At 31.3% G+C, this 122190-nt stretch overlaps 11 protein-coding genes, 1 long non-coding RNA gene and 1 pseudogene across 14 annotated transcripts in view; 5 read left to right on the top strand and 8 right to left on the bottom strand.

Moving 5' to 3' along the window:
* LOC126662094 (uncharacterized) overlaps positions 1-239 on the top strand; it is a 1071-nt gene extending 832 nt beyond the window's left edge. Inside the window, exon 1 of the mRNA XM_050355981.1 lies at positions 1-239. This exon is cut by the window's left edge and continues 832 nt beyond it. Within this exon, the coding sequence (XP_050211938.1) occupies positions 1-239 (239 nt within the window).
* A 14770-nt stretch (positions 240-15009) lies between these two features.
* On the bottom strand, positions 15010-21837 carry LOC126659774 (7-deoxyloganetic acid glucosyl transferase-like). Its single transcript, XM_050353107.2, has 2 exons — positions 21226-21837; positions 15010-16063 (listed from the first exon to the last, which is right to left on the bottom strand). Exons 1-2 carry the CDS (start codon positions 21719-21721, stop codon positions 15126-15128), a joined length of 1434 nt encoding a protein of 477 aa, XP_050209064.1. The 5' UTR covers positions 21722-21837; the 3' UTR covers positions 15010-15125.
* Positions 21838-59240: 37403 nt separating this feature from the next.
* LOC126659771 (7-deoxyloganetic acid glucosyl transferase-like) lies at positions 59241-62293 on the bottom strand. The gene is made up of 2 exons (XM_050353106.2): positions 61703-62293; positions 59241-60288 (listed from the first exon to the last, which is right to left on the bottom strand). Exons 1-2 carry the CDS (start codon positions 62196-62198, stop codon positions 59342-59344), a joined length of 1443 nt encoding a protein of 480 aa, XP_050209063.1. The 5' UTR covers positions 62199-62293; the 3' UTR covers positions 59241-59341.
* A 2264-nt stretch (positions 62294-64557) lies between these two features.
* On the bottom strand, positions 64558-67082 carry LOC126659770 (7-deoxyloganetic acid glucosyltransferase-like). Its single transcript, XM_050353105.2, has 2 exons — positions 66499-67082; positions 64558-65803 (listed from the first exon to the last, which is right to left on the bottom strand). Exons 1-2 carry the CDS (start codon positions 67037-67039, stop codon positions 64872-64874), a joined length of 1473 nt encoding a protein of 490 aa, XP_050209062.1. The 5' UTR covers positions 67040-67082; the 3' UTR covers positions 64558-64871.
* Positions 67083-75610: 8528 nt separating this feature from the next.
* On the bottom strand, positions 75611-79461 carry LOC126659773 (7-deoxyloganetic acid glucosyl transferase-like; annotated as a pseudogene).
* A 2036-nt stretch (positions 79462-81497) lies between these two features.
* Positions 81498-83767, bottom strand: LOC126662096 (7-deoxyloganetic acid glucosyl transferase-like). The gene is made up of 2 exons (XM_050355983.2): positions 83167-83767; positions 81498-82556 (listed from the first exon to the last, which is right to left on the bottom strand). Exons 1-2 carry the CDS (start codon positions 83696-83698, stop codon positions 81643-81645), a joined length of 1446 nt encoding a protein of 481 aa, XP_050211940.2. The 5' UTR covers positions 83699-83767; the 3' UTR covers positions 81498-81642.
* A 6607-nt stretch (positions 83768-90374) lies between these two features.
* On the top strand, positions 90375-92617 carry LOC126659769 (7-deoxyloganetic acid glucosyl transferase-like). Its single transcript, XM_050353104.2, has 2 exons — positions 90375-90955; positions 91502-92617. Exons 1-2 carry the CDS (start codon positions 90451-90453, stop codon positions 92470-92472), a joined length of 1476 nt encoding a protein of 491 aa, XP_050209061.1. The 5' UTR covers positions 90375-90450; the 3' UTR covers positions 92473-92617.
* A 2328-nt stretch (positions 92618-94945) lies between these two features.
* Positions 94946-95756, top strand: LOC126659784 (uncharacterized). The gene is made up of 2 exons (XR_007635073.1): positions 94946-95372; positions 95454-95756. It is a non-coding gene; the product is annotated as an uncharacterized LOC126659784 (long non-coding RNA).
* A 668-nt stretch (positions 95757-96424) lies between these two features.
* LOC126659779 (18.1 kDa class I heat shock protein-like) lies at positions 96425-98888 on the top strand. Of its 2 annotated transcripts, XM_050353115.2 has the most exons (3): positions 96425-96785; positions 96880-96950; positions 98206-98888. In XM_050353115.2, exon 3 carries the CDS (start codon positions 98247-98249, stop codon positions 98712-98714), a length of 468 nt encoding a protein of 155 aa, XP_050209072.1. In that variant the 5' UTR covers positions 96425-96785; positions 96880-96950; positions 98206-98246; the 3' UTR covers positions 98715-98888. The 2 variants fall into 2 exon arrangements, with proteins under 2 accessions (XP_050209072.1, XP_050209071.1); XM_050353114.2 differs by having other exon boundaries at positions 96425-96797; positions 96880-98888.
* Positions 98889-99562: 674 nt separating this feature from the next.
* LOC126659776 (uncharacterized) lies at positions 99563-102683 on the bottom strand. Its single transcript, XM_050353111.2, has 3 exons — positions 102230-102683; positions 100949-101326; positions 99563-100340 (listed from the first exon to the last, which is right to left on the bottom strand). Exons 1-3 carry the CDS (start codon positions 102497-102499, stop codon positions 99696-99698), a joined length of 1293 nt encoding a protein of 430 aa, XP_050209068.1. The 5' UTR covers positions 102500-102683; the 3' UTR covers positions 99563-99695.
* A 6661-nt stretch (positions 102684-109344) lies between these two features.
* On the top strand, positions 109345-109708 carry LOC126659781 (protein farnesyltransferase/geranylgeranyltransferase type-1 subunit alpha-like). The gene is made up of 2 exons (XM_050353116.1): positions 109345-109494; positions 109613-109708. Exons 1-2 carry the CDS (start codon positions 109345-109347, stop codon positions 109706-109708), a joined length of 246 nt encoding a protein of 81 aa, XP_050209073.1.
* Positions 109709-110878: 1170 nt separating this feature from the next.
* On the bottom strand, positions 110879-114301 carry LOC126659778 (uncharacterized). The gene is made up of 2 exons (XM_050353113.2): positions 113600-114301; positions 110879-111304 (listed from the first exon to the last, which is right to left on the bottom strand). Exons 1-2 carry the CDS (start codon positions 113956-113958, stop codon positions 111070-111072), a joined length of 594 nt encoding a protein of 197 aa, XP_050209070.1. The 5' UTR covers positions 113959-114301; the 3' UTR covers positions 110879-111069.
* Positions 114302-116099: 1798 nt separating this feature from the next.
* LOC126659775 (transcription factor MYB1-like) lies at positions 116100-119799 on the bottom strand. 2 transcript variants are annotated; one of them, XM_050353109.2, is made up of 3 exons: positions 119408-119799; positions 116651-117611; positions 116100-116351 (listed from the first exon to the last, which is right to left on the bottom strand). In XM_050353109.2, exons 1-2 carry the CDS (start codon positions 119751-119753, stop codon positions 116659-116661), a joined length of 1299 nt encoding a protein of 432 aa, XP_050209066.1. In that variant the 5' UTR covers positions 119754-119799; the 3' UTR covers positions 116100-116351; positions 116651-116658. The 2 variants fall into 2 exon arrangements, with proteins under 2 accessions (XP_050209066.1, XP_050209065.1); XM_050353108.2 differs by lacking the exon at positions 116100-116351 and having other exon boundaries at positions 116434-117611.
* Positions 119800-122190: the final 2391 nt, after the last annotated feature.

The following is a 122190-nucleotide window of genomic DNA, read 5'->3' on the forward strand; positions in this document are numbered from 1 at the left end:
ACGACACAGATAGATGTTGGGACTTGAAGCGGGAGATAGAACAACTGATCCAGTCACGAGTATTGAAGAAGTTTGTACGTACAGAAGGAAGTGCAGAAAAAAGGAAACCGGAACATATGGAAAAAGAAGAGGCAAACAAAAGATTCAAAGAATCTATGGGCGTGATCAACATGATAGAAGGGGGGAACCCTATTCGAAGGCACAGAAGAAGAAGATACGTAAGGGCGTGTACTCGATAAGCACTAGAGCATCCGCAGAGGAGCTGCCGTTAGTCACCTTTGGACCAGAAGATGGGAGACATGTGCAGGAACCGCACAATGATGCGCTAGTAATCAAAGCATTGATTAACAATTTTAGAGTAATGAGGATCCTGGTGGACGAAGGAAGCGCAGTTAACCTCCTTACCTTGCAAGTCTTCAGGGGGATAAGGGGATCAGTAACGGATCTCAGACAGGTTTCCGTGCCATTGGTTGGCTTAGGAGGAAAGCCTATCAGACCGAAAGGGATGGTAGAGCTGGAGATAATTTTGGGAGAAGCAGAAGAAGGGCCACTGAAGACCATGACAGCAGTTTTCAATGTAATGGATATCCCTTTGGCATACAACGCCATTTTGGGAAGACCTTTCCTATACCAGTGTGGCGCAGTAACCAGCATCAGATAGCTGACACTTAAAATTCCGGACGAAGAAGGGATAGTAACCGTAAAAGGAAGCCAGTTAGCCGCACGAGAATGCAACTTGATCACTGAAGAAAAAGGCGAAAGTCTGAACATTGAAGCATTCCCTGAGGATCCAGAAGAAGAAGAAGGAGATAGGAACGCCCCAGTGGGCAACATGAGGGAATTCCAGATCACCCAGAAGAAAGCAGTGATGATCGGGACAGAAATACCAGAGGCTGTGGCTGTAGAAATCAAGAGTGTATTACAGAAGAATGGAGACACCTTTGCCGCAGAGGCCTCAGAAGTGGTAGGAATTGACCCAGCGATAGCATCCCATAAATTGACTGTTTACAAAGACGCCAAACTAGTAGTACAGAAGAAGAGACGGTTCGCAGAAGATCGTAGGAAGGTTATAGAGGAAGAAGTCAGGAAGTTGGAGGCAGCTAAGTTCATAAGGGAGGTGATGTACCCGGAATGGGTTGCTAACGTCGTCTTGGTGAAAAAAGCAAATGGAGGATATCGCATGTGCGTAGATTTCACGGATTTAAACAAAGCATGCCCAAAGGACAGCTATCCGCTGCCGAATATCGATCAGCTGGTAGATTCAACAGCTTGCTACCAGCTGTATAGTCTCGCAGACGCTAAACAGGGTTATCATCAGATACCAATGAACGAAGCAGATTAGGAGAAGACAACTTTCACTACCGACTTGGGAACGTATTGTTACAACGTCATGCCATTTGGGCTGAAGAACGCTGGAGCAACGTACCAACGACTGGTGAACTTCATGTTTAAGGATCAACTGGGAAGAAACATAGAGGTCTATGTGGACGACTTGATCATAAAAAGCAGCACACCCGAAGAGCACGCCAAGGACCTGGAAGAAACCTTTGCGGTACTGAACAAATTTAGCATGAAGTTAAATCCGGAGAAGTGTGCGTTCGGCATAAAAGCCGGGAAGTTCCTGGGGTACTTAGTGAGTCAGAGAGGCATAGAGGCAAACCCAGAAAAGATTCAAGCCATCCTAGACATGGTAGCACCGCGAAGCATCAGAGAAGTCCAAAAACTAAACGGAAGGGTGACAGCGTTGGGGCGATTTGTTTCTTCGTCTGCGAAGAGATGTCTCCCCTTTTTCAAGCAACTGCGCAACATGAAGAAGTTCGAATGGAATGAGGAATGTCAGAAAGCTTTCGAGGAATTGAAAGTCTTTTTGACCAGCCCACCGTTACTCAGTCGCCCAAAAGCAGGAGAAATTCTGTACCTGTACCTATCAGCAGGTAAAGAAACGATCGCGTCGGTACTAGTAAGAGAGGAAGAAGAAGAGCAGCTGCCTATTTACTACTCCAGCAGAACGTTGAAAGGCGCAGAGTTAAATTACCCGACAATTGACAAGTTGGCATTAATGGTGGTAGTAGCAACGAAGAAGTTACGGCCATATTTTCAAGGGCATACGATTATCATACGCACTAATCAACCTCTGAGGAAGGCATTGCAGAGACCAGAAACTTCGGGAAGGATGGTCAGCTGGTCCGTCCAGTTGGGAGAACATGATATACGATATGAGCCGAGGAAAACGTTGAAGGCGCAAGCACTCGCAGACTTTGTGGTAGAGATGACGGAGAAACCAGACACTGAAGAACCCAGAGAAGCAGTTACTTGGAACCTCTATGTAGATGGAGCATCTAACGACCTCGGAGCGGGAGCAGGTGTTGTCTTAGAGGGACCAATGGGAATAACAATCGAGTATGCAGTACATTTGACGTTCAAAGCAACCAATAACATGGCAGGTATGGTATCAATCTATCATTTAAATATACATACCATTTATTGCAATAAACTAATAGTACTGCAGAATACGAAGCTCTCATAACAAGACTGTCAATTGCGAAAGCAATGAAAACCGAAGTCCTACGAGTCCATAGCGATTCCCAGTTAGTCACGGGACAAATAGGAGGACATGTTCCAAGCAAATGAGGCCAAGATGGCGAAATATATGGAGAAAGCGAAAGAACTTCTGAATGACATAGAGAGATTTGGAGGAGAACGGGAAATTTGCCCCATACCCAGAGAAGAGAACGCAGCCGCGGACGCAATCGCCAAGGCAGCAGCCGCAAAGAACCAGCGTTTCATGGAGATGAAAATGACAGAGGAGCGTTCGACTTCTTCCGTAGATACGGAGGAGGAAGTGTTACCTATAGAAGAGGTAGACACTTGGATGCAGAAATTATTGGCATACCTAACAGAAGGCATTCTACAAGAGCAAACAGCTGAAGCCGCAAAAGTAGTTCGACAGTCAGCGTCATACTCAGTCCTAGAAGGAGTACTCTACAGGGCATCAGCTACGCACCCATGGTCTCGATGCCTGACCAAGACAGAGGGTCTATACGTTCTGCAGGAAATCCATGAGGGGATCTGCGGAGCCCATGAGGCATCAGCTGCCCTGGTTAGGAAAGCATCTTTACAAGGATTCTACTGGCTATCAATGAAGAAGGACGCAGAAGACCTAGTACTTAAATGTGATAAGTGTCAAAAGTTTGGCGCAGTAATACGAACACCCGCATCTGAGCAACACCTCATCGGTAGTCCATGGCCATTCATGACTTGGGGCGTAGATATACTGGGACCCTTCCCCCCCAGCGCGGGGACAAGTAAAGTTCATCGTGGTAGCCGTAGATCACTTCACCAAATGGGTGGAGGTAGAGCCAATGAAGACAATCACTACGGAGAAGATCCAAACTTGGCTATCAAGAGAAGTCATGGGAAGGTAGAACATGTTGTATTTTTTATCATATACTTGTATAAATTCGCATGTTGCTAATATAAATAGACAGGTTTGGCATACCACATTCCTTAGTCACCGACAACGGAAAGCAATTCGATTGCCGCAAGTTCAGAGCATATTGTGAAGGGTTGAACATAAAGCTGAAGTTCACCTCAGTAGCCCACCCGCAGACGAATGGACTTACAGAAGTAACCAACAGAACTATCCTCACAGGAATAAAGAAGAGACTCGATGATCTGAAGGGGAGATGGATTGATGAACTGTACAAAGTCATTTGGGCGTACCGCACCACGCCCAGAAAAGCCACCGGAGAAACCCCCTTCAGTCTGGTGTATGGCACAGAAGCTGTATTACCAGTAGAAATCGGCATGCCCTCACTAAGAGTGCAAGTTTTTGATGAAGAAAAGAATGAAGAGTCGATGCGATTATGTCTGGATCTTTTGGAAGAAAGAAGACACCAGACAGTTGTGAAAGCTGAAGCATACCGGAGGCAGATGGCTAGATACCACAACGCCAAGGTAAAAGGAAGAAGCTTCGTGGTAGGAGATTTGATACTCCGGAAGGCAGAAATTGGTAAAGGAGCAGCAGGAGTTGGCAAATTAGGAGCCAATTGGGATGGACCATTTCGAGTCGTAGAGGTAGTAGGAAAAGGGGCTTATAGAATCGCTCGCCTAGAAGGGCAGATTCTCCCCCGAACATGGAATATTAATGACATGAAGAAATATTTCCAGTAGATGTATTTGCTATCATTCTCAAATTTTAATAAAGCACGACATCTGTTATTTTCCCTTTAAATCTAAATTGCATCAATAATTACCGAAAATAACAGTTCTAAAAATAGTGGGCCAGTTCAAATAAAACGTAAGTACCCCAAACAAAAGAAAGAACTAAGAAGTTTTTGTCCAAAAGGCAATTACAAAAGAAAGCTAGCTTAAAAGAATAAGTATGTAAAAGAAGGGCTTCACAGCCTACACCACTTCCTCCGCAGAAGGCACAGTCTCTGTGACAGAAGCATCTTCCTCTCCAGCAGACAGCACTTTCTCAGGAACAGCATCCACGCCAAGGGTATCTTCAGGAATAATATCAGAAGGACGCTCAACCAAAATAGAAGAATCAGCTGTAGGAAGCTCTTCGGTAACCTCCTTTTCAACATCATCTGCGCTCTTAGGGGCCACAGTCTCAGAAAGCGGAGGCTTGTCAAACGCCAATCCTTCATCAGAAGTTGATGTAGCCCCAGACGCTGAACGCGGCGTTAGAGGTGCAGAAGCAACCCTTTTCTCCGTAGAAGCATCTACAGGCAACTTCTTCTTAGCAGCTGTCTTCGCCATGACGCGCTGACCCAAGGCACGGAGGTCAATAGCTAAGAACTTCCCAATGTCGTAGTCAGGATAGTCTTGACGAACCACCCCGACGGCAGTAGCACAGAAGTCGGTTAAACAGCCGGAAATGTAGGCATTCACATCTTTTCTATTCTCTTTTTGCTCAGACAGCAACCTATCGCGAACCCGTTGCACCTCCAAAAGAGAAGCGTCACGATCAGCAACTTTTCGCTCCACGATCTTGCCTTTGTCAACAGCCGCCTGGAGAGAGTTTTTCAGCTTCTGCGTTTCCGCCTGCGCAGATTGTCGCAGAGACGCAAGCTCTTGTTCATACTTTTCCATCAGGTGATCCTTCTGCTGACGCAGAAAGGAGACACCTTGAACCACCTAAATAAATAATAGATAAGTCACGATAGCAGAACAAACAAAGTAAAAAGAAGAGTAAGAAATTAACGAAAGAAATACTTACATGTAGCAAGGAAGCATCAAACTTATCAAAAATGTCATCAACGGGTACCTGCCTCCACGTATCCATATCTCCATTCAACTGAAGAAACTGGGAGTACAGACCAGACACATCCACGTTATGGATGGACGCAGATCCAAAGTGCTCTTCAATCCAGGCACGAGGATCAGGACACAAATCCAGGTCAAGCTTCCGGCGTTTCGCAGACGCCTGTTTCAACCGGGTAGAGGGCTCAGGCACCTTTCTGGAGGAAGAATCCCCTTTCTTCATAGGAGGTTTGTTCAGCGCAGACTGCGACGCAGGCATTGTTTGAGAGCCCCTAGACACAGTAGGAGTAGAAGAAGCAAGAGCAGACGCAGAAGGTGTTACACCAGGCAATTCCTCCACAACAATCTTGATGTCATCTAGATACCGTCATCAATCTTAGAGGTAAACTCAATTATATCCCTACGGTAATCTACAGTGGTCCCAGAAGAAGGAGTGGCAACACTAGAACGGGTGCGAGTCATGATGCGAAGAAAATAAAAATAAAAAGGAGAAAGAAAATACCTGGTAAAAATGGAGGGGACGATCGCCAAGAAAGAAAGAAGAAAGTAGAAATTTGCAAGAAAGAAGGAAGAAAACAGAAACTTGCTAGAATGAAAGAAGTAATGGGAGAAAGAAGAAAGAGAAGCAGTTATAAAGGAAGGTAAGAAAGAACACGTGGAGAAGGGAGAGAGCGTAAGAAACGGAACGGACGGGTATTATTTGATTTTGATTTTCAAAATTTTAAAATTTCAAAAAGTGGGCCACGCGGCATGAAGATAGGATAATTACTTCATAACTAAGGTTACCCTGCATTTAAGTTATCCGGGTAGTGTTTCAAACAACCATAAATAGTTGCGCTACGGAATAGAGAGGGGAGGGGCTAATGATGGATACACAGTTGACCCCAGTACATATAGTCAAATAAGTATGGTAGACAGCAGATACCAAACAGCTGTCATTAGTCAGTAGACGCAGATCCTAACTGATATGATCTTTGGAATCCGGAAAGATTGGTATTGACCTAATCCCTATTTTCCAGCATGAGTCCGAATTAAACACAATCACAAGAAGATGACCTTGAGTCAATTACTGAGAAAGGATTCTATATAAATAGACCGAAGACCAAAGGTAAACCCTAATTCATTCTCTTTAAACTACGTCATTTGTCTTCGAACCTTACAAGGTATCTGACTTAGGCATCGGAGTGTGGTCGGACACAAACGTCCGACTCATTCTAACCTGTGTTCGTGATCTCAGGTTGACAAGAGAAGATCCTACCATTCGCAGACCCATCATACTTCAATTTTATCTAAATATAATCTATCTTTGTTAAAAAAAAACAACAAGATATGGAAATACTAGGAATTAAATTTCTCTCTCTGAACTCTCCTTTTTTTCAGAAACCCTAACCGCAATTAAAGGGAGGTGATTTTGGCCTTTTTTGGTTCAAAATCACCTCCCACCCTCTCATTTTCTCTTGAAATTTCGTATTTAATTTATTTTGCGTCAATAATCACAGATCTGAGATCTGTTGGTATGTTTTTTTCTTCCTTTATGAATGTTTTATCTTCCTTAGTGGAGTTTTGGCTCTTACCCTTTATGGGTTTTGCTATTTCCTTGATGGAATTATTTACGGAGCGTAGATCTGAAGTGCTATCAGCAGAAATCTTATTTCTAATACTCTCTCAATCGGACTCATTCAAAGACCAGAGAGTCGATTTGCGGTTTAAAATAACCTTCGAGTGGAGCAGACGGATCGCCGAGTTGCATATTCAAAGAGCTCCGTCAACGCGATTGAAGAAATTAGATATAATTTTCTGTTATTTTACTGATATTCTGTTATTGTACCTCTTGAATGTATTGATTTATTCAATATTTGATCAAGTTGTATTTTTATTTTTTTATTAATGAAATTTTCATTATTCTCAAAAAAAAAAAGATATGAAAATATTACTTATTCAGTTACTTAACTGATTGAAACCAAGCTTTGGAATATCATATCTGCATCTCTGATCTAAATATATTTAAGAGTAAAATATAGTAAATTATATAGTAATTCTTGCCCCAAGAAAAATTTTAGATTCTAACTCTATTTTAAAATGGTGAGAAGTTTCACTATTCAATATCTATTTACCTAAGCGACAGATCATTAATTTTGGGGGTTGTACATTTTTAAACGTTATAATACATTTTTGGATATTATCGAGACGATTTAAACGTTTGGACACAATGAGAAGTTTCACTAAATGTTTGACCTTTTTAGGCCTATTGGATATTAAACAAAATATTATCTAAACAATACTTAAACAACAACACTAATAATATAGATTCTGGTTTTATCTACTATACAAAAAGTAAATTTGATATAAAAAGAATTATATAGACGATATTCTTTTCGAATAAAAAATATAATTAGTGACTGGAGATGAAAATATGGAAGCTATTTTAGCGTAAAGCTATTGTGATAGGATTTTACCAACAATTTTATAAGTAATATCAATCAAATTAGTTATTGTTCGGTAGCTATCACTCAATTGTTTATTATTTTGAATTTGGTCGCATTCATCAATTTTGCTGCGCACAACTCTAGTGTACTTTATAGTTTCAGCGACGTTTCGTTCAAGTGTTCTGTTGCTTGCTAATACGGATGTTGTAAATGCATCATCATATCTAGATTGGCAGAACTCAACTACTTTTAGTGCTAGAGGATTACTTTCAACAATCGGAAGGAGGTATAGATAAATTGTAGCTCTTGCATCCACCACTTTAGTCGCCGTAATTGAAGTTGATGTTTGCAATAATCCATAAAGATCCTTTCCGTCGGAGTTACGGCCATAAATCTGTTTGCAATAGTTTGGATCTTTAGTTTTATCGCAGATTCCGTTTATTAATTTTCTATCAGCTTGTATTGGAATGAGAAACAACGCCGAGAGAATGGTGATAAAAAAAATTTGCGAGAGAAGATGATCCATTTTTTGATTATTTTTTTCAAATTTATTTATTTTTATTCAAAAATGATCGATCAAAATTTTTGATGCGAAATTGACCTATTTATACATTGAAGCCTCTGCACTAAATAACAAAATTAATATGTAAATCAAATTTACTAGTTTGTTGCTATAAATAGTATTGACAGCCATACATAAAGATAAGAGTGGTTCATTTAGCTTAATAATATTCAATGGATTGATCGAAACAACTGAGTTAACAAAATGAACCAAAACTAAACAAACAAAAATTTCAAAAGTATAAAACTGAACCATTTGAATTATTCGCTTAATTTTATAAAACTGGTAAAAATATTAAAAATAGCAAAAATTGATACTAATATTATGTCAATTTGGTGAACGGTTTTTTTAAACTAATAATATTGTAACCAGACAAAATTTTGGATAAACTGAATCAAAGATTGAATTTGAAACAGAATATTCAAGATGATTTCAAATTCTTATATGACATTGAAGTTAAAATAAATTTATTTATCTATCTATCTATATAATTATAGTTTATTTTTAGGGTTAATTCCTAAAAAAATCACGAACTTTAAACGAAGTTTCATTTTAATCATGATCTTTAAAATTTGTCATTTAAAGGCACGAACTTTTATTTTATTTCAAATCTATCACCAACATAAAATTTGGTGTATTTTATCCGACTAAAAATTCCTAATCCTAGATACTCTAACTAAAAGATAATAAGATTTGACGTTGATTAATAACTTGGGTATTTCATTAATGGTTTACTGAAGAATTTAGTCAATAAAAATACACTGAAATGATGAATTTGAAACAATATGAAAGTTCGTGCCTTTAAATGGCAACTTTTAAAGGTCATGATTAAAATGAAAATTCGTGTAAAGTTCGTGATCTATTAAGTCCAGGTTATCGATCTCACAAGGAAAGCAACGTCCTAACCATTAGATTTAATTAAATTTGATTTGTCTAACAAGCCAAAACTAGTTTTGGTAACTAAAAGTAAATGGAAAATAAGATTATCAAATAACAAAAATTAAAAGTATAAATTAACTAAGTAAATACGAGTTGTATGAGTATTTGAATATTGAATGAAATTTTATTCTATTATTATTATTGAAGTTATTTTTCGAAAGTGACAAATTCAGATATTTATTCTTCAATAATGTTTATTTCTTCATCTTGTTTATTTGTTTATGTTTTCGTTACCTCTAGTTTAGGGTGGTTATGAATTGACATTTGAATGATTGATTAAGTGTTGGTTGTTTAGTGATTAGTAATGTGTTTTGTTTATTGAGGTTAATGTTAGGGTTCACTTGATCATTTAACCTTTGATTTGTGTTGAGCTAATTAATTGAGAGATCGTTAACTTAATAGACTTAGATAATCAAATGCTTAAAGTTGTGAGAGCGAGTTAAATTTTACGTAATCTATGAGTTTACTTTATTTATTTATTTTGATTGTTTAATCCATGTTTAATTTTGTGAGAGCGAGTAAGGTACTGGTTAAGTAATTAAATTGTGATTTAATTTATCGATTTTTGAGGTTTAAAAGAGCGAGATTTGATGGTTTAGAATAGCTCGATTCTCGGTGTTTCGCTTACGATATTATTTGTGTCTTGATTTAACAACCCTTGAATCTTTAAATCTATTTATTTTAATCCTATATCTTTTCTTTGTTCTTTTTTATTGCTAGTTGCTTAAGTCTTAACAAATTGCTTGCTTACTTAGTGGTATATATGTTGGTCTGGTTTACTTAGCTGTTCAATTCTAGTTTATAACAATTTAAATCTCTTTTGATAATCGAATCAAATATATAAATGAAACCTGTATTAAGCCAATTTATCCTCGTGAGATCTATATCCGTTCTTACAGATTATACTATTTGCACGACACCGTAATAGTTCTTTATTTATATTTTTATATTAAATTATTTATAATAAAACTATTATTTAATTAATTATTATTAGCACAAATGCACAGAAATATAAGTATTTGTTTTTACAAGAGCTCACTACAGTCAAATTTAAAAGGAACAAACAATTCATGGAAGAGAAAAATAATCCGATTCGAACGCAAATATTAAAAATGTTTTGATTTTGGACATTGTTTTTTTAATAAATTCTTTTTATCAAGATTTTGATTTGATTCGCGCAAATGCGCGGGATTACGACTAGTACTTATATAATAGAAAGGACCACGTAATCTCCTCATTAATTCCCATTTTTTTAAACCACTTATTTTATTTTAATTAAATGATTATCATAACTTTTAATTTAAACCATTATCAAATTTTAAAAATTCAATTTTAATTTACATCAAATTCTAATTGATAGAACCTGGAACAAAAAGATAATAGCCAATTACTCATTAGTTAAACTTTCTAATTGACGCCAACTTCTTAAATTCAAAACGAAAACAAAACCTTTAACATTTGTTTTATTTCAATTATGCAATATATAACCCTTTTCAACTGTGTACACTATTGTTTTTGATCTTTTATACTTTTTTTTTAATTCATGTAAGTTTGGAACTGAGTTTGAAGTTGGAATCTTAATATATGTTGAGTTCATTTAGTGTGTTGCATGACTATTTGATAATTTCATAATTAGTATATGTTTTCTTTATATAATAATAATTTTTTTTAATGGAGATAAAAAAGTATAACTTAATCAAAAATTAAGTAAGTTAATACATTCAAGCAATATAATAACAGAACATCAAAACAACAAAATATTATATCTACATAAAGTTATCATAAACCACAAAATCGACACTTCGATCTTTAATTAGTCCGCTTGAGAGAAAACTAAAACTAAAATTTCTACTGAAACCACTTCAGATTTGTTTTATATAAATAGTTTCATGAAACTAAAGCTCTATTAAAAAAAATAAAACATTTATAAAGGAAGACAAACAAGTTCATAAAAAAAAGAAGAGAAAATCAACAAATTTCAAATCCGTAGTTGTTTCTGCAAAAACAAACTAACTAAATACTAAAACTAGAGAGAAAATTAGAGGGTAGCCACTCTAATTTCAAGATTTTAGTACCTGTTTATAGAATTTTGATTCGCTATTTAATGTATATTGTGTTGATTGTAGAATTTTGATTCGTTATTTGATATAAAGTTGCAATTTACAAATTACGTTATATTAATAAATGTTAAAAACACTATTACCAGATAGTAAAAATTTTCTTTTATTATCGGGCTACTTTCGGTACATGATAAAACAACATGCAATATATCTTAAAAGTTAATTCATAATGATACAACAAAACTGAAAACTTTACCAATACAGATCATATACAACAAAATACATGTAAATCAATGCTATGAACATATACTAATTAATTACTGAAATTTTGTCAGTGCTATAAACATATGCAACAAAAATAATTAATTATTAAAATTTTGTTATTATTTATATGATTTATTTAAAAAATATTTATTATTTTAGTTTAATTAATTAGATCTCGCACAAATGCGCGGGTTCACGACTAGTCTAAATATATTTAAGAGTAAAATATAATAAATTATATAGTAATTCTTGCCCCAACAAAATTTTATATTTTAACTCTATTTAAAGGTGGTGAATTATTTTGAAGTTTCACTATTCAATATCTATTTACCTAAGCGACATATCATCAATTTTGGGGGTTGTACATTTTTAAAGGTTTTGATACATTTTTGGACATTATTGAGACGATTTAAATGCGACACAATGAGAACTCTCGCTAAATGTTTGACCTTTTTAAGTTATTAGGCCTATTGGATATTAAACAAACAACAATATTTTAGTATTATCTAAACAATACTTAAAACAAAAACACTAATAATATAAATTCTGGTTTTATCAACTATACAAAAATTAAATTTTGACATGAAAAGAAATATATAGACGATATTGTTTTTGAATAAAAAAATAATTAGTGACCAGAGATGAAAATATGGAAGCTATTTTAGCGTAAAGCTATGTTGATAGGATTTTATCAAGAATTTTATAAGTAATATCAATCAAATAGTTATTGTTCGATAACTATTACTCAATTGTTTGTTATTTTGAACTTGGTCGCATTCATCAATTTTGCTGCACAAAACTCTAGTGTACGTCATAATTTCAGCGACGTTCCTTTCAAGTGTTCTGTTGCTTTCTAATACGGATGCTATAAATGCATCATCATATCTAGATTGGCAGAACTCAACTACTTTTAGTGCTAGAGAATTACTTTCAACAATCGGAAGGAGGTATATATAAATTGTAACTCTTGCATCTACAACTTTAGTCGCCGTGATTGAAATTGATGTTTGTAATAATCCATAAAAATCTTTTCCGTAGGAGTTACGTTCTTCGGTATAAATATGTTTGCAATAGTTTGGATCTTTAGTTTTATCGCAGATTCCGTTTATTAATTTTCTATCAGCTTGTATTGGAATAAGAAACAACGCCGTGAGAATGGTGATAAAAAAAATTTCCCGGAGAAGATGATCCATTTCTTGATTATTTTTTTCAAATTTATTTTATTTTGGCTTAATGCCTTCAAAAACTCCGACCTTTCGTCCCCTTTTCAATCCTACCCTAACGTTGAAAATTTGTCAATTTTACCCTAATTTGCATTTTTCCATTTCAATTGTACCCTAAAGTATAAAGTTGCCCTTTTTTTTATTTAACAAAAGTTCAAAAAGTTCTTTAAAAATGATCAATTTAATATATAAAATTAATATAATGTAAAAAGGGTCAATTTAGAGAATTTTTTTGAACTTTTGTCAAATAAAAAAATGTTAATTTTATGCTTCAGAGTACAATTCAAATGAAAAATATACAAATTAAGGTAAAATTGACTGATTTACAACGTCAGGATAGGATTGAAAAGGGGGTGAAAGGTCGGGTTTTTTTTTAAGACATTAGGCCTTTTTTTTTAAAAATGATTGATTAAAATTTCCGATGTGAATTTGACCTATTTATACATTGAAGCCTTTGCACTAGATAATACCTGAGTTAACGAAATGAACCAAAATTAAACAAACTAAAATTTCAAAAGTATAAAACTGAACCATTCAAATTATTTGCTCAATTTTATAAAACTGGTAAAAATATTTAAAATAGCTAAAATTTATACTAATACTATGTTAATTTGGTTAACGATTTTTTAAAATTAATAATATTTGGACCAAATTTTGAATAACTGAAACAAAGATTGAACTTGAAATAGAATATTCAAGATGATTTCAAATTCTTATATGATATTAATGGTAAAATAATTTATCTATCTATATAATTATAGTTGGTGGATTTCCACAAGTATAAGGTTTGCAAGTAATGAAAACTATTAAATCTGTATTATCAATCTCACGAGCAAAGCAACGTCCTAAGCATTAGATTTAATAAAACTCAATTTGTCTAGCAAACCAAAATTGGTTTTGGTAACTAAAAGTAAATGGCAATTTTTTTTTATCAAATAACAAGAACTAAAACTGTAAGTTAACTAAGTAAATACGAGTTGTATAACTATTTGAATATTGAATGAAGTTTTATTCTATTATTGAAGTTATTATTCGAAAGTGACAAATCCGGATATTTATTCTTCAATCATGTTTATTTGTTTATGTTTTTATTAATATAAACAGTTAAACCTCTAGTTTAGGGTTGTTGTGATTTGACATTTGAATGATTAATTAAGTGTTAATTGTTTAGTGATTAGTATCGTGTTTTGATTATTGAGGTTAATACTAATCGTGTTTTGATTAGTATCGTGTTTTGATTTGTGTTTAGCTAATAAATTGAGAGATCGTTAACTAAATAGACTTAAATAATGAAATGCTTAAAGTCATGAGAGGAAATTAGATTTTAGGTAATCTATGAGTTTGCTTTATAATTTCTTTTTAATTGATTAATCGGTGTCTAATTTCGTGAGAGCGAGTTAGGTATTGATTAAGTAATTAGATTGTGATTTTATCGATTTTTGAGGTTTGAAAAAGCAGGGTTTGGTGGTTTAGAATAGCTTGACTCTCAGTGAAATCACTAGAAAAACCTTCGCTTATAATATTATTCGTGTTTTGATTTAATGATCCTTAAACCTTTAAATCTATTTATTTTAATCCTATATTTTTTTTTTGTTCTTTTTGATTACTAGTTGTTTAAGTCTTAATTAATTGTTTGCTTACTGGTTAAATGTTGGTTTGTTTTACTTAATTGTCCAATTCTAGTTTATTACTATTCAAATCTCTTTTGCTAAACGAATCAAAGATGTAAACGAAATCGGTGTATTAAGTTAATTTGTCTTAATGGAATCGATATCTGTTCTTATGAATTATATTACTTGTGCGCTATCGTACTTGCGGTGTTTGAAAACAATACAAAATTTCATAAACATGTATTTTCCAGTTGTTCTTAATATATAATTCTAAACTTCATTTGATATCAAAAATATGAAAACAAAAGAGTCATCATCCAATTTCACTAAATTTGACATGTTCAATAACCAACCACCGTTACCAAAAAGTTCAAAAATAATAAAAACATAACCAAAATATATCATCCTATACTAGAAAAACAACATGAAATTCTAAACTAAGCATAACTTGTTCATTTTGTTTAAAATTTTAAAATATATCATCCTATATTTAAAATTTTCATTTTGTTTTATAGAAATAAAATAATCCTACATATAGTCAAAGAATAATTTAAATAAATTGTTCTATATATATGTTGTATCATGTCATTTTAAGTATAAATATATAAAATATGTAAAATCTTAAAATATTTATTATATTTAATAATCATTAAATACTTATAAAATATTTTAGACATTCTACTAATTTATTATAAAATAATATGACACAAAAGATGTCCGGAATAATTATACATTATTTAGTTAATTCAGACAAACTTGCTCAATCGGTCTTATTCATGGTGTCCTTGCATACTAATCATAGTTATATGTTCAATCAAACGATCCAGATTTCTCCACGAAGACCCACCTTCACTCACACTCTTCCTCGCCAATTCTGCCATTCTACTAGAAAATTTTACAAACTCATCCCTCTTATTCACCATAAGATCATTCACCATTTTCTCAACAATTTTTCTATCACAAACATCCTTCATGTCCAATCCCAAATTCCAAATCTCACTCACAAATCTACTATTCACTTGTTGATCAGCAAAATACGGCCAGCAAATCATCGGAACACCAGAAACTATACTCTCTAAACTCAAATTCCATCCGCTATGCGTCAAAAATCCGCCAACTGATTTATGCGCCAGCACCTCTTCTTGCGGCGCCCATTTTACTATATATCCATTTTCTTTTTCACCTTCTTTTAGAAGCTCTTCAGGAAATTTTCCGTGGTTTATATTGGTAATAGAATCGGGTCTTATAACCCATAAAAACGGAATCTTGCTGTTTACAATACCGTGCCATAATTCGATGAATTGTTCTTGTGTTATTATTGTAATGCTACCAAAGCTAATATAGATAACTGATTTCGTTACTTGACGGTCAAGCCAGGTCATGCAATTTCTGTCGACTTCCCATAGACTATTCGGAGATTGATGATCTGATTCTTTAAGTTTTGAATTTAAAAGTTCGTGAAGAGGTCCGATAGAGTAGAGTTTCGGACAATGATTGCGGATTTGTGATAATATTGGTCCTTCGAGATCTTCGAATGTATTGAGAATTAGGGCTTGTGCCTGTGGGGAATTTCTTGTCACGTTCATCAATACTTGGAGATCGTAATCCTCCATGTTAGTAGTTCTGCAGAAGCTCGAAAGATCTCTGCATCGGAGAAAAGTTTCCATTCCCGGAACTTTTGTAATTAGTCTATCCATGTCTTCTTCTCCTTCAACGTTAGCATAAAATTATTTAGCAATAGCATTGAGTATATTAAACAAGTATTTCCAAGAAATTAACAGTTAATTATTAATAAAGAAATTGTTAATTTATGACAGAGCAAATCATCACAAAATTTAGACTGTCACTAAACAAATGTTATGAACTTTTTGCAAAGGAAAATTTATTTCATCATTTTTTTAGAAGTTTTGACGAAAATTTATGTGATTAAAGCAAAAGATCAATCTCTATTAACTGTAAATAAATTTATTTGGCGATGAATTTTTCAGTTATTATTATTATTTTTTGAAAAATATGGTGCAAGTACATCAAGTTGAAACCAGTATCTTAAAAGTCCAACGGATGGTCGAACCGATGTGGCCATCTATTTACAGTTCAATTATACACCAATTGAGTTAAATAGATGATAAATATAAGTATACACTACCACATAAGTTATTTTCAGCAACACCGGATAAGTGTTGCTTTATGTATAAAAACTATTGCCTTAGGCCTATTGCAACACTTTTCAATCAGCTACATTTGCGGCCGCTGCAATAGGTCTTGATAGCTATTGCAACAGTTTTTTTGTACTATTGTAATAGAAATAAAACTGTTGCAATTAATAGCAACAGTAACGGTTTCAAACATTTATTGTAACAGTTTTATAATGTATTTTAGGCAACATTTATTTTTATTAGGCAACGATTTTTATAGTACTTTACGCAACATTTATTTTTATAAAGGCAACATTTGTTTTTATGAGGCAACGATTTGGATAGTACTTTAGGCAACATTTTTTTTCGTAAGGTAACGATTTGGATAGTACTATATGCAATGGTTTATAGAAAGCGCAACAGTTTATATTTGAGGAACAAAATTTAAAAGCAGAAATTAAAATTATACGCTAAATTTAGAAACGGAAAACATTCACTAAATTGGAATAACATAAAATATTCACCAAAATTAGAAAACGGAAATTATTCATAAAATTCAGAATCGGAAAATATTTCATCCATCCATATCACAAGCAGAAAATGTTCACCAAAATATTTTTTAAAAATAACTAAACGTTGAGCGCCTTTTTTGCTACGGAATCATTTTCCACAAATATTTTGCTGAAATCCTGCAAAACCACAAACAATAATACTGAGAATATGCAAGCATAATATATAATAAGATACATGTGCAAAAGAACAAGTACTTAACTAGAGGAGCTGTCACTAAAAATTAAGCGCTTTTAGAATCTGATTTTTCACTTCGTTCATTTTCCATCGGATTCACTTGAGATATAACACTTCCATTGTTTAGTTAAAGCTGAATTCTCTTAATTAATTCTTGATATTGTGTTTTATTTAAAGTCTCTAAATTAAAAACAAATTAAACGACACTTTTCGACTTTGACTTTAGGACAGGTATAATTTTCCCTTCAAACAGCATGTTTCATTATTGTAAATGTTGATATAATGCTAACCTATAACAGGATATAAACCACTATTTGGATAAAACACAAAATTCAACAAAAGTAGAGTAGAAACAATTTCTGATTGCAAAAACAGAGTTATAGATGGGAATCTTACAATCTTGCTAGTTGTATCTTCCCTTAATTCCTTGTAAAAACGGCCCGCATTTCTCTTGTGCGTGGCAATGAACATTTCCGCCAATGACTTTGATGGCAACTTCTTAATTAAGCTCCTTACCAAACCTGCATAAAAGACAATGCATCAAGGATTTCTAGCAAGCTCCTTACAATAATTAGAATATCATTATAACACCTTAGTTTAGGAACAACAACCAGACAAAAACAATGATGTAAGAAAGAGGGCACTTTGGAATTCCTAGACAAGCAAAACTAATTCTGACACCTTACATGAGAATTTTGACAAACAAGCAATTTATAACAACAAGAAAAGGAGTAAACTTATTTCATAAACAAATGCAGACGGGAAAAAGCAAACAAAATTTATAGGGTCACAAAAAGAGTCAAAAAATACAATTCATGTGGTCTATCTCATATTAGTTGCAGGTTCGGAAATAAAATGCTACCAGAACATACAATAATGTGGTGCACTAAAAATAGGTGTTTCAGGTATAATACTTACTGCATTTCTATAATTCTGGAGAACTTCTTCCAATCCCTGTTGTAACATTTAAAGTCGGTCTCTGCTTCCTTCCTAAATCCAGTCAGCAACTCTGCAAAGATATTCAACATAAGCAAACCAAAACTCAGACCAAGCATACATACCTTTAAACATGTATAAAACATTCAATGATTCATTACAAGAAGTCCAGTATCATATTAAAATATAAAGTAGGTAACTAAAATAATAACTACAATGATTATTCACCTAAATGTTTATTGAGTTGGCAATTGTAGTAGAATTATGTATGTCTGTAATTTACTGTACTGAAAGAAACATAAACATTATTCAGAATCCGGTTTACACTTTACAACTTAAATGATGGTTGAATATTTCAACTTCTATGATTAAAGAATAGAAAATATCTAACAAACTATGTACTATCATAACTTAGTAACAACAGATACTAATTTAGTAGATTACGCAAACTGCATTGCATATCATTCTGATGCTCATTTAAACTCAAAATGATATTACTAGCATCACAACAAAGAATAAGTAAAAGAGTAATTCCTGAAACAGAAACATCGGTATAATATATTGGAACATTATAGTTTTCTATATCAATTCATGGTGAAACGCAAATAGCTATGTCCAAAGTAAAATCATATAGCCTCCATTGTTTAAAAGTTGACAGTAGAGAAATTGGCTTAATAAAAGTAAATGAGCATGAAAGGCAAAATAAAAAAAATAAAAGTTGTGCCATAGAACCACTTTTGCTATCATTAAGGTTACATATGAATCATTTAAAATTTCTCTTGAGATTATGTCAATAAAAGAACAGCAAACTCAGAACAATTAAAAGCAGGCTGATAGACAATTCAAAACAAGTGGTACAACAAACTGTTGAATCTAACAATTGTGTCAAAACACATAATTTAATCATAAATATTAGATACTAATACACAATCAAAAGCTTTGTGTGATAAATAAAATCACCCTTATAAATGCTCAAACTTAAGCCCACTGCTCCATTGTAATCAAAAGTTGGCAAAATAAAACTAAACTTCACACAACCAAATCATAACCAGAATATCAAGAATTTTAACAGATTAGTCAATAACAATTCTAGTTTCCATTAAATCTAAATAGATAAAAATGAAAATCAAATTCAGATAGATTAATTTAGCTAAATTATTACTATCAAAAGTACACCAAAATACTCATAATTATAATTAAAATTAGACTTACTTAGTAGGTGAAGACATTAAAAGAGATCTTCAAATTATCCGTAAACTCTAGGTTGCGCTCTGTAAATGTAATTGAAAATGATATTAGCTTCAATCGATGAAGAAAAGAATAGATTGAAAATAAGATTACCTTCAAATTATCCGTAAACCCTAGGTTGCGCATTGTAAATGAAATTGAAAATGAGATTAGCTTCGATCGAAGAGAGAAGAGAATGGATTGAAAATGAGAATACCTTCGAATAATCTGTAAACCCTAGGTTGCGCACTATAAATAAAATTGAAAATGAGATTAACTTTAATCGATGGAGAAGAGAATGAAATTGAAATTGAGATTACCTTCAAATGATCCATAAACCCTAGGTTGTGCACTGTAAATCAAATTGAAATTGAAAATAAAATTAAAAATAAAAATGAAGAACGATCGCTTACCTTTAATCGAAGAGAGATGGCGAAGAGAGATGGCGAAAAAGAATATGAAGATTGACATTGATTTAGTAATTTGGTGAAGCTTTAATGAAACCAAACATAGAGTTATTTAGTGATTGTTGAGATTGAAAAATAATATTAATATCTCATCATCTACTGCTGCTTAATAATATGTCATCATATTTATGAAAATTGTTTACAAATTTGTGGAACTGGTAGGTTGGTACAATACAAAAAAAAGAACTTTAACAAGAAAAACTATGATTTAATTATCCTAGAAGAAATGGATTAAGTTTTTTAGAAAAAATAGTGGAGAATGATAATTACAAGAATTAAATTATAAAAAAACTTCAAAACTAAAAAATTTGAGATTTTAATTCAAAATTTAATAGAGTGATTTTGAATTTTTTAATGAAAATATAGTAAAAGATTTCACATTTTAATGAAAAATTATAATTAAAAATTTTCAAAATTTTTATAGTATTTAAGATAAGACAACAGTTTAAAAGTGTTGCTAGATTCAGTCAAATTGTTGCATTTTCTTAAGCTAATACAGCAGTATTCTATATATGTTACCTTATGCTGTAAATTTGTGAATTTTGTTAATTTCTTTGTAACGGTTTTTAACTGTAACTTTTATGTTGCCTTATATATACTATTGCAACGGTATTGAAAGTGTTGTTGTGTTAGTGTTGCTGAAAGTGACTTATGTGGTAGTGATACAATATATATTTTGTAAAATGATGTCTACATTTAAAATTTAAATGCATATTTTAAATATTCAACTAGCAGATCAAGTGAATAACTAGCTAGTAAATAAAAAATACTCTAATTAATAAACAAATACTTAAATAGTTTTTTGGTTTAATTGATTCAATAATTTTTCGCTTTTCTAGATTTAATTAAAAAGATTGAACCCGGATCCTTTTCTATAAGAGCTAAAGCAGGCTGACCTCCGATTTATAGTCAAACCAGTTAAATCGGCCAATATTATTCAATTCTTAATACCCTGAATAAAACTGAAAATAACAGGTAATTGATCCTGAGAATGAAATTTTAACTTTTTCATTTAGTTATTAAATTTTGATTTATTTTGTTACTAAACTTTATTTTGTTTATTTTGGTGTTTTCCGGCCAAAAATATTTAGATGGCAGTCGGAATTCATTTTTTTACCTATTACCTTGCCAAGTATGCATAATTTGGTTTAAAAACTCATTTTAAAACCAAAATTATGCATGTTTGATAAGTTTCAAAGTATAACTAAAAAAATTCAGCTACCACATGTTAAAAAAAAAATAAAAATAAAGTTGAGTAACTAAAAAAAATTTAATTTTAGTAACTGAAATAAAAAAAAAATTAAAATTTCAGTGATTCTCAGAATTAATTACCCGAAGATAAGAGGAGAAGTATGTACCTCTGATAGGAAGTTCACCAGCTTGAATCATATCAAGAATACAAAAATAAACCCAGAAGCAACATCCACTTATCGTACGAAACAGAATAATTGGCATTCCAACCTCAACAGCAATCTCAAGTATAAATCCCGGAACTCCATCTCCGATGATACAGTCAACCCGCGGCCTAATATCAGCAAGCAATTGTTTAAATTCCGGCCTGCTAGTCCGTTCCATCGAATCGAGCAAATCCTTCAGATCAAATTTAAGTGAAGAATCTCTGTTCATACCATCTTGAATCGCCATGAATCGGAAACCCGAATATTTCTTGAAACGCGCTTGAATATCCGTAAATTTGAAAAGACGTTCTTCGTTTTGTTGCGTGTTTACGAAGGTAACATGAATTCCGGCAAGACTTAGAATCTCGGATAGCTTGAGCATGGAGTTTACATGACCTTGTACTGGAAAAGGAAAGATTATTACATGTGGGGGAGAAGGGTTTGATATTTTCTCCATTTTTATCTCTGAAAATAGGGTTCAGCAGATTAATATTTTCTGTTCTTATATTTGTGTTTTATTGAGGGAAAAATATTTATTCCAAGAATGTAAATATCAGATATGAATTCATTGGATTCATGTCTGTGGTGTAGACTTTTACGTACACTCACTTCAAAATTGATAAAATAAAATTACATATAGATAATTATGAATAAAACTATCTTCAAAAAACAATTATATAATTTCAGCTCAGTCCATCCATATTAACTATATTGAAAAAGCAAAAACTAAATATAATTCAGTATTTTATGTTATTTTCATAAAATTAAACATATTTGATAAATTTTTCTACGATAATACAATTATTTTAATAATATCATATTCTTTTTTTATAAAACTAGACAGATAGTTCTTAATTTTTATCATTTTTGTTTTTCATTATAGACTAATTATTTTAGTAAAATAAGTAAATTGACTATAATAGATTTTAGACCAAATGTCGTAAAAACGCTAAAAGTTTCATAAAAGTTTCACAAAAGTCTTGAACTTTCAATTTTATAGGTTTCACAAAATATATATTCCAAGAATGTAAATATCAGATATGAATTCATTGGATTCATGTCTGTGGTGTAGACTTTTACGTACACTCACTTTAAAATTGATAAAACAAAATTACATATAGATAATTAGGGTTATTGATTTTGGGAGTCACTGTACTTTCTCAAAGTTGTAAAATGGTTACCGAATAATTTTTTGTTCCAAAATGGTCACTGTACTTTATGATTAGTAACTTCCGGCGATCACTAAATGAAATCCGGTGACTTTTGTCCTATGTGACTTACCGGAAGCTGACTCACACCTCTTTTTTTACCGGAAAATGTTTAAAAAATTAGGGAAAAAGATGATGATGTAGAAAAATAAGAGTGATATCGACAATGACATGGTAAAGAGGAAGGTGTGAATAAGCTTCCAGCAAGCCACGTAGGACAAAAGTCGTCGGATTTCATTTGGTGATCGCCGGAAGTTACTAATCACAAAGTACAGTGACCTTTTTGGAACAAAAAATTGTTCGGTGATAATTTTGCAACTTTGAAAAAGTACAATGACTCCCAGAATCAATAACCCAAATAATTATGAATAAAACTATCTTCAAGAAACAATTATATAATTTCAGCTCACATATTAACTATATTCGAAAAGCAAAAACAAAATATAATTAAGTATTTTATGTTATTTTCATGAAATTTGTTAAACATATTTTATAAAATTTTCTATGATAATACAATTATTTTAATAATACCATATTCTTATTTTTTTTATAAAACTAGATAGATAGTTCTTAAATTTTATCATTTTTGTTTTTCATTGTAGACTAATTGTTTTAGTGAAATAAGTAAATTGACTATAATAGATTTTACTTTTATAAATTAGATACTTTTTTTATTTAATGTTTGGATATATTTATCAATACTCAAAATAGTGAAGGGTTAGATTGTCAATTTTAATTCATCAAAAAAAATATTGTCAATTTTACCTCGTAAAAATGGCAGGATGGACTGTCAAAATTATCAGTTTTGTCAAAATAATAAGCATATTTTTTGCCTTAAAGTCTGAAAAACTACCGACCTTTCAAATTTTTTTCAATTGCACCCTCACCTTGTAATTTCTTCAATAGCACCCTATTTCATATTTTTGGCTTTCAATAACATCCTGACCTTGTAAAACAGTCAATTTTACCGTATTTTGTATTTTTAACTTTCAATATCACCATAAATCAAATTAAACTCATTTATCGAGGACTTATTTGAATTTTTTTTAAGTTAAAAGACTTGTTTAAAAGTGTTCAAGTAGAAAAAAGTATGATTTCACCTTTAAATTTAGTTTTTTTTGAAAATTTTCATTTTTATAGTAATCAAATCATCTAATTTTTTAATTTAGAGTGCTATTAAAAGCCAAAAATACAAAATAGCGTACTATTGACAAAATTACAAGGTAAGAGTGCTATTGAATTTTTTTTTGAAAGATCGATAGTTTTTCAGACCTTAAACCTATTTTTTTATGAATAAATAATAAACATATTAAATAATTTTACCTTCATTAAATAATATTATCAATTGAGGAGTGTATAATGTTTTTTTTTATGAACAGGAGTATATAATGTCTGTTCCAAATTGAATGAACTAATGGAATTAAATAAAACTAATTTTTTTCAGGGATAAAATGGTTTAATGGAAATCATGTTAAAGGTGATATTCTGTGATTCCTCTGAAGAAAAATATCAAACCGACAAATTTAGTGGTATCCTGCTGAGCATTTTAAATTAGTTACCTACCAAAATTAATTGAGGAATTTACATATCACTTCCTTTTTCAGACAAAACATTAGAGAAAGATTAAATATACCAATTATTGAAATGTGAAAGAGATGTGAAAAAGATGGAAGCTAATTTTAGAACTGAAAACCTTAAGGTCAATGTAAGGATACATTTTAAAAAAAATCACGATTTTTACATGAAATTTTATTTTAATCACGACTTTTAAAAACTGTCGTATAAAATCACCGCCTTTTATTTTTTATAAATTTATCACCAAATTATTTTCCGGTGTATTTTTACTGATTCGGCCACCGAAATCAGACGGATTTAAAGAAAAATGAAAGGTAAATACACTGAAATATGGACGTGATAGATTTGAAAAAATAAATAAAAAATCATAGTTTTATATGAAAGTGTCATTTTAATAAACATAATAACCTATTTGACATCTTCCTACAATTTATGATTAGACACCAATAAACATTAAAAGTTTATTGGTCAAAAAATAAAAAAGCGAAAGAACAGTGATTTGAAAACAAATATGCAAGCTGAGGAGAAGGAAAAAAATGGCAATCTCAAAGTGTCATTTTAAAAGGCGAGTAATATTGCAGTCGATTTCGATATTCTTGGCCCTTGCATAAAAAATTGAGTTATAAGCAATATGAATAACGCTCTTATTATATAAAGGAGTTGACCGCCGTAGAGAAACACTTATATCAACAAGTAACCATCGCAACCAAATTATTTCACAAGTAGTTGAAGCTATAACGCGATATTTGTCTTCTGTTGGAGACTGAAATATAACATCATGCTTCTTAGTTTTTCAAAGGATAATAGAATCACTCAAAAAAATACAGAAACCAGTAGCTGAGTGAATCACCAACCCAATAGATTCAGCTTCAGAATAAGCACATAACTCTAAAGATGAAGTGGATGAGAGTAAAAGAATCTGAAATAGTTATAGTAATTCTTGCTCTAAAGTGGCGAATATTATATAGCAGCAGTAATTCTAATATTATATTAATTAAATTAATTAATTTTGCTATAGTTATACTGATATATTTTAAAATTATGATCACTGTTTAATTATTTAAAGTTTTTATTGGATTAGAAAACATCTATGAGTTAGATTAAATTTATTATAATCATATCACTGTATTTTATTTATAATTAATTTTTAATAGAATTTTTGTTGGATTAAAAAATATCTTATGGGTTGAATAAAATCTATTATTGTATCATTGTGTTTTATTTGTAATTAATATCAGTAGACTTTTTATTGAATTAAGAAATATCTCACGAGTTGGATAAAATTTATTGTAATTATATCATTGTGTTTTATTTATAAATACTAAATTAATTAGAATTTTTGTTAGATTAGAAAAGATTTTATGAGTTGAATTACAATTATTAATTTTATTAATTAATTATATTAGAAGGTAAAATAATATTAAGGATACCCCCTCCGTGGTTATTGAATTAATTTTTATATGACTCATGACAAAATGAAAAAAAGTAATATGATATCAAACATAAATATAAATCTACATTTATCATAAAGTAGTAATATTCAGTATTAAACAAACAACAATACTTTCATAAACAATATTTAAACAATTAATAATATACATTCTAGTTTTATCTACAATACAAAAAGTAATTTTGATATGATGAGAAATATATAGGCGATATTCTTTTTGTATGAAAAATATAATTATTAGTGACTCGAGATGAAAATATGAAAGCTATTTTAGCATAAAGCTATTTTGATCGGATTTTATCAACAATTTTATAAGTAATATCAATCAAATCAGTTATTATTCAGTAACTATCACTCAAATCTTTGTTATTTTGAACTTGGTCGCATTCATCAACTTTGCCGCGCACAACTCTAGTGTATGTCATAGTTTCAGCGACGTTCTGTTCAAGTGTTCTTTTGCTTGCTAATATGGATGAATGAAATACATCATTATATTTAGATTGACAGAGTTCGACTACTTGTCATGCTAGTGGATTACTTTTAACTTCTGGAAGGAGGTATAGAGAATTCGTAGCTCTTGCATTTTCTACTCTAGTTTCCGTGACTGTAACTGATGTTTGTAATAATCCGTAAAGATCCTCTCCATCGGAGTTACGTTCTACATTATACAAATTTTTGCAATAATCTGGATCTTGAGTTTTATCGCAAATATCGTTAACTAATTGCCTATCAGCTTGTGTTGGAATGAGAAGTAACACGGTGAGAATGGTGACAAAAAGAATTCGCGTGAGAAGATATCCATTTGTTTGATTTTTTCTTCAAACTTATTTTTGGATTAAAAATAGTGGATTAAAATTTGCTATGTGAATTTAACCTATATACACATTGAAGTCTTTTCCCTAAATAAGGAAATTAATATATAACAATCAAATTTATTATCTTTTTCTATTTGATGAACTAGAGACTGTTAGTTTCCTCAATTTCTAGGACTCTCTCTGGAATTCTAGGGTTGTAGGACGGTTTTGTCTTGCTCGTTAAGTGTTAGTACCTTTGGCCTGAGGTTTTGAGTTGGCCTGGATGGCTGGAAGAAATACTGTTGAGATGGTTTCGTTAACCGATAAAGAAAAATCTATTGTGCTTACAGCGGAGGAAGAAGAGGAGGTTTTCATTGAACAGGAGGAGAGTGTTGAAGCAATAGTTCGATCTCAGTATTGCTTAACAGGGAAATTAATGACGAAGAATGAGATTAATATTGAGGCTATGAGAAGAACTTTTAATGCTATCTGGAAGCTAAGCAAGGGCTTTGGCATTAAACAATGGCCGGGAAATATCTTTATTTTCCAGTTTTATTCTATTCGTGATAAAGAAAAGGTTGTTAAAACGTCCCAATTGGTAGAATGTCAAAAACCATGGCCCAAACTATCGGGAGTCGGCTCGGGTCTTTGATAGAGGTGGACGAAGAAAGGTTAGGAGGGTGGAGTAGAGTTTTACGAGTAAGGGTCGATATCGAGGTTGACAAACCGCTTAAACGGGGAGTCACGATGCGAGATAATTCGAATAAAAAACGATGGTTGCCAGTGCAATATGAGAGATTAGGATGCTTTTTCTATGTGTGTGGCAGGTTAGGGCACCAAGATGTTGATTGTGAGCTTTGTGAATCCGAGCTACCAAAGGAATCCTACCAATATGGTGAGGAGATGAGAGCTTCCCCGCTGAAGTTCATAAGTAAGAGTCAGAAGTTGGAGAAAGGGAAGGAGGATTTGTTAATCAAATAGATATGCAAAAAGCTTAATTTTGAGGATTGTAATAAGAAGAACGTTGAGGAAAGGGATAAAGGCATAATGGATGGGAATGTTCAAAATGAGCAGGTGGCAGAAAATGGGAATCAAGTGGAAGAGAGCATTTCTGATAGACCCTTGAGTAATAACATCATCCAAGTTGATTTACCTAACCTTTCTAATATGCATATTACAAAAGGTAAATTACCTGGCAACGTGCATGGGATTGATCACAGAACAAATGAGCCTGAAATCGTTGGAGATAATGTCTCCAATGAGAGATCGCTAGAAGAACTTAATTTTGATGGTGAGAAAGTTTGTAATGTGAAGATGAAAGGCCAGGGAAGCTATAAGCAGTCAACAGGGAAATGAAAAAAAGCAGCTAGACACTCGTCAGGATCATCTGAACCCCTCAAAGCTAATACGGGGAAGAGGAAGGGCTTGAATTTGAGGGTAGATGGAGTAGAGGAGATGGAGATTGATTTAGGTGTGGTAACAAAAAAACCAAAAGAAACTTATGATAAGGTTTCTATGTCATTATCAGCCGACTCGGAAGAGAATTGAGTCCGCCGGGAGCAATGAATCATATTTTCTGGAATTGTCGGGGGATGGGAAACCCTCGTACAGTTAATTCCTTGAGGTGCTTAGTTCACCGTTGTTCCCCTGGTTTAATCTTTCTTTCCGAGACTAAATCAGCTAAAGCAAGGATTGAATCTATTTTTAGTAGTTGGGGGCATAATACTGTTGTAGTTGATAATATTGGTAAAAAAGGTGAGTTAACTATAGGGTGGAAGGAGGATTTGTTGGTTAATGTGAGGTCAGTTTCTCAACACCATATAAATATTAAAGTTCAAAAGCATAGAGGCGATAGTGAAATTCGTTTTACGGGTTTTTACGGCTTCCCTATAGAGGCTGAGAAGGAAAAATCATGGGAGTTATTAAGGCGCTGTTTGCAGAAAATCATGGGGCTTAGATTATAGGAGGAAACTTTAACGAGATAATGTGGCAAAGTGAGCGGGCTGGTGGGAATCAAAGGGAAGAGAGTAAGATGATGAGCTTTCGCAACACAGTGTCTTAATGTGGTGTGTTTGATTTGGGATATAAAGGCAGCCAATTTACATGGTGTAGTGGAAACAGAGAGAGGGGCCCAGTTTATGAGCGTCTGGATCGTGTTATGGTCAATAATTATTGGAAGAATTTATTCCCAAACTCAGTGTGTTAACTCTTCTTCGTGATTGCTCCGACCATGCTCCTTTGTTACTTAATTCGAACGGTAACCAGGGTAATAAAGAGCGGAAGCGGAAGAGGATTAAGAGGTTTGAGAATATGTGGGTTTGAAGAGACGATTGCGAGCAAATTGTTAAGCAGGCATGGGAAAGAAGTGAGACTGCTCCTAGGTCCAATGATAATACTGTCGCTAAAATTAGCAACTGTTTGGCTAATTTGCAAACTTGGAATTAAGAAGTGGTGGGTAATATAGCTTTTCGTATTCGAGAAAAGAGAGAACAACTTCTGAAGTTACAGGTTAACGCTGTAGACCATGTTCAGTTCCAAGAAATTGGGATGGTGGAAGAGGAACTAGAAGAGCTGCTCCAGTGTGAAGAAACTTTATGGTTACAAAGATCGAAAGCTCTCTGGCTTAAAGACGGGGATAAGTATACATCTTTCTTTCACCACAAAGCTTCTCATCGTAAAAAGAGGAACAATATAGCAGGTTTATTCAATTCGGCTGGAATATGGTGCGAAGGAGAAGCAAATATTAGTGAGACAGCTAATGAGTATTTTCAGAAGTTATTCACCTCGTCTAACCCGGTTGTTTTTGAGGAGGCTCTTATCGGCATTAATCACAAGCTTTCGGCAGATTTAGTGGGAGGCCTGAACATATAGTTTTCGAAAGAGGAAGTGGTCACTGCTTTGCATCAAATGCATCCCCACAAATTGCCAGGCCCGGATGGTATGTCCCCTCTTTTTTATCAAAAATATTGGCATATTTGTGGTAAGGACATTAGTTTCTTAGTGCTGAATATTTTGAATGGGGCCCCATTTCCTGAAGATATCAACCATACCCATATTGTGCTAATCCCCAAAGTCAAAAACCCCAAATCTATGAAAGATTATAGACCCATTAGTCTTTGTAATGTCGTCTATAAGCTTTTGGCCAAAGTTATCTCGAATAGATTAAAACTGGTTTTACCTGAGGTTATTTCCCAAACCCAAAGTGCTTTTATGAAAGATAGACTTATTTCTGATAACATTCTCATTGCATTTGAGTGTTTCCACTCTATGCATTAGAAAAGAAAGGGGAAAAAAGGGTATATGGCGATGAAATTAGATATGAGTAAGGCATTTGATAGAGTTGAGTGGAAATTTGTGGAGGCGGTGATGAGTAGGATGGGTTCCCAGTTCATTTGTCTGATCTTATAATGAAATGTATATCAACGGTTCCCTTCTCAGTACTAATTAATGGATCCCCTCACAGTAGATTTATGCCGGAGAGAGGCCTTCGACAAGGCGATCCTTTATCACCGTTTCTCTTTATTATGTGTGCAGAGGCTTTTTCGGGTCTTATCACTAAGTCTGTGCAGGAAAATAAAATCACGGTATTCAGGTAGCCAGGAATGCCCCGGTGATATCTCATCTGTTTTTTGCGGATGATTCTATTATTTTTGCCAGAGCTTCAGAATCTGAAGCTGCTGCAATCCAGAGCATCATTAAGTGTTACGAAGCTGCTTCAGGTCAAGAGATCAATTTCGCAAAAACTGTTATTTCTTTTAGTCGAAATGTGAGTGCAGCTACAAGAAGAAATATTACGAGGAAACTTTGGGTAAAATCTGTTGTCCACCATGATCGTTATTTGGGGTTACCAACTTTGGTCGAGCGTTCTAAGCGAGAAATTTTCAACATTTTTTTTGAAAGAGTGTGGAAAAAATTAAAAGGGTGGAAGGAGAAAATGCTCTCAAAGGGTGCAAAAGAGGTGCTGCTTAAGTCAGGCTTGGCTTGACCGGCGCAAAGTTCATCATTCAGTGTGGTGGGGGCCTCGCCTGGCAGATTTTGATGACTTGGATGCTGGGGAGATCTGGATAGAGTCTTGCTCATAGATAGAAGAAGAGTACGCGCGCCAACTTACACTATGGGTGTCTTCAGACTTCCCCAAAACATTTGTCAAGAACTGCAAAGCCTTATGTCTAACTTTTGGTGGAAGAATGGAGGTGATGGAAAAGGTTTTCACTGGGTTAGTTGGGACAAACTCTGTCGGGCTAAGAAGTGTGGTGGTTTGGGGTTTAGAAGCATTCAAGCTTTTAATTCTGCCATGCTTGCTAAACTAGGATGGAGACTATTGACGGACGATCAATCCCTTATGGCAAAACTGTTAAAAGCACGGTACTACCCTAGACAATCTTTCCTAGACACCCATAGTGTAAGTCGATTATGGAATCGTTTAAGATTGCGCTTGGGTTAGAGGTGTGTGGTTTGCCTGTTCTTTAGGTCTGGATACTAATAGGCTGAATGAAGGTGATTTTTGAGGTGGGCAGAGATGTACTTGTGTAATAGAGAATTGGAGGCCATAGAGCTATTTTGGGTTGTATGCTGGACTATTTGGTATGCGCGTAACCAATTATGTTTTCCGAATAATGTCATGCCCTACAATGCGGTTTTGCTGCTAGCTTACCGTACGCTTCATGATTATCAGTTCATCAACGCCAGAGGGAAGAAGAATATTAAGGTTAATAATGCAGTCTGGTTTCGTCCTCAGAGAGGTTGGTATAAGGTTAACACTGATGCAGGGAGGAACCATCAGAATAAGTGGGGGCTTGGGTTTGTTGGCCGTGACAGTGATGGTGAGATCATGAATGCAGGCTGATGTATCTATTTTGGAAGCGGAAGCTGAAGAGTTGTTATGGGGTTTGAGAGTTGCAAAAGATTGTTCATTAATGAGAATAGTAGTGGAAAGTGATAATTCTCAACTTATTTTTGCTTTGAACAATGGTCTGGTGTACTTGACAAGCATGGGTGACATTTTGGAGGAAATTAATTCTGTGGCAAGTTGGTTTGTTGAGATTAATTCTGTGGCAAGTTAGCTTAAAATCTGATGGATGAAACTAAATTTTGATTCAACAAAATATATAAATTTTACACAGTTCATAAATCTTATTAAAATTCATTGTTTAGTTTAGTACCAAAATATGTCATAAATATCATGGATTACAAAAATCTTATCATAAAAAATCCCTTCACCTTTTAGATGGAAAAATCAAAATCCATCATTTTTAATAAATAATAGTTTATGTTGAAATTTAACTATGCCAAATAAATTTTAATAAATCTATAATATTTATATTCAATGCAAATGATAAAATTTAGGCCCAATTACTTAAAAAAACCCCACCTTATAACATTTTTTCGTTTATACCTTCACGTAGGAAAAAGTTCATTTGTACCATTTTTTAATTTTTCGTTTTCATCTCTACCCTAAAATTTAATTTTTTGACAATAAAATTAATTAAAGGATGAAAACATTATAAATGATTGATAATATTAATGTTTAATTAGAATATAAGCTAAATATAAAGGATCATTTTGAATATTTTTCCACATGAAAAGAGGTCAAATTAGGTCTTTAGGGTAGAGATGAAAATAAAAAATTAAAAAAAGGGTACAAATGAACTTTTTCTTAGATCAGGGTATAAACGAATAAATGTTATAAGGTGAGGGATTTTTAAGTTATTAGGCCTAAAATTTATGAATTTTATCAATTTCATATGAAAATTCATGGATTCATGGATTACAAGAATCCTCAAAACACTTGATGAAATTATTTCATTTACATAATTAAACAAACTAAATTAACGAGATGAACCAAAACTATACAAACTAAAGTTTTAAAAATATAAAGTTGTAAACCGCACGAATTATTTTGTTAATTTTTTAGAACTGATAAAAATATTAAAAATAACTAAAATGGATACAAATATTCTGTTAATTTGATTAATAATTTGTAACCAAACCAAACTTTGAATAATTGAATCAGAGATTGAATTTGAAATAGAATATTCAAGACGAATTCAAAATCTTAAATTATATTAAAGATAATTAGATAAATTTATCTATTTATATAACTATAGATCGTTTTTCAAATTTAATTTGATACCGTTCTTTAAAATTTTACTAGATTGGTTTATTGTTTTTTTGATTTTTGTCAAATATATTCACAATTTGTTTAAAATTGATGTGGTCCGATGTCATACATACATGTGTAATTTTTTTAAATCATCAAATCTCATGAAATCGATTATGAACAGTTATATTTGTAAGAAATTCGGGATAATTTGAAACAAAACCTGGCATGGAACAGACAATATGATGCCTGATTCGCAGATCTTATAAAAATAAAAATAAATTACTAACTGTTTCGCTAAATAACTGCAGTCTTTGATCAATTTTCGATCAAACTTCTCCAATCACCCACAAACTCACAGCATTCCATTCAATCACCACTTGATAACTCCTTCATAAAAAAGAGACAGCAACCTTTTACAGAGAAAGGACAACAAATCTTTATAAATAAAAGACAAAATAAAACATTCAGAAAAAAGACAAATAATGAAAAATAAATACAACTAATATAGTTCATAAACGATTCCATTTTATTGTTGAAAGATTTTCAGTTGATCTTCACTTCTTGGTAATTGAATTGCGCTTTCTTGATAGATTTTAATCTATCAAGAAAAAATAAAAAAAAATCGCTATTTATTATATGCTATGAAATTAAAAGAACATCAATAAAGGGATGAATACCGTCAACAAAGAAAATCAAACCATAGACAGCAGCCGGAGAAGAAATAAGAAGAAAACTCTATGCAAAGGGTGTTTTTAGAAAGAAAAAAAAGTTTTTAAGTTTTTTAGTGTCTTTTTTGTCGTTGGTTAATTATGTATAATAAATTATCTTACTTTGCTAATATGACACTGCACTACGTATGTCTGCACTACGTATGTCAACTCTAACTTATAAAAAAATATAAAATCAAACTAAAACAAATATAAAATTTAAGTGGTTCATTAAAAATTATTCCACGAGCTAAGTAACAAGTTATTATTCAATAATAGATCAAAATTATAAAAGAATGGTAGAGATTTTTCTAATATCCAAATCAAACAATAAATTCTTTCTTTTAATCTTCACAAGACTCTAACAACTAAATACAGAAATATTACTTATTCAGTTACTTAACTGATTGAAACCAAGCTTTGGAATATCATATCTGCATCTCGAATCTAAATATATTTAAGAGTAAAATATAGTAAATTATATAGTAATTCTTGCCCCCAACAAAATTTTAGATTTTAACTCTGTTTTAAAGTGGTGAGAAGTTTCACTATTCAATATCTATTTACCTAAGCGACAAATCATCAATTTTGGGGGTTGAATATTTTTAAATGTTATAATACGTTTTTGGACATTATCGAGACGATTTAAATGTTGGGACACAATAAGGAGTTTCGCTAAATGTTTGACCTTTTTAGGTTATTAGGCCTATTGGATATTAAACAAACAACAATACTTTAATATTGTTTAAAACAACAACACTAATAATATAAATTCTAGTTTTATCTACTATACAAAAAGTAAATTTGATATGAAAAGAAATATATAGAAGATATTGTTTTTGAATAAAAATTATAATTAGTGACTGAAGATGAAAATATGGAAGCTATTTTAGCGTAAAGCTATTTTGATGGGATTTTATTAAGAATTTTATAAGTAATATCAATCAAATTAGTAATTATTCGGTAACTATCACTCAATTGTTTGTTATTTTGAACTTGATCGCATTCATCAACTTTGCTGCGGACAACTCTAGTGTACGTCATAGTTTCAGCGACGTTCCGTTGAAGCGTTTTGTTGCTTGCTAATACGGATGCTGTAAATGCAGCATCATATCTAGATTGGCAGAACTCAACTATTTGTAGCGTTAGAGGATTACTTTCAACAATTGGAAGGAGGTATAGATAAATTGTAGCTCTTGCATCTACTACTTTAGTCGCTGTGATTGAAGTTGATGTTTGTAATAACCCATAAAGATCTTTTCCGTCGGAGTTACGTTCTTCGTTATAAATATGTTTGCAATAGTTTGGATTTTTAGTTTTATCGCAGATTTCGTTTACTAATTTTCTATCAGCTTGTATTGGAATGAGAAATAACGCCGTGAGAATGGTGATAAAACAAATTTGCGGGAGAAGATGATCCATTTTTTTGATTATTCTTTTCAAATTTATTTATTTTATTCAAAAATGATCGATTAAAATTTCGGATGTGAATTTGACCTATTTATACATTGAAGCCTTTGCACTAGATAACGAAATTAATATAATATGTAACAATCAAATTTACTAATTTTTTGCTATATATAAATAGTATTGATTTGACAGCCATACATAAAGATAAGGATGGTTCAGTTAGCTTAAAATTCAATGGATTGAAATACCTGAGTTAACGAAATGAACCAAAATTAAACAAACTAAAATTTCAAAAGTATAAAAATGAACCATTCGAATTATTCGCTCAATTTTATAAAACTTGTAAAAATATTAAAAATAACTAAAATTGATAGTACTATTATGTTAATTTGGTTAATGATTTTTTAAAATTAATAATATTTGGACCAAATTTTGGATAACTGAAACAAATATTGAACTTGAAATAGTACATTCTAGATGATTTCAAATTCTTATATGATATTAATGGTAAAATCATTTATCTATCTATATAATTATAGTTGGTCGATTTCCACAAGTATAAGGTTTGCAAGTAATAAAGAGATTATTAAGTTCGTATTACCGATCTCACAAGAAAAGAAACATCATGTGCATTAGATTTAATAAAACTCGATTTGTCTAGCAAACCAAAATTGGTTTTGGTAGCTAAAAGTATATGGAATTTTTTTTATTATTAAATAACAAGATCTAAAACTGTAAATTAATTAAGTAAATACGAGTTGTATGACTATTTGAATATTGAATGAAGTTTTATTCTACTATTGAAATTTTTATTCGAAAGTGACAAATCCGGATATTTATTTTTCAATAATGTTTATTTGTTTATGTTTTTATTAATATAAGTAGTTAAACCTCTAGTTTAAGGTTGTTGTGAATTGACATTTGAATGACTAATTAAGTATTAATTGTTTAGTGATTAGTATCGTGTTTTGATTATTGAGGTTAATGCTAGGATTAACTTGATCATTTAACCATTGATTTGTGTTTAGCTAATTAATTAAGAGATCGTTAACTAAATAGACTTAAATAATCAAATGCTTAAAGTCGTGAGAGCGAATTAGATTTTAGGTAATCTATGAGAGCGAGTTAGGTATTGGTTAAGTAATTAGATTGTAATTTTATAAAATTTTAAGGTTTGAAAGAGCAGGATTGAATGGTTTAGAATAGCTTGACTCGCAGTGAAATCACTAGAAAAACATTCGCTTATAATGTTACTCTGTGTTTTGATTTAATGATCCTTAAACCTTTAAATCTATTTATTTTAAATCTATATTTTTTTTGTCCTTTTTGATTACTAGTTGTTTAAGTCTTAATTAATTGTTTGCTTACTGGTTAAATGTTGGTTTGTTTTACTTAGTTGTTCAATTCTAGTTTATTACTATTCAAATCTCTTTTGCTAAATGAATCAAATCTATAAACGAAATCGGTGTATTAAGTCAATTTGTCATGGTGAGATCGATATCTGTTCTTATGGATTCTATTACTTGCGCGATATCGTACTTGCGGTATTTGAAAACAATACAAAATTTCATAAACACGCATTTTCCAGTTGTTCTTAATATATAATTCTAAACTTCATTTGATATCACAAATATGGAAACAAAAAAGTCATCATCCAATTTCACTAAACTTTACATGTTCAATAACCTACCACCATGAGTTAACTCGGTAGAATTACCTTGGGACTATGTCACATGGTGACGATTAACTCGGTGGAACTATGACCGTACCATAAGGATCGATCAATTTAATATGATGTGAGATGAATACGATACGAATAGAAAATGGTATGAGTTTAAAATTAAGGTTTCGATCAGATCAATTACTTGGAGTATATATAATATGTTTATATATATATATATATATATATATATATATATATATATATATATATATATATATATATATATATATACTTGTTTTGTTTTTTTTAAATGCGATTTTATTTTTAATAAGACCATTAATAATGTGTAATTACTCAACATTTTCTGACCACGTTGATGTTTACCCCTTTTAGGTGGCTAGTGTCGGATCAAACAATCAATCTCTTTTGTGCAGTAAGTCCATGGCTTGCACAAAGTACAAGTTCCCTTAGCGATGCAGTAGTATACGGTGACCAGTCGTGGCCCAATATAGCGTGGTTTTAAATGTCAAGTATATGTTATACCTGCTAGTTGAATATGTCTGATTAGGCTACGTTGTATGATGTCGATGGTATGATTGTTTGAAACTGTTCATGCTAACAGTTTTTGTATAGACCGATATATAGGCTTGTACGTACAAATTACGGAAGTGAAATGCTACACACACACACACACACACTGATATGTTTGCTTCTGTTTATATAGTCATAATATATTTGATTATTTGCGAAAAATTTGTAGTGATTTTATGTTTGCTACGGATTTCGGCGCTACCACTTCCACTCCTTAGCGCCGGTCTCGGCTCAATAATTTGAATCGTGACAAGTTTTTTTTAAATTATTATATTGAAATGGCCAAATAACCAAAAAAGAACAAACCTTTCATGAAAATTCCATAAAAGTCCAAACTGTTCAGTTTCATCCAATTTGTCCTAAAACGCAATATTTTGTTTCAATAATGTCTAACTCTAAATAGGCAGCCAATTTTGCGTATGTGGCGCTTACGTGGTGCTGACGAGGCATGCCACACATATGCCACCACATCAATTAATAGGTGAAAAATGCACATAAATTCTTAAAGTTTTTTAAAAGAATTTTTACACGCTCAATCTTTAAATAGTTTTAACTTAACTTTTTAAAATTTAATTAAAAAATATTGAAATCAAATCTAAATAATTTTATTAAAAATAATTCAATCGTTTCTTAATATTTTTATTGTAGTCCTTCAACTTCCACCACCGACACCGTTTTTCGGCCGCCTCAATTTTTTCTAGCCGCCCCTACCATCACCGCCGCCGCCCATACAAACCCCAGTTCTCAGTTTGTCGGAAAAGATGAACCCAGTTTAACATGGTTCATCTTTCCTTTTTATTATTATTTAAAAAAATATATAATTAAAAATCTTAATTAAAAACCTTACGCTGCGTTTCAGAACTTGGGTAAGTGTAATATTGCGTATGTCTGACGTTGCCAAAGTAAGCAACGTGCCTAAATTTAAACAGTTAAAGCGGCCAGAAAAAAGAATTATCGAAAAATAATTAAATAAAAGAAGACCCGAGTAGGTCGATATTGAGATTTTAATAAGAAAATCTCAATATTAAAATTCCATAAAGAAAATGGGATTATACTCAAAAAGGAAAATATGAAAAGATGGATAAAGTGCACTTAAGCTTGAAAATTGGAAAATAAGGCTTTAATTCCCGGAAAATAGAAATTTAATATGTTATTGACGGGAATTAGTATTTATAAAAATAATATTGATAAATTGATTATCGATAAGTATTAAAATGAGAATTGGACGAAAAAGTTGGAAAAAGTACATTTTAGCTCAAAATGGAATTTGAGCGTTTTTAGCCAAAAATTGCTAAAATAAACTATTGGAAATAGAAATATGAGATATTAAGGTGATATTATTTATTTGGATATGAATAATATAAAATTTATCGTGTTCGAACGATTAAGCGATCGACAGACTAAATTGGACGAAAGAAAAGTTAGAAATTAGAGGTTGAGGAGGTGGCAAACTCAAGGACTAAAAGAGACTTTTGCCTCACCTATTTAAGCCACTTGCATATGAGTTTAAACTCAGAAAAAACCATATTCTCAGCCAAGAAATGGATCAAATTCGTCATCTTCATCAAGTCTATGGAAGAAAGTTTCAAAGTGGGATATCTTCTTCGTTTGAGGTCCGATTGAGGCGATTCTTGCGGCCACGGAATGGGGACGGAAAGCTCTACACATCTACACCTATAAATCAAGGTGAGGATATCAGATTTTCATTAGGGTTTATGGATATAATTTCGGGTTTGATTGATTAATTAGGGGTTTTGTATAATTGATGTTCATAGGTTATTGTGAGCTTGTGTTAAGGAGTTTGATGGTGATTCTTGGAGCTAGGACCATTTGGTTTGATGAACAATCAAGGTGAGCCTTCAAAACTGAAATTAGCTATGTTTGTTGATGAACTTGATGACGATTCAGTTTTGTATTCGGCAAAGATATAATATTCAAGTGTTGAGAATCATGTTGTTATGCTTGATTATTGATTGAATTTTTAACATGACTATGGCCTTAAGATTTCAGCTATGGTTAAGGTTAGGGGTATAAGAGTTAAAATGATAAGTACATGATTTGATTAAGAATCATTAGGGCTGAATTAGAGTTGAAATTGATTGAGTAACGTTGAATGGAAATTTGGATGGACAATGATGGTAGTATTCGGCCTAGGTAAGAAATCAATGTTCAAATGAGTTTAAGTTGATGATAATGGCATGACTAGAGGCTGAAGTAAATGGTATAATGTTGCGTATATAGACTTTTAATCGACCAAAACATTAAAGAGATAACTTGAGAATTTGACGATGTTGCTGGAATTTTTGCGCTGCAAAACAGCCATGTTGCAAGGGAAATATCTCAAGCTATATAGCTCCAAATTAAGTTCTGTTTGTTGGTACGGAAACTTAAGGATGTAGTTTATAAATGTATAAGTTTAAGTTTCTGCTAGTTTGGCCTCTAAATGGCTCAAATAATTCAGAACATTATGTTGCGTATAGTAGCTCTGAAATTTGGACAGCCCCAAGTTATTAACTTTAGAGCCAAATTCCGACACCTTCGGGTGCTAATCTCAGTCCGAGACCTAAATGAAAGTTATAGGCGACGTTCTGAATTTTAACAATGTCAATTTTTTTTTGGGGTCGGACTGTTTTAAGTAAACGGTTTCAATAGCCGAAGTTGGCTAGAAACCTAGTTTTGGATTAATTAATTATAGTTAGATTGTAATTAATTCGAGTTACTATCGAATTTGTGTAGACTTGACGAGGCGACTACAAATGGAACCCGGAATTTACAGAACGCGTCATCGCTTAGCTAGTATCAGAGATTATGGATAGTAAGCAGTGAGTATATTTTACTCACTCTTATTATCGTATTAAAAATTATTTTATATATACTATATATTATTATTATTAAATGCATCGCATTAGTTATTTGAGTTGAATTGTTTGATTTGGATTGTTGGTATATGATTGAATTATATTCAATTTGTTTGTTTATGGAGTGAACTACATTGTATTGGATTGACTTGTTTGATATATGAATTGTATTACTTTGCTTATGACTTGTCAATTATTTGCCAATGTGAGTTTGTATATGATCCGAAGAAACGAGCTACCTATTGGGCGTCAATAGGCCGTGTGATCACCGGTGTTTATGAAAGTCTAGATATTCGTACATAGATACGTTGATATGAGCTCATTAAATGTTGATCATATTTATGATTATGAAATGGAATATGTTTGGGTATCGGAAAGGAGGATTATAATTGTGGCAGATACAAGGTAACTCGGTCGAACTATCTCGGGACCCGTATCTGGTGGGTAACTCGGTCGAACTATCTCGGGACCCACAATTTCGGATTAAGTAGTGGCATGATGTAACTCGGTTGAACTATCTCGGGACTATGCCACATGGTAGCGGGTAACTCGGTGAAACTATCTCGAGACCCGGCCACTCTGACGATATGATTCGAATATGATTCAGATTAGGAGAGGTTAAGAAGTTTAAGATTAAGGTTTCGATCGGATCAAATACTTGTCTTAAGTGAATTGTTTGCAATTGCTGTGATTGTATATGTTGGAATGGTTTGAAAATGTGATTGTATATATATGTTTTAAAAAATATTTTAAGTGCGATGCTTATTTTGATAATATGGTAAGTAAAGTATAACTCACTCAGCTTAATAGCTGACCCCCAAATAGTGTGTTTTTCAGGTACCTAGATTCTAGACGTGGCTAGAAGTCCGTGTTTGACCGGAAGTCCCTTTGGCTATGTACAATCCCGACTTCCGTAGATGCTGCAGTAGTATGATTTCTGACCAGTGTCGTGGCCTATTACATCAGTGAAATTTTATATGGTTTATAGTTAATGTCTGTTGTGTATATGAGGTCTGGCTACAATAGTTATCACGGAGGTAAATTCCCGTGATGTAATTTTGACATAGTGGTTTATGCCGGGTTAATACGTTCATGATACGGAAACGATAAGTCCGAGCACGTTGTATGGTTTTACCACTGTATATAAATGTATCTTTGTTTAAATGCTGTGTTTGTAAAGTCATTGTATGATTGTTTATTGCGAAAAAGTCTTAGTGAATTTCAGGCTTGCTACGGGTTTCGGAACTATAATTCCCATTCCCTAGCGCCGGTCGCGGCCCTCGATTTTGGGTCGTGACAGTAAGGTTGGTTCGTGGACGTGGTCAGTTGCTTGTGGTTTAAACTGAATTTGATTAGTGGTTCACCCGTGTGCCATGTTGTCTCCAATACGACATCGTTTTGGGGAGTCACTGTTGACTGGGATGACACAAGGGCGGAAAATCCGGTTTGATTCGCAAATAGCCAAAACAGAAACACAATATATAAGGTTTGGGTAAATTTGGTGAATATTAAAAGCTAGGCTATAACTGACACAACCCATAAAAATTTGGTATTTTTAATGATTAAGCAAACAAACAACAATACTTTAATATTATTTGAACAATACTTAAGCAACAATACTATTAATATAAATTCTGGTTTTATCTACTAACAAAAAGTGAATTGGATATGAAAAGAAATACATAGCATATTGTTTCTGAATAAAAAATATAATTAGCGACTCGGTGTAAAATATATAGAAGCTATTTTAGTGTAAAGCTATGTTGATAGGATTTTACCAACAATTTTATAAGTAATATCAATCAAATTAGTTATTGTTCGGTAGCTATCACTCAATTGTTTATTATTTTGAACTTGGTCGCATTCATCAATTTTGCTGCGCACAACTCTAGTGTACTTTATAGTTTCAGCGACGTTTCGTTCAAGTGTTTTGTTGCTTGCTAATACGGATGTTGTAAATGCATCATCATATCTAGATTGGCAGAACTCAACTACTTTTAGTGCTAGAGGATTACTTTCAACAATCGGAAGGAGGTATAGATAAATCGTAGCTCTTGCATCCACCACTTTAGTCGCCGTGATTGAAGTTGATGTTTGCAATAATCCATAAAGATCCTTTCCGTCGGAGTTACGGCCATAAATTTGTTTGCAATAGTTTGGATCTTTAGTTTTATCGCAGATTCCGTTTATTAATTTTCTATCAGCTTGTATTGGAATGAGAAACAACACCGAGAGAATGGTGATAAAAAAAATTTGCGAGAGAAGATGATCCATTTTTTGATTAATCTTTTCAAATTTATTTATTTTTATTCAAAAATGATCGATCAAAATTTCTGATGCGAAATTGACCTATTTATACATTGAAGCCTCTGCACTAAATAACAAAATTAATATGTAAATCAAATTTACTAGTTTGTTGCTATAAATAGTATTGACAGCCATACATAAAGGTAAGAGTGGTTCAATTAACTTAATAATATTCAATGGATTGATCGAAACAACTGAGTTAACAAAATGAACCAAAACTAAACAAACTAAAATTTCAAAAGTATAAAACTGAACCATTTGAATTATTCGCTTAATTTTATAAAACTGGTAAAAATATTAAAAATAGCAAAAATTGATACTAATATTATGTCAATTTGGTGAACGGTTTTTTTAAACTAATAATATTGTAACCAGACAAAATTTTGGATAAACTGAATCAAAGATTGAATTTGAAACAGAATATTCAAGATGATTTCAAATTCTTATATGACATTGAAGGTAAAATAAATTTATTTATCTATCTATCTATATAATTATAGTTTATTTTTAGGGTTAATTTCTAAAAAAATCACGAACTTTACACGAAGTTTCATTTTAATCATGACCTTTAAAAGTTGTCATTTAAAGGCACGAACTTTCATTTTATTTCAAATTTATCACCAACGTAAAATTCGGTGTATTTTATCCGACTAAAAATTCCTAATCCTAGATACTCTAACTGAAAGATAATAAGATTTGACGCTGATTAATAACTTGAGTATTTCATTAATGGTTTACTGAAGAATTTAGTCAATAAAAATACACTGAAATGATGAATTTGAAACAATATGCAAGTTCGTGCCTTTAAATGGAAACTTTCAAAAGTCATGATTAAAATGAAAATTCGTATAAAGTTCATTTTTTAGGAATTAACCCTTATTTTTATTGGTCGATTTCCACAAATATAAGAATTCACAAGTAATAAAGGATCTATTAAGTCCAGGTTATCGATCTCACAAGGAAAGCAACGTCCTAACCATTAGATTTAATTAAATTTGATTTGTCTAACAAGCCAAAATTAGTATTGGTAATTAAAAGTAAATGGAAAATAAAATTATCAAATAACAAAAATTAAAAGTATAAATTAACTAAGTAAATACGAGTTGCATGAGTATTTGAACATTGAATGAAATTTTATTCTATTATTATTATTGAAGTTATTTTTCGAAAGTGACAAATTCGGATATTTATTCTTCAATAATGTTTATTTCTTCATCTTGTTTATTTGTTTATGTTTTCTTTACCTCTAGTTTAGGGTGGTTATGAATTGACATTTGAATGATTGATTAAGTGTTGGTTGTTTAGTGATTAGTAATGTGTTTTGTTTATTGAGGTTAATGTTAGGGTTCACTTGATCATTTAACCTTTGATTTGTGTTGAGCTAATTAATTGAGAGATCGTTAATTTAATAGGCTTAGATAATCAAATACTTAAAGTTGTGAGAGCGAGTTAAATTTTAGGTAATCTATGAGTTTACTTTATTTATTTATTTTGATTGTTTAATCGGTGTTTAATTTTGTGAGAGCGAGTAAGGTACTGGTTAAGTAATTAAATTGTGATTTTATCGATTTTTGAGGTTTAAAAGAGCGGGATTTGATGGTTTAGAATAGCTCGATTCTCGGTGAAATCACTAGGAAAACCTTCGCTTACGATATTATTTGTGTCTTGATTTAACAACCCTTGAACCTTTAAATCTATTTATTTTAATCCTATATCTTTTCTTTGTTCTTTTTTATTGCTAGTTGCTTAAGTCTTAACAAATTGCTTGCTTACTTACTCGTATATATGTTGGTCTGGTTTACTTAGCTGTTCAATTCTAGTTTATAACAATTTAAATCTCTTTTGATAATCGAATCAAATATATAAATGAAACCTGTATTAAGCCAATTTATCCTCGTGAGATCTATATCCGTTCTTACAGATTATACTATTTGCACGACACCGTAATAGTTTTTTATTTATATTTTTATATTAAATCATTTATAATAAAACTATTATTTAATTAATTATTATTAGCACATATGCACAGAAATATAAGTATTTGTTTCTACAAGAGCTCACTACAGTCAAATTTAAAATGAACAAACAAATCATGGAAGAGAAAAATAATCCGATTCGAACGCAAATATTAAAAATGGTTTGATATTGGACATTGTTTTTTTAATAAATTCTTTTTATTAAGATTTTAATTTGATTCGCGCAAATGCGCGGGATTACGACTAGTACTTATATAATAGAGAGGACCACATAATCTCCTCATTAATTCCCATTTTTTTAAACCACTTATTTTATTTTAATTAAATGATTATCATAACTTTTAATTTAAACCATTATCAAATTTTAAAAATTCAATTTTAATTTACATCAAATTCTAATTGATAGAACCTGGAACAAAAAGATAATAGCCAATTACTCATTAGTTAAACTTTCTAATTGACACCAACTTCTTAAATTCAAAACGAAAACAAAACCTTTAACATTTGTTTTATTTCAATTATGCAATATATAACCCTTTTCAACTGTGTACACTATTGTTTTTGATATTTTATACTTTTTTTTTAATTCATGTAAGTTTGGAACTGAGTTTGAAGTTGGAACCTTAATATATGTTGAGTTCATTTAGTGTGTTGCATGACTATTTGATAATTTCATAATTAGTATATGTTTTCTTTATATAATAATAAATTTTTTATTAATGGAGATAAAAAAGTATAACCTAATCAAAAATTAAGTAAGTTAATACATTCAAGCAATATAATAACAGAACATCAAAACAACAAAATATTATATCTACATAAAGTTATCATAAACCACAAAATCGACACTTCGATCTTTAATTAGTCCGCTTGAGAGAAAATTAAAACTAAAATTATTAACTGATATAGCTGCTTCAGAATCTAACAGCTCAAGCAACAAGGAATCTGTTACAAATGCAACTGCTCAAGAAGAATCCAAGGCTTGATGACTTGCGTATGAAGGAAGATCGGCATGCACAAGTGTGTGTATTTGATATCAACAAATCTGTCACGACCCGATTCTCGGCGTCGAGACCGGCGCTAGGGAATGGGAGTGGTTGCTCCGAAACCCGTAGCAAGCCTTAAAAATATATTAAAAATCACTTAAAATTTTTCGCAGAATTCAAATCATTTTCGAACATTTTAAAATCGCAGTTTAAAACGTTCTATTATCAATTACCATTTAAAACATGCACATAATTTTCTCTTTAATTATTGTAGGCCAAACCCATCCTCAGGTCCCTCTACTCTTCACCTTTTTTTCATCAGGTCCCTATACTTCAATTTAACGTTTACGGATCCCTGAAATTTCAATTTCATTGTTATTATACCCTTTTATGGATAGAATTAGGAGAGTGTACCTCACTCTCAGTTAATGAGAGTGTGAAAAAACAAATATGACATTTTAACTCTTAAATAAAATAAAAAATACCTTAAAGTCCTTATATTTAGTTTATACTACATTAAAATCCTTCTACTTACTCTACAAATCAAAATCAAACCCAATTTTTTTCAAATTAATTAATTATATTATTATAAATTTATATATTAATAGTTTAATTTATTTTGAAACTTAATTTTTATTTTGAAATAAAATTCAATTCGTAATTATAATCCCGTCATCGTCTTTTTCCTCACTCCGATCGGCACCCGTATAAATTTTATTTAATTAATTACAAAAATTTAATTTTAATTTATTTAAATATTAATTTAAATCGGATTTTTTTTAATGTCGGAAAAAAAAAATTCGGCCGGCCACCACCGCAAAGTGGTGGCCTTTCTTTCCTCCATTAATGGAGGAGAGACCTCCATTAATGGAGGAAATTGCTGTTTCCTCCATTAAGGAGGAAACCTCGCTGGTTTCCTCCATGGAGGAAACCAGCAGATCTGGTTTCCTCCATTAATGGAGGAAACCCAGATCTGGTTTCAGAGGAAACCAGGTTTCTTCCATTAATGGAAGAGAGGAGGAGAGACCTGGTCTCTCCTCCATTAATGGAGAAAAGAAGGCCACCACTTTTCTGTGGTGGCCGGCCATAAATTTTTTTTTCCAATTTTTATTTTTAAAAAAAAAAGTGTTATTTGGTCCTTCAATTTAGCCCCATTATATTTTTTTAATTTGACTTAACAGAATTTATTATTTAACGGAGAGTGTAGCACACTTTCCGCATTCCATGCGTCTAGGGGTATAAAAGCAACAAAAATGAAAGTACAGGGAGTTAAAAACAACAAATTGAAGTATAGGGACCTGATGAAAAAAAGGTGAAGAGTAGAGGGACCTGAGGATGGGTTTGGCCATTATTGTATTTTAGTTTCAAAACCATTTCATTATGGTTTATCATGCATCTCATTATGCATACCACCTTACTATGGTAATAACTGCTATGCAGGCCATCTCATTATGGACTTAACCGCATTTCATTATGCAGACCATTTCATTATGGATTTAACTGCATTTCATTATGCAGATGCGTTCATCGCATTTTATACTCGTGCAGTCGCTCGGACTTTCGCACAACATTCACATATTACACATTATCAGAGTTTAAGCGTTATAATAAAATATAAAGCATAAATAAGTCCAACGACTAATAAGGTATCGCCGTTCATTATTCTAGCTACTGCAACTCTAGACACATAAAGGAAAGTCATTCTCACTTTATTCAAGTCAGGGATTTCCGGAACAAGAAATTGGAAATCCTCACCTCAAACTACTCGTCTGTAAAAATATTAAATTCAACGGGGTCAGTTATAAAAATTGGTGAATGCGTACAACATGTACTAATAAACATTAATATGAAAGCAATGCATTCCAGATTACCGATTCATATGAAACCCTAAACCATGATTCATGTTCCTATATGCTTTTAAAACAGGAAACATAAATATTCCACTTCATTTCATCATATTCGGGTTAACCTTTTTATGGCCGTATTTATTCATTTCTTTTTGTACTCTAGCCCGTCAAATCTGATCATTCATCTTTTACGTATGTGAAGGTCTTTAGACTCTTTCACCATACAACAGATTTCGGAGTACATATATACCGTCGCCATTTCACTTTTTATTAAAAGGTTCAACCTCTCAGATCTCGGCAGTTTCTCTTTACTACCTTTGGTCGTCTATATTCCGTTGCCTCTGAAGATCTGTTCACACAGAGTCTAGGCCGTCGCCTGACTTTCCAGGCCGTCGCCAGGATTCACACAGCACATTCACATGCAACCCATTCTAAATGCAATACCGGTGATCACACAGCACTATTGCCGCCTAATAGTAAGCATGTTTCAATGAATCTAAATCGGTTTCAAAACTATGTGTAATAGTTCATGCGATTTAAATTCAAAATAAAATAAAGCATTTGCAAATCATGTAAAGCAGTTCGCAATATTTTTAATACTAATATTTAGCAGTATAAGTTGTAAACACACTCACAGTACTCGCTTATTCCAAATATAAAAATATCACCCGTCGAAATATTAAAACCTTTGCTCGCCGGTTTCCGCGACAAAATTCGCTGGATCTAATTTAGAGATTAAACATTAATAAATGTATTAACTCTAAATTCTTGGATAAACTCTAGACCGACTCAACCATATAAACCACATAATCACAAACCAAATTTGATTCCGACTATCTATTTCCGCGTCATCGTATTTCTATACGATACACTCTATCCACATTAGTTTATTTAATTCATAAATAAACATAGAATTATAATTCCATATAATTCTAACACATATTCAATTCACATAGTTTTCTAAAAATTCATTTTTAGAAAATCTCAACAAACATATCACAATTTAAAAATATCCAAAAATATTTTTCCGTAAAATATTTTTGACCCGGGGCTCGCCCCCCCCCCCCCCTTATTTTCTGCCAAAATCATTTCGGCACTAACTGCTGCCAAATGAGTTTAGGACTGAGCCAACATGCTCTATCCCCTCTACTCATACTCCGGTTACCGTATTCCGGTGGTTTTGGCCGGAAAACTCAAAAACGCCAAAAACGCTTAAAAATCCATTTTAAGCCATTTTAACACCGAAATTCACCAAAATTATTTTTGAACAGATTTTTAATCTTATCTTTTAAAAACAGCAGCCCATAATTTTTAAAATAATTATTTTCCATTATTTTAGCAATTAAAACCGAAATATCAATTAATTGTCAAAACCGATTATATCAACCCTTCAAAATACTTCAATTAAATCACTTAAATTCCATAAATAATTATCATATGTATTTCCAGAAATTTTTCATGAATTATTTCTGTCCAGAAATTAAAATGACAGTTTTACCCTTTTTAACAATTTTAACCGAATAAACAAAAATTTAAACCCGGTTACTAAATCACTAAAAATTCACCATTAAATATTTATTTATCATCATTCAAACATTTAGATCAACCTTAAACAAACTCATTTCCAGAAATTTAAAATCATTAGATTTACCCACATTTAAGCATTTTTTTGAGTTTTAAACTATTAAAAATCGAATTTCAAACCTTTAAATTAACACCCGAATTAATTAACATTTTTAATCCATAAAAATTTCACTTTAAAGCATATATAAATATCATCATTTAGATCAGCCCAGAAATTTAAATAAATAATTTAATTTTCACGGAAATATTATTTAAAACCGAAACCCATATAAACAATTACTAAAACTAGTTACTTATCCATCAAACATCAATATTTAACCATCTTAAGCATGTTTCTAAGACTTAACCAACATCAGCAACTAAAAGATAAGATTTGAGCTTGAAATTATACCTTGATTCAACATATACACATACACGATCTACACAATATTCCCGACAATTTTCGTGAAGAAAGTTTTGAGAGAAAATCAAAGAATAAAGCTTGGTGTTGTGAGTTATGGTGTATTCTGCACCCACAAAAATGAAGAAGAAGATTGAAGACTTGGGCACCAAGTTTATGTAGAGAAATATCTAGATATTAATTAGGTTGTTCATTTATTTACAAGTTTGCCATTATGGCATTCTTGTAAATAATTCGAACTCTAGGGGAAAAATAAATTCAACTTTACCAAATATTCAAAAACATTAAATCATATCATATGGACTGAGTTAAAAATATTTTTGGCCTTTAAAAATATTTAAAATAATTATTTTGACGGTTTTTAGCGAAAAATTGCAAAATTCACTTTTAACACGTAAAATTTCCAAAAATCACATTTAAGGCAAACACATACCAAATCACATTATCACACGTATAAATTCATCACGTGAATTTTTTCACTATTTTCGAGGTCCTAATCAATTAAAATTGGACACTAGCGGAAATAAACATTAATAATTCTACGGGGTATTACAAAATCACACAGATCGTGTGAGTTTGCTTAGCTGTAGCTTAGCTGTATTTTTGCTTAGCTGTAAATGTAGAGTTAGTTGAGAAAAGCGGTTACTTGATTGTTCTTAGTATAAAAGGACACCAGTAGCTCTTTTGTTTTGTAATCAACATTTTTGCCAAATTAATAAAACTCTCAAGTTTTTCTCTAGATTCTATTATGGTATCAAAGCTTTGGCTCTCAATTTTTCTTCGTCTTCTTCATTGAATCATTTCTAAAAGCTCTTGATTTTCTTTCTTAAAAGCTGTGACAATGGCAGATTATACTGCAAGACCAGAGGATCATCCTTCTAGTCCTTATTATGTACATCCTAGTGAAAATCCTTCTCTTTTACTTGTTACTAATGTCCTCACTGGACCAAATTATCATTCTTGGTGTCGTGCGATGAAGAAAGCTCTAATTTCTAAGAACAAACTGAAATTTGTTGATGGAAGCTATTCAATTCCAAACAGAGATGATATTTCTTATTCAGCTTGGGAAAGGTGCAATACTATGGTCAGTTCATGGATAACAAGAGCAGTAAGTAACTCTATCTCTGATAGCTTGTCTTGTATTGATAATGCTATTGACATTTGGGAAGATTTGAGAGAACGTTTCTCTCAAATGGATGCAGTAAGAATCTCTGAATTGCAAGAAGAGATTTACTCATTCAAACAGAACAACTTGACTGTCACAGACTATTTTACACATCTGAAAATGTTGTGGGATGAGCTTGCAAGTTTAAGACCTATTCCCAATTGTGTTTGTAGACCAGTTTGTTCTTGTGTATTGACAAGAACAATCAAGGAATATTTTTCAAATGATAGAGTGATCCGTTTTGTAAAGGGATTAAATGATAGTTTTGGTGTGATTAAAGTACAGATTATGATGATGGAACCACTTCCTCATAAACAAAGTCTTTTCCATGACTATTCAACATGAGAGACAGCTTGGTTTGAATTCTGCTGTAAATGAATCTGCTGTTTTTCTTGCTAAAGGAAATAATTGTGAAAATGTTTCAGCATATGAGTCTAGTGTATGTTATAGCAGAGGAGGAAATCAAAGTTTTGGTGGAAATCAGAACTTTGCTGGAAATCAGAACAGTAATACTGGACATGTAACTGGAGGAATGAACTTTGGTGCTAAGCCAAGAAAGTTCATATACAATCAAAACAAAAAGCCTCCTGTTTGTTCTTTTTGTGGAATAGAGGGTCACACAGTGGAGATTTGTTATAGAAAACATGGTTTTCCTCCAAATTATCAGTCCAAGTATAAAAGGAACAATTCCAGTTATGCCAATCAAGTTGATTTTCAACAAGAAGGAACTGTGGATGAGGATTCTGGTGTTGATAACTATAGCAGAAATGACAGTTATGGGAGAAATTAACAGATGGAAGCAGATAATGGAAATTTCATGTTCACTAAGGATCAATATACAAAGCTTTTATCATTGATTCAACAGAATGGAACTTCTGCACATGTGAATCATATTTCCTCACATATCAAAGAGGGAGAGTCATCAGGTATAAACACTTCTTTCTGTTTAATGTCTAAAGGTTTTAAAACCTCTGACTGGATCATAGATACTGGAGCTACTGATCACATAACCTGCAGACCTGAACTGTTCATTACTTCTAAACCAGTGAAAAATATGGTTGTGAAATTACCAAATGGCAATCAAGTTTCTGTTGCCAGCATTGGTGATATTCAGCTTACATCTAATCTACTTCTTCTAGATGTACTATATGTACCTCTGTTTACCTTTAATCTCATCTCAGCAAGCAAGCTGACTGATGATCCTCACTTATGCTTGATGTTACATAAAAATACCTGCATTATTCAGGATTTGGTACACTGGAAGATGATTGGATCAGCAAAAAAGAGTGGTCTTTATGAGTTGCAGTTGCAGATCAATTGCAATTCATCAATTACTGAGAAATTTTCCAATGCAGACTTGTGGCATTACAGGATGGGACATCCTTCTGAGCAAAGATTAAAGAAATTTCATGTCATTGATTCAACAATTGTGTGTCCAAATAAAATTGTTTGTGATTTTTGTCATTTAGGCAAACAAAAGAAGCTTCCTTTTCCAGTCAGTGAGTCAAAATCTGATTGTGTTTTTGATTTGATCCATATGGACATATGGGGACCTGTACATACACCTTCTATCAATGGACACAAATATTTTCTCACTATAGTGGATGATCATAGTAGATATACATGGGTGTTTCTCATGCATAATAAGTCTCAAACTAGAGGCTTTATCCATAACTTTTTCTCTTATGTTGAAACTCAGTTTTCACAAAAGATTAAAGTGGTGAGATCTGACAATGGAGCAGAGTTCAACATGCCTGATTTCTTTAATTCAAAGGGAACTATTCATCAGAAATCTTGCACATATACTCCAGAGCAGAACAGCTTAGTTGAAAGGAAACAACAGCACATCTTGAATGTTGCTAGAACACTGAAATTCCAATCAGGTTTGAACTTATCCCTCTGGAATCATTGTATAGAACATGCTGTTTTTCTTATCAACAGGATTCCTTCTCCTGTTATTAAGCACAACACACCATATCACATGCTGTTTAAAAGACATCCTTCATATCAAAACATAAAAGTTTTTGGATGTTTGTCATTTGCTGGAACCACACCTGAACTTAGAAGGAAGTTTGATCCTAGAGCTGTTAAATGTGTGTTTATTGGGGTTCCAGTTCATGTCAAAGGATATAAATTGTTTGACATTAATGCAAACAAAGTGATTATATCCAGGAATGTGGTCTTTTATGAAAACCAGTTTCCATTGCTCAAATCTGCACATCCTTCACCTATTTTTAAAGAACCTCAGATACAACCCTCTTTTTCAACTTCTATTGATCCACTGTCAGACACATCTGCTATTACACAACCAATTCCTATACCTCTTTCACCTGAAATTCAGCAGGATACTCCTCTTTTCACTACTGAGGATTTTCCAGTTCTAAGGAGAAGTTCTAGAACAGTCAACCCTCCTGCTAATCTCAAAGATTACCATTGCTCATTTCCTAAAACCAAAACACCTTCTGTATCTTTCACATCACCCCATTCTTTAGCCTCAGTTTATACTTATAACAATCTCAATCCTTCTCACAAGGCCTTTTCAACCCAAATTTCACTAGCAGATGAACCAACCACTTATAAGGAAGCAGTTAAACACAAACACTGGCAAGATGCTATGTCAGCAGAACTTGAAGCTTTAATGACTAATGGAACTTGGACTTTTTGTGATTTACCTGCTGGAAAACAACCTATTGGTTGTAAGTGGGTCTACAAGACTAAATTCAAAGCAGATGGGCAAATTGAAAGACATAAAGCCAGATTGGTTGCAAAGGGCTTCACACAACAACCTGGACTGGATTACTTAGAAACATTCTCACCAGTAGCAAAGATGAGCACCATAAGGACTTTGTTAGCAGTTGCAGCTATTAAACAATGGCATCTTCATCAACTTGATGTGAACAATGCCTTCTTACACGGAGATCTTGAAGAAGAGGTTTATATGGCCATTCCTCCTGGTTATCAGACTGATTCTTCTAAGGTCTGCAGACTCATTAAGTCCATCTATGGTTTGAAACAGGCCAGTAGGCAATGGCACACCAAACTCACAACTGCTTTGATTGAATATGGTTTTACAGCAGCACCATCAGATTCTTCATTGTTCATCAAATCTTCTGGTACCAACTTTATTGCATTATTGGTCTATGTAGATGACATAATTCTAGCCAGTGATTCAATAGCAGAGATCAGTTCCATCAAGAAATATCTGTATAATTTGTTCAGAATCAAAGATCTTGGTAACCTCAAATATTTTTTGGGACTTGAAGTTGCTCGTTCCAAGTCAGGCATTAACTTGTGCCAAAGAAAGTACACTATGGATTTACTTTCAGACTCTGGTTTTCTGCTCTCCAAACCAGTTGTCACACCAATGATCAATTCTCACAAATTCTCTCAAACTGATGGAATTCCCCTACCAGATGCTTTACCTTACAGGCAATTGGTTGGTAAATTACTCTATCTCTGCACAACAAGGCCTGACATTACCTTTGCTGTGCAACAGTTATCTCAGTTTATGGCCAAGCCTACTGATGTTCACATGAAATCTGCACACAGAGTTCTTAGGTATCTCAAATCCTCTCCTGGTAGAGGCATATTCTTTTCTGCTGCTTCTCAACCCATCTTAAAGAGTTTTGCAGACTTTGATTGGGCATCTTGCATTGATTCCAGGAAATCTGTAACTGGTTATTGTGTTTTCTTGGGCCAGTCTTTAATTTCCTGGAAATCTAAGAAACAAGCTACTGTTTCTAGATCTTCTTCAGAAGCTGAATACAGGGCCCTTGCAGTTCTCACTTGTGAAATCCAGTGGTTACTCTATCTACTGAGAGATCTTCAAGTTATTCCTTCACAAGCTGCCAGCATTTTCTGTGACAGTCAATCTGCTATTCAACTGGCACATAATCCAGTTTTCCATGAACGTACCAAACACATTGACATTGATTGTCATGTGATAAGAGATAAGTTACAACAGAAGCTTATTCATCTGTTACCTGTTTCTTCCTCTAATCAGTTGGCAGATTGTTTCACTAAAGCTCTACCTCCTGCCTTATTCTCCACTGCCATCTCCAAGCTGGGCTTGCATAATTTGTATGCTCCAGCTTGTGTGGGGGGGGGGGGGGGTATTAACTGATATAGCTGCTTCAGAATCTAACAGCTCAAGCAACAAGGAATCTGTTACAAATGCAACTGCTCAAGAAGAATCCAAGGCTTGATGACTTGCGTGTGAAGGAAGATCGGCATGCACAAGTGTGTGTATTTGCTATCAGCAAATCACACAGATTGTGTGAGTTTGCTTAGCTGTATTTTGCTTAGCTGTACCTTAGCTGTATTTTTGCTTAGCTGTAAATGTAGAGTTAGTTGAGAAAAGCGGTTACTTGATTGTTCTTAGTATAAAAGGACATCAGTAGCTCTTTTGTTTTGTAATCAACATTTTTTCCAAATTAATAAAGCTCTCAAGTTTTTCTCTAGATTCTATTAAAAATTTCCACTGAAACCACTTCAGATTTGTTCTATATAAATAGTTTCATGAAACTAAAGATCTATTAAAGAAAATAAAACATTTATAAAGGAAGACAAACAAGTTCAACAAAAAAAGAAGAGAAAATCAACAAATTTCAAATCTGTAGTTGTTTCTGCAAAAACAAACTAACTAAATACTAAAACTAGAGAGAAAATTAGAGGGTAGCCACTCTAATTTCAAGATTTTAGTACATGTTTATAGAATTTTGATTCGTTATTTAATGTATATTGTGTTTATTGTAGAATTTTGATTCGTTATTTAATATAAAGTTGCAATCTACAAATTACGTTATATTAATAAATGTTAAAAACACTATTACCAGATAGTAAAAATTTTCTTTTATTATCGGGCTACTTTCGGTACATGATAAAACAACATGCAATATATCTTAAAAGTTAATTCATAATTATACAACAAAACTGAAAACTTTACCAATACAGATCATATACAACAAAATACATGTAAATAAATGCTATGAACATGTACTAATTAATTACTGAAAGTTTGTCAATGCTATAAACATATGCAACAAAAATAATTAATTATTAAAATTTTGTTATTATTTATATGATTTATTTAAAAAATATTTATTATTTTGGTTTAATTAATTACAAATGCGCGGGTTCACGACTAGTCTAAATATATTTAAAAGTAAAATATAATAAATTATATAGTAATTCTTGCCCCAACAAAATTTTATATTTTAACTCTATTTAAAGGTGGTGAATTATTTTGAAGTTTCACTATTCAATATCTATTTACCTAAGCGACAGATCATCAATTTTGGGGGCTGTACATTTTTAAAGGTTTTGATACATTTTTGGACATTATTGAGGCGATTTAAATGCGATACAATGAGAACTCTCGCTAAATGTTTGACCTTTTTAAGTTATAATTGGATATTAAACAAACAACAATACTTTAGTATTATCTAAACAATACTTCAAACAAAAACACTAATAATATAAATTCTGGTTTTATCAACTATACAAAAATTAAATTTTGATATGAAAAGAAATATATAGACGATATTATTTTTGGATAAAAAAATATAATTAGTGAGCGGGGATGAAAATATGGAAGTTATTTTAGCGTAAAGCTATGTTGATAGGATTTTATTAAGAATTTTATAAGTAATATCAATCAAATAGTTATTGTTCGGTAACTATTACTCAATTGTTTATTATTTTGAACTTGGTCGCATTCATCAATTTTGCTGCGCAAAACTCTAGTGTACGTCATAGTTTCAGCGACGTTCCTTTCAAGTGTTCTGTTGCTTGCTAATACGGATGCTAGATTGGCAGAACTCGACTACTTTTAGTTCTAGAGAATTACTTTCAACAATCGGAAGGAGGTATAGATAAATTGTAACTCTTGCATCTAGAACTTTAGTCGCCGTGATTGGAATTGATGTTTGTAATAATCCATAAAAATCTTTTCCGTAGGAGTTACGTTCTTCGGTATAAATATGTTTGCAATAGTTTGGATCTTTAGTTTTATCGCAGATTCCGTTTATTAATTTCCTATCAGCTTGTATTGGAATAAGAAACAACGCCGTGAGAATGGTGATAAAAAAAATTTCCTGGAGAAGATGATCCATTTCTTGATTATTTTTTCAAATTTATTTTATTTTGGCTTAATGCCTTCAAAAACTTCGACCTTTGGTCCCCTTCTCAATCCTACCCTAACGTTGAAAATTTGTCAATTTTACCCTAATTTGCATTTTTCCATTTCAATCGTACCCTAAAGCATAAAGTTGTCCTTTTTTTATTTAACAAAAGTTCAAAAAGTTCTTTAAAAATGATCAATTTAAAATATAAAATTAATATAATATAAAAAGGGTCAATTTAGAGAATTTTTTTGAACTTTTGTCAAATAAAAAAATGTTAATTTTATGCTTCAGGGTACAATTGAAATGAAAAAAATACAAACTAAGGTAAAATTGACTGATTTAAAAAGTCAGGATAGGATTGAAAAGGGAAGAATGGTTGGATTTTTTTTTAAAACATTAGGCCTTTTATTTTCATTCAAAAATGATCGATTAAAATTTCCGATGTGAATTTGACCTATTTATACATTGAAGCCTTTGCACTAGATAACGAAATTAATACAATATGTAACAATTAAATTTACTAATTTGTTGCTATAGTACTGATTTGGCGGCCATACATAAAGATAAGGGTGGTTCAATTAGCTTAAAATTCAATGGATTGAAATACCTGAGTTAACGAAATGAACCAAAATTAAACAAACTAAAATTTCAAAAGTATAAAACTGAACCATTCGAATTATTTGCTCAATTTTATAAAACTGGTAAAAATATTTAAGATAGCTAAAATTTATACTAGTATTATGTTAATTTGGTTAACGATTTTTTAAAATTAATCATATTTGGACCAAATTTTGATAACTAAAACAAAGATTGAACTTGAAATAGAATATTCAAGATGATTTCAAATTCCTATATGATATTAATGGTAAAATAATTTATCTATCTATATAATTATAGTTGGTCGATTTCCACAAATATAAGGTTTGCAAGTAATAAAAACTATTAAGTCTGTATTATCAATCTCACGAGAAAAGCAACGTCCTAAGCATTAGATTTAATAAAACTCGATTTGTCTAGCAAACCAAAATTGGTTTTGGTAACTAAAAGTAAATGGCAATTTTTTTTTATCAAATAACAAGAACTAAAACTGTAAGTTAACTAAGTAAATACGAGTTGTATAACTATTTGAATATTGAATGATGTTTTATTCTATTATTGAAGTTATTATTCGAAAGTGACAAATCCGGATATTTATTCTTCAATAATGTTTACTTGTTTATGTTTTTATTAATATAAACAGTTAAACCTCTAGTTTAGGGTTGTTGTGAATTGACATTTGAATGATCAATTAAGTGTTAATTGTTTAGTGATTAGTATCGTGTTTTGATTATTGAGGTTAATGCTAGGATTAACTTGATCATTTAACCTTTGATTTGTGTTTAGCTAATTAATTGAGAGATCGTTAACTAAATAGACTTAAATAATTAAATGCTTAAAGTCGTGAGAGGAAATTAGATTTTAGGTAATCTATGAGTTTGCTTTATAATTTCTTTTTAATTGATTAATCGGTGTCTAATTTTGTGAGAGCGAGTTAGGTATTGGTTAAGTAATTAGATTGTGATTTTATCGATTTTTGATGTTTGAAAGAGCAGGATTTGGTGGTTTAGAATAGCTTGACTCTCAGTGAAATCACTAGAAAAATCTTCGCTTATAATGTTATTCGTGTTTTGATTTAATGATCCTTAAACCTTTAAATCTATTTATTTTAATCCTATATTTTTTTGTTCTTTTTGATTACTAGTTGTTTAAGTCTTAATTAATTGTTTGCTTACTAGTTAAATGTTGGTTTGTTTTACTTAATTGTCCAATTCTAGTTTATTACTATTCAAATCTCTTTTGCTAAACGAATCAAAGATATAAACGAAATCGGTGTATTAAGTTAATTTGTCTTGATGGAATCGATATATGTTCTTATGGATTATATTACTTGTGCGCTATCGTATTTGCGGTGTTTGAAAACAATACAAAATTTCATAAACATGTATTTTCCAGTTATTCTTAATATATAATTCTAAACTTCATTTGATATCACAAATATGAAAACAAAAGAGTCATCATCCAATTTCACTAAATTTGACATGTTCAATAACCAACCACCGTTACCAAAAAGTTCAAAAATAATAAAAACATAACAAAAATATATCATCCTATACTAGAAAAACAACATGAAATTCTAAACTAAGCATAACACCCTCTACAAAATCTTGCAGTCCCTAATACAACGAAATAAGAATAAAATAGAAATGAAGGATACAAGTGAGAAGGGTAAGAGAAAGTTGCCTTTGGGATATCCTCCCAAATGCGCTTGTTTATAGTCATTAGCTTGACCGTATTTTAGCCGGCATTATGGTGGGTCAAACCGAACAACTTGGTCACCTCCATGAGATCCGTCTTAAACTTTGAATAATTGATTGAGGACCATGAATGTCCCGCCACTCTCATCCTCTAATTCGACTATCTCCGGACTAATGTTGGGCCGACGCTTGAATGGTCTACTCCATTGAGATACAAGCTTGACGACAAATGAATTATCTTAAGAAGTATTTATCATGACGAACTCGCCCTCAACGAGGTTCTCCGGTTACATCGGTCCTTTGCCACTCACATTTGTGATGAAGGTTCAATTTTCAACTTGCCCATTGCTTGGGTTTACCATGTTTAGATTTTGGAGGTCCTTTCTTCTTGATCACAATGCATGCACATTATACATTGCCTTAGATAGGAGTCTTTTTAAATTTAATCCGTGGTTTATTTTAGTATAGGTCGAGTAGTTTTGTTTTTTTTTGTTTTTTTTTTTTAGGAATTGTTTTGTTCTTCTTTGCGTACTAATTTTCCTTGATGTCTTTAAATATTTAGATTATTTAATAAAATCTGAATGATTTTCTGTTTTCTGTTTCAGGTTTTCTTACTTTTCTCAATTTGTGGTAGGGTTTGATAACATCTTTTATCTAAAAAAAAACTAACGAAACTTGGAATTATGTAATAAAAGTAGTTTTTTATGTAATTATTGTTAAATTATAAAATGATAAATTTTTATTTAAATAAAATTACTACATTTATATTTAAAATTTTCATTTTGTTTTATAGAAATAAAATAATCCTACATATAGTCAAAGAATAATTTAAATAAATTGTTCTATGTATCTGTTGTATCATGTCATTTTAAGTATAAATATATAAAATATGTAAAGTCTTAAAATATTTTATTATATTTAATAATCATTAAATACTTATAAAATATTTTAAACATTTTATTAATTTATTATAAAATAATATGACATAAAAGATGTCCGGAATAATTATACATTATTTAGTTAATTCAGACAAATTAGCTCAATCGGTCATATTCATGATGTCCTTGCATACTAATCATAGTTATATGTTCAATCAAACGATCCAGATTTCTCCACGAAGACCCACCTTCACTCACACTCTTCCTCGCCAATTCTGCCATTCTACTAGAAAATTTTACAAACTCATCCCTCTTATTCACCATAAGATCATTCACCATTTTCTCAACAATTTTTCTATCACAAACATCCTTCATGTCCAATCCCAAATTCCAAATCTCACTCACAAATCTACTATTCACTTGTTGATCAGCAAAATACGGCCAGCAAATCATCGGAACACCGGAAACTATACTCTCTAAACTCGAATTCCATCCGCTATGCGTCAAAAATCCGCCAACTGATTTATGCGCCAATACCTCTTCTTGCGGCGCCCATTTTACTATATATCCATTTTCTTTTTCACCTTCTTTTAGAAGCTCTTCAAGAAATTTTTCGTGGTTTAAATTGGTAATCGAATCGGGTCTTGTAACCCATAGAAACGGAATCTTGCTGTTTGCAATACCGTGCCATAATTCGATGAATTGTTCTTGTGTTATTATTGTAATGCTACCAAAGCTGATATAGATAACTGAGTCTGTTACTTGACGGTCAAGCCAGGTCATGCAATTTCTGTCGACTTCCCATAGACTATTCGAAGATTGATGATCTTTAAGTTTCGAATTTAAAAGTTCGTGAAGAGGTCCGATAGAGTAGAGTTTCGGACAATGATTGCGGATTTGTGATAATATTGGTCCTTCGAGGTCTTCGAATGTATTGAGAATTAGGGCTTGTGCCTGTGGCGAATTTCTTGTCACATTCATCAATACTTGGAGATCGCAATCCTCCATGTTAGTAGTTCTGCAGATGCTCGAAAGATCTCTGCATCGGAGAAAAGTTTCCATTCCCGGAACTTTTGTAATTAGTCTATCCATGTCTTCTTCTCCTTCAATGTTAGCATAAAATTATTTAGCAATAGCATTAAGTATATTAAACAAGTATTTTCAAGAAATTAAGAGTTAATTACTAATTCAAAACTGTTAATTTATGACAGAGGAAATCGTCACAAAATTTAGACTCTCACTAAAAAAAATGTTAACTTTTTGCAAAGGAAAATTTATTTCATCATTTTTAGAAGTTTTGACGAAAATTTATGTGATTAAAGCAAATGATCAATCTCTATTAACTGTAAATAAATTTATTTGGCGATGAATTTTTCAGTTATTATTATTATTTTTTGAAAACTATGGCGCAAGTACATCAAGTTGAAAGCAGTATCTTAAAAGTCCAACGGATGGTCGAACCGATGTGGCCATCTATTTACAGTTCAATTATACACCGATTGAGTTAAATAGATGATAAATATAAGTATATAATACTCCCTCCGTCCCACTCTAATTGACAATATAACTAAATTACAATAACCAATATAAACTAATAATGACATAGATAGTTACTTGTATACCCCTCTATTGATAATGGAGCTAATTAATGCTATTAGTATCTTAGTCAATTTCTCATTAAATATTCACCTTTTTTTCATAAAAAATTTAAATTTAAATGAGGGTAAAGATGGAAAGTTAAAAGAAAAAATTATAGTTATGTTAGTTTTGTCAATTAGAATGGGACACCAAAAATTCCATATTTTGTCAATTAGAGTGGGACGGAGGGAGTATATATTTTGTAAAATGATGTCTATTTAAAATTTAAATACATATTTTTAATATTCAATTAGCAGATCAAGTGAATAACTAGCTAGTAAATAAATAATACTCTAATTGATAAACAAATACTTATATAGTTTTTTGGTTTAATTGATTCAATAATTTTTCGCTTTTCTAGATTTAATTAAAAAGATTGAACCCGAATCTTTTTTTATAAGAACTAAAACAGGCTGATCTTCGATTTATAGTCAAACCAGTTAAATCGGCCAATGTTATTCGATTCTTAATACCCTGAATGAAACTGAAAATAACAGGTAATTGATCATGAGAATGAAATTTTAACTTTTTTCATTTAGTTATTAAATTTTGATTTATTTTGTTACTAAACTTTATTTTTTTCATTTTGGTGTTTTCCGGCCAAAAATATTTAGATGGCAGTCGGAATTCATTTTTTTAGCGATTACCTTGCCAAGTATGCATAATTTGGTTTAAAAACTCATTTTAAAACCAAAATTATGCATGTTTGATAAATTTCAAAGTATAACTAAAAAAATTAAGCTACCACATGTTAAAAAAATAAAAATAAAGTTGAGTAACTAAAAAAAAATTAATTTTAGTAACTGAAATAAAAAAAAAAGTTAAAATTTCAGTGATTCTCAGGATTAATTACCCGAAGATAAGAGGAGAAGTATGTACCTCTGATCGGAAGTTCACCAGCTTGAATCATATCAAGAATACAAAAATAAACCCAGAAGCAACAGCCACTTATCGTACGAAACAGAATAATTGGCATTCCAACCTCAACAGCAATCTCAAGTATAAATCCCGGAACTCCATCTCCGATGATACAGTCAACCCGCGGCCTAATATCAGCAAGCAGTTGTTTAAATTCCGGCTTGCTAGTCCGTTCCATCGAATCGAGCAAATCCTTCAGATCAAATTTAAGTGAAGAATCTCTGTTCATACCATCTTGAATCGACATGAATCGGAAACCCGAATATTTCTTGAAACGCGCTTGAATATCCGTAAATTTGAAAAGACGTTCTTCGTTTTGTTGCGTGTTTATGAAGGTAACATGAATTCCGGCAAGACTTAGAATCTCGGATAGCTTGAGCATGGAGTTTACATGACCTTGTACTGGAAAAGGAAAGATTATTACATGTGGGGGAGAAGGATTTGATATTTTCTCCATTTTTATCTCTGAAAATAGGGTTCAGCAGATTAATATTTTCTGTTCTTATATTTGTGTTTTATTGGGGGAAAAATATTTATTCCAAGAATGTAAATATCAGATATGAATTCATTGGATTTATGTCTGTGGTGTAGACTTTTACGTACACTCACTTTAAAATTGATAAAATAAAATTACATATAGATAATTATGAATAAAATTATCTTCAAAAAATAATTATATAACTTCAGTTCAGTTCATCAATATTATGTATTTATTAACTATATTCAGAAAGCAAAACAAAATATAATTCAGTATTTTATGTTATTTTCATGAAATTTGAAAAACATATTTGATAAATTTTTCTATGATAATACAATTATTTTAATAATATCATATATTTTGTTTTATAAATTAGATAGATAGATTCTTAATTTTTATCATTTTTGTTTTTCATTATAGACTAATTGTTTCAGTAAAATAAGTAAATTGACTAAAATAGATTTTACTTTTAGAGATTAGATACTTTTCTATTTAATGTTTGGATATATTTATCAATACTCAAAATACTGAAGGGTTAGATTGTCAATTTTACCTCGTAAAAATTACAGGCTGGACTGTCAAAATTATCAATTTTGTCAGAATAATAAACATATCAAATATTTTTACCTTCATAAATAATATTATCAATTGGAGAGATTCTTAGGTAGACTCAGTCCACCACGTCATCCGTGCACTAAAATTATCACAAAATGACACGTCATTAAAATGATAGCAATCTTATAAATGCGTTTATTACTTATTTACACATTTGAATAATAATATTAGAAGATTGCTATTATTTTAATGACGTGTCATTACGTGATAGGCTCAGTACACGGATGAAGTGGTGGACTGAATCTACCTAAAAATTTCTCTATCAATTGAGGAGTGTATAGAGAAATTCTTAGGTAGATTTAGTCCACCACATCATCCATAGACTAAAGCTATCACATTATGACACGTCATTAAAATAATGACACTATTATAATATTACTATTTAAAAATATAAATAAGTAATAAATAAAATTATAATAGTGCTATTATTTTAATTACGTATTATACTATAATAGGTTAGTTTATGAATGATGTGATGGACTGAATCTATCTAAAAAAATCTCGGAGTGTATAATGTTTGTTTCAAATTGAATGAACTAATGGAATTAAATCAAACTTATTTTTTCAGGGATAAATTGGTTTTATGGAAATCATGATAAACGTTATATTCTGTGATTCCTCTGAAAAAAAATATCAAACCGACAAATTAATTGAGGAACTTACAAATATCACTTCTTCTTCTTTTTTTTCATACAAAACATTAGAGAAAGATGAAATATGCCAACTATTGAAAGTGACAGAGGTGTGAAAAAGATTGGAAGCTAATATTAGAATGGGAAACTTTAACGTTAATATGAGGGTCCATTTCATAAAAATCACGATATTCATATAAAATTTTATTTTAATCACGACTTTTAAAAGTTGCCGTATAAAACCACGGCTTTTCATATTTTTTTTAAATTTATTACCAATTACTTTTCCGTGTATTTTTGCTGACTTGGCCACCGGAATCAGACAGATTTAAAAAAAGGTAAAAATTCACTGAAAAAATATGGACGTGATAGATTTGAAAAAATAAATAATATATCATGGTTTTATATGACAACTTTTAAAAGTCGTGATTAAAATAAAATTCTGTATAAAGGTCGTGATGCGAAGGTGTTATATTTATGCTAAACTAGAAAACAAAAAGACTATTATCTTCACATAATAATAAACATAATAACCTATATGGTATCTCCCTAAAATTTATGATGCGACACCTATAAGCATTAAAAGTTTGTTGGTCAAAAAATAAAAATGCGAAAAAAACAATAATTTGGAAACAAATATGCAAGCTGAAGAGTTATTAAAAAAAAAGGAAATATCAAAGTGTCATTCTGAAAAAGATGGCGAATAATATAGCAGTCGATTTCAATATGCTTGGCCCTATCATAAAAGACCGAGTTATAAGCAATATAAATAACACTCTTATTATCACAATGTAAAGGAGTTGACTGCCGCATAGAAACACTCATATCAGCAAGTAACTATATCGCAACCAAATTATTTCACAAGTAGTTGAAGCTATAGTACGATATCCGGCTTTTGTTGAAGACCGAGATATAAAATCATGTTTCTTAATTTTCCAAAAGATAAGAGAATCACCTAGAAAAATATATAAGCCAGTAGTTGAGTGGGATCATCAGCCCAATCGATTCAGCTTCAGAATAAGCACATGACTCTAAAAATGCAGTGGATGGGAGAAAAGGAATCTGAAACTGAGTACCGCAGAGGTATCTCAAGATACGAATAACATCAGCCCAATGAACTATAGTAGGAGAAGTAACAAATTGTTTGATTATTTGAACATCATATGCAATATCAGGACGAGTGATAATAAAAAAAACCAAACTTCTAACAACCATTTTATAAGGACTCGAATTTGGCAAAGCAGACCCATCAAAAACAAACCACCAAGCATTGAGCTCATTCGGAGTATCAACAGTATTATTTTTAGAAAGGCACTACTATCAATATTTGCCCATAATTTAAACAATTTCTCCTTATATATCTTGGAGACATTTATGGCAACAATTATTTCTATAAATATTTTATCTATTCTATGCTCATCATCCTTATATCCTCAATCAATCTGTCCAAATAACTAGAAGAAGAACCGCCTTCTTCAACACTTTTTCTTGCCAATTCTGCCATTATAGCCGATGATCTCACAAATTCTTCCCTCCTATTCACCATTAAATCATTGACCATTTTTTCCACAATCTCTCTATCACATAAATCCTTCATATCCAATCCAATCTTCCAAATTTCACCCACAAACCTACTATTAATTTGTTGATCACCAAAATAAGGCCAACAAATCATAGGCACACCACTTACTATACTCTCCAAAGTTGAATTCCATCCACTATGGGTTAAAAATCCACCAATTGCTTTATGCCCTAAAACCTTTTCTTGTGGGGCCCATTTGACAATATATCCATTTCCATTTTTACCCTCTTGAAAAAGCTCTTCAGAATAATATTGTTCAGGATTGTCGTTTGTACTAGTAACAGAGCCAGGTCTTATAACCCAGAGAAATCTTGTATTACTTTTAATTATACCATGCCGAAACTCGATGAACTGATCCATTGTTATTCTCGTAAAGCTTCCGAAACTTACGTAGAGTACGGATTGACTAGGTTGATCGTCGAGCCATTTCATACAGGTTATATCCACTTCACAAAGATCGTTAGCGGATGAACTAGATCCGTGAGTTTTTTTAAGTTTATCTTTGAGGAGCTCGTGAAGAGGACCAATGGGGTATGTTTTGGGACAACGGGTTCGTATTTGAGATAGTATTGGTGCTTCTAAATCTTCAAATGTGTTTATGATTAGGGTTTGTGGTGTTCTTAGCTCCCCTAAGAATGTTTGAAGTGTCGGATCGGATGTGTCACTGACTCGGAATGGACCGGGAAGATCTTGGCACCGGAGAAAGGTTTCCATTCCTGGAACTTGTGTTATTAGGCGGTCCATGTCTTTTTTCCCTTTAGTTTCAAACCAAAACAAAAATTAAAAAAATGGGTGAATTTGTTTCATTATACAGAACAATTATTGTTTTTTGTTTTGAATGTGATGTAAAACTTGATGTAATTATTCATGAAAAAAGAAAACACCTGATGTAATTAAATCAAAGTTTCTAATTAATAAATATCACATAAATATTCTATTGCCTCACATATTACATTATATTTAACAAAAAAATTACAATCAAATTAAGTTTACTTAATAATTTGCCAATTAGTATGAAATTTAATTAGACTTAATGATCAAATTATTCAAACGTTCAATTGTATCAATCATAGTTTAGTTTTGATTGATTTATTTTCGATTATACCCAATTAATAACATAAATTCGAATATTTAAATGATATTGATTATAATAAATATAACCTAATTTAGTTAAAATTCTCTCTACAACGTTTGATTTTTTTTTCATAATTAAGAAGGAGAAAGTGCTTGTGTGAAGAATTAGACTCATGACCTAATAGTTTATTAATCAGCACTAATACTATTTGAGCTATAGCTCACTGATATGTTTGTATTTGTTTGTTCGTTAAACTAAAGATTTATTTTAAGTTCAGTGCATTAATAAATTAAATTTGTAAAAATAATTATGTCATAAAATATCAAATTTTATTTTAGATGTATCAAAAACAAAAATGGAAAGAGGAAGAAATACCTGTAATAGGAAGTTCACCGGCTGAAAGAACTCGAGGTAGAGAAAAAAGTGCCCAGAAAAAGCAAGAACTAGCGGTGTTAAATTGAATCACCGGAATTCCAAGATCGCCGGCGACATCTTGTACAAATCCCATTAATGAATCGCCAATTACACATGTAAACGGCGGATTATCACTACTGTGCTGGTGATCAATCATCATCTTCTCAAAAACTGGCTTGCTTCTCAGATTCATTTGCTCTATAAAGTTTCTCACTTCCTCCGCTACATGTATGAATCGCCGGCGACCATGGCGATCTTCCGGTAGAAAATTTGGAAAAGTTTTGAATTGGAATTTTGAGTATTTGCTGAAACGAATTTTGATATCGGAATAGCGAGTTAGATCGTCGTGGATTTGCTGGTAGATTAGAAAGGTAATCTGAAGACCGGCGAGTCCTAAAAGCTCCGCTAGCTTCAGCATGGGGTTCACATGGCCTTGACCCGGTGCCGGAAATATTAGTACATGAGGAGTAGTTGACACTCGTTTCATCTTTAAAGTAGCCATTGGACTTAGAATACATGCAGCTCAACTAATATAATATACTAACGGAGGTTGGTACAAGTAGTAAGCGGCTTTGGATCGCTTAACTAAGGTCTCGCATTCGAATCTTGTAAATACAAAAAATTTCTATTGATAGACTCAACTATTATGTAGGTGCGCAATACGGGTCGGATTTGAATTAATCAGAGCGAAACTCTAAAAACCGGATGAGCAATTAAAAAAATTATTATATTATATATAAAAAAAAAATTACATCAGTTAATGTCTGAATTTATTTTTTGGAAAAAGCTCCGAAAATGACCCTATTTTATAGCTTACGTCTTTTATAAAAATTTCATGTATTTTGTATTTTAAAAATCCTATCGTCTTAAAAATGCATCAAAATGACAAAAATAGAAAAGTTTAAACATTATTATTATAATTTGTCTTAATATATATTAATACAGCTTTCTATTTAAATTTTAAAGCTTTATTATTAATCACTACAGTTAATTTATTTAAATTAATTGAAATATTTAAAAGTACCTCAACTAATTAATTTTATTTTGTTAAGTGCACAATTAATAAGAGTATATATATATGATATCTAATTATTTAAACTAAAAAATAATGCTATTTATTAATTTGATATGTGGAACACCATGGATCATTTGTTCTACGGATTTGCCAAGTTGATAAACTGTTGACCTCACAATGGCACACAGACCCATATTCTCCACCGCATGGATGGAAAAAGAGCAAAAATGACCCTAATGTATTGCCAGTATCTCACATGTCCCGCAAATGTTTTTTTTGGCTAAAAAATAACTCTAAAGTAATAAAAAAGAGGACATTTAAACCCTTCTGTTAACAGAATTTAAAACAACTTCAAGTTGTTTGACTTCGCATGCGACGACACAAAAAAACTCCAATGCTCCATTATTATGACTGCTTTAAATTTTATGAAAACTCCAATACTTCGTTGCCGGAAGTTGTAAACCTTCATGAACCCTTAGTGACATTTGAAATCTATAACAGAGACGGATGTAAGATAGGGCCACGATACAGTTTCACATGACTTGAGTTAATCGATAGGAAAGGTTTTGTAAAATATTACTCTATAAGATAGTTTAATCATTAATGTGCAATTTGAGTCAGCTTAAAATACTATTAAAGTTACGGAGTATATTGCAAAATGTAAATCACGATATAGATCAACTTAAAGTTTTGTCAGATTGCATAGTTTCTATCTAAATTAAACTCGATCTGATTCTTAATCTTCAACATTTACTTATTTAAAAATATACGTTTAGTTTTTAATTAATTTTATTTAATACGGTGAATTTAATTTTCATATATATACATGATGTTCATTAGCAATTCAACAATTTAACTAATCCTTAGAGATCAAATTTAAATTTAAATTTAAATTTATAATATTAAAAATATAAGCGATTTTTGTGATTTTTATAATATTAGTAGTCTTGCTAAAATGAAGATTAAGACGGGAAAGTATCATTTGTTTTCTTTTATCTAACTATTTATTCGACAGGATTGACATTACCAGTTGTTTATGTTTTATAGGAAAAAAAAGTCTTTAAAAATATTAACGATTAGAATATTTTACAACAATTTCATAAAATGAAGACTCGTGTGATATGATTGTCTCTAATTAAAAAGTGATTATTCTTTATTTTGAAATGCGTTTTTTATTTTTCATTTTATTTTATATTAAAAAAATTAATAAGTAGTATATATTTTGATAATATTTTTTGTAGTATTGATAATTTAATTTGTTTTAAATTAAATGTATGCCCACTTTAACTTTAAATGTGGCTTCGTCACCGCTCTATGATGAAATATAATTTATGTGGTCTTTTCTTGTTTTATTAGTTTCTGGGTTTTATTTAATTTTTACATTGGTGGTAGGTGCAATGAAACATTATGAAAGCAGTAGGTGTTGTAATCATAGAAGGTGACGAGACACTAAAAAAATGGAAGGTAAGGGGCCCAAAATAGGGGACCAAGAAATTTTAAAGATCCTCAAAATTAAAATTAAATAAAAATAGGGACATTTAAAAGATTTATCCCCAATTATTCAGTTACAACATTATTGAGGATGGAATTTCATGTTCAATATAAAATTAAGAATAAATTATTTTGAAACCCTCTATAGATATTGTAATTAACATTTTAATCCTATTTATTTGAAAATAAAATGATTCGATCTTTCATTTTTATTTTCGTCAACAATTTAGGTCAATTTATTTGGTGTTAGTCAACCGAGATAAATGACTATCAAAAAGATAATTAATTTTAACAAACAATTTGGTTTCCCACTTTTATTTTTGTCTACAATATTTCGTCCCTCAAATTTAAAATTAATTTATCTTTAAGTCATTTGACTTGTTTGACAAAAACAACAAATAGATAGAGGGACTAAATTATTGATATAATCAAAAGTGAAGGATCGTCTCAAATAAGAGGGATTAAAACTCCTCCTATGCATTCCATCACATGCTCGGATACATAGCTGTCTCCTCTGGTCACTACTCCCAGGGTTATCCTCGCAGTATTTCCCTATCTCGTTCCTGGTTGGTTAATTTGTGTTGTCTAAGACTGATGCATCTGCTGTGCTACCTGCATTTGACTAGCCAACAACTCTATATACTGTTGTGCTTTAATCACATCATGATAAGCATTTTCCTGTACCGGGGTTCCGGTTCCCACCATGGTGGTGGTTGCCTCAGTTGCAAAATGTAAATGAGTTGGGGTCGCCGAGTGGTACAGGAAACTCTATGGGATCTGCGATGGTAGAGTTTGAAACGAGGCAGAGGGTGGATCCCTGAACGTCAGCGTTGTTGGGGGACGAGTTCTGGGAAAACCCTCTAACCCATATTGTGGAGCAACGGGGTACTTCTAGAAGTGATGTTGCTCCCTACACGGATATTAGCCATTGGCGAAAAGACATATCCAGGAGCAGTGACGAAGCCAGCTTCAGAATTCAGGTAGGGCACAATTTAATAAATAAAAATTAAAATATCATACAACAAAAAATATACATCGAAAGAATAATTAATAAAACTTTTAATGTAAAATATAATCGAATGTAAAAAAAAAAACACATCACAAAACCAAAAAATAAACTCGTTTTTTCGGATTAAACTTGTTTAGAAAGGCAAAAGAGTCTCCGATTAAGGGTCTTCATATTTTTATTCAAAATTTATCCATTATTTACATAATTATAAACTTCCACGATATTTAATTAATACTACATTATTAATTAAAAACATAACTCATATGTTATTATATAACCCAATCAGAATAGCATTACTACCTATCTAGTAATTACAAATAAACTTTCAAAAACACAACTAGATATAAATTTATATTGCCGCAAAACTATTAAAAATAAACTTGTATTTAATTTGGCATTTCTCATCTATTAATTATAATAATCCCACTTTTAAAACCAATATAAAATTTATTTGGTTCTTATACTAATAAATTTCATATTTAAAAAGAGCCAATTTATGTTCCATGTCAAATTTAAATCTTAAACATAGAGAAAAATAAATTTATTATATGCAAATTTCAAATAGATGACTTTATTTAATTTTAAAGTTTAAAAAGTTAGAATAGCCATTAAAAATTGATTTTGTTATTAAAACAGTGAAAGATGAAGATTATTACCTTTTAACAAGAATTAAGTTGCGGAAAATTTTAGAATCAAAATCTATATTTGGATGAAGCCTACACACTGTGCGCATAAATCCAAAAAAATGTGTGAAAAGGAATTGGATTATTTACTTAAGGGTGATGATTTTTTTTTGTTAAATGAAGTAGGGCCAGATAAGACTTTGAATTACTCAGTAAAATGTGATGAAAACTATCTAAAAAGTGAAAAATAATCCTAAATATACAGATATCTCAATTTTATTTCGGTCAATACTTGATTAACTTCCTAAAACTCTTTTAACACTTAATTAGTAAAACCTTTCTCACACAACACTTAATTTAGAAAGTTAATTTCATATAACACGTGATTTGTGATTCTCATCACAAATCACGAATTCTCACCAAAAAAAGAAGAAGATCGGAGGAGGAGGTCCAGTCAGAAGCAGCTCGAAGGAGGCAGTCCAGGCGGTAGCAGATCGGAGGAGGAACGTGAAGATGAAGCAATTCTTGAGGAAAAAAAACTGATGACATGGTAGTTGCAATAGATCCGAAGATGATGTTTTTAAACACGACAACCATTATTGAATATTCTTGCTCTTGGGTAAGTCGAGACGGCGGCGGAGTTGTGTTTCCGGTGAATTTTTGCCGCTTAAAAGATCGTTGTATTTTGATGTTTGTACTTTTTGAGATTGGTTTACCCTCTACCTCTGTTACTATTACAGTTACTGCTGTTTTCTGCATTTGCTGTAGTTTTCTGCTGCTACTGCTGTTGTTTTTTTACTGCTACTACTGTTGTTTTCTGCTGTTACTGTTGTTGTTGTTTTCTTAGTATATTTTTTGTATATTTGTTGTCTATTTTAAGTATACCCTCATATAATTTTAGTATATTATTTCTTTTGTATATGTTGATGTAATTTAAAGATTAAAATGACAAATTATATCCAAATTAATTAATTTTAATATTATATCGAGAATATTGTTCATATGTTTCTCAGTTTGTTATATGTACTGGTTATTTTATTTTTAATGATTACAACGGTTTGCTATACCTTTTGAATGTTATATATATATATATATATATATATATATATATATATATATATATATATATATATATATATATATATATATATATATATATATATATATATATATATATATATATATATATTTGTTATATTTATTGATTTATTACATGTACTATTTTTTAGATGATTATAATATTTGTTCTAATCAAATTTTGTATGTTTTATGTATATTATTATAATATTTTATATATATTATTATAATACTTATTGAATGTTGTAATATCTTGTGTTTATTTATAATGATTTCAAACTAATCTCATTTTCTTTGTATATGTTAACGCGATTTAAAGATTATATGTATTATTTATTTTATTTTTAATGATTACAGTGGTTTTGGTATATCTTTTTAATGTTTTCTACATATTGTACATTTGTTATATGTATTAGTTTGTTATATGTACTGATTTTTTAAATAAGTACAATATTTATGCTAATCAAATTTTGTATACTTTACGTATATTATCAGTATAATTACTATATTCTTTTAATGTTTCAGAAATGGCAACATTAGTTATTATTAGTGTTTTGCGTTATCTTTTATATATTTTACCAGTGCTTGGTATATCTTATGTATAATTTATGTATATTCTTATTATATCTAATACTTTTCTAATTTCTGTTTACAGTGTGTTTTGTATATTTTATATATACTGTATGTATACTCTATATATATCATCTTAATTTTTTTAAATAATTATAATGTTTGGTATATCTTCTGTATACTTTATGTATATTCTTGTTACACCTTTTACCTTTCTAGTATTTATTTACAACGTGTTTATATACTTTATGTCATCCATATATTTTATGTATATTTTTAATGTGTAAATTTTTTAATACAATCCAATAGCCAACAAATTCACATCTATTGATGAATGGAAAATATACTTTCTTAGTAAACTTAAAAAAAAGGACATGTACATGCAACAAGTTTTAAGTGTATAAGATACCATGTTGGCATGCAATAGCATAAGTGAGTATATGTTACCAAGACGCAATAACTTATTGCTCATAATTTTATAAAAAGGACACAATATTTGCCACTTTGTGATAAACAATGACAATTAAAAAACTTTGGACATATCATCTAAATTTTTTTAATTTTTATAATTAATATAATTATTATTACTCACAGTGTTCAATCTACTTTATGTATGCTTTACCTCTTAATTCTTTACATTTTTATAATTAATGTGACATGATTGTTAATAAAAATTCCAAATACTTGTGTTGAAAGTATACAAAAAGTATACATAAAACATACAATAAATAAAAGGAAATCATTTAAACAATTTTTAAATATAAAAGCAAACGTTATATAACCTAACAAAGAATACAAAAAGTAGAAAGAATATATATAAAAAATATAAGACATCACCGTAAAACAATTTCTATCAAATTCTAAAACCAACAAGAAAAATTAGTCTTAAAAGGTTTCAACACAACAATTATTACATCATTCAATCTTATATATAGTATAATATCTGTATACTTTATGTATACTTTAAATTATCAAAATCACATTACTCTTTGTTTCTCTCTACAACTTCTCTCTGTACTGTAAAATCATATAGAAACACAACAAACACATAAAAAAAGAGCATACGACAATCAATTTTTGTTTTCATTTCTTTTTAATTTTTGTTTTTATTTTTCTTCTGATCGAAATAAAGGCATAGGATCCTTGATTATTGAACACCACCGCCGCCGCTGGTGTAATTGTTGGAGCATAAGCAGCAATCTCTAAGTCGTTAGATCTTAGATCGGGGACGACGATAGTCGTTTTGCTCGAAAGAAGTGAATTTGATTGAGATGAGATGGTAGAATTGGGTCTTTGAAGCATAAGCAGCTGGGTCTTCGTCTTTTGCAGCAATAACAACTCCATCTTCTCATGTAACAATCGTCGTCCCCGATCTAAGCTGCGAAGACGAAGAAGAGATGGAAACGGAGAAGAGATGAGATGGAAGAAAAAAATCGGTAAACTGTGAAGACGACGAAAGAAAGCTGTAAAATAAAGAAGAAAGAAAAAAGAGATGAAAAGAAATAATAAAGAACATTAAATATAGTTAGCAATTAAAACAGCTCACCACGTGTTGTTTGCAAGACCCAATCTTTTGTTGCAATTAATTAGTTGGTCACGTAATTTTCTAATTATTTTGCATAAATAAGTGTCATGTCTAATTTCCTCTTTTTTTAATTGAGGTAGGGCCCAGGCACTATCTGGCCCTACCCTGAATCTGTCCCTGTCCAGGAGGTAGTTGTGCAGGCCTACGCTCTGCTTCTCCATTTATGACCAGTCAGATTCTATCTCCCAAGGTTATCCCTATGGGCATCCATGGGTGTGTAGTATATCTTTCTTTATCAAAGATATTTACAGAAAAAAGAGAAAACTTGTAGAGCAGGGGAGTATCACTATTCTCAATAAAAGCACCAATTAATAAATCACGATCCGAGTTGTCTTCCAATGCCTGTAGAGAAAGAGCAAACAGAGGTTAAAAGAAACGCTGGTGGAGTTCACTGGTTGTCTTCTCCAACACTCAAGTCAGTTTGATTAAGGGAAAGAAGAGAGAAAAAATAGAAGAAATATTAAAAATGTGAGAATAGAGTCGTAACTAAGAGTTTGCATATAAAGTGGTTTATATAGTCACCTGTTTAAATCTTTTTCTCTTTTCTTTTTCTGGTCCCCACTTTTCTATTTGCCTTACGTGGCTAATTCGGTTACACTTCGAATGGTGTGTCAGGTGCAAACTGCGCGGGGAACATTTTCGTTTGTCATCAAATCTGTTGTGATCCCCTTAAGATCATCTCTCACGTGCAGTATCTCGATTAATCAGATAACGGGTACCCTAAAATCGGTTAAAGATCAATTGGTTGATCTAGATATTCCTAGCTAATGTTCCCTTGAGGAGTTGTCGAGCTATTCTCTATATTCATGACTTCAGGCTATTTTTCATGTCGTTTATTTACTCTCTGAGTTATCTCGGGAAATCCAATTTTCGAGCTGTTTATAAGCTGGTATCTCGGCTAGTCTATGCTTGACTTAGTGATACTTAATTTTACCGAAATTGCTTCGCCCCTATTATATATTATCTCTACGTTATCACTATCCTAGAGAGAAACTTTTCTTTCTGTCCACTTAATTTCTTTCAAACCCGTTATTAGGGACTACCGAAGATTTCTCTTTTGGATCGTCCAACAAAATGAATATAAAATAATATTACTGGGCAACATAGTTATAAATTAAAATACTAGTTTTATTTGATTCAGTGAGAAAATTTTTATTACGAAAATTTTATAAGCTATTGCTTCAGTGTTTTTTTGAGGTTGACTATTACTCAAGTTATGATATGGAATAATTTTGTATTATAAAAAAAATATTTTAATACTTTATCATGCATTTTAATTCTTGTTATAAAAAAAATCATAAATTTGACTGAGAGTACCGAAAAAAAGTTAGATTGTCCGTAGATTCTTAGAAAACATTTCCGCATATATTTTAGGTTTTTTGACGAAATATTTTGTCAAAAATACGATAATTTGTAGTAGTGTATATATTAAGATGAAAATTTATAATTTTTATGATAAATTAATATAATAAAATAAAACACTCTTACATAAATCACCACCCATTCAACATTAACGTATAAAAAGAACATAAGTATAGCAACTCTAGCAAATTATTTTATCTAAAAACATCAACTCATTAGATTGACTACAAGTAAAACAAATGAAATTAAATAAAAACTATTATATTCATTAAACATAACGCAAAGCTCCAAACATATACTATGAATTAAAGTTTCTTTACGGTTACTAATTAATTACTGTCTTTTGTAAAACAGATATCATCATTAAATTATTATATTTTAATAATTGAAATTCATTAACAACAGATTATTGTAGCAGTTTAGGGCAACCATTACTTATTAGACACAAATATGTTGGATAACCACACAAATAAATTTGTGACCTAATCTAACCATTTGTTGATATAAAAATAAAAATTTACTTATCAAAATATAACAAATGAAACCATGATAATAATTATTTTTTATCGGAAACCATGATCCGTCGATTAATTATGGTTTTCTTGCATGCTCATGGACCTTATATCTTCAATCAAACTATCCAAATAACAAGAAGAAATCCCATCTTTTTCAACACTTTTTCTTGCAAATTCCACCATTTTGTCCAATGATTTCATAAATTCATCTCTTCTATTCACCATAATATCATTCACCATCTTCTCAACAATCTCTCTATCACAAGTATCTTTAATGTCCAATCCCACCTTCCAAACTTCACTTACAAATCTACTATTCACTGTTGGTCACCATAATAAGGCCAACAAATCATAGGCACGCCAGCCACTACACTCTCCAAAGTTGAATTCCACCCGCTATGCGTCAAAAACCCACCAATTGATTTGTGCCCTAAAACCTCTTCTTGCGGTGCCCATTTCACTATATAACCATTTTCATTACCGTCGACGGGAATTTTCTCAAGAAAATCACCGTTACTATTAGTAATGGATTGAGGTCTTATAACCCATAAGAAACGTTTTTTGGAATTTATGATTCCGTACCAAAATTCCAAAAATTGGTCTATTGTCATAATTGTAGTACTACCGAAACTTATGTAGAGTACTGAATGCTTCGGCTGATCATTTAACCATTCAATGCAGCTTCGATCTACTTCTCGAGTGCTATTTGAGGCTGAGTATTTTTCTTGATCATTGATTGTTTTTAGTTTTGATTTTAAGAGCTCGTGTAATGGTCCGATGGGGTAGGTTTTAGGGTAGCGAGTGCGAATTTGTGAAAGTATTGGTGCTTCGAGATGTTCGAATGTATTGAGGATGAGAGATTTGGATTGTCTCATTTCATTGTTGATGATAAAAAGACTTGGATCTGAACTTTCTTGGCAAAAGCTTGGAAGATCTCGACGACGGAGAAAGGTTTCCATGCCGGGAACTTTTGTTATCAACCGATCCATATCTTCTTTTCCTTTAACATGTCAAGAACATTACATTCATCAAAAATCTGTATTGCTAATTAAGCAAAATTGACTACATAAGTTCATGAGTTATAAAAAAATTAAATTTAATTGTAAAGTTCTAGCAACTCAGTATTTTTTTATTGCTAATTCTGTTACAAGATGAGCGCTCCCAATTTGTCACTCATCTGCCACAAATTAGCAATTAAAGCTAAACTAAAAGGTTATAATTTTTCTTTTAGATAAAAGATTATTATAAAACTCAACTATAAAAATTGGAAGGTAAAAATCCAAAGATTACAATAAATCAATACGACTTAATGAAACAGTTTAAACATAAAAAAAAACTACACTCCTAATATTATATAATTTTAAGTAGGTAAACCCATCACAGAGTCTCTATACTATTAGTTTTTATTACTTTATTGGCTTAATTTCTTAAAAAACCCCACCTTGCACTTTTTTTTCGTTTATACCCTGACCTTATAAAAACACCATTTGTACCCAATTTTGAGTTTTTATGTTTCATCCCTACCCAAAAGTATTAAATTGTACTTTTTTCATTTAGAAAAGAGTTTAAAACATACTTTTTCTTTTTCTAAAAATACAAATAAATCCTTAAACTTAAAAAATAATCAAATACATCCAAATAATTAATTAATTTTTTTAATTTTATAACATAATAAAAAAAAAATTATTATTTTAAATTTTTTTGTCGGAAACATTTTTTTAAAAAAAAAATTAAAAATTTAAAAAAAAATCGGAAATATTTTTTAAAAAAATAAAAAAAATTAAAATTATTTTTAATTTTTTGAAGAAAATAGTATTTTTGTACTATGAATAACATTAATATCTAAATAGTATATAAGTTAAAAATAAAGGATTGTTTTAAACTCTTTTTCAAATGAAAAGAGTATAATTTAATGCTTTTGGGTAGAGATGAAACATAAAAATTCAAAATTGGGTACAAATGGCGTTTTTACAAGGTCAGGGTATAAACGAAAAAAAATACAAGTTGGAGTTTTTTTAAGGAATTTAGCCTACTTTATTTGGTTCTCTATAAATGTTTTGTATTTAAAATGTCTTGTAACTATTTATGTTGTACATATATCATCCTATTTCTATGGACAAAATTACAAGAAAACGTCGTCATTTTGATTGACATGAGACGGCGACGTCTTATGCCTAAAAGGATCACTAATGTATAAAAAAATACTCAAAAAGACTACATAAATATAAAATATTCATTGAGATCCAAGTAAAATAAATTCAAGTACATGGAGTGAAGAATGAGTTTAAATTTTAAGAATAAATTCAAAAGGGTACGATAAACTTTATTTTAAATAGAATATTTGACTAAACTATAAATTTTATTGGCTTAATTTCTTAAAAAAAACCCCACCTTATATTTTTTTTCATTTATACCCTGAACTTGTAAAAACACCATTTGTACCCAATTTTTAGTTTTTAATGTTTCATCTCTACCCAAAAGCATTAAATTGTGATCTTTTCATTTGAAAAAGAGTTTAAAACAATACTTCATTTTTAACTTATATACTAATTAGATATTAATATTATTAATAGTACAAAAATACCATCTTCTTCAAAAAAATTAAAAATATTAATAATTTTTTTTAATTTTTTCAAAAAATATTTGCGATTTTTTTTATTTTTTTTAAATTTTTTAAAAAATATTTCCGACAAAAAAATTAAAAATAATAATAATTTTTTTAATTATTTTATAAAACTAAAAAAATCAATTAATTATTTGGATGTATTTGATTATTTTTTAAGTTTAAGGATTTATTTGTATTTTTAAAAATAGAAAAAAGTATGTTTTAAACTTTTTTCCAAATGAATAGTACATTTTAATACTTTTGGGTAGGGATGAAACATAAAAATCCAAAATTGGATACAAATGGTGTTTTTACAAGATCAGGGTATAAACGAAGAAAAAGTGTAAGGTGATAATTTTTTAAAGAATTAAGCCAATTTTATTTTAAAAATGATAGTACGAGTTATTAAATGACATCTCATCTGACATTGAATATATCAATATATTAGCATCACTTGAAAAATGCAGGACTCATTTTATAACCAAGTGAAAGTATATAGATACCTTTGACAGGAAGCTCATGAGCTGCAACAACGTCAGGAATTGAAAAAAATGTCCAAAACGCAGAAGCACCGATGGTATGAAACTGAATCGCCGGAATCCCAACTTCACCGGCAACATCATGAACAAATCCCATTACCATATCGCCGATAATACAGTTCACCGGCGTTCTAACGTTAATCTCAGTCAAAATCTTCTTAAACTCCGGCTTACTCTTCAGTGTCATTGCCACTAACAAATCCCTCAAACTATCACCTGTATTTCCGACAGCGCCACCCGGTTGCCAGCAGTCTGATATGGTCTTGAATTGAAAACTAGAATAAATGGCAAAACGAGGTTCAATATCTGAACATTGAACCAGATTTGCATGGAGAGACTCGTAATTTAGAAAGGTGACGTGGAAGCCATTAATGCATAAAAGCTCAGCTAACTTAAGCATGGAGTTTACATGGCCTTGGCCTGGAGCTGGGAATATTAGAACATGTGGAGGAGGAGGAGGAGATTTCTCCATTGTTGAGTTGAAGAGGGTTTTAAGAGTATAGGTGAATATGAAATGTAGAAGATGACTGTAGGATCTATATAATGGAATAGATCTGTAGTGAAATATATATATATATATATATATATATATATATATATATCATCTTTCTTAAGTGAATCGATTGATATTTCAAAATTCTTTTCGGTTCGATTTGATTTTTATATTTTATATATATTTAGCTGTAGTTTGTTTTAGTTTCGGACAAAAAGTAACTTTGGTCGGTTTTAGTTTTGAGCTGGTCGGATTTAGAGAATTTGGTTTGGTTTTAATCAAACTGACTGAATTCCAGCTCTTATTTATTTTAGTTTTAAAAATTGATCACTGGGTAATCGTTGTCTATTGAGTAGGATGGGTAACATTAAATAAAAATACACAATTTATGGACAGACGTTAGTTTCAACTGGTTCAAACTGCCGGTTCAATCAATCAAATAGTATATATTTATTGCGATTGGATTAAATATTTAACTTTTAGACCAAGCTGACCGAGTAGCTTACTTATTTCGAATTTAATAGGGTCAGCCAGCTGGTTTAGTCCGGTTTTTTTTTTTATCTGATCATGAGGTGTCCTGAACGGATTCCAACTATGAAACGGCACCTTTAAGCCTTTCACATTCAGACTAATCCCCACTCGAGCCGGGTAGGTCTCTTGCGGGAGGCAAAGCTCTGGCCCCAAGTTTTAAACGGCTGCATACATGAGTACGGTTCGAACCCGCGACCTCACTTAAGCTAGAAGAGCGCATTACCAACTCATCTACGTCTTGGGATTGGTTTAGTCCGGTTTTTAATCACCGTTAATATAGCTAGTATTGAAATTTTTTCTAGAAACTTGGTTGGATAGATTAATGTAATATTTATTTATTTTTTGAAATAGATTAATCTAATATTTAATGCTCTAGCTACCAACAAATGTGCATCACTGATGACGTCCAAATTTAAAGAATAATAATTACATTGATATTGTCGGATCTCTTTTTAATCTGTAGCGAAATACTATAAAATCATCCACATACGTCGTAAGTTATATTTTAAGTTACCGTCACAATATAGTATAATTTTTAGCATTTTTTTAAATTTAAAACATAAATTATAAAACGTCTCAATTAATAGCATAATCTTTCATTATGTAGCATACATATAACATAAATGACTAAAACGACATTGTTTTGATCATCCCTACCAAAACACGAAAAGAACATGAAAAGAATGTTTGTGGCTCAATATTTTAATTTCATGTAGTTGAGTGGAGTTTTCCTTCTTGAGAGCATTTTTTATGTATAAATTTGTCACTTTATGGACATCAATTTGACTAGTATTTCCATTAGCTTGGACGTAGAATGATACTATATTATTCAAAAACAGGAAAACTGTGACCTGTCTGTGGGCAGTCCTTTTTTTAAAGAAAAAATAGCTCTTAAAGTCCGATTTGAATTACAATATTTGTATGGAAAAATCAATACAGAAGCCCTTCTATTTTGTCATTTTTATAAAAAAATAAAAAATTAAATGAACGAGGCATTTTTTTTATTTTTTATTGAGATAGAATTATTTTAAAAATTAGAGTATTATTCTAATTTTCTCAAAGTTTTGTTGACTATTAAGTCTCCTTTTTAGGTTCTCTATTACTTAAGTTGATATAGAATTATTTTTGTAGTATAATTCCCTATCATAAATTTAAGTTCCTGTTACAAAAAAATTCATTAGTATGACTGAGAACACCATTGAAAAAAATCGCATGTTTGTAGATCCTTAGAAAACCTTTCCACATATATTTTAGATTTTTTGATGAAATATTTTGTTAAAAAATGTGATAATTTCTAATAGTATATTTAGATGAAAATTTGTTATTTTTATGATAATTATTTTTTGATTATTTGTAAGAGAAGAACACTTGTGCAAAGAATTAAAAGCACGATCTAGTAATTTGATGCTCAACGTTTATATCATTTAACCTATAGCTCATGGTTATTTTTATTATAATTACACAAATGAAACATTCTCACATAAATCATTACCCGTTCAACATCAACAAAAACCAATGAGTTATAGCTATAGCAACTCTAGTAAATTATATTTTTTAAAAACATCAATTTATTAGATTGAGCTACAAGAACAACAAATAAAATTAAATAAAAATTATTACCTTCATCAAACATAACACGAAGTTCAAAGCTCGTCGGATATATAAATGTATCTATTAGTTTATCGGATCCTTATTTGCTCATCAATCTTATATCTTCAATCAAACTATCCAAATTACAAGAAGAAGACCCATCTTTTTCTATACTTTTTCTAGCAAACTCTTTCATTGTATTCAATGATCTCATAAATTCATCTCTTCTATTCACCATAAGATCATTTACAATCTTCTCAACAATCTCTCTATTACAAGTATCTTTCATGTCCAATCCCACCTTCCAAACCTCACTTACAAGTCTACTATTCACTTGTTGGTCAGCATAATAAGGCCAACAAATCATAGGCACTCCCGCCACTATACTCTCCAAAGTTGAATTCCACCCACTATGCGTCAAAAAACCACCAATTGATTTGTGTCCTAAAACCTCTTCTTGTGGCGCCCATTTCACTATATATCCATTTTCACTAGTTTCAACCGGAATTTTCTCAAGAAAATCACCATTTCTATTAGTAATGGATTCGGGTCTTATAACCCATAAGAAACTTTTCTTGGAATTGATAATTCCGTGCCAGAATTCCAAGAATTGGTCTATTGTCAATATTGTTGTACTACCAAAGCTTACGTAGAGTACCGAATGTTTCGGCTGATCATTTAACCATTCAATGCAGCTTCGATCTACTTCTCGTGTGCTATTCGAGGTTGAATATTGCTCTTGACTATTGATGGTGATTAGTTTTGATTTTAAGAGCTCGTGTAATGGTCCGATCGCGTAGGTTTTAGGGTAATGTGTGCGAATTTGTGAAAGTATGGGTGCTTCGAGTTGTTCGAATGTATTGAGGATGAGCGAATTGGATTGTCGCATTTCATTTTTGATGATTAGGATATTTGGATCGGAACTTTCTTGGCAGAAACTTGGAAGATCTCGACGTCGAAGAAAGGTTTCCATGCCGGGGACTTTTGTTATCAACCGGTCCATCTCTTCTTTTCCTTTAACATATCAAGTATATCAAATTCATTAAAACTTTGTATTGTCATCAATTTATAAAGCAACATTACATAAATACCCAACTAATAAAATATTTGAAAAGTTATACTAATGGGTTTAAAACTTTTTTGAATTTGTCGTTTGGGTGTCTAGATTTTTACTTCTTTCAATATAGTATTTCAACTTTTTAGAAATGCACATAGGCAAGTGTGTCATTTGTACATACTACTCATTTGACTGTTAATATGACTGAAATTTAAGTAAATATGTGAATTATTTTTATCTTGGAAAGATTAAAAAAATTTATACTTTTCATATGATGGACAAATGAAACCTAATAGTAAAATTTGATATAAAACATACCTTAATCTTTCAAAAAGTTTCACAACAAACCCTACATCTTAGTGTCAATTAAGCAAAGAAAAAAAGCTAGCTAATAATAAGTCCCTAAACTTATAAAAGTGGACTAAATCATCAAAAAAATTATAATTCTTATAAATCAATCCAATATTATAATTTAAAATTTATCATTTAATTTTTTGAAAATAAAATAAAATTATTATTCATATAATAAAATAAATTGTAGGGAGAGAAACAAAAAGATATAGATACCTTTGACGGGAAGCTCATGAGCAGCGACAACATCAGCAATTGAATAAGATGTCCAAAATGCACAAGCACCAATTGTATGAAACTGGATCGCCGGAATTCCAACTTCGCCGGCAACATCATGAACATATCCCATCAACATGTCACCGATAACACAGGTCACCGGCGTTCTATCATTAACCTCGATCAAAATCTTCTTAAACTCCGGCTTACTCTTCACTTTCATGGCCACCAACACTTCTCTCAAACTATCACCTGTATTTCCGGCGGCGGCGCCCGGTTGCCAGCAGTTGGGAATGGTTTTGAATTGAAAGCCGGAATAAATGGCAAAACGAGGTTCAATATCTGAACAGAGAACCAGATTTTCATGGATGTACTCGTAATTTAGAAAGGTGACGTGGAAGCCGTTAAGGCATAGAAGCTCGGCTAGCTTAAGCATGGAGTTTACATGGCCTTGGCCGGGAATAGGGAATATTAGAACATGAGGCGGAGGCGGAGGCGGCGGTGGAGAAGATGGAACTGAAGATTGGTCCATAATTATTAAGTTGAAGAAGGTTTTAAGAGTATGAATTAATATGGAATATAGAAGATGAAATGTAGAGATATATAGAATAAGGTTTGTGATGGTTAATATATATAGTTAGTACTTAGTAGTGAAATGTAAATTAAGAATTTTGACGATTACTCAATATTTCTGAAAAAATTAGTCTCAATTTATAAAAAGAAAAAAAAAGAATTACTCTCAGATTTTCAAATATGTTATAATTTATAATTGAGCAAATTATTCTGAAGCACTCACATATATTATAGTTCACACTTTGATCTCTCTTATTTAAAAATCAAACGATTTCATTTTTCATTTTAGTTTCCGTCAATGATTTAGTCTTTCCGTCCATTTTTAGTGTTAGTCAACTGAGTTAAAGACTAAACTAAACAAAATTAAAAAGAAAACAATTTGATCTCCTACTTTTGTTTTTGTTTTTTACAATTTCATCCCTCAAGTTTGAAATTAATTTACATCTAAATCCTTTAACTTGTTTGACTAACACTAAAAATAGACCGAGAGACTAAAAAAATAATCTTTCACTTTTATTTCCGTTAATGATTTAGTCATTCCGTTAAGTTTTGTTGTTAGACAACTAAGTTAATGAATTTTTAATTAAAAAAATGAATTTACTTTAACCCTCAAATTTGAATTTTTAATATATATGTATAAAATTAAACATTCAACTCCCATGCATGTTGGCACTATTAAATCAATTTGATAAAAAATTAAATAAATTTTTAGCGAATTAATTGAATTATAATATATTAATAATTTTTTTAAAAATTGAACAAATTTGAAAAAATTAAAAGAATTTTATTTTTAACACCATTAAATCTATAATTAAAGCTATACTTGTGCAACAAATTCAAAGCCGTCTCTCATAAATAGTTGACTTTTCCAAATATGAATGTTCTTTATGAAGACTTGATATCCAAAACCCATAATAAGTTAATTACTACAAGAACATGATTCCAAATTTGAATGTTCTTTATGAAGACTTGATATCCAAAACCCATAATAATAAAATGTGGTTAAATTGAGTTTGATTTTCAAAACATAAAATTGTCACTTTAAGGACATAAACTTGACTAATTTTTCTATAAGAACGTAGAAGGGTATATTATTCAAAAACAGGATGGGTTGGACCTATCTCTAGGTCTAGTATGGACGGACCAATCTTATACTTATAAGTATCAATTTTGTATCCTGTAAATTTTATATGTGACATGCAATTTATATTTAAATTAATTTTTAAAAGTTAATCTCCTAATATTTTTTTAATTTTTATCAATTATTAATGTGTCAATTTCAAAAATAACTATAAGAAAAAATTAAATTGATAGAAATTTGAACTAATTAATAAAAATTAATAAATTTATTAAACTGATTAATGAAAAAAATAGTCATATAAAAGTTCTGTGAAGTAATTTTATATTTAATAGAAGTATGGGTGGATTTTTTTTTATAAAATTCAGTTCATTATTGTCCCTGGCATAATGTAAAATAAAGGATATAAAAGAAAAATTTGTAGAATAATATGTCGAAGACTCGCTGGAATTTTCTTATAAATAGAACAACAAAGAAATTACAAAATATATTTTTATTGTTATATTCTTTTTACAATTAAAAGCAAAAAGTTATAATTCAAACAATATTAGCGTTAAACTATTTTATTAAGTCAAAAATTGTATTTCTTCCACAAATGTTACCTCTATCTGATAATTTAAAAAGTTATGTTTGTATTTTTTTTCTTTTGATTTTCACTCAGTTTTATTTTCTTTCCTTGCCACAAATGTTTACAAAGGCATAGGGATTGTAATCAGAGATGGACACATTCAAGGTCTAAGGAGGGCACCGCCTCCCCCCCCCCCCCCCTGAAAATTTCACTTTTCTGTAGGATATATTAGTAATACCTCCTAATGTTTATCATCAATCCATCTTTAACATGATGGTATTCACATCAAATAACAGAGTAATTATTGGTTGTTAGATAATCTTGACTAACCAGAAGCACAGACGAACTAGTGAAGTGCTCTTCTAACATCATAGGTCCAAAACATATTTATCATATTTATGTATGCGGCCGTTTAAATTTTTAGATCAGAATTTGCCTCCCACAAAAAATCTATATGACTTAAGTGAGAATTAGTTTGAATGTGGAACTTGAAAGGCTCAAAGATGTCGTCTCATAATTGAAATCCGTTCAGAAAATCTCATGTATTCTGCATAAAAAAAAGAAGATAATTTGAACCAATATTTCTTTTATAATATTAATATCTTTCTGAATCTTTGATGAGTTGTTCATTGAAATTAAAATGAACTATATATCATATTTTTAATTAATAATTTTTTTAAAAATCATTACAACAGTTTATTTTGAAAAAAAAAAGAAATTTAATAAAGATCATAGCACCAACTCTCAAATCAATTTAAATTGAATTTCAGAGGTTTGATAAGCCAATTTTCCATTTTTCAAATTGGTCTTTCATTTTTTTCTATCTTTAGCTACACCAATTTCTTTGGTCCGATTTTTAAAATACTAACTGAATTGATTAACTCGAGTCAATTTTTAATAACTGCGTTTAACTAATTTTTATGAATCACATTAATTATATTGGTCGGTTCAGCTAGTTCTGCCAAAAATGACTTCATTTCAGTTCAATTTTTCTCTAAAATTTAAAAATACAATTTAAGCTATTTAATTTAAACCCAAAAAAAACCCATTAAAAACAGTTAAAGTAAAGATATCACTAGAACTAGTATATTGATGTTATAGTATGAAATTATTAAATGATTGTTTGCTTACTTGCGTTATAAAATATGTGTTTATAATATCAGCAAAGAAATTGTTAAGCAACGGTCGATTTTAAAAGATACAATATTATTAATTGATATATTTTTATTTAGTCGGTTTTGATTAGGTTAAAATTTAGGTCAGCTCAAATTTTGGTTTTAATTTTTTTTCCATTTACTTAGTTAGATTTTGGTTTTGACTTTAAAAGACCAAAATTAATCAAACCGACTAAATAACTAAGTATATTGAGTTTTATTTTAATTTTTTTATTTATGTCACTATTTAACTGAACCGACCAATGTTTCAAAAATAATCCGCTTTCGGTCTGTTTGGGTTTTTATTTTTATTATTTGTTGATTTCAATCGGTGTGGTTTTGGTTATCTATACTATATATAAAAGCACGGATGGGGGGGACAGGCAAATTTATGAAATAATCCTTTTCAGTTTACTACTAAATAAAAGTTTTATAGTCATTAACTAATTAGTTATTTAATTAATCACTATTATAATTAAAGTCCTAATTAGAATAGGTAGCTAAATTATCTCCAATTTAGTTTTAGTATGTAAAAAAGTAACTAAATCTCCAAATTAATAGGAATACCTATCTTTTAATTTGATTGAACTACAAAATTAAAATACTATATTTGTTCAATATAATATTATTTAAATTTCTATCTTATTATTTTTAAAGATATTACTAATAAAATTAAATTAATTATTTAATTATAATTATTATAGAACCAAAAGAAGAATAAATTCAGTATGGAAAAAAATTTAACAACCGATATATTATATTTACTTTTATAAAAATTCTTAACTAATTTAATATTAATTATAAAAAAATTGATATAATTAAAATAAATTTATTAATATGTTCATTGACGAGTTACGTTACGAGCCACGTGCATAGCACGTAATGCGAAACTAGTAATTTTAAATATAAGTACTCTCAATTTTATTTTTAAAATAACTCAATTATGTCATTATTGAAAAAGGGAGGGTTAACAATATTAAAAATATCAAATTATTTTCAATTGCTAGTGGTATAAAAAGCACTCACTTCTTAACATTATAAAACAACTAGTCGTAAACCCGCGCATTTGCGCGAAATCTGTTTGTATATAATTTTAGAAAAGCCATACAACTAATGTTAACAAATTAATATTTTATAATCTGTAAACAAATAAAATAAATAATAATCTTTCTAATAATTCTAGTAATTTATTGTTTTAAAATATTAAATATTTATAGTATATTTTTTGTATTTTATATTTGTTAAGTTTTTTTGTTGGAACTGTATCTTTATCTCTCCAATGTCTTTTTTCCGTATCCCCACAAATTTTTCTGCAGTATTTCTTGTAATGAAATATGGATCGGATACTATAATTTGCAACACTTCACAATATTCATTAACCGATAATATAATTGATGTTATTTTTCTATTATAAAATATGAGTTTGATAGGTGTAGAATTTTCATAATATACTAAACACAACTACTATATTTAATGCATACGTTTTTATTTTAATTTGTTTATTACTTAAAAATTGAAATAAGGTTAAGAAAAGATAAGAAACAAACAGATTTTGTAGTTCTTGTTCTACTATATTATAGCAGGAAGTGGGAATTGGTTCATATTATTTTGCTCTAACTAAAGAGCAACAAAACTTTATATGATAATTTAAGAGATAATAAGACAATTACCAGCTGGTAAAAGCATATTCAAAAGATACATACAATATACTTAAGAATTTACGTTCAGAAAAAAACTTAAGAATTTAAAAATAAATTATAAGGTGAAACAACATGCGTGTAATGTTCTTAACCCAAATAAAAGGATTAGTAAAAGATTAAGGAACTTAGCATAGGTATACATGATATGATCAAATAGTTGATAAAGCACATGAATGAAAAGATAAAAGATCAAAAAACTCAAGATCAGCAGCTACATAATCTCTCAATGACAATCATAAGTAAAATCTAACACACTAAAAAACATGCCTTGAACCACCTTCTCTACGTGATACGTTTTCACACCACATTTCATGCATGTCTGTTGCATCTATAGCAAGAACAAATCAAATTATTAAAAATGAAATTTTTGTAAATGAATTAAAACAAAGAAGAAGAATCAATTAAATTGCATTTCAATAGTTTGGTTATATTTTATGGTATAAATGAATATTGCTTGTGATGAAATAATAATACCTCATACACTCAGTTCCCAAAGAGAAAACTACCACTGTCGGTTGTAAATGAAAATAGAATATCAGATCATAAAAATAATTCATATGAAAAATTACAAAGATAATGCATTTACTCAACTGCTCAGATTGTATTAACACACAATAAATAGACGTTTGTGTCCTATATAAACTATGGTTAAGTACACTACTAAAATGTTTACTTTTAGCGACGGATTTTTCCGTCGCTAAAAGCATGAAATCCGTCGGGAAAACGTTTCCCGACGGATTCAATCCGTCGGCAAAATTCTCGTCGCTAAATTTTTGGCGACGGACCAAAAAATTTGGCGACGGATTTTTCAGAAATTGCCGACGGATTTTAGCGACGGATTTAAATCCGTCGCTAATTACCGACGGATTTTAGCGACGGATTTAAATCCGTCACTAATTACCAAAAAATAAAAAAAAATCGTAAAATAAATTATTATTATTTAATCGGTCACACACCCGTCACACTCCGTCAACCTCCGTCCCCCACCCGTCCCCCGTCGCCCTCGGTTACCCATCCGTTGCCTCCATCACCCACTCGCAATTTTTACAAACCTCCCAATAGGTCACCCATCCTTCCCACTGCTCCCACTCATTGCTCTTTAACTTTGAAGTTCTCCCGCGCGTATCTCCACTTGAACCAGCTCAGCTTCTTGTTATATATATGTATATTTATATTTAAATGTAACTAAAAATGACAAATACTTCCTCCCACATTTTAATATAATTATTTTTTTATAATTAATAGTTATTTTAAATAATTATTAATGAATAAATAAATAACAATATTTTCAATATATATATTTATGTTATATTTAAATAATATTATATATAATTAAAAAAATAATAATTATTTTTTCTTTAATAATTATTTTTCTAAATAATTTTTTGATAAAAAATTTTATTTAATTTAATAATTTTTTACGATTTTTTTATTTTTTGGTAATTAGTGACGGATTTAAATCCGTCGCTAAAATCCGTCGGTAATTAGCGACGGATTTAAATCCGTCGGTAATTAGCGACGGATTTAAATCCGTCGCTAAAATCCGTCGGTAATTAGCGACGGATTTAAATCCGTCGCTAAAAACAGATTTTGCGACGGATTTGAAATCAATCCGTCGCTAAATACATCAAAAATAATTGGCGGGAGTGTTCCCGCCAACTTTAGCGACGGATTTTCCGTCGCTAAAGTTGGCGGGAACACTCCCGCCAATTTAAATGACAATTTAGCGACGGATTTCAAATCCGTCGCTAAATCCGTCGGTAAAAAAAAATTAGCGACGGATTTTGAATCCGTCGCTAAAATCCGTCGGTAAAACACAGTTTTTTAGTAGCGGTAGTTGATTGAAAAACAAATACTTCCAACGTAGTAATCTTAAACTAAAAAGGATAAAATTTAAATAAATATTAACTTTCAAGATTAGCTTTAATTAAGATAATTTAAAAAAATTGGAGACTTTATTTAGATTAAAAACTAATTAAATCAAGTAAAATAAAATAAGTAGTTTAAAAAATTTGGAGACTACCAGAATACTCTATTTGGTGAGAATCAATGAGAGACCTCCATTGGTCCTCTCAATTATATAATATATAGATATAGATATAGATATAGATATAGATATAGATAGATATAGATATAGATAGTAGGTAAAATTGGAAAACTTTTCACTACTATATTATAGTGAATCTCAGTGTAAACTTTAATCACTAAAAAATGAAATCAGCCTTAAATTATCCTTCTTCTCCTCCACACGTACTGATATTTCCTGTTCCAGCACAAGGCCATGTAAACTCCATGCTCAAGCTAGCCGAGCTTCTATCTATCTCCGGCATCCACGTCACCTTTCTCAACACTGATCGGAGCCAAGAACTTCTGACCCGTTTCACCGATGTTCAAGCCCGTTTTACAAACAAATATCCAGGGTTCAAGTTCTTGACCATAACTGACGGTCTTGATCATGACTCACCGGTGTTGGATCCGGTCATGGCTATGTTTGACTCGATGAAGCTGAAAAGCAAGCCGGTTTTCAAGAAAATGTTGACTGATATTCGGCCGGAAGTTGATTGTGTGATAGGAGATGGGATTTTAGGGTTTATTGCTGAGACTTGTTTTGAAGTTGGGGTTCCGGTTATTCATTTTCGTACGGTTAGTGCTTGTTGCTTCTGGGCTTGTTTTAATATGCCGGACATGATTGAAGCCGGTGAACTTCCGATCCGAGGTGAGTTTTCGTTCTTGAAGTTAATAAATCAGGGCGGAATTCATAATTGATTTTTTTTCTAAAGAAATTTATGTCTTCGATTATTTTTCCGACAAGAGCGGGCGGACGGGCCCGCTCGTGAATGACTCCGTCACTGAGTCGAGCTCGAATTCAGTCATATTGTTTTCGAACTTTAAAATAATTGACTCGATAGGATCGCGGACCTTATCTAACGTAACTTTTATGATGTTACAGTTTTGTCCTTATATGTTACAATAATTGTTACTCCTTGCAGCCATAATTTTTTTTATTAGCTGTCAATTTTGTTTTAGTGTCGGCTAGAATATTTAGGAAGACACGTTTTTTTGGTATAGCGAGATATTTTTATAAGTTTAATCAGATATTCTATTATACAGACTGAAATTAAAAGCATCATAATTTGAAAAATAGTTTCAAAATCATCCTAAGCAGAGATTTTAGAATTATTTTCCTCCAAGTTAGGAAATAGCCTTAAGTTTCTAGTTCAATTTTTCTTGACTTGATAATTGTTAATTATTCAAACTGAAGGAGAAGAAGACATGGACAGACTCATAACGAAAGTTCCGGGAATGGAAACGTTTCTTCGATGCAGAGATTTACCAAGTTATTGCAGAAAAACCGACGTGAACGATCCATTGATTCGAATGGTTATAGAAGCAACAATGCAATGCCGTCAAGTACACGCCCTAATCTTCAACACATTCGAAGAACTCGAAGGAGATACACTATCACAAATACGCAACCATTGCCCTAAAATCTTCTCTATCGGACCTCTCCACGAGCTTTTAAATGTGAAACTTAATACGCAAGAAACACAACAATATTCTTTGAACAGCCTATCGGAAATTGATCGAAGTTGCATGACATGGCTTGATGGTCAAGAAACGGGATCCGTCATCTATGTAAGCTTCGGTAGCAACACATCTATAACCAAAGAACAAGTAACGGAGATTTGGCACGGTATTGCTAATAGCAAGACCCGATTTTTATGGGTGATAAGACCTGGCTCTGTTACCGATAAGAATGACGGTAGCAAAGACGATGACAGTGTCGATAAAATTTCTCGAGAGCTTCAAGAGGGCGGCCCCAAAGAAAACGGATACGTCGTAAAATGGGCCCCGCAAGAAGAGGTGTTAGGACACAAAGCGATAGGTGGATTTTTGACACATAATGGATGGAATTCAACATTGGAGAGTATTGTAGCAGGTGTGCCTATGATTTGTTGGCCTAATTTTGTTGATCAATTAGTGAATAGTAGATTTGTGAGTGAGATTTGGAAAATTGGATTGGATATGAAGGATGTTTGTGATAGAAAAATTGTTGAAAAAATGGTAAATGACCTTATGGTGAATAAGAGGGACGAGTTTGTGAAATCTTCTAGTAGAATGGCAGAATTGGCTAGAAAAAGTGTGAGTGAAGGTGGGTCTTCTTGGAGTAATCTGGACCGTTTGATTGAAGAAATAAGGGTGATAAGTAGGCAAGGAGATCATCATGATTGACGGCTCCGATTGTGTTTGGCAGTATCTTTTTAAAAATGTCATTTGTAGTGAATGAAGGTTTCCAGTTAAAGGGAACCGATTTACTGCTGGAAATAAATTATTGAAAATATATTAATTGAATAAATATAAATAATTTTACATAAAATTCGATACGAGTTCGAACTAGCACTGGTACTGTTTTTTTACGGGGAGTGCTTCCGCTTATATAAATGCTTAAATTTTAATGTAGTGTTGGTAAAGTCCGGCCGTAGCCCAAAGTTCTATTATAAACACCAAACTTGGATACTAAATATTAGGTCCGACCCGGTCTCAAATCGAATTTGAAGTTGCATTTAAGAATAATAAAAAAAGGCCGCCTAATTAAGTCCGATAAATAAAATAAAAAAAAAATTAACAACTAAAATGTATATTTTAAAAGTTCAAAAAAATTATCTTGAGCAAAGAGTATAAAGTCATGAAAGGAACATACACATCAGTAGTTAATAAAAATAATAGGTAGTTCCATAATAAACACTACAATATAAATATTATTATTTTTATTAAATTTTACATTCTATTTATTAAAATTTGCAAGTTGGTCTGCTTTTAATTTTGGTGAAATATTTCTTTGTAAAATAGTACATTTTTAGATTCCTATTAAAATATAAAAAGAAAAAAACATGTCTTAAAACGCCAAAAATATTTATTTTTCATAACTTATTCTTATTTTAATTTCTAGCTACAATCATAACTTTTAAAATTAATAATAAAAAATTGCAGTATTTAATTATATACAGTACTGCAGTTTTTAATTAGGCCTAATGGTAAAAAAAAACCAAACCTTTATGATTTGTTGCAATTATATCCAAACCTTTTAATTTTTGCAATAATATCCAAATTGCATTTTTGTTGTTGTAATAATATCCAATTTGCATTTTTTGTAGCAATAATAATCAAATTGATGGCTAAACTTGTTGTTTTCAATTAAAATATTAGGCTATTATTATGTTTTGATGTATAATAATATTTTAAAAGTCCCAAAAAATGATAAAAAAACTCAAAAAAATTCATATAAAAAGTGCAATTTGGATATTATTGCAACAAAATAATGAAATTTGGATATTATTGCAACAAAATAATGCAATTTGGATATTATTGCAAAAATTAAAAGGTTTGGATATAATTGCAACAAGTCGTAAAGGTTTGGGTTTTTTTTGCCATTAAGCCTTTTAATTATTAATTTTTGGAAATTGCAGCATAAACCACTAATACAATTAAATTCAATTTTATTTAATGATTACAAGAATTTAAAAAAGGCTTAATTACTTAAAAACCACCCACCTTAATTTTTTTTTTCGTTTATACCCTGACCTAGGAAAAAATTCATTTATACCCTGACGTATGTGTTTATGTTTCACCTCTACCCCAAAGCACTAAATCAACCTCTTTTCATTTAAAAAAAAGTTTAAAATAGTCCTTCATTTAGGAAAAAATTCATTTCTAATTAAACTCTAATTTAGTTTAGGTTAAAAATGAAGAACTATTTTAAACTTTTTTCTTAATGAAAACAGGTTAATTTAGTGTCTCGGGGTAGAGGTGAAACATAAGTACATACGTCATGGTATAAATGAATTTTTTCCTAGGTCAGGATATAAATGAAAAAAAAAATGCAAGGTGAGTGGTTTTTAAATAATTAAGCTTTAAAAAACTATATATACTGAACTAATGCAACTAAAATAAAAAAGAGTAAAATGTCCCTGCTACCTAGGTAGCAGGAGTTTCCTGCAAACCATGAGGTGGCAGCGTCTCATGCTGCCACTTCACAGTTTGCATCTATTTACTGGATAGGCTAATAAGCCATTCAGTCCTAGTTAATTTTTCAATTTGGTTCTGGTTAATTAGCTTGTTTAGTCTGAGCTGGCTATTAGCCAGGACCAAACAACTTACTAGCCTATTCACTGGTTTAAAGTAAAATCAAAATAACATGTTAAAAAAATACTAAATATAAGAATGATGTATAACATCTTTCAAATATTAATAGATTAATCTACTTTAATATTAAATATGGTAAAAAGACAATAACAAATTTAAATAACAAAACTTTAGGTCTTAAAAAAACAACGCACTAAATTAAAATGATTTTTTTGAATAAAAAAGTTAGAAACTTTATTTAATACAAACCCAGTTCTTCAATTTTTATTTTTTAAAATCATGTCATAAATTAAATTCATAACAAATTGAATTCATAAAAAAATCAACTCAGGAGGTATTTAAACGTCAAGGTTATAAAAAAAAACTCAAGAAAATAGATTAAATTTTTAAAGCTGTGTATATTTTGATTTTACTCAAAAGCACTAAGGCTAATTAGTTGTTCAATTCTGGCTAATTAGCCAGAACTGAATTAGCAAATTAGCCAGGGCCGAATAGCTTATTAGCCTATTCAGTATAAAGATACAAACTGTAAGATGGCAACCTGAGAGGCTGCCACGTCATGGTTTGCAGGAAACTCCTCCTACCTAGGTAGCAGGAAAATTTTACTCAATAAAAAATTAACGAGTACAAACTCTACAAAAAAGTTTAGAGAAAAAAAACGCAAAACCCTTCCTCTTCAAACCTCGCTTTAACAATGGCCGACGACGCCGGTGCCGACGTCGATATTCCGGAGCAAGAAGACAATGTTATTCCAGTGCAAGAACAACTCAATGACATAAAGCTGAAGGTTGGCTCGTTAACTCGGAACATGGAGGCGTTAACTGGGATTGTGGAGGCGTTAACTGGGACCGTGGAGGCTCTGAATCGCCGTGTGAACCCACCGGCTGCTGCCAATACTAAGTCGGCGGTGGAAATTTTCCGGTTTGCTGTGCTCTGTTCCATTTCTCTAACGGCGGCCGTACTATTCTCTTTCGAAGGCTTCCGCTAATGTAATACGCTAGGTTTTTAAATTGAAATTGAAATTGAATTTTCATTTAATTGAAACCCTAATTTTTTTCTTTGATGATCAGTTTCAGAATTGTGTCAGCTGATTGGTCAGAGAGGTGGATCCTAATTCCGATGTGAAGTGCAGTGTGATTTTAATTGGTACGTTGAACAGTTAGTATTTCAATTGGGTTAAATTGAACAGTTAGTATTTCAATTGGATTAAATTGAACTTTTTTTAGTGTTTTCTAATCTTTTTCTTTAATGAAGAAGATGGTTTTTGCATTGATAATTGGATGTGAATAGGCATTTTAATTGGTCTTGTTATTAGCATTGATATTTTGCTTGCCGTTATTGTTTAATGGGGAATTTTTGGATGAACTCTGTTATTGTTAATTTCATAAAATTGTTTGTGTTCTAAAAATCGAATCGGTCGCCGAATCGCCGCGGAAATTTTGGTCACCGATTCCAGGTTCAACCAGGTTTATCGGTTCAATCAGTTATATAACTACGAATTTACCTGTGTTATCAGCACCTATACGAATTTATCTGTGTTATTCAGCACTTATATTTTCTTTCCCGACCATCTGAATCGCCTGAAAAATAATCAAAAAACATAATCGATCATCTTCATTATGAGGTGAAATATAAGTGAAATAATCAAAAACGATTGTATCGGCGGATTGTACGATACCGGAGGTGAAATATTCCGTTATGAATAATAAAGTTGATCCATGAAGAACGTAGTACGGCGAATGCTAAATCACAGTCGTTGATGCATTTTGATGATTCGGTTAGTGAACAGAGTGAGAAGACGAGTATGAATGATAATAAGAAGACCAATGTATAAATAAACTGATAATAAGAAGACCAATGTATAAGTTGATCCAGAATTTCATCAGTTTATTTATATGTATAATTTTAATTAAATGAACAACTAGAAAAATGGAGGGAGTATTTTTTTTTCCCGATCATACTTCTTAAAATCATTAATAAAAAAATTAATCAGATACTGCAATTTGTTATAATTAATTATATTTATATATACTCACACAAATGCAAATAAAATAAAAGTTTAACGAGTACAACAAAGTTCAGAAAAACCTCTCGTTAAAACAACGCAAACGGCAAAAACCCTCCCTCTTCAAACCCCGCCTTAACAATGGCCGACGACGCCGGTGCCGACGTTGATGCTACTCGATTGGAAGAACAAGTCAAAAACGTAACGCAACAGGTGGAGAACTTAACTCTGACCGTGGAGGCTCTGAATCGCCGTGTGAACTCACCACCAGCTCGCCGTGTGAACCCACGAGCTGCTGCCAATACTAAACCGGCGGGGGAAGTTTTTTGGTCTGCTGTGCGCTGTTCCATCTATCTGTCGGGGGCCGTAGTATTTTCTTGCAGAGGCTTCCACCACTGTAATACGCTAGGTTTTGAAATTGAAATTGAAATTGAAATTGAAATTGAATTTTATTTTATTGAAACCCTAATTTTTTTTCCTTTGTTGCTCAGTTTCAGAATTTTTTCGGAAGGATGGTAAGAAAGGTGGATCCTAATTCCGATGTGCAGTGCACTGTGATATGGTACGTTGAACTGTCGGTTTCATTTTATTTTTCTTAGTATTTCAATTGGGTTAAGTTGGAACTTTTTTTAGTGTTTTCTAATCTTTTTCTTTGATGAAGAAGATGGTTTTTGCATGGATGATTGGATGTAAATGGGCATTTTAATTGGTCTTCTTATTATCATTCATACTTTTCTTGCTGCTAATTGTTTAATGGGGAATTTTTGGATGAACTTTGTTATTGTAAATTTGCTAAATTGTTTGAGTTTTTTAAAAATCGAACCGGTGGCCGAAATCGCGGAAAGTTTGGTCACCGTTTCCAGGTATAGCCAGGTTTATCGGTTCAATCGGTTATATGTAGTTTAGGCAAGAATGAGGATCTAACTGATTGAACTAGCAGCTCAACTGCTGGTTCAATCAGGGTAACCAATGGTTCTACAGGTGGTTCCATCTACATCATCCGGTCCAATCTGGTTTAAGATTTTTGATTTTTAGGGTAAATCAAAAAGAATAGCTGGTTGGGTTTTGACTCAACTGGCCGGTCCGGTTCTTATTATCCGGAGGAATTCAATGCACAACCTAAAATATTTCTCTTTCGCACTTATACCATTTGATTTATAATTACTTATTGATTGGTTCTCCTTCTAATCACTTTGTATATAGATGCAATAATTTTATATGAATAAACTGATGAAATGTTTTTTAGAATAATTCTTTTATTTTAGTCTATTTTTTTACAGAAATTTTAACAGTTATATTTATAGGATAAGTAAAAAAGTTTTAATTGAAAAAAAAATTATGTTTCTCCTTAAAACTTATTTATAATAAAAATTATTTAAAATTTTGGCACACTACTATTAAAATAATTTATCAGTTAAAAATAGTCCAGTTGTCTTTTTTTAAGAGGGCAGTTGTCATAGTTGTTAATTTCGTTTATTATACAACGTTATCTTTTAAATCAGTTTTAAATGCAATAAAGAGCTTTAGCTATTTGGGCTGAGCTCGATCCTTACTCAAGTAATTTGTCTCAAAATTCTGATGTAATGTTTATCCGCATCTTTTCTGGAAGAAAAACTAGAACTTGACAGGGCAGTAATCAACGGTACACGTGGCATATAAATGCCAGCAGGTTATGCAACGAACCAAATCTCATTACCACTTGGCTGTTGATGAAACTCACACATGTAAATCTGTTATGACGTGTAAGAAAGTAGCAGTGACACGTAGATTTTGATGGTTCTTTGATTCAATATAAATTACTCATAATCCTTTTCCAGAACAAAATCAAACCTTAAAATTTTAAAAAGAAAAAATATCAATGGCTCTAAGCATCGGAGGAAGAAGGAGCAACATCTTCGATCCATTCTCACTCGACATATGGGACCCATTCGAGGGCTTCCCTCTCTTCACCGGAGCAAATCCACCGCAACCTCAGCGAGAAACCGCTGCGATCGCTGCCACGAGGGTGGACTGGAAAGAAACACCGGAGGCTCACATATTCACAGCCGATCTTCCTGGTTTAAAGAAAGAGGAGGTGAAAGTCGAAGTTGAGGATGACAGAGTACTTCAAATCAGTGGAGAAAGAACCAAAGAACAAGAAGAAGAGAATGATAAGTGGCATCGAGTTGAGAGGAGCAGCGGGCGGTTCTTGAGGCGGTTCAGGTTGCCGGAAAATGCGAAAATGGACGGAATTAAAGCTAATATGGAAAATGGTTTGCTTAAAATAGTTGTGCCTAAAGAGGGTCCGAAGAAACCCGAGGTCAAGTCTATTGAGATTGGAGCTTGAAAAGAATTTGGGACTTCTGATGGTGTAGATATGTATAAAAGTGTGCATATTGTAATATAGTTTTTTTAAAGGTTTTAGCTTGTGAAAATATGTATGATGATCTGTTTTTATTATGTTTTTGTAGCAAACAGTGGATGCTATATTGTAATATAGTTTTTCATTTTGGTGTTTTCATTTCGATGTTCAGTGATTGTTATCATTTTGATGTTAGTAGACTGTATTTACCACGAAATCATTCCGGAACGATTTTGGCAGTGACCGTTGCCTCCTGTTCTGACTTCGACGTTAGCTGTCGCCGCCTTTGCATTCCGACTTCGATGTAGGCTGTTGCCTCCGTTGCATTCCGACTTCGACGCTGGCCGTTGCGTTCCGACTTTGACGCTGGCCGTTGCCGCCTTTGCGTTCCGACTTCGACGCTGGCCGTTGCTGGATGTTCATGCTGACTATGTGTTTGGCCGTTGCCGTGTTTTTGTTCTGTTCTTGGCGTTTGTGGTTTAACCAGCCTCGCCGCTTCAACGTTTGTGGTTTTAGCCCAGCCTCTTCATTTCGGCGTTTGGGTTTTAGCCCAGCCTCTTCGTTTCGACGCTTGTGGTTTTTGCCTTGCTGTTTCGCTGTTTGTGGATTTAACATGGCCTCTTCGATGTTTGCCGTTTTAGCCTCGCCGTTTCAGCGTTTGTCGGTTTGCCGTCTTTGTTTTAATATCTGTGCATCGCCGTTTCAATGTTTGTTGTTTTAGCATAGTTGTTTTGATGTTTTTATTCATTTCAGCATTTTTTTCCAGGTAATGTTCAATTTCATATCAATGATATATCCAGCTTGATATCATTCTGATCAATGTAACATAAAGCTAAGCAGTAATAAAAGCAGCTCCATCTAATTAATGAGAGCTTATATTCATATATACCTAATTACTCAATCCAAAAAACCTCAGAGAGGAATTAAGTTGATCAGTAACTCATATTTACAAATCAAAAACTAAATTCAAAAACTCTTCGAATCATCTTCATCATCAAATTCTTCAGTAGTAGTAGTACTATCATCCAAATCATCATCATCAACAGCAAGAATCTTAACATTCGCATTAATTTTAGTAGAAGCCGATCTAATCTTCATCGGTAACTTTTCGAAACCTTGATCTTCGCCGTCTTTTTTCAAATCACTAGGCGGCAAAAAGCAATCCATAGACAATCCTTTTATATTAAAGTCAACTTCTTCAATCTCCCAAATTTCTTCAATTCGTGTTCTTGAATGGTTTTTTGAATTATCGCCAAATCTAAATAGCGAAACTGAAGTTTTTCCGCCGTGTGCAATGTTAATTCCGTCGATAGTTCGGTAATCTTTAATTATGGATTCCATTGTCGTTTCCCAAAAAATGCTATCGTTCCCTGGACCGGATTTGATTCGTAAGAGATGAGAGTCTTCTAGTTGAAACAATAGACCAGTTCTTTGGCTGAAATAGCCCCAAACCGTGTGGCGTAAAATTTCTACGTTATTTGTGCTTCTTGCTCTTAGTGATGAGGTTTCGGCTTCGAGTTTTAGTATGAAACAATCTTGGCCGTGGATCGCCTTTTCGCCTATGCAAATTGAGTTGGAGAATAAATTGGCTGTGGATTTTGGATCAAGACCCTGTGGAATTTGATTCAAGCTCATCAGAAATTGATAAATTGCATGAACAGATTATGAGTAAAATTGGTTGGATAATTGATTAGATGGGTACCAAAAATATTACTGCTTGGTAATTTTAACTTTGACTCGTTTCAATTTTAATTATCTAATTTTAACTTTGTTTTAATGAGAGCTTTGTTGGTGAAAAATGCATCAGGCAGCCAAAGTTTACTTTTCTTTTGCATGAAAATTTCACATATGCGTAACTTGGCCTAAACATTTCCCGTTAAAATAAAATTATACATACGTGATTAATTTTCAAGAAAAAAATCAAAATTAGTGGTAAAAATAAATAAAATTCAGCTGTCACGTATGGATTTGAAATGAAAATTTTGCTATTTAAAAAAATTAAAATGAACAGAACCGAATTTAATGATTAAAGAATTAAAAAGTTAATCCAAACCAAATCAAACTAATCGATTTAAAAACTGTCGAAAAAAATTGAATCTGCCAAATTAAATTTTTATAATATGAAATCAAATTGTCAATTTGGCTCGATTATTTGATTTAATTCGATTTTTACACGCTCTAATCATGCTGCCAAAATTCAAGAATGCAAAGGTTTTTACCTGAAGGAAACGGCGGAGGGGCCGAGGTGGGCCTCTTGAAGCATGGGAGTGGTGCCAAGGAGTCTGCCTCCAAGCAACTTTTCCGTCGCTGCCGGCGCTAATTTTGCAACCGGAAACCACCAACTCTAAACACCATAACTCAGGCCTCTTTTGCCATAGAACAAATCCTCCCATTTCTCCCCCTCCATTTTTTAAATTCTTAACTTTTACTACCTTATTATTACTATTAGTACTAATTTTTCCTTCTCGTGCACAAAATTCTGATGCTACCATTTTCACCTTTCCCATTGCATACATGCTGTCTACTGAATTTAATGCATTTTCCCCTCCCACTGCTGCTATGTATTGTTGCACTATGTATTTTGCCATTGATGCCTCCTGTATATTTTAAAAATTAAATTCTCTATAGTTCTATATGCAAAAAAAAGAATCAAAAATTTGAATTGTACTAAATGTTTATTCTATATTTAGTTTGATATATAATTTTAATTATGTTAAAGTAGTATTAGATGTTTAATTTTGGAAATAAGTATAAAAAAAAACCTCTTAAGTTATTCAAAAAGATCACATAAGCCTTATTAGTTTTTTCTTGGCCACTTAGGCCCTCAATACTTTTAAATGGTACAAATAAACCCTCACACCTGAAAAAATATACACAAATAACTAAAAATCTGAGGGAGTGATTGTCAAAAAAAAAAACTAAAAGGGTTGTGGTGCTCTTTTCAAAAATTTGAAGAGTATCTTTTGTAATATTTAAAAATGTTGAAGTTCTAAGTGGCAAAAAAACTAAAACACTTGCATTTTTTATCGGCCATATAAGTAATTTTTCGTGTGAATTCATTTAATGATATGCCGTTGTTTGTAAAACTGGAATTTGGTTAAAAATCAATAACCATTCTGTAAAAACACATAATTTGATAGCCATAATTATTTTTTCAATCCGGACATGAGACCGAGATAGAAGCATAAATATCATTTATCCGGTTGTTTTATTAAATCGGAAAGTGATAAAGTACCACCATCTTAAATAACGTTAAACTTTTTGTATGACCAATTTGGTATTACTATAATGCTAGCTAGGTAGCATGGATACATACATGAAAAACGAAACACTTGAATACAAATACCCCGAAACGAGGTTATTTCAATTTTTTTATGTTAAAAATGAAGTTTCATATCCGAAATGTTACATTTCCGACACGTTTTTGAAACAGAAAACCCTGGACCAATGAAATATCCGTGCTATCTAGCTAAAATGAAGAGATGGATGAGTGAACTTACAATAGGTTGGTCTTTAGCATTAATAAACTGATGATCACAACGAATAGGAAGAGGGATCAACGGAGCTCCGGCAACGCCAAGCAAAAGCTGAATCTCAGTATTTTTATTAGCAGCCATTGATTTTTCATGGTGTGGTCTAATCCAAGCTTTCATATTCTGCCACGACTTGTTCCCATTTTTATTACAACCGAACATCTCCTCCGGTATCGGAACTTCAAGAACTGTGTCCAACCCATCTTCTCTGTCAAAGTTCGGACAAAGCTTCCTCATCGGAAATAAAAAAAGTTAACGTTCAATGTCTAGCCGGATAAAAAAAAAGATTGATGGTTTTTTTGTTGTTGATTTTGAATGAGAAGTGAAGAAGAAAATAGAGAGAAAAAGATGAGATATTTACCAACCGACCATTGGCCACTACTCTAACGTGGTGTACTATCTTTTATGTCGTGTTTGCACGCTTTCATTCTCTTACTTTTCTTATATAATAAGGTTTTCATATTTTGATTTGTTTTATGGTTTTAGATTATGGTTTAATCATTAGATTATCAAATCAATGTTTGTCTAAATTAGAGCGTTTAATTATTCAAAAGTATCTCATCTTTGCTACTTTTTTCGTCTACCACCAAAATTTTCAAAATAGTTAATTTTAGCATAGTTTCAATTTTCAGTTTTAATTGTAATCAGTTGTTTAATTGGAGTAAATAATACTAGTTCAAATATGCTTTTTTATGTGTTGAGATTATTAATGGTAAAACGGAAAATTGCAACAATATGAAATAATACGAAAGATATATTTAATTTTTTTTCACTTTAATTAAAATAGATGGTTCTGAAAATTGAAAAATGAACTAAAATTGATATTTTTTAAAATTTGAGCTATGAATGGAAAAATATTGAAAATGTGAAATATTTTTGGATGATTAAGCCTAGAAAAAATGAATACTATAACTTATTTATCATATATAATATAATTTTTAAATTTGTCTGTTGGATTTATTATTTTAAATCTAACGTTATCAAATCTATTCATGTCATGTTTGTAACTGAAGTAATATGATATTTTATGTACCAAATAGAATAAATTTTGTACTCGTGTGTGTGTGTATATATATATATATATATATATATATATATATATATATATATATATATATATATATATATATATATATATATATTGTGTCACGTCAGTTTTAAACGAGTTGTAAATATAATATTATATTGTGTCATATCAGTTTTAAACGAGTCCTAAATATATCAAGCAAACCTTAAAACAATAACATATCAAACTTGTAAATTTTTTTGATCATTATATATGTGACAAAACGAAATATACACATATCATTTTGTTTTGCTTTTATTTTATGGTTAATGATGGTGAGTGTGAAAACTTCGACTTGTTTTTGGATATTTATTTTTGTTTCCTTTTTCTGTATCCAATGACTTTTATTTTGGTTTTAGTTTTAAATAATTAACTACACCTAACTATGTGTTGAAATTGTGTGTTATTTCTTTGTTTTTGGTTTTATAGTCTTCAAGGAGCTTGACAATTTTCTTCCCTTTGCTAGCCTAGCCAATAGGTCAAATTTATTAATTATAGTGACAAATATAGTGTTTTGTTTTTAAATTTGAATAAATGTAAACATAGTGTTTTCCCATTTTGAGACTATTAAAAAATTATAAAAAAAGGAGTAAAGGGGTAACTGAATTAATAAGGAGAATAGAAAAAATAAAAAGACTTGCAAAGGATTAGAGATAAACTATTGATTTATTTTTTTAGGAAACAATTGATATTTCAATACAAATGTGAATGGAATTACCCAATATAATTGAATTTTATGAGATTGGTGTTGCACAACTGTATTTAATTATTTATCCAACAGATTCAAAATGGAATACAGATGTAATAAACAATTTTCCTTAACTTACTTTAATGGTCCAAAATTTTCAATTTAGTGGCTAAATTAGATAAAATTTGTTAAATAACTATAAATTTGAATTTTACCATATTATATAACTTTCACTAGACTTCAGATTTTAAAGCTGTTTTATGGATGATTTATTTTTTTTTCTATTCTAGTTCAGATGTTGATAGTTTACTTGTTTTTTTGACATTTTCTTTGGAAGTAGATGGAGTTTGTTGTGCACAGCAATTAATTTCTAATATTGGAATTCCATTCAAATTGAGCCTGAGAATTCAAATTTCATTATATAAATTCTTGTTTGGCTTCATTAATGAGTAATATTTTACATTTTCGATCTTTTATATTTGTGGCGTAAATTTACAATATCGTAAATTTTATTCCATTTTCAATTTTTAATTTCAATTCTAGATATTTGTTTATATTAGAGTAGAAAAATGTTTAAAAGTACTCTTCATGTTTAAAATTTTGATGGTATAAAGATAAACGGGTATAATATGAAGCAATATAAATGATACATTTGAATCGTTTTTCACTCTAATTTAAACCAATGGCTATTTTTAAAATTAAAAATTGGGATATCGGTTAAAATTGAAGATTTTAAAAATTTGGAACATAAACAAAAAAAGTCAAAAAGATGAGGTATATTTGGATTATTAAGCCCTCATTTTGTCCCAACCGTTAAAATATTTTCATACATGGCAAATATATGGGAGTTCATATCAGCGAAACATCAACACCATCGTACTCCTTTTCGAGTTAGACATTTTTTAAAACGATATAATATGATTTGGACAGAACGGGAACTTTCAGCAAACATCTGACTTTTTTTTCATTAGGCTTAATTGTAATCAAAATCAATTTAATAAAATTAGCCAAAATCTTAACCAGCCTAATTAGTTAGTCAATTTTGTTAACTATCAAACCAATAATAATAATAATAATAATAATAATAATAATAATAATAATAATAATAATAAACAAACTAAAGTATATATAAAATATTTAATTAATTCATGTAACTGAATTTATTAATCAAATCAAGTTAACCAAACTAGCCAAATCACCTAAAATATTTAAGTAAAATTAATTGAAATAGATCGGTTAAGTGAACCGACAATTTGCTCACTCTATCTATTTTTTTCAGCAGAAATAGACCTAGTCGTTTTATTAGCGGGAAACTAGCGGAATTAGTTGCTAGTGTAAACACTTTTTAAACAGACGAATAATTGCCTGAGAGAATCGGGGTCGAACTAAATCTACAGATACAATATGAAAAGTTTGGCCACTAGGCCAAGCCTTCAAATGTTCACTCTATCTATTAACATCTAAGCAACAAAACTTTAGAATAAAAGTGTATAAAATTAAATTAATCGTAATATAATTAAACATTATGAGGGAAGGCTAAACATAAGCAAAGCAACCGACAATTTAATTGAAATTGAAAGAAATGTTGGTTTAATAAGGCAATCAATCTAAAATTTGTGGCACAATTGCCGTGCCGTATTAGCTGGTTTTTGTTTATTTATTCAATTATGCTATCGGATTACATGAACTTGTAATTTATGAGATTTGAGTACATAATCTTAATTTAGACCGAACAATATAATATTAATCATTTAGATTCTTCATAGGAAAATCCAAATATTTATAAAGTCTTTTAAACTTTAGTGTATCTCAATTATGTTGTGCACGTTCTTGGATAATTTAATAATCCATTTTGGAGAGGGATTTAACAAACCCTAGCCGTCTCTCTCTTTGAGAAACCTCTCAAACCCTAGTAAGTTTTTCCTTTTCATTCATTTGGGAGGTGGTTTTTGGCCATTCTTGGCCAAAAATCACCTCCCCAATCTCTTAAATTCAGTTTTTTAGTCTTTTCCATAGTTTTTCTCTTTAATTTTGAATAAAGTTTATTTCTTGGCCAATTTTGGTCTAGATCTAGAAATTATTTTTCTACCTTAGTATCTTAATTTTATTAGATCTGTTCTAATCGAAATTAAGAATAGTTTTGTTCATCGTTGGAGATGAAATTGTATTTTGCGATGCAAGCGATTTGGATCTCTAAAACAATTAGAGCCACCATCTTACAACGGATTTCACCAAATATCGGTATATTTTTCGTCAGTATAGATGATGTCTTTAATGTTCAAGAGAAGAGATATGTCACAAAAGATGTGATTAGGACTTTTAACGATGAAGTTATAGCTGCTAGCTGTAGCAGTCGTGCGATTAAAGTTAGTATTATCATGGCAAGCGAAGCTAATCTAATTCCCTTTATTTCAAAGGTTGTAATGGATGCCTTCAACAACAACTCTTTGCTTTGTAATATTATCAGTTTGATAGCACATGACTACTTTAGCTTAATTGAGATGCATATATGTTGTTTTAATTACGATAGAAAATCTCATGTGGTAGTATATGACTATTTTAGTTTATCTAATTGGTTGGGGCATGTCCCTCCGATTATCAAATTCTATGTACTGGCTGATCAATCAGCTTTTGATTAATAGAACTTTTTATTTCAAAAAAAAAAAATAATCCATTTTGGATTATCTTCTGACTAATAAGTATAGCTAACATGTCTTCAAAACATTCCATGTATCAGGAGGAGGCTTACGTTACTAAGTTATTTAATTTATTATTATAAAAAAGTAATAAGATGCTTAATAAATAATTTATAAATTCATGACCGACTATTAAGTTCTACTCAATAAATATAATAAAAATAAATATAATAAACATAAATAACGGCCGAACCACACAATAAATAGAGTAATTAATATAAGAGAGAAAAATAGTTAGGCAATTGAAGAAAGAAACGAAATAGTACACTTAATAAATATAATAAAAAAGGTAAGAATCTCATGGCGTAGATGAATTGGTAAGACGCTTTTCTCACTTAAGTGAGATCGCAGGTTCGAACCGTACTCATGTATGTATCCGTTTAAAATTTGGGGTCAGAGTTTTACCTCCCGCAAGAAACCTACCCGGCTCGAGTGGGGATTAATCTGAATATGGAAGGCTTAAAAGTGCCATTTCATAGTTGGAACTCGTTCAGGACACCTCATGATCATATCAAAAAAAAGGTAAGAAAATTAACAATAAAAAATGTTAAGATTCTACTAAACTTCGTTTTTTTTTGTCGCTCTGGCCAATCCGAATCCGACCTGCGTCGTGCACCTGACATGATGGATAAATCTGACATCGGAATTTTTTGCATTCGCAAGATTCGAATCCGAAATTTTATTTAAGCGATATCAAGTTGTTTATCATTTGTATCAATCTCAATGATGAACTTTTTTTTTTAATACAGTCACGACATCAATTGATATTAAATTATTAATGGTAAATTTTTAAATTTTCTGTATCAAAAAGTAGACTTGTGATATAGTAAATAGATTGTCCATTATTGTCTCTCAAATAAATATCATGCAACCATATTATTCTCTAGGGTCTATAGTAATAATAATGTATAGAAAAACAAGATTGTGTGCACTAAAAGTTGAGAAATGAGTATGGCTTCATGCTTTGTTCCCCCATGTTTCGGCAGATCTACCACATGTCTACTCATAAACTGTCACTCTTCTTTCTGGGTAAAGTAATTAATCATATTCTCCCAACAATACTAATAAAAAAAAAAGTTGTCTCTTGAGAAATAGTAACTGGTGAGTGATAATAATATTTGCATAATTAAACTTTTAAAGATATGAATAATATTAATGCAAACCAATGAGCTATAATTCAAATAATGTTAGACAGAAAACTGTTAAATCGTGGATTCAAATCCTATCACAAGCGCTTCTTTCTCCCTAATTATTAAAATAAAATATTAATATAATATATTGATATAATTGTCTCATCTCGGAACTTCATTTAATCATTATAATTGAAAATGTATTGAATTTCATTTATAAAAGAAATAATTACTGAAGTTTTTCAGATTTTCTATTGGCTTATCTCCTTAAAAAAACCCTTCACCTTTTACCCCCAATTCGTCTGCACCCTCACATTGCAAAACCACCAAATATACCCAAATTATGACCTTTCACTTTCAATTGCACCCTCAAGCATTAAATTGATCTCTTTTCACTTGAAAAAATAGGTTTATTTTTGTTTTAAATAAAATATTAAGTCCTATTTTAAAATATATGCTAAAATTTAAAGTATTGATTTGAACATTTTTCAAGTGAAAAGAGGTCAATTTAATGCTTTAGGGTGCAATTAAAAGTGAAAGGTCGTAATTTGGGTATATTTGGTGGTTTTACAACGTGAGGGTGCAAACGAATTGGGGGTAAAAGGTGGGGGGAATTTAAGAGGATAAGCCTTTTCTATTTTGTGTTTGAACCTTCTTTATATTAGTGTTTTAACTTTTTTAAAATACATATAATAAATATTTTTGGCTATTTTTTGGTTACCTATATCCTAAAGAAAAAACCCGTTTTAACTAATTTATAGTATAAATAATTTAGAATTTTTTAAAACTATATTATACAATAGCAATATTTGTTATAACTTAAATAAATAATTTTAAAAAAATTATATAATGTCTATACAAAAATTAACTTAAAATGTTATCGAATATAACTTTTGTAAAAAAAATTTAAATTTTAGTTACAATTACTACATATAATTAAAAAAATTAAATTATCAATAACATAAATATAAAAAAATCAATGACAACAAAGTGTAAATACTATTAGAAATGATTTTCATGCGACAAAAACAGTATAGATCATTATAGTTCCTTACTATGCAGGACAGATGCTTCATTCAATTAACTTGTTCCGTTTCGCAAACATGTCGGACACTTGATGTTTCAGACACGAAACTTCACTTTTTACTAAAAAATTAACACTGTTTCGCCGTGTCCGTGTCCAAGTGTTCCATTTTTTCAAGTCCGTGTCTGTGTCCGTGCAATCTAAGTTCCTCACAATAGGCAGTAAATTGATTTGGTCATTAGCACTTAAGGGATTTAAGTTTATGATTTTAGATTTGCTGGTTGATTATATGCTTTAATGGTTAGAGGTCAAATGTTTGAAACTTTATGCAGTTGGCCGTAGTGAAGAATGTATCGAAGTACTTATTGTTACAAAAGTGAAAAGGCTGAAATGAGAAATGAAAAAAATCACATTTTTACAAGATATTTAGATTGTTAAGATTAAATTTCAGAGTTTTGGAAATATTCTCAAAAACGAAATGGAATTTCGAAATGTAGGAATCGACAGGCATCATAGGCGGTGGGTCGCCGAGAAATTAGGTGCTGATGCTGCAGCAAAGGAACTTCAGTTTATCAGGAAAATTCTTTCCCTTGATGCAAAAAATTGTCATGCTTGGTCCCATCGACAGGTTTGTTCTTCTTTAGTCCTCTATGGCTCTATATGCCAAATGCATATCGGTTATTTTTTGTCGATTTTCGGAGGATGTAACATTTTGAGTGAGTTGTTGCATTTCATCTTGTTTTCAGTGGGTACTGCAGGCTTTAGGAGGATGGGAAGATGAACTTGACTATTGTCGGCAGCTCCTTGAAGACGACGTTTTTAACAATTCTGCTTGGAATTAGGCAAGTATCCGACATTTCACATTTTCAAATAATTCTCAGAAACATAATAATGTAATCTTTGTCTTGTAACAGAGGCACTTTGTTATAAGTAGATCTCCCTTATTGGGAGGCTTGAAGACCATGCGAAACAAAGTTCACGGTGGAGGCCATTTTAGGTAACCCTGAGAACGAGAGCCCCTGGCGGTATCCTCGAGGTCTCTACAACGGCGACAGAAAGTCTTACTGGATTAGTGACCCTCAAGTCTCTTCTGTATGTCTGAAATTTTGAGTGCTAAAACTAACCATGTATTTGCCACGGGTTTCAACCAAGCTAAGAGCTTCGAGATGCTGTTGATGCTTTGATGACTGATTCAACGAAAGCAGACTTAGGGAAAGCAGTATGTTGTATATTGGAGCGTGTGGATCCGATAAGAGTCCGAGTATTGGATGTGCCGGAAGAGCAAGCTGCCGGCATTAGCCGCCTAGCTGATTGCTGATGTCCATGGCAGTGTGAGTTGGTGACTCATTTTACAAGAATCTGTAATTTAAAAACAACTTTTTTTCCCTTAAATTACAAATTAAAAAAAAAAAGTATTCTCTATGTTTGACTTGTAAATTGTAATTATAAAAAGTACTTTATAAGTATTTATCATAAAAAAACTTAATCAAAACAAAACCAGTACTCGAGCTGACAATATAACTGAAAAAAATGTCAACCATAAATTATTAGATACTGTTTTACTAAATAGATTTGACTTGTTTTTTTTTTTCAATATGATATTGGTGGTTTACAATTTCGATTTAATTTATACACTTAGAATATGTAAGTATTTTTCTATAATATATTTAATAAATTACTAAATAATATGCAAGTTGTAAAAGTCAGCTACAGTCTATAATAAGTGAACAAACATCAAAGGAACATTTGACGGGATTTTCCCTAGTCTACTCCGACAATCAAGTTAGTGTATGCGGAAAAAAAAAACATTAGAAAATATGAAAAAAAATTACTTAAAATTTATCGATAGTATGGACAACATAAAAGTAGTTAATTAATCTTAGACCAAAATTTCGCTCTTTTCCTTCATTTTCTCTTTCCGCCATTTTATCGGAGCATGTAGTTTTATGCAGCTTACTTGAGTTCTACACTACCACAAACTTAGACAAGCAATGCAATATCGATGCTAGAAATCAATTAAAAAGAAACTCAATTTAACATAAAAGAGGAACGGATTGCGGAACCTTGAGTTCAAGATTTAATATTAATATAGACAGGCATAAAACTTGCTTTATATGCACTAAGCTATGGTACTTTACTACGCATCTCTTCAAACTCGATCATAATATTCAAGAAATTTACTATACTCAATGCATGATTTAATTTATGAAGGTACATTGAAGTGAAAGAGCCAAGAGATGACAAAGGCAAAAACCATACATGCTAGCAAGAAATTCAGGAACCGGTGGCCCTGCCAGAAGTGTCGAGTCTCTATGGCGTGCACCGACGGAGCTGCTGTTGCTACTGCAGCTTCATTGCCTTCATTCCACTGCTCGACCAACTCTACTTCATTTGGACCCGTAACATTGCGAGCAACTGATCCACAAATCTCACAGGTTCTGCAAATCAACAAAACAAAATCACTTTCAATATTGATCCAACAGAACGACAACGTCTGGATATATTCAATGTTGAATCATTGACCAAAATCAATAAAAGTCGGCAATATATGTATCCGTCTCTAAATACAATCATTATACTATGTGAATGATGAGTATCTTCCAAGTTGTTCTAAATCCAGTCAGAAATTGCCTATATGTTCTAATCAAGATACGTTCGTCATGCTGCCGAAAATAAACAATTTACATTCATACATAATGTAGCAAGAAATCACATGGAGAAATCAATGTTTTCTTTCAATTATCTACGAATTCAAAAAAAAAAGGGGAGAAATAAACAGCAGAAATTATAGGTCGGGAAACAGATCTTCCCAAGGCAATAGTCTACATACTAAGAACCTCATTTTGAGACATTATGGCTTTGAGTCGACCCTGGTATCAAATAGGAATACGTCCAAACTTAGAATCCGACCCCATGATAAAATACTATATTCCTGAGCGCATCTTGTATAGTACGAACTTTAGTGAGAGGCGGCGAACAATTTACCTTTCTTTATAAGCTACCAATTTCAGACACACAGTATATGAGATACCATCACTTTGCCAAATGCATGTATTCTTAACACACTAATAAGTGCCAAAAATAATAAAAAATTAGATTTAATACTCTTTATTAATATAAAAAATCATACAACTATTAATATTGCAAGTGTCAATCTCAACTAGAAAAAAGAAAAAGATACTTAGATACATTAGTTTTGACAATGTAATTTCAAGAATCAAACATTGAAGAATATTTGCAATTGGAAATGCAAGTGGCACATCATTGGTAAATTCATCTTTTGCTTTTTACATCATTTATTATTCTATTGATATACTGCACAAAATGCTTTTAAATTCTATGCTATTTATTTTGAAGAAAGGGTCATCGCGGTCCTTGAACTTATGCATCATGGTCAATTAACTCTGACTAAGTCATTTTAATTAATTAGAGACAATGCTCTATTTTTTGGCCAATTAGGAATAATACTCTTTATTTTTAGGTCAATTAACCTTCAAATTGAGTCATCGCAGTCCCTAAACGTGTACATTTTGTACAATTTGGGAGTTAATTGACCTAAAAATCGAGAGTATTATTCTCAGTTTGATACTTAATAAAATCTACCTTTAGCAACAAACTCCAAAAACAACTTTAGACAACAACAAACAACACATATGGCATGAAGCTCATATTACCAACATTTTCTTAACCAAATAATAAATTGCTATAGACAAAATTAATCTTATGCCAACAGCCAACTTTTCTTTTTCTTTTTAAAGGCCTCAATTATTTCAGCTAATATATAATTAATTCAATCCTGATATAAAGTCCCCTTAAAACCTTGATTTATTTTGCAAAAAAGCATCATATTGCCCTGTCAGATGATATAGAAAAAATTAGCATAAAGTTGATGGCAATAGTATCACTAATCTTGCCATAAAAATCCTATGAATTAAACTGATTCAGTTTTTGTCTACATAGCTAAATTTAATATTATTTGCCAAATAAACACTTTACCAAGCAAGAATCAAAATAGAAAACAAAAGTTAAAAACAGCAAATGCTAAGAATAGAATCAAATGGGAAACTACCTATATAGTAAAAAGGGCATCGTTGTCAAACCCGACCCGGTTGGATTAACCGGAAAACCCGGGAACCGGTGCCTCAGCCGTGCCGGGATGCCCTTAAAACCCTCTTTTTTTTTAAAAAACCGTTAAAATTTGGATGACCCTTCCGGGTACCGCTGACCCGTATAACCCGGTCTGAATAAACGGGGTTTTGCGGGTTTCTTCCTTTATTTGATTTAACATAATTTCCCATTCTAAACCTAGTTATTTACTCATTTCAAACTTTACGACTAAAAAACGCAATTTATAAGACACAAAATTCATCTTTTCTAATCAATTCACTCAATTAATCCGAGGTATTTGTTGTTTCATAGAGATTGCTTAGAGTCTTGGACTACATTAATCTTACATAATTGCATATATAACTATTAAATATATCAATTTCTAAAATCAGTTTGATCATGGTTCAATCCTAGCAGAACCTCTAACCCTTCACCTTCTGTCCTTACCGGCTCAATGACCGGGTCGAATTTGACAACATTGAAAAAAGAGTGTAACTTTTATTTGTTTACATTGCCAAAAATCAAGATTAACACATAACAAAATCAAGAATCAAAACAAGAAAAAACAAATCAAAAACAGAAAACACTAAGAACAAAAACAAATAAACCAAATCAAAAAATCTTACTTGTTTCCCTTAATCTTGAACCAAGCCTCTGCACAATGTTTATGAGCAACAGCCAAATCATCTTTACAACAACACCCCAACTCAATAGGCAAACCATTAGCACCAGATTCTTGATTAGCTACATCCAAACTCATATGACAAATCCTACAATCTTTCTCATCTTTTAATGCATGCATTTTAATCTCATCGCCACTCACCCCACTCTCCAGATCCACCTCATCATCAGATCTACTCTCCTTAACAATCTCATCATTATTATTATTACAAGAACTAAACTCACTTACAAAGGTTGTTCTTGGTTCTTCATCATCAACATTAACATTAACATTAATATTAATGGGTTTTTGTAAAGTTTGCATCTTTATTAAAACCCAAATCTTGAATCTTCATGAAAATGAAAAATTACAAGTACCCACCAAAGATTTTAATGTTCTTTTTCAAGTGGGTTTATTTGGTTTAAAAACTATTAAAAAACAGTACTGAGTTCATTGCAGTAGTACTGTGTGATTGTGCAGAGGGGAGATGAAATAATAATTGAGTGTGAACTGTAAAGAAATGTTTATTTAATTATTTTTAGAGCAAATGAAATTTGGTGTTAAAATGATTGAGAATTGGTTTAAAAATGTGGAGGATTTGGGAAGATGATATGATGTTGAAGTGACCTATTAAACTCTCTATTTATTTTTCCTCAGACAGTGTAGGATAATGTATGCTGCAAAAGCAGATTTTAATTTGTCTTCTTTAGTCTTGGTGTTTTCTTTTAGCTTAAAATATAATGAAGTCCTTGTATTTATTGTTTTTTGTTTAACTAGTCCTTGATCAAATTTATAGTTTATTTAATCCCTTCAAAAAAATTCAGTCCATAATTAACTTCTAATTCACTTCTGATTTTTCGGCAATCCGGCCTAGATTTTTCTCCAACACGGCCTTCACTACAAACTCCACCTCATTGTATTGAAAATTTATGATGGCAGCTTGTGTTAGAGCATACCCGAACCTTAACATGGATCTGCTCCCGAATCTTTTTATAGTTAATAATCCAATTGAAATGTCCTTTTTGAATGAAATTTGAGCGTCTATTCTATAGTATCTGATAGTTAGATCTATAATTAGCAACTATTGGACATCACACATTTAAATTTCATAATAATTTAATAAACAATCATATATGTTACTTTTAATCTTAAAAAACCACTTAAGTGGAACAAATTTTCATATTGATTTATTTTTAAAATTTATCGGAATTCGCAAAAAATGTTGTGCATATATTATAAGCATGTCAGAGCAGAATCATTATATTTTGTGTATTCCTGACGTCTATAACTGCTACCGAGTTGGCAAAGTTATATTCTTCTCAAAAACAATTACATAGTGACCAGATAACTAATAAATTTGCATTAGGGACCAATGAAGTAAAAAGTAAAAAATGCAAGAACTTTAGTATAAATTAAGCCTTTACTTTTCTTTGTCATATATATTTGGATTCTTTAATTTTGCATCATGGAACTTGAACTGTATCTTTGATGAGGTGATTTCTTTTTCAAGTTCTAAAAGGCCAATAATGTCCTTCCTCTTTTGGATATAAGATATGTTTGTAGGAGGGTAAAATGGACATTTGGTATAAACATGTGTTCTGGTTATAATAAGGCTAATATCTTTATGAAAAGGAAGGGTCTGGCAGATCAGCAACAACTTCATGATTGTGCATCATATTTTTTATGCCTAACTTTATAAATTTTTACCTTATGTAATTAAGACCTTGTCTTAAGTTAATTAATCCCTTTTGGTCAAATTTGTAATAAGGAAAACATCAAGGGGACCAGATGACAGAGAGAGTAGAACCAAGTGACCTATCTTCTATTATTTATGCCATGGTTCTAAGAACCGAAATGGACCGGCTACTTTAACTGGTTCAACCGGGAACTAAGAGGCTTAAAGTGTAAAAATATAGTTCAATTTTTTAAAAAAAAAACTACAAACAAGTTAAACTGTATAAATCCGTACTTTTTTATTATCGAGTTTGAATATGATTTTTAATTAAATTTTAATTCAATTGGCTTAATACATATATAGATCTTTGCACTTCAACTGTTTTTGATATTAGATTCACGCAGTTATATATATATGTAAACATTGAGTTCTTACATTTTTAATGTAGTGCATAGTTGATCCCTCGTCAAAAAAAAAATTAAGGGTGTCAATTCAAATCAAGAAATAAATAATGTAGCAACTTAATATCAAATAAATAAAAATACAGAGACCAAATTTTAACAAAATTAAAAATAACGAATTAAAAAATCCTATCACAGCCACATCAACAATTTGTGAAGTGCACATTATTTCCGTAATAGAGAGATAATATTTACAAAATTAAAAATATAGAGACTCGATGTTAATAAATAAAAGTTGAGAGATTCAATGCCAAAAAAAACAGATGCATGGAGCAAATATACATTTTTCTTTTCAATTCCTTTACTAATTTGAATTTTATGGACTGTAATTAAGCTTTAAATATGTTTTATAAATATCTTTATTTTAATTGATTCCGTGGTTGAATTGAATCAATTAAACTATTTAACCAGTCCATACTTGTTCAGCCACCGGTTCGATTTTCAAACAATGATTTGAAACAAGATTTATGCCATATGCATAGAAAGGTCTTTACATGTTCTTGAGAGATCCCAGAGCCCATTTCTGAAAAATTTCATGTGTAAACTTTGAAAAACTTGCCTAGATTTATAAAGATCTTGACCTAAGATAACAAAGTACTAAGTTAGCATCTTTGATGTTAAAATGAGTTAAACTGCAACAAACAGAAAAAAAAATCAGTAGAATTGATATAAACAAATTTCATTCTTTAGCGGAATCGATTCTGAATACATTCTTCGGAAGCTAACTATTTAACAAAATGGCATGATGATCTCTTCACCGCAGAACAAGCCCGGTTTCAGAATATTTCTTAAACTTCTATTATCAAAAAAATAACGGTGACACCATAAAAATTTGATTCTATACTATTTTCCAGAAATTAAATGCTGTAAAACTGAGCACCTCTAAGTTTAGCTCAAGCTCTCGACTTGAGTGCGTAAAGCAAAAGGCCGTGCAGGCATCTGCGTCGAGTAAGTATCGGTTCTCATGCCCATCAAGTTGTTCCTTCCCTCATTATTTGATATAGGACCATTTCTCGAACTCTGTTCTGTTATTCCGATTTGTGACCCGACAGCCGCCCCTTGAGGCATTACATAGCTAGCAGTGGCATTGCCCGGTATTCCATTATTGTTATTCTCGAGGCCACTCTTTATCCATGCGATATTGTTCAAATCTGTAGCGATTGAAATTAATTCTTGACTTGAGAAAGAAGGAAGCTCCTCATAATCAACAAATTCAGGACCCAACAGTGAGCTTTGAGAACAATTCTCGCTTGGCATCTCGCAACAACCATGCCCGCATTGCAACGGAACAATGGGATCGCCGCGAACATCTTCAAAGAAATTGCAGACTCCCAAGTCGGTTTTTGAAGGTTGGACTAGAGGAATCTGAGTTGGAATTGTTTTTGGAAATCCAACTTTCGACCCACTAGTAGGATTATAAGCGCTAAATGCACTAATCCGTGCCTTTGGACGAGGAATTGTCGGTTGCACTATTGGTTCAGCAGCATAATGAACTGTGTTCGTGTTCACTTGAAGAACATTGTTTTCTACTGGTTTGTCCTCTTGCTGGCTAGGTTGGTCATCAATAGCGGCATCTCTTCCATCTGGGGGCTCAACTGAATTGGTATCACCAACCAATAGCGTTTCTTCTGATGATGCCTTTGTTTTGTCGTAGCTATTATCTTCTACCGCATATCTACGCACTTGTCTAAACCTCCCTTGACTCAAGTGTCTGCGCCGTAAAGTAGAATTCCAGTGGTTCTTGATTGCATTATCGGTTCTACCAGGCAGAAGCCTCGCAATTGCTGCCCATTTATTTCCATGGATTTTATGGGCCGAAATTATAATACGATCCTCCTCATCTGCGTAAAACAAAAAACATCAATCACACCTATGATTATTATTGAGTCTCACAAAAAAGTAAAATCCATTGTAATTCACATTGATACACATCCAAACTCGACCATATATCATTAACATATTTGACACCAGATAGCCTAGTCGCCGTCCAGTTCCCACAATCACAAAAATCCAAGTTCCACTTCAAGCACCGGGTTTTATGCATGATATAAAGAAAACATGCTACATCATTTGCATGAAAAAATAAGAATTTTTGAGGATTAATGTGATAATTGTTCACAATAGCTCAGACATTGTATCCTCATCCTGAAAATGTGAAGGGAATTTTGATGGATAAATAAATAATCAGCAAAGCAACTTAAACAATTAACTAAAACTTTGTGATTGGACAACTTATTTCTTGTTGAAAAAAGAAATTCTGAACTCCTCCAAGAGCTTGGGATCATGTCCTAAATATTAAATATCCGTTTTCTCAAAAATACATACTGCATTCCTCGTACAAGTTATAATATCCTACTCAACAGACTCCACAAGCTTAAATCCAAAAGAAAAGCTGCATTGGTACCTTTCTTTCGCAATATTTCTCAAACTTCAAAGACGACAAAATGCTTAGATACACTTGTTACTATAATTACTAAGATTCATCATTGATCAAGCACATTGTCGAACACCATGCTCCAGTACAATGAAACTTCAATAGTGCAGATAAATGTATCAGTAAAAACGGTGCTACCTGTAACTTTAGACCACATATTCCATTTAGTAAACCATTAAAGAATTTGACAAAACTGGTGCTTGTGCAGATCATAATGATGTAGTATAACCCGCATTTTGCAGCATATGCTAGCCTTTTCCGAGGTAAAAGTCATAGCTCGCCTCATTTTCAAAACAAAACTATTGCAAGGAAACTACAAACCTGCCATAACTAACAACTTAGGATTTAATTTACACCATGACTTGCATCTATAGATACCAATACCATGTTCTAGTCAACAAAATTTAGATGACAAATGAATAAACACCTCTAGTACATATGTGCATCTACAATATATATCAACAAATTTAAGTTTTTAACTTTTTACTACGACGAAGGCGGCCGGTGCAACAATAATTTAAACGTTATCTATTGTTCTTACTGTAAGTTCCTTTTGACAATCAAAAGAAATGAATAAAGCCTAATATCGGCAAACTTTTCTATAAGACAAGAAAGAGGCTTGGGACCAGATGTAAGAAGCAAGCACGTTACATAATATTTTGATCATGTCAAGATAAGAAAAAACTGAGCATTGAATATGACATGATCATCAGGTGTGCAATATATGAATCTAATCTTTAACCTTAAATAGCCACCAAAAGCACCACTTACTAAAGCAAACAGAACACTTGAATGCATACATTCAACTCACATACTAAAACATATAGAGATGCTCCATCTAACAACTCAATACCGAACAACCAGTCCGAAATCAATCAACAAGCTAATACTTTCTTTTAAGTTCTATTATCAACCAAAACTAAATACCCCTATAACAATCAGTAATCAAATTACAAAATCCAAGACTCGAAATTTCGAAAACCAACAAAATCACCAAAAAAATCTCAACTTTACCATAGACAATTCGAAAAACTTCAAGAAAAAACAAACCTCTAAATTACCAAACAAAACTCAATCCAACATTAACCAAAAAAACACAAACCAACAATCAAAAAACCCACGTTTTTCAGATCAAACCCACAAACAAGAAACCAACAAAAAAACAATCTTTACACAAAAAGACCAAAACTTTCTCAAAATTACCAGTAAAGGGCTTCTTCTTAAGACAAGGGTCAAGCTGATTACACCACCGTAGTCTACAAGATTTTCCCGACCGCCCCGGTATGCCACGTGCTATCAAACTCCAATTCCTTGCTCCGAATTTACTCACTACATCAGTCAACACTGCATCTTCCTCCGGCGACCACGGTCCTCGAACTCTACTCTTTTTACTCCCTCTGCCGCCAGACCCACCACCGTTTTCCACCGTTTCTCCTCCGCCACCGCTTACGCTGCCTCCGGTCACCGGTGAATCAGTTTTTTCATCGTCTTGTTCTTCTTCTGTTAGAGTGATCATTGGTTCTTCATTGTTATCTGTTGGATTTTCCATTTTTTTTAAATTTAGTTTGTACCTAACTGCAACTGGCTACACTATGAACATTAACCGAACAGGTTTTTATTGAGGCTAATGTTTCGGAAAAAGGGTAAATTCGCTCCTTTAATTTGTGACTTAAGATAAAATAATTCATTTTCAGATATTTTAATCAATTAAAGACAGTATTCTCTATTTTTAAATTAATATGAACAAATTCGGAGAATGAGATAATCTAATTTTATCCTTAATTAATCTAAAAATAGAGAGTGTTATCATTAACTAATCCAACAATTGAGAGTATTATCTTTGATTGATTAAAATAGCTAAAAGTGAACTATTTGATTTTGAATCATAAATTAAGAGACTGGATTGACCCTTTACTCAATATTTCGGTGTGGGATTTTTTTAATTTTGTTCCTTACCGATTTTACCAGGCGGTTTTTTAAAAATTCCGAACTTGTCCTTAATACGGTGTCGTTTGGGGTTTTGTTTTGTGAATTTTGGTTTGACTTTAGTTGACTTGGGTTGGGTTTGGAACTTAAAAAGTTGTTAGTGGGGCCATTATTGGTGGGGAATTTACGAGTTTAACCTTTCGGTTACAGTTGGTGTTGGCGGGTTGTTTGTAAATAAAGAGAGGTTAGAGGGTGATTTGATTGGACAGTGGATTTCTGTTATTGGTAGGCCAGAGAAACCGCCCAGGAATTTTGAAAGTTTATGAAGGTTACTGAAATTGAAATTGTTTTGACGGATTTGCCCTTTTAGGGAAAAGTATCCATATATAGAGGAACAGGCTAGAAAATGGGCTGATCATTTCATTGGTCCAAGTCCAACACTCTTAATAAAAGAAAGAAAAAAAATCAAAGAGGTAGTAGTTTATAGTTAGTGGTTAATAGTAGGGCTGGCAATTCATATAACCGTGTCATAAACGTGTCGTATATCCATTTAAAAATGGCTTAATTACTTAAAAACCACCCACCTTAATTTTTTTTTTCGTTTATACTCTGACCTAGGAAAAAATTCATTTATACTCTGACGTATGTGTTTATGTTTCACCACTACCCCGAGGCACTAAATTAACCTCTTTTCATTTAATAAAAAGTTTACAATAGTTCTTCATTTAAAGAAAAAATTATTTCTAATTAAACTCTAATTAGTTTAGGTAAAAAATGAAGAACTATTTTAAACTTTTTTCTAAATGAAAAGAAATTAATTTAGTGTTTCGGGTAGAGGTGAAACATAAATACATACGTCGGGTATAAATGAATTTTTCCTAGTTCAGGGTATAAATGAAAAAAAAGTTCAAGGTGAGTGGTTTTTAAGTAATTAACCCTTTAAAAATAAATAATTTCTCTCAATCCAAACCCGACCCGTTTAACTAATCGTGTCAAAATCTTAAACTCAAACCTCACCCGTTTATTAAATGGGTTAACACGTGTTGAACTGTTTAACCCGTTTATCAAAATAAGTCTTAACAGATTATATGTTTAGCCTGTTTAACACGTTTATTAATGACACATTTAACATATTTTTTAATTAAATGAATATAATTAAACAACAAAACTCCAAAATAACCATAACTTTTAATAAAACAAACAATAATTAATAAATGATATAAATTATATGAATATATTTGGTCACATATAATAATTTAATTAATTATTATAATTAATAAATAAATTTAAACGTGTCTTAACGTGTCTTAGACGGATTAGGCGGGTTTAACCCGTTTAACTCGCAATTTAACTGTGTCATAAACGGGTTGACCCGTTTATGACGCAAACCCATATAAGCTCAACCCGAACCGTTTAATTTTGTGTCGTGTTAACGGGTCGTGTAGAAGATTGCCAGCTCTAGTTAATAGTAAATTATTGAATTTTAAATCGGCTTTAAACCACTAATTTTACTAAGACTCGAAATTAAAATCTCATAAATTCACTAAAGAGTTTTAACTATTTGAACTAAATTTTACTAGCCAACACTCTTTTTATTGAGGTGTTTATTTAATATTTTAATTGAATAAAAATTTCTTCTAAATCAAAATTTAATATTATAAATTTGAAATATTTTTGTTTAACAACTTTATTTATTTATTTTTTTTATTTTTTTGACATCAGCTTTTGCAAGAAGAGCTTTTCAAACGGCTCTTTTAACTTCTACTTCCTTCGTCTCGTTTAAAAAGGGACACATGACTTTTACACATAAATTAAAAAAGTATTTATTATTATAATTTATTAGTTTATCTCTATTAATAATGGACTTGTAATTAGTGTATCGAGTAATCGTCATTAATGTTAGAAAGAAATTATCGGGTAAAAAAGAAAAATTCATATAAATTGCATAGAAAATACAATATGGACTTCTTAGATGTAACACATACAAATTGGCTATCTTCTTAAATAGGACGGAGTGAGTTTTTTTTTTTTTTAATAATTTAGTTGGATTCCTCCATCAC

The sequence above is a fragment of the Mercurialis annua genome, linkage group LG8 (genome assembly GCF_937616625.2).
Source record: "Mercurialis annua linkage group LG8, ddMerAnnu1.2, whole genome shotgun sequence".
NCBI lineage: Eukaryota > Viridiplantae > Streptophyta > Magnoliopsida > Malpighiales > Euphorbiaceae > Mercurialis > Mercurialis annua.

Bases quoted from the DNA above. Each gene is read 5' to 3' on its own strand.
- LOC126659774 (XM_050353107.2), bottom strand. From the start codon at position 21,721: ATGGAGAAAATATCAAACCCTTCTCCCCCACATGTAATAATCTTTCCT. The intron at 16,064-21,225 runs GTACATACTTCT...CTAACGTTGAAG, and splicing joins TGGTGAACTTCCTATCAGAG to GAGAAGAAGACATGGATAGA.
- LOC126659771 (XM_050353106.2), bottom strand. From the start codon at position 62,198: ATGGAGAAAATATCAAATCCTTCTCCCCCACATGTAATAATCTTTCCT. The intron at 60,289-61,702 runs GTACATACTTCT...CTAACATTGAAG, and splicing joins TGGTGAACTTCCGATCAGAG to GAGAAGAAGACATGGATAGA.
- LOC126659770 (XM_050353105.2), bottom strand. From the start codon at position 67,039: ATGGCTACTTTAAAGATGAAACGAGTGTCAACTACTCCTCATGTACTA. The intron at 65,804-66,498 runs GTATTTCTTCCT...TTGAAACTAAAG, and splicing joins CGGTGAACTTCCTATTACAG to GGAAAAAAGACATGGACCGC.
- LOC126662096 (XM_050355983.2), bottom strand. From the start codon at position 83,698: ATGGACCAATCTTCAGTTCCATCTTCTCCACCGCCGCCTCCGCCTCCG. The intron at 82,557-83,166 runs GTATCTATATCT...GATATGTTAAAG, and splicing joins TCATGAGCTTCCCGTCAAAG to GAAAAGAAGAGATGGACCGG.
- LOC126659769 (XM_050353104.2), top strand. From the start codon at position 90,451: ATGAAATCAGCCTTAAATTATCCTTCTTCTCCTCCACACGTACTGATA. The intron at 90,956-91,501 runs GTGAGTTTTCGT...TTCAAACTGAAG, and splicing joins CGGTGAACTTCCGATCCGAG to GAGAAGAAGACATGGACAGA.
- LOC126659779 (XM_050353114.2), top strand. From the start codon at position 98,247: ATGGCTCTAAGCATCGGAGGAAGAAGGAGCAACATCTTCGATCCATTC.
- LOC126659776 (XM_050353111.2), bottom strand. From the start codon at position 102,499: ATGAGGAAGCTTTGTCCGAACTTTGACAGAGAAGATGGGTTGGACACA. The intron at 101,327-102,229 runs GTAAGTTCACTC...TAAAATATACAG, and splicing joins ATGCTAAAGACCAACCTATT to GAGGCATCAATGGCAAAATA. The intron at 100,341-100,948 runs GTAAAAACCTTT...CAAATTCCACAG, and splicing joins CCCTCCGCCGTTTCCTTCAG to GGTCTTGATCCAAAATCCAC.
- LOC126659781 (XM_050353116.1), top strand. From the start codon at position 109,345: ATGGAATTTCGAAATGTAGGAATCGACAGGCATCATAGGCGGTGGGTC. The intron at 109,495-109,612 runs GTTTGTTCTTCT...TCTTGTTTTCAG, and splicing joins ATGCTTGGTCCCATCGACAG to TGGGTACTGCAGGCTTTAGG.
- LOC126659778 (XM_050353113.2), bottom strand. From the start codon at position 113,958: ATGCAAACTTTACAAAAACCCATTAATATTAATGTTAATGTTAATGTT. The intron at 111,305-113,599 runs GTAAGATTTTTT...GTTGATTTGCAG, and splicing joins TTCAAGATTAAGGGAAACAA to AACCTGTGAGATTTGTGGAT.
- LOC126659775 (XM_050353109.2), bottom strand. From the start codon at position 119,753: ATGGAAAATCCAACAGATAACAATGAAGAACCAATGATCACTCTAACA. The intron at 117,612-119,407 runs GTAATTTTGAGA...TGTTTTACGCAG, and splicing joins TAAGAAGAAGCCCTTTACTG to ATGAGGAGGATCGTATTATA.